At 42.3% G+C, this 142735-nt stretch overlaps 7 protein-coding genes and 1 pseudogene across 14 annotated transcripts; 5 read left to right on the top strand and 3 right to left on the bottom strand.

Moving 5' to 3' along the window:
- Window positions 1-12339: 12339 nt before the first annotated feature.
- On the bottom strand, window positions 12340-23030 carry NFKBIL1 (NFKB inhibitor like 1). Of its 2 annotated transcripts, none has more exons than XM_081316998.1 (5): window positions 22850-23030; window positions 20639-20955; window positions 16114-16229; window positions 15598-15715; window positions 12340-14669 (listed from the first exon to the last, which is right to left on the bottom strand). In XM_081316998.1, the coding sequence occupies exons 2-5, from the start codon at window positions 20913-20915 to the stop codon at window positions 14131-14133; spliced, it is 1050 nt and encodes a 349-aa protein (XP_081173124.1). In that variant the 5' UTR covers window positions 20916-20955; window positions 22850-23030; the 3' UTR covers window positions 12340-14130. The 2 variants fall into 2 exon arrangements, with proteins under 2 accessions (XP_081173124.1, XP_081173125.1); XM_081316999.1 differs by having other exon boundaries at window positions 12340-14666.
- A 2601-nt stretch (window positions 23031-25631) lies between these two features.
- Window positions 25632-38448, bottom strand: GPANK1 (G-patch domain and ankyrin repeats 1). The gene is made up of 3 exons (XM_081319716.1): window positions 38097-38448; window positions 27777-28407; window positions 25632-26174 (listed from the first exon to the last, which is right to left on the bottom strand). Exons 2-3 carry the CDS (start codon window positions 28361-28363, stop codon window positions 25712-25714), a joined length of 1050 nt encoding a protein of 349 aa, XP_081175842.1. The 5' UTR covers window positions 28364-28407; window positions 38097-38448; the 3' UTR covers window positions 25632-25711.
- Window positions 38449-38526: 78 nt separating this feature from the next.
- CSNK2B (casein kinase 2 beta) lies at window positions 38527-45712 on the top strand. Of its 4 annotated transcripts, XM_081319718.1 has the most exons (8): window positions 38789-38852; window positions 39148-39230; window positions 39488-39590; window positions 41668-41783; window positions 42722-42797; window positions 43113-43302; window positions 45029-45133; window positions 45613-45712. In XM_081319718.1, the coding sequence occupies exons 1-7, from the start codon at window positions 38831-38833 to the stop codon at window positions 45117-45119; spliced, it is 681 nt and encodes a 226-aa protein (XP_081175844.1). In that variant the 5' UTR covers window positions 38789-38830; the 3' UTR covers window positions 45120-45133; window positions 45613-45712. The 4 variants fall into 4 exon arrangements, with proteins under 4 accessions (XP_081175846.1, XP_081175845.1, XP_081175844.1 ...); XM_081319720.1 differs by lacking the exons at window positions 38789-38852; window positions 45613-45712 and adding an exon at window positions 38527-38563 and having other exon boundaries at window positions 45029-45606; XM_081319719.1 differs by lacking the exons at window positions 38789-38852; window positions 45613-45712 and adding an exon at window positions 38531-38661 and having other exon boundaries at window positions 45029-45606.
- A 310-nt stretch (window positions 45713-46022) lies between these two features.
- Window positions 46023-54942, top strand: LOC308663368 (galectin-1-like). Of its 3 annotated transcripts, XM_081319722.1 has the most exons (5): window positions 50483-50853; window positions 51529-51594; window positions 53220-53296; window positions 54222-54393; window positions 54750-54942. In XM_081319722.1, the coding sequence occupies exons 3-5, from the start codon at window positions 53235-53237 to the stop codon at window positions 54894-54896; spliced, it is 381 nt and encodes a 126-aa protein (XP_081175848.1). In that variant the 5' UTR covers window positions 50483-50853; window positions 51529-51594; window positions 53220-53234; the 3' UTR covers window positions 54897-54942. The 3 variants fall into 3 exon arrangements, with proteins under 3 accessions (XP_081175847.1, XP_081175848.1, XP_081175849.1); XM_081319721.1 differs by lacking the exons at window positions 50483-50853; window positions 51529-51594 and adding an exon at window positions 46023-46077; XM_081319723.1 differs by lacking the exon at window positions 50483-50853 and having other exon boundaries at window positions 51350-51594.
- Window positions 54943-62209: 7267 nt separating this feature from the next.
- LOC308660982 (galectin-1-like) lies at window positions 62210-67212 on the top strand. The gene is made up of 4 exons (XM_081315632.1): window positions 62210-62435; window positions 64575-64651; window positions 66428-66599; window positions 66992-67212. Exons 1-4 carry the CDS (start codon window positions 62427-62429, stop codon window positions 67136-67138), a joined length of 405 nt encoding a protein of 134 aa, XP_081171758.1. The 5' UTR covers window positions 62210-62426; the 3' UTR covers window positions 67139-67212.
- A 14062-nt stretch (window positions 67213-81274) lies between these two features.
- Window positions 81275-92233, top strand: LOC308662974 (zinc finger protein RFP-like; annotated as a pseudogene). Its single transcript has 7 exons — window positions 81275-81697; window positions 85033-85136; window positions 85857-85952; window positions 87144-87374; window positions 89115-89137; window positions 90136-90254; window positions 92100-92233. The product of its transcript is annotated as a zinc finger protein RFP-like (transcript).
- A 2400-nt stretch (window positions 92234-94633) lies between these two features.
- On the top strand, window positions 94634-107914 carry LOC308662973 (E3 ubiquitin-protein ligase TRIM7-like; the record flags this gene model as incomplete). Its single annotated transcript, XM_081319118.1, has 7 exons — window positions 94634-95041; window positions 98434-98529; window positions 99982-100212; window positions 100838-100860; window positions 102414-102532; window positions 106271-106303; window positions 107397-107914. 7 exons carry the CDS (start codon window positions 94634-94636, stop codon window positions 107912-107914), a joined length of 1428 nt encoding a protein of 475 aa, XP_081175244.1.
- Window positions 107915-117890: 9976 nt separating this feature from the next.
- LOC308662972 (vomeronasal type-2 receptor 26-like) lies at window positions 117891-123748 on the bottom strand (the record flags this gene model as incomplete). Its single annotated transcript, XM_081319117.1, has 6 exons — window positions 117891-118816; window positions 119172-119298; window positions 119926-120153; window positions 120907-121221; window positions 121543-121740; window positions 123605-123748. The coding sequence occupies 6 exons, from the start codon at window positions 123746-123748 to the stop codon at window positions 117891-117893; spliced, it is 1938 nt and encodes a 645-aa protein (XP_081175243.1).
- Between the last annotated feature and the right edge of the window lie 18987 nt (window positions 123749-142735).

Below are 142735 nucleotides of genomic sequence, written 5' to 3'. Positions count from 1 at the left end.
AGGAATGGCTATCCACGAACTAGAGAGGACTTTCCCACCATCTCATGTTTTACCTTGACATCTTTTGCATGTCTTGTTTGCATGTGGTTTACTAGTGAAGCAAGTGCTGTTGTCAAAGAGGTATAGCACTGGGGCTCTCAAGAGCCAAGAAAATCCTTCCTTCATTGTTTCCTGATGATGACAAGTCTGGGAAAATTTATAAAGCCTGAATCATATTTCTTTAACCCAAGTTATAGTTCTGTCTTTGTGGTTCATTATGTCATTCCTGTCTGGTAAAATGACTTCTTAATTCAAGGGTGGATATATTCTCCCATTTCACAATGCCCTATTCACCATTATGCAGAAAGACCTGATGGTGTTAGTCCACTGATTCTCAACCTTGGCAATTTTAAGATGTCTGGACTTCAACTCCCAGAATTCCCCAGCCAGCATGCTGGCTGGGGAATTCTGCAAGTTGAAATCCAGACTCTTAAAATAGTCAAGGTTGAGGAACATTGGCATAATCATAGTGGTAGACTCTCATAAGTCTACTCTCAGCCATAGAGATTTTCAGTCTCTCTCACCCTAAGCCATTTTTCAGATATATTTTTTGTGTGTGTGTGTGTGTATGTGGGGGAAAATTGGAAGGTATCTTGGTGGTCTTCTAATTCAACCCCGTGCACAGGGCAGGAATCTTCACAACATCCCCAGACAAATGCACGTGCAGCCATTGCTTGAAACCCACCAGCAGTCCATATAATTCTAAGAGACGGGATCTTCCACTGCTTAATAATATTCATACTCCTTATTCTGAGTTTAGATGTTTCGGTGTAAAGTTTCCACCCATTGGTTTTGCTCCTACCTTCAGGAGTTATGGAAAATAAATCTACACATTCTTCCTGGGGACAGCATTTCAAATATTGAAAGACCTAGTCTGCCTAAAGCCTTCTCTTCTTTCATACATTTCCTTTCATTCTTAGTGTAATGTATTGGGGCTTGTTTTACTGAGTGTAGCACCTGGGTTTTGAATACTGGATGGTTGTTTAAGCAAGGAGCTGGCTAACGGCTCCCAGCTCCTCAGACAACCCGTCTCCAGAGCTCCCATTGGCTGCCTCTAGGGCGGCAATAGGTTGCTTTAAACCTACTGGCCGCCACCTAGAGGCCAGGGTATAAATAGCTGCATTCGCAGCCCTGTTTCTCAGTTTGGTTCCTGCAAGCAAATAAAGAATGTTCCTGACTGAACTCACTCGCCTCGTCTCTTCACTCAAGCAACGAGCCCAGTACACAACACTTAGGATTTATGATGAGGAAGGAAAAGTAAATCTTGAGCACCTCCAGGAAAAACTGGATATAAATCTGACAATATTAATAGAAGTGTGAGAGGGAGCTGCAACCAACTGAATTGGCTCCAGGTTTTTGCAAGATGCAGTTGACGCTGTTATGCGTTGTAAACATGAACCTTAATAAACTGGTAGCCTCCCGACTAGAATTCCCCTTAATTTTACCAAAGCATTTGGCAAAGTCACCCATGAGAACTAAAAGGGAAGACGGCAAAAGATGATTTGGTTTATGCGATCATAGATGAATCAAGCATGAAACATCCTATCCTCAGTGGTTCAATCTGGAGCTGGAAGGAAGTTCAGTGGCATATCAGAGAGCTCTGGCTAATTTCTGTGCTGTTCAGTGTATTCCTAAATTATTTCATGGGTTAGAAAATACGATTATAGGTAGTCTTCAACTTACAACCATTCATTTAGTGGCTGTTCAAAGGTACAATGGCACTGGAAAAAAAGTGACTTATGACTGATCTTCACTGTTACGACCACTGTAGCATTTCTGTGGTCATGTGATCAAAATTTCTAACCTTCCCAGCTGGCTTCCGACAAGCAAAGTCAAGGGGGGGAGGGGAGAAGCCAGATTCGTTTAATAACTGCATGGTTCATTTAACAACTGAAGCGATTCACTTAACAACTGTCATGTATTTATGGCATGTATTTATGACGGTTGCAGCATTCCCCAGGGTCACGTGGTCAACATTTCTAACCTTCCCAGCTGGCTTCCAACAAGCAAAGTCAATTGGGGAGGGGGAGAAGCCAGATTCGTTTAATAACTGCATGATTCACTTAACAACTGAAGCAATTCACTTAACAACTGTGGCAAAAAAAGTTCGTAAAATGGGGCACAGCTCACTTAAAAAAAACTGTCTTGCTTGGCAGTGGAAATTTTGCACTCAGTTGCGGTCGTAAGTCGGGGACTACCTGTATCCGATTTACAAACGACAAAGAGCCAGAAGGAATTGCAAATAATCTAGAGGACAGCAGTCAGTTTCAAAGCCGTCTTGTGAAAGTTGAAACAATGAGCGGAAACCAGAAAGATAAATTAACGAAGTTAAATTTAACTCCTATACTTGAATGGGAGAAATAAAAAAACATACTGTAGGTATAGGGTGAGACTGGGGAATCATAACTGGGCAACGCTATATTTCTAATGATTTTGGATGTCTGCTAAAGATATCAAGACAAGATGAGCCAAACAAGTGCTTGCAACTCCAAAACAACATTTTCACTTTCACCTAGTAAAATAATTTTACAGAAGGGCAATAGGGTACAGGTATAGGTGTAGGTACATACATTTGTAAGTATGTAGCATGTTTACATGTGTGCACTTTTGAGAGCAGGCAACAGAATTTCATTTTTAATGGGTGCCAGTATGCCTACAGTAAAAAAAAATGACAATAAAGGTTATCTTATCTTACTTTATCTTACAGGTAGTCCTTGACATACAACCAGAATTCAGTCCAACATTTCCATTGCTAAACAAGTTGTTAAGTGAGCCATGGCCCATTTTATGACCTTTTTGCCCTGGTTGTTAAGCAAATCCCTGAAGTTGTTAAGTGAATCATACAGTCCTTAAGAAAAACTTGCACCCCTAATTTGCTTGTCAGAAGCTCCCTAAAAGTAAATTATAATCCCTGGACCCTGGAATGCTGCAACTATAGGTAGTCCTTGTCTTACAACAGTTCATTTAGTGATGGTTTGAAGTTACAATGATACTGAACAAAATGACCGATGACCATTTTTCACACTTATGGCCATTGCAGCATCCCCATGCCCATGTGATCAAAATTCAGACGCTTGGCCACTGTCTCGTATTTATGACGGTTGCAGTGTCCTGGCATCATGTGATCCCGTTTTGCTGCCTTCTGACAAGCAAAGTCAATGGGGAAGCCAGATTCACTTAACAACTGTGTTACTAAGTTAAATTGCAGTGACTCACTTAACAACTATGGCAAGAAAGATCGTAAAATAGGACAAAACTCACTTAACAAATGTATCACTTAGCAACAGAAATTTTGGGCTGAGTTTTGATCGTAAGTCGAAGACTATATTTGTCTTATAAAGACATGCTGGTTGCCAAGCATACAAAGTCGTGGGAATACCGCAACAGTCATGAATGCGAAAACTGGTCATCTGCCACTTTTTCAGTGCTGCTGTAACTTTGAACAGTCATTAAACAAATGGTTGTAAGTCAAGGACTACCTGTAATTCATTGTACCTGTCCTGTGTGTAGGGGCCGCATCAAATTATGGCTCAGGGTTTGAAATAATCAAATGGGTTCACACTTCACCTTCATGATATTTAAGTTATTTAGCTAAATGCAATCCCAAGGATCCACGTAGTTGGGATTTCCCTTCACAGTTTGTGTGAAGGAATTGTGAGGGAGATATCAGATTTTTTCTCCCTCTCTCAATGGAGAGAAAGAAAAAATCTGACATCTTCCCACAATCCCGCCTTCTGAAAGACTTATAAATGCTTGGCCACGATTGTATACATGAATTCGGAAAGCGCGATGGCTTTGCTAAAAGCTTTCCTGAAACTTGAGCTCTTGGTTAGAAGCAACATTAAAGAGATACGCTCTTCCATCATGTTTTGTCTTTCTTGAAAGGATGAGTCCAGACAGCAGTTTCCTTCCTTCCAGGATGTCCTTTTAGAGATCAATATCATTTCTCGGACTGTTGTGAAATGGAGGAATTACTTCTGGCTTGCAATCAGAGAATTTTTTTAGATTCCAGAGACACTTGCCGCAGTCCTAAAGAATGTCAGCTATTTGACAGTTTCCGCCATCATCCCTAGTAATCCCTCCTCCCCGTCCGTTTGAATCCTAACCAGATTCGGAGTGGACAATTGATCTTTCGCATACACACATCTCCTCTGTGGTTTACTCCAGATGTCTATGGAGATTCTTAGTCATCCAGGTCATGGTGGTCCCCAGTGGTGGGATTCAAATATGTGAACAGCCGGTTCTCTGTGTGGATGCCGCTTCCGGAATTCATTCTGGGCCTGGGCAACAAAAAACCAGCTACCAGTTCTTCCGAACTGGTGCAAACTGGCTGAATCCCGCCACTGGTTGTCCCAAAGATGCTTTTTCAAAAGGCAACTGGACTTTCTTGCTTTGTTAGAAGACATTTTGCTTCTCATCCAAGAAGCTTCTTCAGTTCTGACGGAATAGTGGAGAATGGAAGGATTTAAATTCCTTGCAGTGATGTGGGTTGTTAGCCCTTTTTCTGAAAGCTGTTGAGGCCACTTGGAGGTTTATCTGTGCCCTCAGAGTCACCTGAATCCAGATGTTTTTCTCCAGATGTTCTGAACCAGTGTTCCTCAGTCTTGGGAACTTGAAGATGTGGGGACTTCAACTCTCAGAATTCTGGAAGTTGAGGTCCATACATCTTCAAATTGCCAAGGTTGGGATACACTGTTTTGGACAAGTCTCTTGTCAATCTGCTCACTATGCATGTGAGGACAAGTTTCTTGGCCAACCCCAACAAAAGATCATCATGAGAAGTTGCCACCAATTAGGATGAACCTCTTGATCTCTCCAGTAGGAGAATCCTCAGGCTTTCAACCTATCCAGGATGGTTCCCTTTGGCTCACATCCTGAAGGAGGATGGGCTTAATTACCCTGCCCAAAGGCCCAAATCCAGAACTCAACCTATAGGCAGCCAGTTCCAGAGCACAAGAGTTAATCAGCTGTGTGATGCTGCATACCTGCATGTAGGTAGATTTTAGTGAGCAATTCCCTTTGAAAACAATGAAGTGAAATTTCCAGATAGAATAGAAGTTTATTGGAAAAGGACGATAGGAAGAAAACAAAGGTAGGGAAGAATCGTACATAGGGAATTCCAAGAAAGAAAGATGAATACAGTCAGCTTAGCTTCCTTCTTGAATAAACTAAATTTCAGCTCATACTTATTGTAGAGAAGTTCAGAGAGAAATATTATGGGTCTTTTGCTTGAATATCCTTCCTTCCTTCCTTCCTTCCTTCCTTCCTTCCTTCCTTCCTTCCTTCCTTCCTTCCTTCCTTCCTTCCTTCCTTCATCCTTCCTTCTGTATTTCACTTTTTTGGAAGGAATTCCTGAAGAACTCTGCAGTTTTAATTTTCCAATTTGTTCTAAAATAGACTTCAGGCTCTCTAACTTCTTTCTTCCCATAATACCGTGGTGCAGAAGGTTTTTTTTTCCTTGCACAGGTAAAGGGGTCTTTGGAGAGAGTACAGCTTGGGGAGAAAATGGCTTCTTCCCCTCATCCTTATTTTTTTCAAATAACTCAAGGTGAAGAACATATTTAATACACCTTCTTAGTCCTATTTCCCCCATAACGACGACCCTGTGAGGTGGGTTGGACTGAGAAGGAATGATTGGTTCAAAGTCACCTAGCTGGCTTTCATGGCGCAGGTGGGACTTCTGACCTTTATTTGAGAACTACAATATACAAATAACTAGAAAAATATGTTTTTAAGAAATATCGGAAGAAAAACAAAGGAAAAGAAAAATCAGGATAAATGTGCACATGTTTAAAAGTGAAAAATGTATCAGTGCCTGCTTCCCCTTCACTTGATCTCCATATTCTCTTAGCTTTTCAACAGGGAGTTGGAGGGCAATATGAAGAAGTAGAATTTCTCTATGGCTGCAAACAGCAATTCAGGCTGCTGGTAGGGAGTAGTTTAAGAAATGTGGGATCTCAGTGCAACACCATGCTTGAAGCAATCCTCTGAAGAAGGAAATGTTAAATCTGCTAAACATCCTGGGCTTTTGTAAATGTGCTGCCTGGAAAATTTCCACTAGGTTAAAGTAAGAGGGACAGGTATGCAACACGGCTTAGAAAGGGGATGGCTGACTTACTATAAAGGTAAGGTAAAGGTTCCCCCGCACATGCGTGCTAGTCGTTTCCGACTCTAGGGGCCGGTGCTCGTCTCAGTTTCAAAGCTGAAGAGCCAGCACTTGTCCGAGGACGTCTCCGTGGTCATGTGGCCGGCATGACTGGACGCCAAAGGTGCACGGAACGCTGTTACCTTCCCACTGTAGTGGTCTCTATTTTTCTACTTGCATTTTTACGTGCTTTCGAACTGCTAGGTTGGCAGAAGCTGGGACGAGTAACAGGCGCTCATTCTGCTACGCGGCACTAGGGATTCGACCCGCCAAACTGCCGACCTTCTGATCGACAAGCTCAGCGTCCTAACCCACTGAGCAACCGCGTCCATATATTACTTATTATATAGATGGTTAAAAAAATGATAAGTGTTAGTAGTGCACATCAGCATGCAAAAGTATATAAAAACATCACAGAACTTTTGGTGTGAATTCCTAATTTGGAACCATGCCCACTCAGCTGATTGTAACAGAACTCTTCTTGGAAAGCGACCCTGACTCCAAGGCTATTCCCAAAGAGAAATCCAGAGCAAATTTCTACCCAACTCTGGAATAACCTTGTAGATCGATTCCAACAAAATGAGACCCACAGAACCTGAAGGAAATATTGCACATGCATCATATTGTATATTGCACATGCATCATATTGTAGCTATGACTAGGGGGGCCTTCGCCCAGGTTCGCCTGGTGCGCCAGTTGCGGCCCTATCTAGACCGGGATGCCTTACGTACGGTCACTCATGCGCTCGTGACCTCTCGTCTTGATTACTGCAACGCTCTCTACATGGGGCTACCCTTGAAGACCACTCGGAGGCTCCAACTGGTACAGAATGCAGCCGCGAGAGTTGTATTGGGAGTTTCCCGATACTCCCATGTCACACCTTTGCTCCGCGAGCTGCATTGGCTACCAGTTGTCTTCCGGGTGAGGTTCAAGGTGTTGGTAATGACCTACAAAGCCCTTCATGGCATGGGTCCGGAATACCTTGGGGAGCACCTGCAGCCGGCGTCAACTTCCCTCCGCCCAGTACGCTCCCACAGAGAGGGCCTCCTCAGGGTGCCACCGGTCAAAGAATGCCGACTGGTGGCCCCCAGGGGGAGATCTTTCTCTGTGGACGCCCCAGAATTATGGAACCATCTTCCGGTTGAGCTCCGGATGGCGCCCGATCTCCGCTCCTTCCGGCGCGATCTTAAAACCCATCTCTTTAAACAAGCTGGCCTGGCCTGATGGGACGGGGTGGGATTTTTATTAATGAATTTTAATTTTAAATTTGTATTAATTTTATGGGCATTGTTTAATTATGTTTTAATAATTTTAATTTTTGTATCTAGTTTTTTATGTATTGCCCTGTTCACCGCCCTGAGTCCCCTGGGAGAAGGGCGGTATATAAATTAATTTAATAAATAAATAATAAATAAATAAATCTACATAGGGTACTCGTCTTATGGCCAAAATGGAGCCTGCCCATCATGGTTGTAAAGTGGTAAACGGTTATAAAATGGGTCATCCTCGTGACTGACGTGATATTACAATTTGTTTTGCGGCAGCTGTTAAGTGACAGCTATGGTTGTTAAGCAATCACGGGGATTGTTAAGCGAACCACTGATTTGCTATGGGCCAGTTTTGCCCAAAACTGGACATAAATGCTAGGTTTTGGCAAAAAACATGGTAAAATGTGGTCACATGACTGCAGAATGCTGGGGGGGGAAGAGTGTAAATGCGGGCCTATTGCCAAGTGTGGTCATGTGACTGAGGCAGGGGGGAGGCAGCTGAACTGTGTCATAAGTACTGCCAGCGAGGTCCATTATGGAATCTGGAATCTCCTGATTGCAAGGAGATTCTTAAGAAGTTGGAAGGTGATTTCCATTGCTTTTGTTTTTGTGTGTTTGACCCCCTCTCAGAGGTTTCTTCCCTTGGACCTGCAGCAGAAGTGTTCCTCTGTGTGTTACTTCTGCTGCCCCGACAACGCCTGCATGTTGTCGCATCTTGGCATCTTCCACGTGCAAAACTAAAACATAGAAGATGAAAAGAGATTATTCTACCACTCCCACAACAGGAGAAAGTCTGCAGTGGTGCCTCCTTTGAGGTCAAACCTGCTCCAAACAGACACACACACACACACCATCTGACCAAAAGTCTCAAAGGCTTGTTTCTTTTTTTCCCCAAAGCCTTAAAGTTTCTCCTGCTAATTATCTCTGCAATTAATCCAAAGTGAATTCTGATTCTGGTTTCATCAAGAACCAATGTGTTTTCCTGTGAATCTATCTCTGTTACCACCTTTTCAAATCCTCCACTGATATGGGAACAGGGTGCTGCAATCCAAGGGCTTTTTCTAATGTACAGGTAGTCCTTGACTTACAACAGTTCATTTCGTGACCGTTCAAAGCAGGGGTATCAAACTGCCGGCCCATGGGCCGGACGTGTCACAACGAAACCACGCCCACCTCATTGCCAGAAATGGGGAAAAAGTTCCGATACGTCACGCGACGTCATGTGACATCGCGAGTTTGACATGCCTGGTTCAAAGTGACACAACGGCACTGAAAAAAGTGACTTATGACTGTTTTTCACACTTAATGACCATTGCAGCATCCCCATGGTCACGCGATCAACATTCGGATGTTTGGCAACTGGCATGTGTTTATGACAATTGCCATGTCCCATTGCAAACTTCTGACAATCAAAGTCAATGGGGAGAAAACTCACTTTACAACTCTCTCCCTTAGCAACAGAAATGTGGAGTTCAATTGTGGTCATAAGTTGAGGATGATCTTGTACTTGTAGATTCTGATGAATGATATGAAAAAAAAAATATGTGTGTATAAACTTGAAAAGATATCTTGGTCTTTACAACTGACATCTCCCTCTCCTTCCATTGTTGGCTATCTGGAAGTTTCTTCCTCAAAATGCATCCTTTCTTTATTTCTCACACCCTTCTTCATTCTCTTTTCCTTCTCTTTATTCTCTCTCTCTCCCCCCTCTCCCTTCTTCATGTGAATAATAATGATGATAATAATAATAATAATAATAATAATAATAATAATAATAATAATAATAATAATAATAATAACAATAATAATGATGATGATAATAATAATAAGAAGAAAAAGAACAAGAAGAACAACAACAAGAAGTTGGAAGGGACCTTGGAGGTCATCTAGTCCAACCCCCTGCACAGGCAGGAAACCCTATACCATTTCAGGCAAATGGCTGTCAGTCTCTTCTTAAAAACGTCCAGTGTTGGAGCATTCACCACTTCTGGAGGCAGGTTGTTCCACTGGTTAATCGTTCTAACTGTCAGGAAGTTTCTCCTTAGTTCTAGGTTGCTTCTCTCCTTGACTAGTTTCCATCCATTGCTTCTTCTCCTGCCCTCAGGTGCCTTGGGGAACAGGTTGACCCCCTCTTCTTTGGGGCAGCCTCTGAGATATTGGAACACTGCTATCATGCCACCCCTCGTCCTTCTCATCATTAAACTAGACATACCAAATTCCAGCAACCGTTCTTTGTATGTTTTAGCCTCTAGCCCTGTAATCATCTTTGTTGCTCTTCTCTGTACTCTTTCTAGAGTCTCAACATCTTTTTTACATCATGGTGACCAAAACTGGATGCAGTATTCCAAGTGTGGCCTTACCAAGGCATTGTAAAGTGGTATTAGTACTTCACGTGATCTTGATTCTATCCCTCTGTTAATGCAGCCTAGCACTGTGTTGGCTTTTTTGGCAGCTGCAGCACACGGCTGGCTCATATTGAAGTGATTGTCCACTAGGACTCCGAGATCCCTCTCACAGTTACTACTATTGAGCAAGGTACCACCTATACTATACCTGTGCATTTGGTTTTTCCTGACTAAATGTAGAACCTTACTTTTTTCACCATTGAATTTCATTTTGTTAGATAGCACCCAGTGTTTGAGTCTGTCCAGATCCTCCTGTATCTTAAGCCTATCTTCTGGAGTATTGGCTATTCCTGCCAGCTTGGTGTCGTCTGCAAATTTGATGAGTTCCCCATCTATCCGCTCATCCAAATCGTTGATGAAGATGTTGAAGAGCACTGGGCCCAGAACAGAGCCCTGGGGCACCCCACTACACACTTCCTTCCATGTAGATGCAGTTCCATTGATATCAGGGTAATTAAAGTCCCCCATTACTATTGTGATGTGCTTCCTAACATACCTTAGTTAGCTGACTAGCAAAAAGTTCATCTATTGCCTCTGCTTGGTTGGGCAGCCTATAGTATACACCTATGGCAATGTCTTTCCCCCCCCTTTTATATTGACCCAAATGCATTCAAGTTTACAGGTTTCATCATTGTTGTGCTCTATTTCTGTAGAGATAAAGTTATTTCTTATATATAGAGCAACTCCACCTCCTCTTTTGTTTAGTCTGTTTCTTTTAAATAATTTAAATCCCTCTAGCTGTGTGTTCCATTTGTGGGTTTCGTCCCACCATGTTTCCGTAATGGCAACAATATCATATCCGCCCTCATTTACCTGAATTTCTTTTCTGTCACTGGATTCCCAGGCAGAACTCTGCTATTTTCAGATTCTGTTCAAAAGTTGGACCAAAACATGCATCCATTTCCTGCTTCCTTTACTGCTATTTCCTATCCCTCATTAAAGTCAGCAGAAATAACAATGACCCCAAACTAGTAACAACCGGAAACTCTTCCTGAATTTCAGTTTTCCAGAGTACTTCTGAGAACATGTTTTTAATCATCTTTTCCCCTTTTGGATTTTCTTGGGGAATTCTTCAAAGCATGTCTCATCTCTTGCCAATCAAGTGTTCCAAAACTTCCTCTTCTTCTAAGGATTCCGCAATAAAAGATATTTACGATGGACTGTTCAGGAACAATCTAGACCATTCAGGAACAATCTTCTAACACGTCTGTAATACTGGGAGTTATTTGCCCTTCTATCTACTGAGAACTTTTGAGTTTTAGGGTGAGAGGTTACACCTTCTCATAGCTTCAGATTTAGTGTCTGTATACACTAAATGTCCAAATTGTGAAGTGAGCAGTGAAGTAGGAATATTTTCTTAAGAAGGCACGGTCTGACCTCTTCACTGCACAGTTCAAAGCAGTTTCCTTTTTCGTCATCTGGAAATATTCTTTGCTGACTCATGAAATATGATTAAATGCCATTAACTTGTCACAATGAAATTGTCTACTATATAGGAGCGCTGTAAAAATTCAGGGAAAATATCCTAATCTACCACACATTCAGACATGAAAAATATCCGTCCCTTCGGGTAATGTTAAAAGTATTCTCATTCACAGCATCAAGGGAATCTAATGATTTGAGTAATTCTTGAAATCTAGAAAGGTCACCATTAATTCAGACCCAGGAGAAAACTCATCCAGAGTGAAAGCCAGTGCACAAATTAAAAGCTTGCCTCAGATTTGTGATATCTGAGCATGTGGCCAGGTGGGTGGTGTGAATCAGTGGCCACAGGCACCATGAAAGATTTGGGGATCGATCAATCAATCAATCAATCAATCAGAATAGAGCTGGAAGGGACCTTGGAGGTCTTCTAGTCCAAGCTCAAGCAGGAAATCCTATAACATGAATGCTTGACTGAAAGTCCCTTGGGGAGAAGGTAAGTATGCTATAATGGTTTCATGAATCGTAATCAGATTAACCCAGGGCAGGGTGGCTTAGATCTTCAGGCTGGATTATCACTCATGAATCAAATCAGAATAGAGCAGACATGTCAAACACAAGGCCTGGAGGCCAGATCCGGCCCGCGAAGTGGTTTCATGCGGCCCGTGAAGCCATCCTGGAAACAGTGAGGGAACGGCCCCCACTGCCTTGGCCCTGGCCCAGAGACCCTCAGATCTGTCCCACTCCTACCCAGGCCCCCATAGGCACCCTTGATGCGAATGATGTAGAGCTGGCCATGCCCACCCAGTAGGCCATACGCACTTTAGCCACGCCCACCCAGTAGGCCACACCCACCCAGCCCCCTGAGGGCAACCGCAATGCTGATGCGGCCCTCAATGAAATTGAGTTTGACACCCCTGGAATAGAGCATCCACAGCCAACCACTGGTTTAATTAACAACTGTAGATTCATTCTAAAATCGTACTGATTTGCTTAACCACTGCCACAAAAAGGTGATAAAATTGGTCATCGACCAGTTTTACAACCATTATGAGTTACAACTGTGATAGGCAGGCTCCATTATGGTCATAACTTGAGTACTACCTCTATAGCCAATTGGAATAAATGAAGTTTTAGCCTTTTTGTGGTGCTGATTTCCTGGTCTGGACTATCTATTGGGGCTCTCATAGGGTGAGGAGGCTAAACTATTGGGCTTCAAATGCTGATCTCCAACTCGGATCCCTCTTGGAAAATAAGGAACTTGGTACAATAAATGTGAGTTGCAAGATCAAATGCCAACACAGCTAGTGGGCATCACATTTTCAAACCAAGATATCCATGTGGAGAAGGCTGGAATTGGCTGTATGTTTGCCATATTTTTAAAATGATTTTGGCTTCGATATATTTTTTAAAATGATCTTGGCTTCAATATAAAACTCAACCGTAGAGGGTGTGTTCACAAAATAATTGCCCTCATCAAAAGAACCTTTTTTTAAAAAAAAAATAAATCTATTAAACTTACTCAGCCTGCCTAAACTAATCAAAGACATTCAAAAGTTAACACTTTATAATTTATAAACAATGCAAGAAAACAGGACATCTTCTCTCTGCTCAAGTATCCTAACAGATTTCAGCCATACAGACAGTGTTTCTTGACTTCAGGGAGTTTTTTCTTTTTTTTAATCCCATTTATATCCCGCCCTTCTCCGAAGACTCAGGGCGGCTTACAATCTAAGCACAAATCAAATGTGCTTGGCAATAGCCTTCATTCTATGTATATGCCTGCTTATTAGGGCTTTCAGCCCCTCCCCCAGCGGCATTATTACAAAGTCAGCTTATTGCCCCCAACAATCTGGGTCCTCATTTTACCTACCTTGGAAGGATGGAAGGCTGAGTCAACCTTGAGCCTGGTGGGATGTGAACCTGCAATAATTGCAGGCAGCTGGTGTTACTTAGGGAGGCATTAGCCCACTGCTCCACCAAGGCTCCTTTAAGACAGGGGTCCCCAACCCCTGGTCTGTGGACCGGCACTGGTCCACGGCATGCCAGAAACTGATCCATGCAAACAAGCGAAACCCCATCCACGGGATGCAGGCAGCATGTTAGGACTATGTCTGTTGCCTAACTGGTTGGGTTGGCAATATATAAACCAAGACTGTATGGTTGCAGTTAAAGCTGTAATGTATACCTTTAATAGTGAATGCACTGCGCTATAGTTTCTGCTGATTGGTCAGCAATGTCCCCAATGGCCATAAGAGGGAGCTAGAGACATGGCTTCTCTCTGTTACAATTCATGTCTCTCTGCTATTGATTACTGTTTGTCATGGTTTGTGCTTTGCTTTGCTACTGTATGCAGAACCTGAAGAACTGTGATTAATGTGTTTTGACTTACTGCCTGGTAAGACGAGTCTGCAGTAGATAATCCTTGGACTGTTGCTATCGGCTATACTTTAAGTATCTGTGTATGACCTGGACTGTTTCTTGGACTGTGCTATTACTTTATCCTACAAGTAAACTCTTTACACAACTCAGTGTATCTGTGTGGTTGCTGTACACAATTCATTACTCCCACAATCCTGTTTTTTCCATGCAAACTCTTGTGTTTTTCTTAAGAGTAGCTCTGCACATCCTTTTCGTAGCACATGAAACCACACCCCCTTCGGTCTGCAGAAAAACCTCTCTCTACGGAACTTCTGCCCCAAAGGTTGGGGGCCACTGCTTGAAGATGTGTGAATTTCAACTCCCAGAATTCTCAACCAGCATGCTGGCTGGGGAATTCTGGGAGTTGCAAGTCCACACATCTTAAAAGTTCTTGAGGTTGAGAAACACTGATGTAGACAAGCAGCAAGGTTTATTTGGCTGCTTCAGCCAAGCTATTGAAAGCTTGGGACAATGCTGTGACAGTGTCCAATATCTGATGGCGATCCTGTTCAGCCAAGCGTGTGCCGCAACGTTGTGCAAACTTGTCCGGATGCCACAGAGCCTGCTGACGCCGGAGGAAGCGCCGATAAGCTCTTTTTTCTGAAGGATCTACACCACGAAGGGCTGCTGCGGCCATTTCCTCAGGAGTCCCAGTTGAACTTGGCCAGGGAATGTCCTTGTAAGACAATGGACGTGAACTGTCTGAGGAGAAGACTCGGCTGCAGCCTTCCTCGTAACGTCTTCTCTTGGCTGACTGAACCTCTTCCTCCTTGGCTTGGGCACGTTTTAGGTACTCTAGATGCTCTTGCTCCAGGAAGTGCTGGAGGTGAATGGAAGACTTTGGAGCTTCTTTTTTGGGCCTTCGGTGACGCTGTTCCTCTTCTTGCCTACGTTTTTGCCTGTATTCTCGGTGTAAGCGATCAGCCCATTCCTCGAACGTTTCTGAGTTGGGACCAGTAGAGAAATCTTCTAGAAAAGAACAGGGAAATAAGTCAGGGGGGGGGGTGCATCATGCTCCATGAAGGTCCCTTTCAAATCTAGTTATGCCACAACTTTCTTACTTTCTAAGACAGTAGAACAAGTGATAAGATAACCTTTATTGTCGTTTTTTACTGTGGGCAGGCACAACGGCACACATCGAAAATGAAATTTAGTTGCCCGCTCTCAAAGTGAAACACATACGTGACACACACCTAACCATACTATATACAACATATGTGTAGACCCACGCCCCTACATATACATAACAAATAAATATTAAATACTGTCCATCTTGAATATATAACGGTAGGTGGAAGCTTGAGAGTTCACAAGGTTGATGCTGTATGGAATGAAACTATGGCTGAATCTGGATGTTCTGCTACGGACACCACGAAGCCTCCTCCCAGAAGGTAACAAGGAAAACAGGTCGTGAAGTGTCCAAAGTCTAAATGCTGCAAAATTACTTAAATAATAGCAAAATGGGTGCTTCAGAAAATGAAAACCAGGCAGAATCTCTGGTCAAACTGATTGAGGGAGTTATTTAAATTTTAAAAGAAGTGTAGGAGGCCTGAAAACGTGTCTCAGCAGCAATAGCAATAAGACTTATATACTATTTTATAGTGCTTTACAGCCCTCTCTAAGTGGTTTACAGAGTCAGCATATTATCCCCAACAATCTGGGTCCTCATTTTACCAAACTCAGAAAGATGGAAGGCTGAATCAACCTTCAGCTGGTCAGGATCGAAATCTTGGCTTTGGGCAGAGTTAGCCTGCAATACTGCATTCTAACCACTGAGCTAACCCTTCTTAGTGGCAACTCCACAAATTCATCTGTCATGATCATGGCTCAGACCTCCACAGAGGAGAGCACCTTATGGACTGTGAGATCTTCACTTCTAAGGAAAGTCTAGCTTCACCTTCATGCTGCCATGGGGTCTCCTGAAACTCGTCCTCCCATTCATTGAGAAGCTTGCATCTCCACTCTCTCTCAGCCTCATGTTCTGCCTGATTTTCTTCAAGTGTTTCCTTGGGACACTGTGGAGAATTAAAACACATCACTCTATATCTGAGAAAAGGTGACAAAACCAAATCAGTTGATGATCCTTCCCTTCTTCCTTTCCTTTCCGCCCTTCCTTCTTCCTTTCTTTTTTTTCCCTTTCCCCTCCCCTCCCCTTCCTTTCCTTCCCTTCCTTTCCCTTTCCTCCTTCCCTTTCCCCCTCTTCACCAAAAGGAAACACACAAAAATGTAATAGAACAGTGATGGTCCTAAAAACAATCCTACTACAAAACATAAAAGTAATAATGATTAAAATAAATGATACAGATCTTTTTCTCTTTCTTTTCTCTCTCCTCACTCTCCATTAAAGTTTTCATTTATTTCAAGTTCCAACAGTCTCCTCCCTCTGATACCGTTACTGATGGATTACTGATACCCATTTCTCTTCTGCTGCTGTGTTCAAGAGATCTCCTGGAGTTTTTCCAGCTTTATTCTTGATGCTCATGGCAGATGGACAGTGGATTCGCAAGGGTACAAACAGATCTTCATACACTGAGAAAAAACAACTTTAATGATTAGCACCATTTAGTGGCTTCTGAGCAAATTGCAGCAAATTGTGTTCGAATTTTCATAGTTGCTACACCCACTGTAAATAGTGTAGGAAAACGGGCTTCTCTATTTCTAGATTGTAAAAGCCAGTGTGTTAGACCATTAAGCAAAGTGCTTCACAAACCCTTAAAAACTAATAGTATAACTCTGCATAACTAGCATAACTCTGGTATACCACAAATTGCTTCTTTAGATGTAGGGGGTATTATATAAATAATAATAATAAACCTTTATTGTCCAAGTACAACATGTGTACATTGAGATTAGCTGAGCCTCCCCCCGTACTCTCTCCCCCCAACACACAGTGACAACAAACCCTCCATCCCACCACACCATGTGAACCAACTACACCACACACCGGCCTCCCAAGTCAATTCTGCATAAGATTATGTCCCATTTATAACCTCTGGATACCCTTTAATAAATCTGATGAATTGAATTACAGGTGAAACTCGAAAAATTAGAATATCGTGCAAAGGTTCATTTATTTCAGTAATGCTACTTAAAAGGGGAAACTAATATATGAGATAGACTCATTACATGCAAAGCAAGATAGTTCAAGCCGTGATTTGTCATAATTGTGATGATTATGGCTTCCAGCTCATGAAAACCCCAAATCCACAATCTCAGTAAATTAGAATATTACATGCAATCAATAAAATAAGGAGTGTACATAGAACAATATCGGACCTCTGAAAAGTATAAGCATGCATATGTACTCAGTACTTGGTTTGGGCCCCTTTTGCAGCAATTGCTGCCTCAATGCAGCGTGGCATGGAAGCTATCAGCCTGTGGCACTGCTGAGGTGTTATGGAAGACCAGGATGCTTCAATAGCGGCCTTCAGCTCTTCTGCATTGTTCGGTCTCATGTCTCATCTTTCTCTTGGCAATGCCCCATAGATTCTCTATGGGGTTCAGGTCAGGCGAGTTTGCTGGCCAATCAAGCACAGTAATCCCACAGTCATTGAACCAGGTTTTGGTGCTTTTGGCAGTATGGGCAGGTGCCAGGTCCTGCTGGAAAATGAAGTCAGCATCCCCATAAAGCTCATCTGTGGAAGAAAGCATGAAGTGCTCCAAAATCTCCTGGTAGACGGCTGCGTTGACCCTGGACTTAATGAAGCACAGTGGACCAACACCAGCAGATGACATGGCTCCCCAAATCAACACAGACTGTGGAAACTTCACAATGGACTTCAAGCATCTTGCAGTGTGTGCCTCTCCATTCTTCCTCCAGACTCTGGGTCCTTGGTTTCCAAATGAGATGCAAAAGTTGCTCTCATCATAAAAGAGGACTTTGGACCACTGAGCAACAGACCAGGTCTGTTTTTCTTTAGCCCAGGTAAGACGCTACTGACGTTGTTTGTTGTTCAGGAGCGGCTTGACAAGAGGAATACGACATTTGAAGCCCATGTCCAGGATCCGTCTGTGTGTGGTGGCTCTTGATGCACTGACTCCAGCCTCAGTCCACTCCTTGCGAAAGTCCCCAACACTTTTGAATGGCCTTTTCCTGACAATCCTCTCCAGGCTGAGGTCATCCCTGCTGCTTGTGCACCTTTTTCTTCCACACTTTTCTCTTCCACATAACTTTCTATTAATGTGCTTTGATACAGCACTTTGGGAACATCCAACTTCTTTTGCAATTACCTTTTGAGGCTTTTCCTCCTTATGAAGGGTGTCAATGATGGTTTTCTGCACAACTGTCAGATCAGCAGTCTTCCCCATGATTGTGATTCCTACTGAACCAGACTAAGAGACCATTTAAAGGCTCAGGAACCCCTTGCAGGTGTTATGGCTTAATTAGCTGATTAGAGTGGGACACTTTGAGCCTAGAATATTGCACCTTTTCACAATATTCTAATTTACTGAGATTGTGGATTTGGGGTTTTCATGAGCTGTAAGCCATAATCATCACAATTATGACAAATCAAGGCTTGAACTATCTTGCTTTGCGTGTAATGAGTCTATCTCATATATTAGTTTTCCCTTTTAAGTTGCGTTACTGAAATAAATGAACTTTTGCACGATATTCTAATTTTTCGAGTTTCACCTGTATTGTCTACAAAACTTATACTATAATACAGCAGCTTATCTTAAAAGTGTCAGAAACATTTGCTCAGCAATTCACATTAACCAGCATCTGTTCTATGACACAGAACTAAAAATCTGAAATAAATAAAGAGAAAAACATTACCAGAATTTCTGTTCCTCTCTGAATCTTTTCCTACACTTCAACTTTTTTGGGAAGAAGAAAAATATTGAATAAAAGCAATTAAGGAAAAATACCCTTGAAAACTGATGGAATATCTAGAACTATTATATGTTTTGGCTCCTAATCTTGTAAAGATTTCTATGATTGTGTTCCTATTTTATTGTATTTGCTAGACTTATATGGATAGTCCTCAGCTTACATCCACAGTTGGGACCAGAACTTCCTTCGCTAAGCGATTCCATCATTAAATGAGTCATGCATGACTTTTGACACAGTTGTTAAGTAAATCACTGTGGTTGTTAAGCAAATCCAGCTTCCCCTGTTAACTTTACTTATTGGAAGGATCCTGGGAAGGTTGCAAGTGATGATCACATGACCCAGAGATTCTGCAAATGCCATAAATACATGCTGGTTGCCAAGTGCCTAAATGGCAATCATGTGACTGTATGGACACTGTCACAGTCATAAATGTGAGGATTGGTCATAAATCACTTTTTCCAGTGCTGTGGTAACTTTAAATAGTCACTAAACAAATGGTCATAAGTCGAGGACTACCTGTAGCTCACTTTTCCTCTAGTACTTTAAGACACCTCATAAGGGGTCTCCACTCACTTTATCTTAACTTTTTGTCATTCAAATAACAACCTTGCAAGGAATGTTTAGCTAGGCTGGGCATGACAGACTAAACGTCACTGTCAAAGTTGAATTGCTAAGATGCCTGCTAACTTCTATTGCTACTCAGCTTGCCACAGAAACAGGGGGGAGGGGGTAGAAAGCATCGGGAGGAAACGGGAGTCTAAGAAGCCATCCAGGGATCGTGGGAACCTACAAGAATGCCAAGATCACTAATGCAGGTGTCTTGACGGAGAGGTGGACCGTTCTCATAATAAACCAAAGACATATGATTGGGCAACATGAACACTCGGTGGGTGGGGGTTAAGGGAAGCTATTGTTAACTAGGCAGATTTTCGTATGGGAAAATCAGAGCTGGTTTCGCTTCTTCAGTTCTGAGATGTGTAATCAAAAAAGATCTATCTTTTATGGCACTTCAAAGCCTTGAAGATTCCTTGGATTTGAGTTTGTTAATCAGACAGTTGACAGTCACCCAATGACTTTCTACAACTGAAGAGGGACTGGAATTTGGACCAGGAGGAGACCCAATAAAAGATTGTTGTTGGGAAAAATCTGTAGAAGCACCATGTACTTCAAGTCTGAGGTACTAAATGAAATGTAATCCTCTATGTATCTATGACAAATAACCAATTTGCTCCAAATGAAGCTACTACCACTGATTCTATTGGGGCCTCCTGGCTCCCACCCAAGTGAGCAAAAAATAGGAATGGTTTCCACACGAATCCTCTGCACCCAAGGGGCATCTCGGAACAATAAATTAACATTTATTGTGGTCAGAGGGCACTGACCCACAATATGGCACACAGTCTGCTTTGGAGCACCCCAGCTATATCCCAAAGAGGATACTATTCCCCATTTATGGAGGACCTGCCATGTTGAGTCGTAATCCTATTAAGGACTGACCAGGTTTTACAGGGTAGATTAAATAGGGTTTCCTGCCTGAGCAGGGGGTTGGACTAGATGACCTCCAAGGTCCCTTCCAACTTCTTCTTCAACTCCTTCTCCTTCTCCTTATTCTTATTCTTATTCTTATTATTAGTATTATTAGTTCAGCTATAAAGCAGGGAATGTTGTGACACTCTGAAGGAGCAGCAGAGGACCATACTTGTGTTGAGGGCTAAAGCAGATTGAAGTTGTTATCCAGCAAATTTCTAGCTGTCCTAATTAAAATAAAAGACTGTGAATGCTCCAACACTGTAGGATTTTAAGAAGAGACTGGACAGCCATTTGTCTGAAATAGTATAGGGTTTCCTGCCTGAGCAGGGGGTTGGATTAGATGACCTCTAAGGTACCTTTCAACTTTTATTATTATTATTATTATTATTATTATTATTATTATTATTATTATTATTATTATTATTATTATTATTATTATTATTATTAAACAGACAATCTGTCCTATTGCTATTTACTATCTCCATATGATAGATGAGAGATCTCCATTTTTTGGAAGCCGATGTCCTTATATTTTAACTAAGCAGCAAAACAAAGTTCTAGAGTTTTGTCTCACCACGGTCTCCTCCATGTGCTACATGTCGGGCAGCCAAATGCAGAGCTGTGTCTCCACGGTGGTCTGGGAGAGAAGGGTCTGCCCCATACTTCAGTAAAAGGATGGCAGCTTTGTGGTCCAGGAGGGCACAGCATCGGTGCAGGGGTGTGTGGTTTCTGTGTCCCTTCATTTCGCCCAGGTCCAAGACTTTTCTGTGATGCCGCAGGAGTCTGCGCAACTTGTGACGGCGGCCACATTCCACGTAGCGCCATAAGCGACGCTGGTACCTCAATGCCATGGAACCTGACGGGCAATGGAAGTTGCTGCTCAACAACAAGCTGGGGGGAAAAATATAATATTAATTCCTCTGACTCAGCCTGCCCATCTTTTACAGGATTGTTGTAGGGAAAACAAGGGGCAGCAATATTAGATATGTCTGCTCTCTTGAGTTACTGTATGTGTGCGTATGTGTGAAGGACTGAGGTTGGAATTAGGAAAGTTTGTTAAAGGAATCACTGAGGCAGAAAGTTGCAGCTGCAATGAGTGTAACAAATGGTAGGGACACTACTGCCTAGCAACAAGAAAGTTACAAGTTAGAAGGATGCTAGCTAAGGCATGTAGATTACATAAACTTTGGTAACCTTTGGTAATAGTAAAAGACACACCTCTTTTGATAAGAACGCGTATTAACAGCGTGCAATGAATGAAGAAGGAGGGTAAAGCAGAACCCAATCAAAAGAAACATGTGTCAAGGAACCAATGAGTGATTCTTAGGGTGTTGGCTTCCTTAATCATAACTGTATAAAATTTGTGCTAGTTCATTGTTCAAGGTCTTGCTTCCTTTAACTGCTGAGACCCTTTTGCTGGAGTACTCCAAAAGTACAGAAGAAGCTCGAAATACCATTCATCATATCTGGTGGACTTTATTGGCTTTGACACCAGGCTAGGACCCATTTTGGGTACAACATGTGTGTGTGTGTGTGTGATAAAAATATAAAATAACAATAAATAGTTCTGCAAAACTATTTTGAAAAGCAGCAGTTGTAACCCACTGGGTTAGTTGAGTCCTCCAGCTCCATTATCTCTCCATGCAGAATGCCAAAATTCCTTCTCTGGGCTGAGTGATAAAGGAGAAAGGAAAGGGAGTGATTGTGGGGGGAAAAAGCCACCTAGAACTAATGAACCCCCAAATTAATCAAAACAGCCTTGATCTTCCTGGACCAGCTGCAAAAAGGGTGACCCTTGCACTTTATAAGAAGCACCATCCTAACTCCTGCTGCTTTGAGAGTTGCCTGTAATTCTTCAGGCACCTTCACCTGTTCCTCCCCATTTTACTCAACCCTCTTCTGCTTCTGAAGCAGAAGCCTCAACTCTTCCTTATTATTCTACCATTCTTAGTATAAAATGAGGTCCTGAACCTCACTGAGAGGGAATTGACTCTATTATTGGTACAAGGACTCAGTTCTAACACCAAAGACTTGGCCAGGGTTGACTTGTGAAACAGATCATGAACTGCTCATATGCAAGTACCAAGTGAAGCTGAATCAGCAGAAGAAAGCCAGGTTTCCATGATCTTGAGCACACAACTACCATTTTCAAGAAAAACACCAGGAAACATTTTGAGGTCCTGAGCCTACGGATAGGGAACTAAAGGAAGTGAGGAATGAAATCAAAGTTATTAAGGAGGAATGTGAAAATGCACTGCCAAAGATCAAGAATTAGGGAAAGAAACCCAAAACACGCACAACTACCAGCTTTAAGCAATGACGGTGAGGACACTAAAATGAAACATAGCTAGGTCTTCATTCAGTTTACGTCCGTGTGCATCAGCGAGAAAAGGGACCGGGAGGTGGGGAATGTTGGCAGGGAAGGGAAACGGTAAAGCCTCTGTGCTTCTGGTTGCCCTTTCGCCCTACTATTTGTAAAAAGGTTGAAAAAATACACTGAATTGTACTTTCGAACTGATGTCTAATTCGAATCGCTTCCTTGCTAAGGAGTGATAATCCAGCCTGAAGATCTAAACCAGGGGTCTTCAAACTCGGCCCTTTTATGACTCATGGACTTCAACTCCCAGAATTCCTCAGCCAGGCACACTGGCTGAGTAACTCTGGGAGTTGAAGTCCATGAGTCATAAAAGGGCCGACTTTGAAGACCCCTGATCTAAACCGTCCCCTCTCCCCAGGTCAATCTGAATACGATTCCCGAAACAGGAAGAGAAAGGGGCATACTTACCTCCCCAAGGGAGCTTCGATCAAACATCTGTTATGTTATTTTTCTGTAAGTCCTTAAAATTGTCCCTTAAAAGTAAAGCATTGTGCTGCATTTAATTCGCTGAAATGCACCTTTTCTTTATTCACTCTCACTCTGGATTCCCGGGCAACTAAATTCGTCCCCTTTCCCTTCCTGTTCCTCCCTCCCCGTCCCAGAGCACCCCTCTCCTTTAATTATTGCTCTTTCCTTTCGTAAACAAACTCTTCAATACACTCTCACTTCCTCCATAAATTAAAATTAACAAGTATCCAGTACTATATACAAAAAAAGTCCGGCGTCTATAAAACAAAACGGAATAAAACTGCCGCAAGTAAGGGCGGAAGTACTAAGGGGTTCTCTTAAACATCAACGATGATTTCATTATGCCCGTACTTGGTGTTCAACGTTTAAGAGTCCGACTGGGAAACCAGAGCCGTAAGCACAAAGCAGGCGGTTGGAGGGGTGGGGGAGGGGAAAGAAAAGAAGCAGGCTTTCTCGAATCGGATGTCCTCCAGATGTATTAAAGCGCAGTTCCCAGCAGGCGAACATATTGTGAGGTGAAAGGAATGGGGATTAGAAACTTCCTGTGTGCCTGAATCACTTTCTTAGGTTTCTGTAGGCTACTATAGCCGGAGTGCAAAATTTGAGCAGGAGCAAATTGACGGGGGATAAAACTTCACTGCTGCCATCTATTGGTTACCCAGGTATTTTTTTTAAAACTCAAACAAGGTGGTCGTAAACCAGGGGTCTTCAAACTAGGCCCTTTTACGACTTGTGGACTTCAACTCCCAGAATTCCTCAGCCAGGCATGCTGGCTGAGGAATTCTGGGAGTTGAAGTCCACAAGTCATAAAAGGGCCAAGTTTGAAGATCCCTGTCCTAAACAGATGGGTTTGGGATTAGCATGTATACTTATAATACAAATATCTGCCAAAACGAAATGTGAAAATTAGTACTATAAAATAGGAATTCATACTGAGGACGCCTGACCAGAGGGGCTTTTGTCCAGGTTCGCCTGGTGCGCCAGTTGCGACCCTATCTGGACCGAGATTCCCTACACACAGTCACCCATGCACTCGTGACCTCCCGGTAGGACTACTGCAATGCTCTCTATATGGGGCTGCCCTCGAGGACCACTCGGAGGCTTCAGCTGGTGCAGAATGCTGCCGCGCGAGTTGTGATGGGGGTTTCTCAATACTCCCATGTAACACCTCTACTCCGCGAGCTGCATTGGCTTCCGGTTGCCCTCCACGTGAGATTCAAGGTGCTGGTGATGACCTATAAAGCCCTAAATGGCTTGGGTCCGGGATATCTGAGGGAACACCTGCTGCCGGCATCAAGTTCCCTTCGTCCAGTGCGCTCCCACAGGGAGGGCCTTCTCAGGGTGCCGCGGGTAAAAGATTGCCGGCGGATAACACCCAGGGGGAGGGCCTTCTCAGTGGGTGCGCCTGTCCTTTGGAACCAGCTGCCCGTGGAGCTTAGGACTGCCCCCGACCTTCGGTCATTCTGCCGGGACCTGAAGACCTGGCTGTCTGAGCTTTCCGGCCCAGGCTGAGAGGTTGTTTTTTTTCCCCTCAGGGATCAAATTTAATTATTTTAACTGTTTTTAACTTTTGTATTGTATTGATGTTTTTAAATACTTTGTAAACCACCCTGAGTCCTACGGGAAAAAGGGCGGTATATAAATTCAATAAACATAAACTTCTAAGCCATTGTTGTTTGAAATAGCAGAGATTCTTGTGTGTGTGTGTGTGTGTGTGTGGTTCAGGCAGACAGACACACAAATCCATTGTATTATTTCGTTTTGAGACAGGCAAGATTGTGTAGAACACAGAAAAGGAATAAGAAACAGTAAACCAAAGAAACTAAATACCTGAAAGAAGAAAGGGAGGAGAAAGAGATCGGAAAATATAACTAAAACTACATCAACACATTTCACTATGCCTCTACTTTTCTGTTCTTTCAAATAGCCTTTAGAATTGAATGTTCTTTCCTTCCTGGCAACCGAGAACAAGTTGACCATTTTCTACACTTGCATGTCTTGAACTTTCTCATTTTTCAATTTATTTGGCTCTATTTTTGCCATTTATATTAACATCATCTCAATTTGAAATGATAATTTTCAGATTCAGATTCTTTTATACAGTCTGAAATACACAGAACTTAAAGGTCTTATCAAACTGTAAAAAACGTTTGGATGTCTAGGACACATTTTATCAAGCGGTAGTATATATATTATCTACTCTTCCAATTCTAAGTGCTTTATAACCTGAGATCCAGGTTAAAAAAAGGTATTTCCAAGTAGCTGAAATAACATGCAGTGGGTCAACCCACTTCTTCCCAATTGTACATTATTTTCCTTCCCAATTCCACAAAATAGTTCAGATTGTGAAGTTGTTTATTCATTTTTAAGGCATGTAAAGTATATGTTAAATTGTACGAAGTCAAAGAACCAGTAGTTTCTTCTTTCCTCCTCCTATGGATGTCTTCCCTGTTTTATTCTGTTCTCTGCTACATATTAGTCCAGTGCTTCCCAACCTTGGCAATTTTAAAATGTATGGACTTCAATTCCCAGAATTCCCCAGCCAGCACGGGAATGCTGGGAGTTGAAGTCCACACACCTCACAGTTGCCACGGTTGAGAAAGACTGAATTAGACTAAAAAGAGAACAAGGACTTAGTGGCTGGTCACACTACACATTAAATAACAAAGTGGCCAAGACTGTTACAGTACACAGAGCCAATGTTAATATATTCAATAAACCATGATTAAGCTATACTTTATTATGATGTATAACTCATAGTTGGATATGCGATTATTATGATCACCAATTGTCCAAAACTGTTCAAAGATCAAAGTTCATGTAAGTACGGAGGTTGCGTTCCCAAGCTGCAGCCTTGGCCTCCCTCCGGCGGGCCTCCCGTTTCCCCACGGTTGCTGCTCGTTCTTTTCTGGATTGCCGCTTCACAGGTTCCTCTACAGCACAACGGTCATTAGGTCTGAAGTGGGTAACCTTGGGTTTAAGGTTACTGCAGAAGCCGAGGCCCTTCTGATCTCTCTTGAGGACAGTCTTAATAGGGAACTTGCGACCAGCACCACTGGGCCCCAATCCAGTTTCTTTATCCCAGCCACCTTTGACCATCAACTGGAAGCCCACGTTATTCTCAGGGATGCAGTACCGGGTGGAGGGTAACGGATCACGTCGATTGAAAAGATGGGCCGTGGAACGCTCGTGGAGAGCCACGGTGTCCTCACTGTAGTGTGCCTGGCATACTTCACAGTATCTTCTCTCAGCTGGTAACTGTAAACTGCAGAAAGAAGGGAAATTATTTGAAACAAGGCAACCCGACGTTTACACAAATTGAGTCAAGCTGAAAGATGGTAATGGGGGATCGAAGGAGGGCTGTAGTTTTTTCTTGAGAAAAGTTCATCTCTTTTCTGAAATTCTATCTATGAACAGTGTGAGAGGAGCATGGCAATCTTTTTCAAAATTAACTTTGCTTAGTCCAGAGGCCTCTGATATCATCCCAGGTCTACGTTGGTAATAATTATACAGCACAGTAAGATTCACCCTTCAGAATAACTCCAGGGGAGGAATTAAATGCTACTTACTTTTATCTAGCCAAACACTGCCCCAAATTCAGTAATTAAAAAATGTAATTAATCTTCATTGATATAGTAGATGCAGCTGACAGCTATAGGGAGGGCCGTAAAATCTTCTGTCTGCTGGCACCCTGGAAAATCTATATCTGGAATATTCAGTGATCTGTTTTCATGGTTTTGTAGCCTGAACCAGTTTAGAACAACCTTACACGTATTTAGGGTGATAAGATTTTCACTTATGAACTTGTAAATGTTACTGAATAGTGTTTCAGAAGGAAGCGATGGAAGAAACAGGTTTTCTAAAGGTCTGGTTACAGTTGGACACTGGTTACAGGTAGTCCTTGACATATAACAGTTCATTTAGTGACTGTTCAAAGTTACAACACTGAAAAAAAGTGAGTTATGAACATTTTTCACACTTCTGACCATTACAGCATTCCCTAGAGCACGGGTCTGCAACCTGCGGCTCCAGAGCTGCATGCGGCTCTTTCAGCCATCTCCTGCGGCTCCCAGTCCTCTGCCATGTGCAGCCCCCCCAAAAAAAGTGGGACTAAAAAAGTTCAACCAATCAATTCAAATATGCAGGGTAGGTGCATATCTCGCCTTGGCTCCACTCTTCAGTCAAACCCTGTTCTGCGCATGTACGCGCATGTGCACACATTTTTTTGCGGCTCCCAGTTTTTCCTTTTGTGAGGGAACCGGTTCCAAGTGGCTCTTTCACTGTTTCAGGCTGCTGCTATTAACAACTGCAATGATTTACCTAACAAATGTGGCAAGAAAGGTCAGAAAATGGGGCAAAATTCACTTAACAACTGTCTCCCTTAGCAACAGAAATTTTGCACTCAGTTGTGGTCGTAAGTCAAGGACTACCTGTATTTGAGTTACCTAAAACTATTTGCATTGTATTTCATCATTTTTCTTGTGGTATATTTTATTTATTTATTTATTCATTTTATTTCAATTTTTTGGCCACCCAACTCCAGAGGACTCTGGGCAATATACAAAATATAAATAAACAAATAAAGCAAGAAACATTAAATCAACATAACATATTAAGGCCTGAAGAGCAGAAAAACTGTTCATGGCATAGAATGGATTTAATGGTCTTTGCTTGTAGCCTGTAGCCATTAATGCAATAACTATAAATCAATATTAGGGCAAACTTTTAAAATTTTGACGATATTTGACTTGCTTTTGGCCTACAATTATGTCAGTGAAATAATGCATAACAACATTCAGAAACCTATCCACTCAAAACATTTCCTCCTAGAGGAAAATTGGATGAACTCACAAACAGGAGAACTCACCTAGAGGATTCATTCTTTGCTTGAGGCCTTTTGCTCTCCCGAAGGATGCTGACCACCTCTTCATGTCCAGCTTCTTCAGCTAGATCCATAGCATCCCGGCCTTGTGATTCACAAATCCCCACCCAGGCAGCCTCATGTCTCAAAAGATAACGTACCGCTTCCCCTTGTCCAGCATAGGCTGCACACATGATGGCTGTCCAATAAAACCCATCTTTGTAATTCACATCACACCCTTCCTTCTCCACAAGCCTTTGGAGAGACTTTATGTTGCCATCTTGAGCGGCTTTCAAGAGCTGATTCCCTTTGCGGGTGTCGGTTTGTCCTGGGCAGTTTGGGATGCAAGGAGACACCTGCGCTGGCCGATGGAGTACATGAACTACAGTTGGTTTCCTCTGTAACACTCTTTTAGAACCACTTGTAAGTGCCAGGCTCTCATAAAAGTTACGCACGGCTTCACCAGCTGCATTCTCTTCTTCCTGGGTGGTGAAGCAAGAACTTCTGGTTTTTTTCTGAATGTGTCCATCTCTCCAACGATCTGACTCCTCTTGGGCACGAGTGAAGGTGATCAGTTGTTCACCATGGTTCATGCTGAAGCAGAATTGTTCTGGCTGAAAAGTTGTAACTACACAAACTGTTGAAAGAAAAAAAACACCAAGGTATTTACATAAAAAGATCGATTATTTACTACAAACATGTATAATCCTTATGTTTCACAGTAGTGCAGATTGTGGCATCAAGCACAGAAACATTGTTTTTTTAAATTTGTTTTTCCCCCTCTCATTAAAAGACTCTAGCTATCGTGATTAGCTGGATTTAGTGACAATTCAAACCGAACATTTCTAGAGGGTACCACGTAGGCATAGTTATAGTCTGTACATTTAATTTCTTTGATCCTTTCTGGGACTCCAAACAGATGCCATCCAGAAAAGGGTCCACAAACTACTCTAGAGGACTGGACATGCATGAAGTAAGTAAAGAAAACTCAGAAAACAACCTAGTCTGTTATTTTGCCATCCCTTTGTTTTTTGTTTTTATTGACCTGTTTTTCTCTTTTAAATCTTGGGAGTCAATATTATTAATAAAACTAATAATATCAAGTGGGAATATTAATAATAATAATAATAATAATAATAATAATAATAATAATAATAATAATAATAATAATAATAATAATAATAATAATAATAATAATAATAATAATTTGGAAGGGACCTTGGAGGTCATCTAGTCCAACCCCCTGCTCAGGCAGGAAACCCTATACCATTTCAGACAAATGGCTGTCCAGTCTCTTCTTAAAAACTTCCAGTGTTGGAGCATTCACCACCTCTGGAGGCAGGTTGTTCCACTGGTTAATTGTTCTGACTGTCAGGAAGTTTCTCCTTAGTTCCAGGTTGCTTCTCTCCTTGACTAGTTTCCATCCGTTGCTTCTTGTCCTGCTTTCAGGTGCTTTGGAGAATAGCTTGACTCCCTCTTCTTTGTGGCGGCCCCTGAGATATTGGAACACCGCCATCATGTCACCCCTCACCCTTCTCTTCGTTAAACTACCCATACCCAATTCCAGCAACCGTTCCCTAGTCTATAATATTAATCATCATCATCATGTGTCTAAACCGCTCCATTTTTTTGAAGGATATGCTAAGGACCAGTACCGGGCCGTGGCATGCCACTAACCAAGCCACACAAGAAAGGAAAGCCCCATCCACAGGATGCAGGCAGCACACAAAACCGTGCACTCTCCGGTCCGCGGAAAAACCTCTCTACATGGAACTGGTCCCTGGTGCCCAAAAGGTTGGGGACCTCTGTCCTAAGGGATGTCAAATCTTGGCAATGTTAAGATTTGTGGACTTCAACTCCCAGAATGCTGGCTGGGGAATTTTGGGAGTTGAGATCCATAGGTTTAAAAAAATGGTAACGTTTTGACATACCGGCCCTAGAGCAATCATTCTTCAACCTTAGCAACTTTAAGACAGGTGGACCAACTCTCAGAATTGACATATCTTAAAAGCTGTCAAGGTTAAGAAACTCAAATCCAGAATAACAGAGTTGGAAGAGATCTTTCGAGGTTTTCTAGTCCAATCGCCTGATCAGGCCGGAAGCCCTGGCCTATAACAATACAGACAACTGGAGAAAAATAATTGCAATTCCCCCTTAAATTGTAAAAAGAACAATGGGTAATATTTTCTACAATATGAAATATCAGCCCTTTTCTTGCACAGCGGGAAGTGTTAGCCACAGTTATGAAAAGCGGAAGAATCCTACGAATTCCACATTATTATTATCCCTGAAAGTGGATCTGACAAGTTTTATTGGGAGGGGGGAAAAAAGGTCTCTCTTAACCCTGAAGTTTACCCTTGCGTGTCATTTTAAATTTCTATCTCTAGGAATTCCTATTTAGACCTCATAGCAGCACGCGACCACCAGACAAGATTTTTCAAACGGAAGCACCCGATTCGGTCGCCTGGCAACGGGCGGGAACGCTACGCAGGCGCAGCGGAGGCTCAAGTTTACACGGAAGCTCGACTTGCCCTCCAGCACTTTTTTTGAAAACGGGGTGGGTGGATTAAAAGCACAGAATAGTATAGAGTAGAAATGTAAAGGGAGCCTTCCGCGTAGCAGAGGAAAGAGCTCGAACTGTCGGATCCTTAGGCGCCGTTGAAGCTGTAAGTCATGCGCAGTCGTCACGCGTGTGCTCTCCTTCACGCGCATGCTCACTTTGGCCCGCAAAGGCGCTTACTTTTTCGCGCCTTTTTCCGCCCGACTCATTTCCTTCTCTGAAGGTTTGCCCTAAATTCGTACCGCTCGGCCCAGTTTTCCAATACTATGCCTTCTTTTCAAGCATCGCTTTTCTTAGTGGAGATTTTAAGAGAGCAATTACTCTAAAAAGTCGACACTGTGCCACCTTTCACTTGTAAGAAAATAGATTACCAAACGTTTTAAAAGAGGTGCTTCAAAACACATTTTCTGGAAAAAAAAATAAAGGGAAAACCAGAAAAAGGAGGGAATCTGATAAAGATTCATAAGGGTTTTTAAAAATGTTTATTTATTTATTTATTTATTTATTTAATGGGATTTATATCCCGCCCTATCTCCCGAGGGACTCAGGGAGGCTAACAACAACAGAACTTAAAGGTCTCTGTACAGTAAATTAAAAATAAAAATTTGAAATAAACTAAAAAAATGTTTATGTTTATAGCTTTGGTTTACAAAGGAAAATTCAAGAGCAAAAGCCCCGAAATAATAAATTAAAGTGATTATCTTTCTGAAATAGAGCTGGAAGGGACCTTGGAGGTCTTCTAGTCCAGCCCCCTGCTCAAGCAGGAGAACCTATACCATCTCAGACAAGTGACTGTCTAGTCTCTTCTTAAAAACCTCCAGCCCACAATTTCTGAAGGCAAACTGTTCCACTGGTTAATTGTCCTCAGTGTTAAGTTTCTCCTTAATTCCAGGTTGCTTCTTTTTGATCAGTTTCCACCCATTGTTTCTTGCTCTGCCCTCTGGTGCTTTGGAAAATAGTTTGATGCCCCTCAAATACTGGAAGACTGCTATCATGTCACCTGTTTCTTCTTTTTTTTAGACTAGCCAAACCCAAGTCCTGCAGTTGTTCATATGTTTTACTCTCCAGAGACCTTTCATCATTTTAATTGCTCTTCTCTGAACTTTTTCCAAGGTCTCAACATTTTTGTTTGTAGTTTGGTGACCAAAACTGGTTGAAGTATTCCAGATGTGATCTTACTAGGGTTTTATAGTACTGGGCCTAAGACGGAGCCTTGTGGTACCCCACTGCTTACTTCTCTCCATGTGGATGTAGTACCATTGAGGAGTACTTGTTGAATACGGTTTGTCAGCCAGCTACAAATCCATCTGGTAGTGATGTTCTCTAGCTCACCTTTTTCTTACTAAGCTGCAGGTTAAGCTCTACTTCAGGCATGTCAAACTCCTGGCCCACAGGCCAGATGTGTCATGCCGAAACCGCGCCCACCCCATTGCTGGCAATGGGGAAAAAGTCACGATATGTCGCACGATGTCACAAGATGCTGTGAGCTTGATATGCCTGCTCTACTTTGTCAAATGCCTTACTGAAAACTGAGTATTCTATTGTCCACAGCATTTCGCTGGTCTACTAATTTAGTCACTTTATCAAAGAATGAAATAAGATTGGTTTGGCATGATCCGCTTTTAACAAACCTATGCTGGCTACTAGTTATAACTTTGTTTGCTTCTGGTTGTTCGCAGGTCTGTTTTTTGATTATCTTTTCCAGGATCTTCCCAGGTATTGATGTTAGACTGATTGGTCTGTAGTTTCCTGGGTCTGTTTTTTTTTCCTTTCTTGAAGATGGGAACTACATCAGCCCTTTCCCAATCCTCAGGTACTTTCCCAGTGCTCCAGAGGAAATAAAGGGTTGTTCTATTATAATAATAAAAGACATATGGCCACTGCAGCCACAAGCCACAATTGATTACTAATTTTTTGAATCTTTAATTTTTTTTAAAAAAAAACCCTCTCAACAACTAAAATTCCGAGCAGAGTACTACAATTTTTAACTGCCTGATTTTCAGCATTAAGCCAAGCAACTTTCAATATAAGCAATTTAAATAAAAATACAACATAGGTAGTTTGCATATGTAGAATCCATCTCAGCAGTTGGTGGTTAAAAATGTCCCAAGTAACCCAAACATTACTTATATGTGATGATTGTTATCTTACTGTACATATTGATGACGGATCTTTTTCCCATTTTTCCATCAAACAGGCATGGCTAATTAATAGCGAAAACATGACAGCCATTTTGAGAACTACTACTGCAGATAGGATGAGCCGGCGAAGCAGCACCAGCATCCGTGATGGTAACTTGTTGGGGGAAGGGAGGTCAGCACTGATTTCGGGGAAATGGATTTGCTTCCTTCTTATATAGTCTTTGAATTAAAAGTGAGACAACTCTGTTTTTTGTTATCCCTCTTAGCTACTGTATTCTTTTAGAATAATAATGGTTTGTGATTTCAAGAAAGGAGAATATTTGTAGCTCAGGGTTGACATGAGGGATCCTTTGGTGTTCTCTGAGCTTATTTGTTTTCTTGCAGACATCTCATCACCCAAACTATGTAACATCATCAGGGCTAGTCAGTTGGCTGTCTATTTACATTAGGGGTGTCAAACTGCCGGCTCGCGGGCCAGATGCGTCACACAGAAGCTGCGCCCACCCCAGCTTCGAGAAGGGGAAAAAAGTCACGATACGTCGCGTGATGTGGCGAGTTTGACACCCCTGGTTTACATTATATTATATTCTAGAATTTAAACTGACAGCAAACTGCACTCCTTACCAGCATTGATGTTACCTAGTTTGCATAATGATATGCCTGCAAAAAACAAGCTCAGATTCGTGATTTGCTTAATTTCCACTGTAGGGGACTGAGTTCTGGATTTAATTCAAGGCGCCCCATAATTAAAGGACTACTCATTCAAGCATATCTTTTTATGGACCATTTCTGTTTTGGTCCACATAGATATAACGTTGATGATAGAATCATGATGAAGAAGGAATGTGCAAAGAAGTGGAAATAAGCTGCAAGGGGAACTAGCACTGCAATATTTGATTTTGCTTTGTAAAATAGTGTTAATTCTTCAAAAGCTAACTATTTTAAAAATAGCACGGCCTGTCTTGCATCTCTTATCTCATTCCAATTTTTCTGTCACATTTTTGGAACTAGGCAATACAGGTAGTCTCTGATTTATAACTTTTCGTTTAGTGACTGCTTGAAGTCATAACAGCACTAAAAATGTGACTTATGATCATTTTTCACACTTACAACTGTTGGCATTATCCCCATCATCACGTGATCAAAATTCAGACACTTGGCAACATGTTCATATTTAAGACAGTTGCAGTGTCTCAGGGTCATGCAATCCCCTTTTGTGATCTTCTGACAAAGTCAATTGGGAAGCCAGATTCACTTAACAACCTTGTTACTACTTTAACAACTGCAGTGATTCATTTAACAACTGTGGCAAGAAAAGGGGTAAAATGGGGCAGATCTCACTTAACTGTTTCGCTTAGCAACAGAAATGTTAGACTCAATTGTGGTCGTAAGTCAAAGATTACCTGTATCCCATATCCAGTGTTATTTATTGCTTCCACTAATCTTTTTATATAATACCAAAGTATTATAAGATATCCCCTTTTTTGCTCCGTTGTGTAATATGGTGGGTATTGGGAAGAGTATTCAATTGTATTTGGCTACCATTGTGCACCCATCACCCAACAAATCCTGCTATACTGCATCAACATAGTGAGGTGAGGTTGGGAGAGTTGAGTGAAGAATGCCAGGAGCCTAAACCAGAATATAAGATCCCAGCAGGATTACCAGCAGTGTCAAGCTGATCCCTGTTGACCAGTTAAAGCAGCTAGGCACTTATATTCAAAAGAAGTGATATAAGGAGATCCTGGAGGCAGATGAACTATTTAGTGACCAACAACCAAAATAACATCTCTGTACATAAACATCACCAAATGGGGTACAGGTAGCCCTTGACAAGTATAGAAAGTGGAAAGAGGGGCACACAACTAAGTCAGAATATCACCAAATAGCCCGAGCCTGCAAAGATGAAGTGAGGAAAGCTAAGGCTCAAAATGAACTAAGGCTTACAACCAAAGTCAAAAATAACAAAAAAAGCTTCTTTCAACATGTAAAAAACAAGAAAAAAGTGAAGGAAATGATTGGTCCATTAGTAGGTGAAAATGGCAAGGTGGTGACAAGCAACAGAGAGAAAGCAGAACTATTTAACTCATTTTTTGCATCTGTCTTTACACAAAGGGAAAAAACAGTCCAACCTACTCAAACCAGTGCCATAAAAAACAGAATAGAAACGCAAGTTAAGATAGGCAAGAAAATGGTAAGTGAGCATCTGTCCAGCCTAGACAAATTCAAATCACCAGGACCAGATGGATTACACACCAAGGTTCTCAAGGAACTGGCAGACGTGGTCTTAGAACTACTGAACTGTATTTTTCAAAGATCCCGGAGCACTGGGGAACTACCAGAGGACTGGAAAAGAGCTGATGTAGTTCCCATCTTCACAAAAGGGAAAAAAATAGATCCAGGAAACTACAGACCTATCAGCCTGACCTCAATACCTGGGAAGATTCTGGAAATCAAACAAGTCAGCGAGCACCTAGAGGCAAACAAAGTCATTACTAAAAGCCAACATGGGTTTGTCAAAAACAGATCATGCCAGACAAAACTTATTGCATTCTTTGACCAAGTGACAAAATTAGTGGATCAGAGGAATGCTGAGGATATAATTTACTTGGACTTCAGTAAGGCATTTGATAAAAGTAGATCACAACCTTCTACTTAATAAGATAGAAAAATGTGGGTTAGACAGCATCACCTCAATGAAACTGCATCTACATGGAAGGAAGTGTGTAGTGGGGTGCCCCAGGGCTCTGTTCTGGGCCCAGTGCTCTTCAATATCTTCATTAACGACTTGGATGAGGGGATAGATGGGGAACTTATCAAATTTGCAGACGACACTAAGCTGGCAGGAATAGCCAATACTCCAGAAGATAGGCTTAAGATACAGAAGGATCTGGACAGACTCGAACACTGGGCACTATCTAACAAAATGAAATTCAATGGTGAAAAAAGTAAGGTTCTACATTTAGGCAGGAAAAACCAAATGCACAGGTATAGTATAGGTGGTACCTTGCTCAATAGTAGTAACTGTGAGAGGGATCTCGGAGTCCTAGTGGACAATCACTTCAATATGAGCCAGCCGTGTGCTGCAGCTGCCAAAAAAGCCAACACAGTGCTAGGCTGCATTAACAGAGGGATAGAATCAAGATCACGTGAAGTACTAATACCACTTTACAATGCCTTGGTAAGGCCACACCTGGAATACTGCATCCAGTTTTGGTCACCACGATGTAAAAAAGATGTTGAGACTCTGGAAAGAGTACAGAGAAGAGCAACAAAGAGGATTAGAGGTCTGGAGGCTAAAACATAAGGAACGGCTGCTGGAATTGGGTATATGTAGTTTCACGAAGAGAAGGGTGAGGGGTGACATGATAGCAGTGTTCCAATATCTCAGGGGCTGCCACAAAGAAGAGGGAGTCAAGCTATTCTCCAAAGCACCTGAAAGCAGGACAAGAAGCAACGGATGGAAACTAGTCAAGGAGCGAAGCAACCTAGAACTAAGGAGAAACTTCCTGACAGTTAGAACAACTAACCAGTGGATGCTCCAACACTGGAAGTTTTTAAGAAGAGACTGGACAGCCATTTGTCTGAAATGGTATAGGGTTTCCTGCCTGAGCAGGGGGTTGGACTAGATGACCTCCAAGGTCCCTTCCAACTTTACTATTATGAAATTATGAAAATTATGAAGTTATGACTTACAACCATTCATTTAATGACCAAAGTTACAACAGCACTGAAAAAAGTTACATGACCAGTTTTCACATTTGTGACCATTTGCAGCATTCCCATGGTCACAGGATCAAAATTCAGATCCCTGGCAACTAAACTCATATTTATGACAGTTGCAGTGTCCCCAGTCAGGATCCCTTTTTGCGACCTTCCGACAAGCAAAGTCAAGGGGGGAAGCCAGATTCTCTTAACAACTGTGTGACCTAGCTTAACAGCTGCAGTGATTGACTTAGCAACTGGGTCAAGAAAGATTGTAAAATGAGACAGTGTTTCTTAGTCGTAAGTCAAGGATTACCTGAATCCAGATTGACTCTATTACTATGGACTCAGTTCTAACAACAAGGTCTTGGCCAGGGGCTGGCTGTGAAACAGGTCATGAATTGCTCATATGCAAGTACCAAGTAAAGCTGAAGCAGCGGAAGAAAGCCAAACCCGCTTCCATGATCTTGAGCACACAACTACCATTTTCAAGAAGAACATCAGGGATCATTTTGGGGTCCTGAGCCTCACTGATAGGGAGCCAGAGGAACCGTGGAATGAAATCAAAATCCTTAAGGAAGAATGTGAAAAGAGACTTGCCAAAGATCAAGAATTAGGGAAAGAAACCCCAAACACGCACAACTGCCAGCTTTAAGCAATGACAGTGAAGACACTAAAATGAAAACATAGCTAGGTCTTCATTCAGTTTACGTCCGTGTGCATCAGCGAGAAAAGGGAGCGGGGGGGGGGGGAAGAAACTGTTGGCAGGGAAGGCTCTGTGCTTCTGACTGCCCTTTCGCCCTACTATTTGTAAAAGGGTTGAAAAATTACACTGAATTTTTTTTTAAATTCCATTTATATCCCGCCCTTCTCCGAAGACTCAGGGCGGCTTACAATTAATTTAATTTAATTTAATTTTAATTTTAATTCCATTTATATCTCGCCCTTCTCCGAAGACTCAGGGCGGCTTACAAGCTTAGCAGTAGCCTTCATTCTATGTATATGCCTGCTTATTAGGGCTTTCACACACCCCCAAGCGGCATTATTACAAAGTCAGCTTAATTGCCCCCAACAATCTGGGTCCTCATTTTACCTACCTCGGAAGGATGGAAGGCTGAGTCAACCTTGAGCCTGGTGGGATGCGAACCTGCACTAATTGCAGGCAGCTGGTGTTACTTAAGGAGGCATTAGCCCACTGCTCCACCAAGGCCCTTCTCCGAAGACTCAGGGCGGCTTACAAGCTTAGCAGTAGCCTTCATTCTATGTATATGCCTGCTTATTAGGGCTTTCACACACACACCCCCCAAGCGGCATTATTACAAAGTCAGCTTAATTGCCCCCAACAATCTGGGTCCTCATTTTACCTACCTGGGAAGGATGGAAGGCTGAGTCAACCTTGAGCCTGGTGGGATGCAAACCTGCACTAATTGCAGGCAGCTGGTGTTACTTAAGGAGGCATTAGCCCACCGATGTCCAACTTGAATCGCTTCCTTGCTCAGGAGTGATAATCCAACCTGAAGATCTAAACCAGGGTTCTTCAAACTTGGCCCTTTTATGATGTGTGGACTTCAACTCCCAGAATTCCTTAGCCAGCCTGAGGAAACTGTGACCCTTTAATGACTTGTGGACTTCAACTCCCAGAATTCCTCAGCCAGCCTGAGGAAACTGTGACCCTTTAATGACTTGTGGACTTCAACTCCCAGAATTCCTCAGCCAGTGTGAGGAAACTGTGACCCTTTAATGACTTGTGGACTTCAACTCCCAGAATTCCTCAGCCAGGCAAAACTGGCTGAGGAATTCTGGGTGTTGAAGTCCACAAGTCATAAAAGGGCCAAGTTTGAAGACCTAAACCGTCCCCGCTCTCCCCAGGTTAATCTGAATACGATTCCCGAAACAGGAAGGGAAAGGGGGCATACTTACCTCCCCAAGGGAGCTTCGATCCACCATCCGTATTATTTTCCTGCAAGTCCTGCTGCTCGTTTGTCCCTTAAAAGCACAGCGTTATTTGTGCTGCGTCTCATTCGTTGCGCGCAAGTATATTATTACCAGGCAAACCCGCTTTTTTTAAAAAATACTTTGTAAACCGCCCCGAGTCCTATGGAAAAGGGCGGTGTATAAATTCAATAAACTTCGTAAACTTTTTCTTTTTTTTTTTACAATCGCCGAGGGTTTTTCGGGAAAGGCACTTCGTTTGACGAACGGTCCTTGGGAGAAAAACAGCTGCGATTGAAAGGAAGTTTAAGACTAGCTTTCCCCTCCCACCCTCTCGCACCGTCCATTTCCTTCTCTGTTGCACTCTGGGACTGGTAGTTTCCCGTTTCCTGTCTGTCCATTTTTCTCCCGATTCTCAAGTACTGCAATCCCGTGATGCCGTTTCGTCGGCGAAGGTAAGCGCGTGCGCCGTTGAAGCTTGGCAGAGGCCTTAGCGGTCCGAAGCTTGTTCGCAGCCCGCGTCCCTCTCCTTGAGGCAGTTGTGCCTTTTGGGGTGAGTTATTGGGCTATAGATTTTGGAGAGTTTATTGGCCGAAACGTAATGGGGAGGAGGAATAGTCAGGTAATGGGAGTTCTCCAGTCAATATTCGGGGAAGAGCGGAGGTGGCGGTGAAGATGCGTGCCGGGCGTTTACAAATAAAGGAAGGAAGAGCGTCGATTGCATGTTTCTTGCAAAATGGTGCGGTAAGGGAGATATTACTGCTCTGGAAAAAGCATATTTTTTTTAAAAAAAGTGATAAGTCGGAAGTGGGTATTTATTTGCAAAGAAGAAACGGCTTATGGGATTCCTATGTAGCGTCGGTTCCCATGCACAGATGCAAGACGGTAGCTTATCGGCCAGCGTAAAGTAGGGTTGGGGAACGCGAGCTGAAAATTCTCTGTAGACTGTTTTGTGTAGAGAGTTTTTCCACAAAGAATTTTTTTTTTGTGAGCGATGGCTGTTAACACTGAGGATGCTTCTGTTCCTCTCTTTCTCTAGAGGACGGGAAGATGAGTAGCTCTGAGGAGGTATCTTGGATTTCCTGGTTTTGTGGCTTGCGAGGCAATGAGTTCTTCTGTGAGGTGAGTTGGGAAGCCTTGTCCACTAAGTGTTTATGCAGACATTTTCAGTGGGGGCTGGAAATTAGGAGGGTCTCTTTTTTAAAAAAAAGATTTGATTTGAACAACATATTGAGAGAGATGTTAGAAGATTTTAAATAAATGGGAGCTGCAGGCAATTTCAGAAATGGGTTACTTGGGTCTTATTGTACCTTGAGAAAGTAAAGTATAGGCAATTGAGAAGTCAAGATCAATTGATCCTGGTTTCTGTTTGTTTTCAGGTGGATGAGGACTACATCCAAGACAAGTTCAATTTAACTGGCCTCAATGAACAAGTTCCCCATTATCGCCAGGCTTTGGATATGATCCTCGATTTGGAACCAGGTGGGAAACAATCTAAATCTGTTTATATGAGGGATTACTTGACATTACAGGGACTTTTGAAAACATTAGTGGGCTGTAACCTCTTGACCCTGCTATGCCTCCATGCTTGATGTTGCTATGCATGCTGGAAACATGCACTTGGCAGGTATATAATAGCCATTATTCAGAAGACATTTTGGGGGAACTAATCAGGGCCCATTGGATATGCCACTGGAAAATTTTCATAGATATATAGCCAGGATCAGAAACATGACTTTCCACAGGTTGATCAAATGGGAAGCTTTTGCTAACCAAGGTAGAAAATGTTGGGATTCATAATCTTCAGGCATCTTTTTTCTTCTTTCCAATTTTTCAAAACAGACTTACCACAACTGGTTACCAAAATTTCCATTGATAAGCAAGGCAGTTCAGTGAGTTGTGCCCATTTTACAACCTTTCTGCCACAGTTGATAAGCAGTCATTCTAGTTAAGTAAATCATGTAATCATTAAGCAAATCTGGCTTCCCCCACTGGCTTTCCTAGCTGGAAGCCGGCTGGGAAGGTTACAAATGGTAATTGCATGTGCAACAGTGCATCTGTCATAAATACATGCCAATTGCCAGTCGCCTGAATTTTGATCACTTGACTGTGGGGATGCTGCAGCAGTCATAAGTGTGAAAATGGTTATAAGTCACTTTTTTCAGTGCCATTGTAATTTTGAACAGTCACTACACAAATAGTTGTAAGTTGAGGACTGCCTGTACAACAGATGGAATTCTCTCTTGTTTGACAATTTATCACCAGAATCACTCTCTAAAAACAAAATAGAATGGGTCCATATTTGATGTATAGGGTCCAGGGCAGAAAGCCAACAAAAGGAGATTGAACTTGAAAATGGGCTAGATCCAATGTAAGGTTTTAGAGGAAAGTATTCCTCCAACTTTTGAAGATGCAGTTGGGCAGCAGCATGGAATGTTGACTGCTTCCTTCTAGGCCTCCATCTTTTCTTCCAGTCATGTGACTGACAACAGAGCATTTGTATCCTGGGCCACCATGTCACCATGGACATGCACAGAGGCAGTAGGCAGAGAAAGCAGGAAACTGCATATCCAGATTACTTTCTAACAGAAAAAAATACAGACTCCGTCTATGGCAACAGCTAGCAAAGAGTTTGGAAAGAATTCCAGGAACCACACTTTGCATACTTTTTCCTGTTTCATGTCATAAGAATAAAAGCCCCAGGTTATACAATACACTATTACGAACCACCCTCTATTCAACTGTCTTCATAAAGGTTAATTCTCTGAGGACCTGGTAATCTGAAATGGATCCTGCTTCAGTATCCACAAGCAGGATTTTTAATTATTTAATTTTCCAGTTTTCTGTTAACATTCTGCAGGGCACTCAAAATGTCAAATATTGTCTCTTGTTTTCCACCTTCGAGTTAGTCTTGATTCTTGGCAATTACATGGACAAATTCTTGCAGTTTACTTGGCAATGTTTCTGGTATTGGTTTACCATTGTCTTCTTTTTAGGTTTAAGAGAAAGGGCCTGGCCCTAAGTCACCAAACTCTTTTTGTATCTAAGGCAACACTAGAGCTCACAGTCCCCTGGTTTCTAGCCTGGTAGCCTTTAACCAGTACACCAGTTCACCCTCTCTCTGATGTTAATATGTATCAAGATAAAGATTCTGAGGCTTGCTAAGAGTAACAGTAAGAATATAGAAGGAGTAGGAGAAATATACACTTTAAAATATGTTGATTTGAAACATCTGAGAAATGACACAGCTATCATGTTTGAGAAATAGATAACAGTAATTTAAAAGTTTCTGATCTTAATTTGTTAAAGTAAACCTATCAAAATATGTGGCCAGTTGTATTACATTGTGCGTAGGAGTAGGAGTAGCAGGAGTAGTGAAAGACAAGATGGTTAGGAAAATACTGGGTAAATAAATGAATAAAGTGAATAAATGAATAAAGTGAGATAACCGTGTAGAATCATTATCGGTTAATGCTTCTCTAGGAGAGTACAACTTTCTTCCTCTTTGTCAATGTCACAGTGCATTGCAGCAGAGCGCTTCCTTCCCTTTCTCTTGCAGATGAAGAGCTGGAGGATAATCCTAACCAGAGTGACCTGATTGAACAGGCAGCTGAAATGCTCTATGGACTTATTCATGCCCGCTATATCCTCACAAACCGTGGTATTGCCCAGATGGTAATTATCCATGCTATTTAGTAAGCGGGTACTCTGTAAATTTTTTGTTTATTGTTCCTGGACAGATGATCCCAATCAGAGTTTATAAAACCTAAAAGAGAGTAAATTTTAAACGTATCCTGCAGATTCATCTAGATCAGTGGTCCCCAATCTTTCCAGCTTTGTAGCCGGGGGGGGGGGGGGGGGGGAGGGGAGGAGGAGAGGGGATGATTCTGCACGAGCGGTAGGTGAGCGTGCGCATTCACACAGCTCCATTTATTTTATTTTATTTTTTATTTTTATTACATTTATATCCCGCCCTTCTCCGCCCTTCTCATTAAATACAAGAGTTTCTCTGTGATATACTGCATGTGATATTGTTAGGTTTTATTTATTTATTTTATTTTATTTATTTTAATTCCATTTATATCCTGCCCTTCTCCGAAGACTCAGGGCGGCTTACAAGCTTAGCAGTAGCCTTCATTCTATGTATATGCCTGCTTGTTAGGGCTTTCACACACACCCCCAAGTGGCATTATTACAAAGTCAGCTTAATTGCCCCCAACAATCTGGGTCCTCATTTTACCTACCTCGGAAGGATGGAAGGCTGAGTCAACCTTGAGCCTGGTGGGATGCGAACCTGCACTAATTGCAGGCAGCTGGTGTTACTTAACGAGGCATTAGCCCACTGCTCCACCAAGGCTCATTTGTGCAAGCAGTGGGCATGTATGCCTGCCAGTCGTATAAATGGAGGCTTGCACACTCAAGCATGCTCACCCACCCCAGTTCCATGGCCTGGAGGTTGGGGATCCCTGATCTAGATGATTTAAGTTAGTTGGCAAGTGCAGCTTCCTTAAAGATTTTCCTTAAAAGATTTCTCTGTCCCGAGTCAGCAAATTAGTTCCTTTCAAATTTATAGAAAGATTCTATTTTCTATACTTTTTCTCCTCTATTTCTAGCTTGAGAAATACCAGCAGGGAGACTTTGGATACTGCCCTCGAGTTTATTGTGAGAATCAGCCTATGCTGCCCATTGGTAAGTTATATGACGGAAGAAATGATTCAGAGCTAACGTAAGGGGTCTATTTTATAGTAGGAGATGAAGAAAAAAAATTAGACTACAGAATCAGGACGAAATAGCAGACAGATTCAATCATAGGATGCTTTCAGTTCAGGCACTTTTATAACTAAATTCTTGAATCATCTGTTTTGGACACCTGCAAAATGTAGATCTGGGGACTGTTGATGGAAATCAGGTCGGTGAGTCTGCTCTGTAACCCATACCAAGTAACTTCTTTAAATGAATTTAATTTCTGAATTCTATCTTACTGTTGTTTGTCTTCATTGTTAGGTTTGTCTGATATCCCAGGGGAAGCTATGGTCAAACTATACTGCCCCAAGTGTATGGATGTCTATACCCCCAAATCTTCCCGCCATCATCACACAGATGGTGCGTATTTTGGAACTGGTTTTCCTCACATGTTGTTCATGGTGCATCCTGAATATCGGCCGAAGCGACCAGCCAATCAGTTTGTGCCCAGGTAAGGCCCCATCAAATGTGTAATAGAGTATATTGAATAAAAGTTTGGTTATCCCTGATGTTATTGCTGCCACCCAAAGAAGAAAGGAGGTAGTAGTTCCCTAAATGAAGGATCCCTTCATTGTTAAGGATAGAGTTGTACTAGAGACTTCTCAGACAAAGTGGAAACCTCTGTGCTGCTGGAAAGACTTGAAAACAGGTCTATTTTTGGGTTGTCAGGGCTACTTGCCTCTGTTGTCATAGCTCATAAATTCTCATTTCATTACTAGCCAGAGCCTGTGATGTTATTATTATGGTCTCCAGAGATTAGGTGAATGTGGAAACATAGCAATGTTAAGCAATACCAATAGGCTCTCTATAAGGGCTGGCTGTGCTGCTTCCCAATACTTTGCTCAAGAAGAGGTGCAGTTCAAATCATTGCTAAGTGTGATGAAACAGGAGAGTGGAAGTAAAGTTTAGTTTAGTTTAGTTTATTGAATTTATATACCGCCCTTTTCCCATAGGACTCAGGGCGGTTTACAAAGTATTTAAAAACGTCAATACAATACAAAATTTAAAGACAGTTAAAATTATTAAATTTAATCCCTGAACAAATATAAAACCCCATTTAAAATCTCTCAGCCTGGGCCGGAAAGCTCAAAGAGCCAGGTCTTCAGGTCCCGGCGGAATGACCGAAGGTCGGGGGCAGTCCTAAGCTCCACGGGCAGCTGGTTCCAAAGGGCAGGCGCACCCACTGAGAAGGCCCTCCCCTGGGTGTTATCCGCCGGCATTCTTTTACCGGGTTAATAGGATGCTTCCCTGTAAAGAAGGAAGGAAGGCAGGCCAGAAGCTAAGAGAGGGGTAGGCAACCTCGGCTCTTTTATGACTCATGGACTTCAACTCCCAGAATTCCTGAGCCAGCCATGCTGAAGGGAAAGGGAGAGGTTTCCAAGCTGAGCCAAGCTGGCTCAGGAATTCTGGGAGCTGAAGTCCATGAGTCATAAAAGAGCCGAGGTTGCCTACCCCTGATAAGAGAATTGATGGATAGGGAGTGTAAAAGAAGCAGTTGACTGACAGAATTAAAAGAGCAAGGAAATGGAAAGAAGCAGTATATATAAAACAGGCAGATACTGGTAGTTCTTGTGACAATTTAAACAATTGTTGTATAATAATGAAAATCTATAATATACAGAATAGTATGTTTTTATTAGATCAAATTTTAACTGCTTATAAAAAACTAATTCTCTGAATAAATATAACAACTCTCCTACTCCAAAACCAGTTTGAGATACTATGCTGTCAGAAAAAGAGAAGAATCTCAGTCTAGAAACTTATCATTATTTGGGAAAGGTTTTAAAGTATATTTTTTTTCCTCGAAACAAAGTCACAAAGTACATCTTGAGAATGTTGCCTTTTGAGAAGTGTAATAAGATTTTATCCAGAGAAAATATTTTATTTTCTTCTAAACCACATGTGCTTTTCCTGTCCTTAGGAAGTTAAGTAACTTAAGCCAACGTTACTTTCCTGAGGCTCGTAGGTGTAACATTGAGCCGATTCCCACTTCTAACAAATTTTGCAGTTAAAAAAAATAAAAAAATCTAAGGTTTCTTATTTGAACCAAATATTCATACTGAAATCATAACAAAGCCTGTATATACTTTAACTGAAAATATATGTTGTTTATTTGGGCAAGACTTTTAAATCTTCCATCCCACCCTACTTTATTTTAACTTCTTTGTTTCTTTCAGACTTTATGGTTTCAAGATTCATCCTATGGCTTATCAGCTGCAGCTTCAGGCCGCCAGCAATTTCAAGAGCCCGGTCAAAACTATCCGTTGATCTTCTGTATCCAGGTGCCCAGGATCTTTCCCTGAAAACTTACTTTACTCCATTCAGGGCTGCTCATACTTTGATTTTTGGTGAAGTCCCCTACGGACTGTTTGTCACTTTCAGCCTGGTTTTTAGTCTCATTTCTGGTGCGTGGTTAAAATGAATAATAAAACAATTTCTGTTAATTCCCAGAAACACAGACTGTGACAGATACATTCAGTAGTCAACTTGAATGTCATAATTTTGTGGGCCTTTTTCTTTTTTAGGAATAAAAAAATTAAAAAATGTAAAAGTTTAGAATTAAGGGTTCTTTTCTGTCCAAGAGAAAGGAGTAAATTGTGGCAAGGAATGCTATAGAAAAAAAAGTAAAGAATCAAAAGAAAAAATACATAGGATTATACTAGAAATACAGACCTGAAAGCCCTGAATTAATTTGGTAGAATCTCAGATTCTAAACGGTAAATGTAATATAACCTACCACTCATGTGTTTTTATTTCACAGTAATCGTCCACTTGAGTATGTTTATAAGGAGTGAAGGAAGATGGAACTATTTGCATAAATAGACTTTTAAATAAATAATTTTGATTGAGTTATAAATATATCCAAATGACTTTATTGTCATCGTTAAGCAGCAGAAAGGAGCGTGGGGGATCACCTGATGAGGATGCTGGGTTGGAGGTTAGCAAGCCCACGTTCGAAACCTGAGTGCTGCTGTGTGGCAGGGTGAGCTCCCGTCGTTCGCTCCAGCTCCTTGACAGGGACATGAAAGGAGCACCCCTCCCCACAGGCAACGGTGATGTCACCGGATAATCCTTTCACCCCGGAAGTGCCTTGACCGCCGCCTCTGACATGAATGGGACGGGAGGACCAGAAGACTTATATAAGATTTAACTCGGAAAGGAAAGATCAAAGTAACAAGAAATTCTGCATTGTGGGCACTCTGTGTGAATTGCCATGAGAAGAAAGGTGAATCAGAAATATTTAGTGAGAGAGTATTTCTAGCAGAGAACATCATCGTTTATATGCCCAACCTATTTGATGTGTGAGCTGTTGTTATATTACAGAGAAGCTGGATTTCCTGTCAAATTATTAACAGTTTAATTGTATATCCCTCTTAAGCTATTACTCCTCACTAACTTAACCTAGGAGGCATTATGTTTCAGGCTAGCTCTTCACACTTCGTACAATAGGAAATTCAGTGGCCTACAATGCTTTTGCTTTACCCATATTCTGCAGTGGTGCTGTTGCTATCACCTCTATTGTTGCTGACTGCTTTCCAGTCATGTTGCCCAAGTCACTTATGGTGACGCTGGGTGGCTTAGGGAAGTAAAACCTCAAATACAAAAAGCAACAAACACAGCTCTCTAGTGACAACTTTTTGCAGAAGGTAGGTATGTGTTTCAGCCAGGTGACTTCAACCAGGTGCTAGGCCATTAGAACCGTTTTTTCTCCCCTCCAATTCCATAGAAATGTTGCTTTGGGTAATTGCTATAATTGCTCTCCCCTTTTTTTTTTCGTCGCCAGCTTCTCTCATATTTTCCCAAAGTGAGTGATATTGCCATGTAGGAAGATTTCCGGTTATCTTAATTCCTGCAAACAAGGTTTATCCAAGTAGGAGGCTAGGCTCCACCTCAGGATTGCAGAAAGAAGGAATAACTGGGAACTAGAGAGATGAAGGGTACAGTAATTCATAGGGATAACATCTCATTTTTTAATGAATGACTGCTAGAAGAAGGGCTGCAAATTCCTTTTATGATATTTTTGATGATATTTGATGATATTAAAATTCCTTTTATGATATTTTGATATTTAAAATGAGCTAAAATAATCCAACTCACACCTTCCCTTCAGGAAATGCATGGATGCCACTGGATCATTAAAGGAGCATCATCAATCTAAGTGGTTCTTGCAACACTGTTCCTGCAATTCCAACTTTCTGTTGTCTCTTGTGCATTCTTGAGCTTTGTAAGAGTATCTCCCTGGTTTGGGAGAATATCATAACCAGTAGATTTTGGCCCCCAGGGATATTTTTAACTTATCCCAGGCCCCCATCTCAAGGGTTAAACTGAGAATTCTAAATGTCTACAAGTCAGAATTTTTCCCCTCAAATATACAAATTTGATAAATTAGACAAAGCTTTAGTAAAAGGTAAAGGTTCCCCCGCACATGCGTGCTAGTCGTTTCCGACTCTAGGGGCCAGTGCTCATCTCCGTTTCAAAGCCGAAGAGCCAGCGCTTGTCCAAGGACGTCTCCGTGGTCATGTGGCCGGCATGACTAGACGCCAAAGGCGCACGGAACGCTGTTACCTTCCCACCGTAGTGGTCCCTATTTTTCTACTTGCATTTTTACGTGCTTTCGAACTGCTAGGTTGGCAGAAGCTGGGACGAGTAACAGGCGCTCACTCTGCTATGCGGCACTCAGGATTCGACCCGCCAAACTGCCGACCTGATCGACAAGCTCAACGTCCTAACCCACTGAGCCACCGCGTCCCTAATAAAGCTTTAAGTACATCTAAATCATGAAGCTAAAAAGTATCTCACATGTGTGAAGCTTGTATATTGGGGAGGAAGTGGGCTGCATTCATTTGAATAACAGAACTTTTGGAGTATATAATAATCACATTTCAAATTAGTCTTCTATTGACTCTTAATTTTTTTTAGAAAGCATAGGAGGGAAACTGTTCCCCAAATGAAGTGAAAATGCTTCCCACAATTTTGATTTGAGCTTTTGTCACTGGCATCTTCTAAAAAGAAACGCCTTCCAGCTTAAGGTTAACAATTTACCAATCCAAATAGGGCAATTCAAGACAGATAATGATAATGATTTTTCTACAGTCAAAAATAACTCATTTTATGATTTTAATAAAAAAACTATCAAGCTCAACTCAAGTGTTTAATCTTTAAGGTTCCGTGATGGACTAAATTGTAGTAAATAGTACAGCAAATGCTCAGCCTGAATTTCAGTGTTGCCTTGTTGAATCTTTGACCAGCTTTGCGGGATCCGATCATGAATCTGTCACTGGGACCAGAGGTTTGTTCTTCCAAGCTTTCAGACTTGTGCTAGAGTCCATCCTCAGGGAACTTCTTAATCTCCAGCATGTCTGCACACATCCTGGAGATTTAAGAAGTTCATGAGGATGGGCTCCAGCACCAGTCCAAAAACATAGAACAACAAACCTCTGGTCCCGGTGATCGATTCAGATTGGATCCTGCAACATTATCCTGGGACATATATATCTGCCTTCATTCCCAAAACCAGCTTTATTTCTCATGGCAAAAGGCAGTATGGATTAGAAAATAAACTTTTTTTTCTCCCAGGAGTTTGATATAAAACTGGTACAGAGTTGCAAACAAGAACGGCTTTATTATTCGTTTTCTACTATAAAACTACAAACCCTTGGGAGGGAAATAGAAGGTGGTATTTGCATTTGCTTTTTTTAAGGAATATTTTATTTGTAATAAGACTGTCCCATTCAGATAATCAAGTCTTGAGCTTTTTTCCCCAACTTTGTTGCAAGCATAGATGCTTATATAGTAATAACCAATAGATCAAACTCTTTAAGTGTAGTTTTTTTAATGCTGGCTAATCCAATCTTAGTCATAAATATAAATGTGGCATCCACAGTGCAACAAACTGGAAATTCAGAGTTCAAACATAGTGCTAAATAAGTACCTAGAACTTAGATAGCAAGCATTTTTTTATTTTTGCATTTTTGATGGGTGCCTTCTAATCATTTTTGGCTCTCGGCAGGTGCCTGACACATGTCCCAGCCTGGTCCCTTAAGCTCTACACTCAAACTATTTTTTTTAACATTGTGAGCATTTAAATGCAGAGTAGGCAACCTATTTTGATTTCAGATATCTGAGTGCAGCTTCCGCAATCACCATTGTGATTGTGCTGGTTGAAGCTGATGATAGTTGCCCAAAACACCTAGATCACACTTCATCTCCAGCAAATCACAAAGAGAGTTGAACGTACGTGGATTAGTGATCAACCGAATAAACTAAAAAAAAAACACTATCTGAGCCTGTCTGCAATATTTGTAGGTGCATTTATGGGCAGGAAATAACAGTACAGTGTAAGAGCGGTTGTGGGGTGCTTTCAGCCATTGATCTTAATTTTTTCTGGTCACTTAACTGAATGATTGCCCCTTAGATTTCAAATCGAAGGCGTGTGGGAGATGGATGAATGGGATGGAGAGCGGGCGAGATTTTCAGCAACAGCATCTTTGCGTCCAATAACAGCGAACTGAAGGTGTGAAAAGGAAGGCGCCTGGAGTGACTACAACTCCCGGCATACCCCGCGATTAGGCTTTAGAGCCTTGTTGCTTTGATCGCTGCTAACGGGAGAGGGAGTAGGAGTCTCAGCAACCTGATCCATTTCCCTTTTGGTTGGTGGCCGATCGCATCATCGTGCTTCAGTTGCTCTGAGGATCAGAGGCGGTGGAACCACGTGGACCGGGGATCCCCTGAAGAGAACGGGGCAATGTGGACCCCGGATGATTAGGAAGCGCCCTACGCAGGATTTGCACCTGACTCTAAGAGCCTTTCCCATCATGTTGACTGGCTTATTTGGCTTTCAGGCAATGGTGGATGGATTACCATCTCTTTCTCTCTATAGCCAGTAATATGTCTACCATTTTTATACACCTGGGCAAAAAGGAATCCGTAGGGAATCACTTCCAAAAATTTTCCATGCGGTGTAAATCCCTTTTACTCTACGCTTGTCTCGGGGATTCAGCAGATAAATATTGAATGGGTTATGGTTTAAATCTGCCAATCTGGATTTAAGGGCTTTATTTGCCTTGTGAGAAATCTTAATGATAGCACTAATATTTTTTTTGTGGGGGGGGGGGGATTACAAAACATTAATTTTTAAAGAAATCTTGGCTGTTTTCCTTTTTGTCTGACTTTTCCTATCCGGTAACACTTAATTGAAGTTTTCAGCCGAGGTGTCCATATGCTTGCAGTTCTGGCTGCAGTCTCTTCACAGGGTTCCCTTGTAATTCATTCATTGAATAGGAATAATTAACATTTCCACCTGCGATCTGCGCAAAACCTGGCGCCCTTTACAAAAACGCTCCCCCTCCCCTTAAGAGATTTTCATTGGGCCGTAAAATTGCAAATCTAAACCCGTTCCCAATGCAGCCAATCCGCAACACGCTCCGAAAGGCTGCTGGGGACTGTAGTCATATGGCTCTCCTTTTGCCCCCTCTCCTGGCCATAAAAAACATTCCTGGGTATGATCAAGAGGAATCCTGGGAGTTGTAGTCTAAGCGGACCTTTCTCTCCAGGGGTAGGCAACCTCGGCTCTTTTATGACTCGTGGACTTCAACTCCCAAGTTGAAGTCCACGAGTCATAAAAGAGCCGAGGTTGCCTACCCCTGTTTCTCTCTATATAAAAAAGATAGGTTTCTCTCCAAGCCAGGGATAGAGAGACTGCAAACATTTTTATTACTTCTGTTTTTTAACGTTTATTTAACACACGTGTACGCACACGCCCTCTCACCGCTCCGTTGATGAACTCTCACATCCCACCTGGAAAATGCTATAGATCCGTTTCTCCATCTCATTAATTGGTGCTCAGCGTTTCACTCCTGATTGGCTGGTAGTAAAACAAAAGCACCTGCAGCTGAAAGCTATTTCAAGATTGCGGGGAAAGAGCCTGGGACGATCAAGGGTGTTGGTTTGATTTGCGGAGCTTGCTGGACTTCTCTGAGAAATCGACAAAACGATGGCAGCGGTGAGTAGAAAAGGCAATGTAGGGTTTTTTTCCCCCTGGAGTTCAGAAGTGCTGATGTTGCAGCTGAGAAGTGATGGGAGTAATATGATTATACTGTGTAGAGCAGTGTTTTTGAGGCTCGGCAACTTGAAAACGGGTGGACCCCAACTCTCAGCATTTCCTAGCCAGCATGGGAGTTGGAGTCCACCAATCCTTCAAGTTGCTCAAGTTGAAAAACATTGCTTTAGAACTTTGGTGTAATAAAAGAAGTTAGCATTTTTTTTCAAAAGTGCGAAGAGAACACTTAAGGGAGTGGTCCATCTTGGTCAGATTTTTGTTTTGCCAAATTGGAGAAAAATGCACCAGGGCAGCTTCCTTCCTCTTCCACAGCCCTGGTGGGAGAGTCTACAATGCAGTATTTCTCAATTTTGGCAACTTTAAAGTAGGTGGACTTCAACTCCCAGAATTCTGGGAACTGAAGTCCATCCATCTTAACCTAACCAAGTTGAGAAACAGGGCTGTAGTGCATCAGACACTGAGGGTAATTGACCCAGCCTGTTGGGTTACTTTTTCACATTTTGATCCAATCCATTTTGTGAGTGTTGTGAATTGAAGATTATCCTTATGTGGGTGTAGTTGGATTATGTAATGAAAAGATATTGTCCACTGATTTGGATCTGTAACTGTTCTCCTTAGGAAAACCTGGCTTCTCATTTTGAGAAAAGGAGAAAATATTTTTTTCCTCTGCAATATGCATGATATGTAAGAACTTTCTCCTACTTTGTTGTTGTTAGCTGCGAAGTCGTGTCCGACCCATCGCGACCCCACGGACAACATTCCTCCAGGCCTTCCTGTCCTCTACCATCTTCTGGAGTCTCCTACTTACCTTTGCATAAATGCTTTGTACTTTCCAAGCTAAACTATCTGAAATTGACCCAATTACTTGATCACCTGGGCTTCAACACAGCTGCAGTTTCATACTGAATTGCAAGCTTGTTTTTCTTTTCTTTTCCTTACATACTTTTTTATGGAAAGCTGTTTGTACCGAGTTTCATGTATACTAGATGTTTTCTACCTATCTAGGATAACTTTATTCATAAGCAATTAAGTTTACAGGACTTAGCCTAAACAAAACCACCTTCATGCATTACGCTAAAATTTAATTGCTTTTGCTTACCTTTAACATGTCCAACCCAAACATTTGTACTATTGTAATAGAATGAGAGAGAGATATTGAAATGCAGAATGAAGAATGGTCAGATAAGAGAGGGCGTATCTTATAGTCCAGACATGTCAAACACAAGGCCCAGGGGCCGGATCTGGCCCACGAAGTGGTTTCATGTCGCCCGCGAAGCCATCCTGGAAACAGTGAGGGAACGGCCCCCACTGCCTTGGTCCTGGCCCAGAGCCCTCCTTCTGCCAGAGACCCTTAGATCTGTCCCACTCCTGCCCAGGGCCTCATAGGCACCCTTGATGCGAACGATGTAGAGCTGGCCACGCCCACCCAGTAGGCCATACGCACTCTAGCCACGCCCACCCAGTAGGCCACGCCCACCCTGGCCATACCCACCCGGCCCCCTGAGGGCAACCGCAATGCTGATGCAGCCCTCATTTAAATTGAGTTTGACACCCCTGCTATAGTCCGTAATGGGCAGAGAATGAGACTCAGAGGAGCCCTTCCTTAGTTTCTCAGACTGTAAAGGAGACAGAGAAAATTCCTATTTTCAGACTTGCAAGATTCTGTTATAATTTAGCTTTACAACAAAATAGAATTAGCTGTCTAGTTATGTCTCCTCTCTGGTCTCCCTGGGAAAATTAAGAAAAATAGGTTAGTATGATGTACAAATCTAGTCAATTGTGGTTTATTCATGAAACCATGTGAAATCAGAGTGATGTGAGAATTCGGCTATGGTCTAGAGTAGAAATAGAAAATTTGTGGAAACTCTGAAGTGGGTGGAAAAATAATCTTAGCTTTCTGGGAAAACACTTCCAGAATTTGAAATGCATGCCATTTTTTTTTATAAAATAACATTTGTTTAGTGTCTTTTAATCTCTAAACTAAAAATAAGGGAAGCACCTCTAAGCATAAAGGAGGAACAAGTGGTTTTTCGCATGAAAAGAACTATTTTCCTAAAAACAATCACCTTGAAAAGTGCTTAATACATCTTCTGCTCAGAGAAATCCTGCATGTTGCTTTACAAAGAAGTTTTATATAAAGGGAAAAAAATCCCTCAAGATCCCTGGGGGAAATTTTTTTTTCTGATTTTTCCCCCTGTTCCTTTAATTCTTATCACTAGTCATGAGCTAATTACAGAATGTTGATTAATGTTCTTTTATGTTTTGGGCTGGAAGTTTGGCAATTCTCACCCCATGCTCTTCTTTTTTAGCAACTGGTTGCTAACATGAAAATCAGGTCTGGCGATTGCATCAAAGTGAAAGCCCAGGTAGAAATAGATGCTGAAAGGTTTGTCAATAATAGAATTGTAGTTTGATTACAAAGAATGTGGGGTTGAATGGTTATTGGGTTGAATTCATTCTGTGATAAAGGGACTCTGAATCCATTTCTGTTCAGTGGAAAGCTGAGCCTGCACATGTATCATTTAAATGTATCTTTCCTTTGGTGTAATTTTTTTGGAGAGCCTGGGTAGTTTTTTTTAAAAATGTCTCAATTGTCTTTACATATATAATGATATTCCCTTAATGAATGCCAAATAATGTAAAATTCTTCAAGGAACTATAGTACCAAGTCATTTAAAACAGAAAATGAAGCATGTTGGTCTTTGATTTGCAAAAAAGTTTGAGCTTGGAATTGTTCTGCAATTCAGGTGTTTTTTTTTTGCATGTGCAGTACAAGCAACATGATGTGATTTTTGAAACTTGCCAACTTTTAAAATGTGTGGATTTCAGTTCCCATGTTTGCTGGCTGGGGAATTCTGGGAGCTGAAATCCACACACCTCTTGCTGATATTGAAAAAATACTGATCCAGGGAAGGCAGGGTGTTAAAATTTGCCAGGCACATAGAATGAGAATGTGAACATGGTTTGGCACATCAGGTCTAACCTTTGAATGACTGAAAGGTCCAACATGTATTCATAAATTGCTTATTTCTGGGTCAGGTCCCTAATTACTCTGAGGGTAATTGATGGACAGGTATTCTAATGTAGTCGGACTGCATTTCCTACTCTGGAAGAGAAAAGCTTAATTCTCTCCTGTGGAATTGGGAAATACAGATGAAAGTACAGAATAGCCTTGTAAGTAGGGCTGCTCTGGTCATCTCGTCTTTATGGTTTCTTTTTTATACTTGCACATGTACCATGGATGTAGAGGTATGAATATGACAATAGAATTCTTGGACTATCTACTAATGATCAAAACTTGTTCTTTCTAGTTTTGCCATCAACTTGGGCCAGAATGAGTCTGAGCTGGTCCTTCACTACAACCCTCGCTTTGACAGTCAAGGGGATGTTAGGACCATTATTTGCAATTCCAAAACATGTGGAGAATGGGGTATGGAGGTCAGGGAGGCAGCATTCCCTTTCCAACAGGGGGAAGAATTCAAGGTAAGAAAAACGTACCCCTCCACTTGGTATCTTCCTAATGTGTTGACTTCAAACCCCAGCATGGCTATCAGACCTAGAGGGCACCAAATACAGGAAAACTGAACTCTACAACTAATCATGCTTTTGCCTGTTTCCCAGGGCTGAGAGAGGGGGATCAGCCCAAAGTCACGCAGCTGGCTTTGTGCCCAAGCTGGGACTAGAATTCACAGTCTCCTAATTTTTACCCTAATGCCTCAAGAATGACACCAAACTGACACACTCCACGCTAAACTGATGCACTCGCACTCTCATGAATCTTATAGCAGCTAACAATATAATAAACCATCTGAAGAGATTTCCTTTTTGACTTCTTCCAGCTCTTTGTCTGCTTTGATGCCAAAAATGTCACTGTGAAGATGCTCAAGGGCGAGGAAATGAAATTCCCAAATAGGTTGAAACTGGATACGATGGAATACTTCTCTATTGTTGGCGATGTTAGAATTAAATCTGTCAGATTTGATTGATCCCAACCCTTGTTTTGCACCCAGAAATAAAACTTGCATGAATAAAGTGAAACTATCCTGGCGTGATTCTGTCATTCAGTGGTTGCTCGTCCTTAGAAATGCTGGTTTGTATTTGTTTGCATGCAGTAATTCCAATTTTGCTTCCTGTTCAAATATGAAGAAAGGACTGCTGGGATCTTTTGAAACTAATTCTGTGAAGCAAGGCGTCAAATGCACATGCAGTTCCATGAAAACCTATGCCTTAAATCAGGGGTAGGCAACCTCGGCTCTTTTATGACTCATGGACTTCAACTCCCAGAATTCCTGAGACAGCATAGCTGGCTCAGGGATTCTGGGAGTTGAAGTCCATGAATCATAAAAGAGCCGAGGTTGCCTACCCCTGCCTTAAATAAAAGGGTTAGTTTTAAAAGTTGCCACCAGACCCTTCCTAAATTTTGGCTGCCCGGGAGAGCAGAGTAAGAAGCAGATCTCTTCTCTTCCATGGCCCAGTTATGAAACTTGCTGAGGGAACTCAAGTTTGGACAAATTCAAACCAAGTGGACAATTCTACTTGGCCAACAGAGTTTGCTTAAGAGGGAGCAAAGAGTCTGAGGTTGCTGTATGGCTGGAGCTGCTTGGAATTGTGTTCTACAGGCTGCTGAATTACAAGTTCCATACTCCTGGGCATGGTGTATATTTCTGATGACATGATGCAGGAAAAGTCAACTATAGATCTGTGGACTAGTTTGCCTCTAAATGGGGAAATGCTGGATGTAGATTCAATGAGCTTCTTTATAGTTTAAACTATTATTATTATAAATATTGTGTATTTGTGAGAGGCCTCGCGAGACCGATGGCTCGTTGAGGTGCTTCCAAGAAAAAGGCAGCACGCAGGGATGCAGTCAGGTGAAGCTTTATTTAGATATAAAGCAGAGAGAAAGAGTTCCCTGGCATGGAGGCACCCATGCCTGGATTGAGCCCATGGATCAGTCCCAAAGGGAGCTAGAACAAGAGCTAAAGAGCAGCCCCTGTGCAGAGGTTTTTTATGGGGGTCCCCGGCCCCTCCCTTACCAATAAGAGTGAGGGGGCCGGAGGGCCATTAACTCTCTGCAATGGGGCTGCAGGGGCCGGAGACCCCTGACCCACCAGTGGGAGCAAAGGTGCTTCTTTGCTCCCATCTGGTGAACTTTTAAGGAACTGCCATGGCTGGCACAAAAACATCTGTTTTCTTCTGTTGTCTTCCTGCCATTTCTCTCCCCCCACCCCCGCCCCTGCCATCTAGTGGAATAGGCTAGTCTGGCGTCCTGCAATCTTCATAGCTGAGTGGAGATTTGAATTGTGGACTTAATTTTAGGTTATTCCCTACCACTCACAGGCTATTGATCCCTGGAGGTTTCGAATAGAGTAGAATGGAATTGGAATAGACCTTGGAGGTCTTTTAGTCCAACCCCCTGCTCAGGCAGGAAACCCTACAAATGTTTATCCAAACTCTTCTTAAAAACTTCCAGTGTTGGAGTACTCACAACTTCTGGAGGCAAGTTGTTCCACTGATTAATTGTTCTCATTGTCAGGAAATTCCTTCTTAGTTCTAGGTTGGTTCTCTCCTTGATTAGTTTCCATCCATTGCTTTTTGTCCTGCCCTCAGGTGCTGTGGAAAATAACTTTCCTCTTCTTTGTGGCAGCCACTGAGATACTGGAACACTGCTATCTTGTCACCCCTTCTTTTCATTAAACTAGTAAAGGTAAAGGTTCCCCCGCACATGCGTGCTAGTCGTTTCCAACTCTAGGGGCCGGTGCTCATCTCCATTTCAAAGCCGAAAAGCCAGCGCTTGTCCAAGGATGTCTCTGTGGTCATGTGGCCGGCATGACTAGACACCAAAGGCGCACGGTACGCTGTTACCTTCCCACCGTAGTGGTCCCTATTTTTCTACTTGCATTTTTACATGCTTTCGAACTGCTAGGTTGGCAGAAGCTGGGACGAGTAACAGGCACTCACTCTGTTACGCGGCACTTGGGATTCGACCCGCCAAACTGCCGACCATCTGATCGACAAGCTCAGCATCCTAACCCACTGAGCCACCATGTCCCTGCCTTCATTAAACTAGACATACCCAATTCCAGCAACTGGTCTTTAATATATTTTAGCCTCTAGTCCCCTGATCATCTTTGTTGCTCTTCTCTGCACTCTTTTTTGGTGAGAGTGTTTCTAGCACAGAACATCATCATTTATATGCCCAGCCTATTTGATGTATGAGCTGTGATATTAAAAAGAAGTTCAATTGCTTGTCAAACTACAAACCCTTGGGGGGAAATAGAAGATAGTAATTGCATTTGTTTTTTTTAATAAAGGAATATTTTATTTGTAATAACATTCTCCCATTCAGATCATCAAGTTTGAGCTTTTTTTTAACTTCGTTGCAAGCATAGATGCTTATATAGCAACAACTAGTCGATCAAACTGTTTAAGTGTAGTTTTTTTTAATATAGGCTGGCTAATCCAATCTTAGTCATAAATATAAATGCAGTATCTACAGTGCTACAAATTGGAAATTCAGAGTTCAAACACTGTGCTAAATAAGTACCTAGAACTTGGATAACAACCAGTGTTTTTATTTTTTTCATTTTTGATGGGTGCCTTGTAATAATTGTTGGCTCTTGGCAGGTGCCTGATGCATCTCCCAGTATCTAGCCTGGTGCCTTAAGCTCTACACTCAAAAACTATTTTTTTTAAACATTGTGAGCATTTAAATGCAGAGTAGGCAACCCATCTTGATTTATTTCAGATAGTGCAGCTTCCACAATCACCACTGTGATTGTGCCGATTGAAGCTGATGGTAGTTGCCCAAAACACATGGACGACACTTGATCTCCAGCAAATTCCTTAAAGAGTTGAACATAGGTTCAGTTGATCAGTGATCAACCAAATAAACCCAAAACACTTTATCTAAACGTGTTCTGCAAGACTTGTAGGTGTATCTACGTGCAGGAGATCGTGTAAGAACAGTTATGGGGTGCTTTCAGCCATTGGTCTTAATTCTTTCTGGTCACTTGACTTGAGCGATTGCCCCTTAGATTTCAAATAGAAGGCACGAGGGAGATTAGATAGATGATAGATGTATAATTTTCAGCAAGGAAGTGTCAGCGGCAGCATCTTTGCGTCCAATAACAGCGAACTGAAACGGTTGTGAAAAGGAAGGCGCCTGGAGTGACTACAACTCCCGACATACCCCGCGATTAGATTTAAGAGCCTTGTTTTTTTCTATATAGCTAACGGGAGAGGGAGTACGAATCTCAGCAACCTGATCCATTTCCCTTTTGGTTGGTGGCCGATCGTATCATCGTGCTTCGGTTGCTCCGACGATCAGAGGCGGTGGAACCACATGGACTCTGGGGATCCCCTGAAGAGAACGGGGCAATGTGGACCCGGGATGATTTCCTCGCCTGCAGCAGGGAAGCGCCTTACTCAGGACTTGCACCTGGCTGAAGCTTAGAGCCACGCTGCCTGGCTTATTTGGCTTTCGGGCACTGGTGGATGGAGCGCCGAAGAAGACACGTTTCTTAAGGCCCTTTTTAAAGCCGTCACTCACTTTTAGCTGCTGGCCTTGGAAAGTTGCGAGATCCACAATAATACCGAATTGCTGCTTTTCTTCAAGGGGAGGCAGTGCTAGCAGAGCGAGCAATGGGGGGGGGGACACGTGCAAGGGGGCGGTGATGGAAGAGCAGCGTTTTGCGGAGGGAGATGCGGTGGAAGGGGTGATGGTGGTTCCCTGAGTGGGATTGGATGCGTCCTTGTGGCGTCCAGAAAAAGATGTGAGGATTAAACGATCGATCTCAGTAAATTATGCTAGCAGGAGACAGGTGTTTCGAGGGGCACTTTGCGTTTGAAACGCTGAGGAGAAATTCCAAAAGTTGCGGAGGTGCCCGGAATTCTTAGCTAAACAAAACCCATTTCTGCTGAGCGAAATCCTAACAGCTCTCAACCCCGTTTTAGTTCCCCAGTCTTTTTCTTTTGGCCACAACTCTGCTATGCAAAATCTCGTATCTCTCTGTGTGGTGGACAAAACCCTCCACTATCTCTTGCCCGGTGTATTTCTGTGAGATTTTCTCTGGCCAATGAGAGCCAAATACGGCTCCGAGGTACGTCCCTCGGTATGTTAGATCCCAATTAAGCAACAATCAAATTTAAGTCAGGATTTATTTGAAATGTTTCAGTTAAAAAGATTTCCTTTTTAGAGGAGAGGAACCTGGTACAAAGGCTTACATTTATTTTATTGTTTGCAACCCCCCCCCCAAAAAAAATATATTCAAAGAAAAGGTTGGCTGGTTTAGGACAGGGTGGCTCAGTGGGTTAGGACGCTGAGCTGGTCAATCAGAAGGTCAGCAGTTTGGCGGTCGAATCCCGAGTGCAGCATAACAGAGTGAGCACCTGTTACTCGTCCCAGCTTCTGCCAACCTAGCAGTTCGAAAGCATGTAAAAATGCAAGTAGAAAAATAGGGACCACTACGGTGGGAAGGTAACAGCGTTCCGTGCGCCTTTGGTGTCTAGTCATGCCGGCCACACGACCATGGAGATGTCCTCGGACAAGCGCTGGCTCTTCGGCTTTGAAACGGAGATGAGCACCGGCCCCTAGAGTCGGAAACGACTAGCACGCATGTGCGGGGGAACCTTTACCTTTACCTTTAGGCAACCTTGGCTCTTTTATGACTCATGGACTTCAACTCCCAGAATTCCTCAGTCAGCTGAAGTCCATGAGTCATAAAAGAGCCGAGGTTGCCTACCCCTGGTTTAGGAAAAGTCATCTGTCCAGTTACATCATGAAAAATTAGACATCCAATAATATGTAAGCATAAGGATTGAAAACAGCATTGTATTCTGAATAAAAGCAAAAGAAACAGGCTTGGGAACAGCTGAAAAGGAAATTGTTTTTATCTGCAATGTAGCAAGCACTTTGGCAAGGTCCTGGTTTCTAAAAGTCTTTTTACATTCTTGTTAAATTAGACTTAAGGCCATTTATTAACAATACATTTATAAGATAAGATAACCTTTATTGTCATTTTTTTTACTGTGGGAAAACGGCACACATCAAAAATGAAATTTAGTTGCCCGCTTTCAAAGTGGAACACATACATGACACACCTAAACATCCTATATACAACATATATATAGACCCACACCCCTACATATACATAACAATAAAATATTAAATACTGTCCATCTTGAATATATAACGGAAGGAGGAAGCTTGAGTGTTCACAAGGTTAATGCTTTATGGAATGAAACTATGGCTGAATCTGGATGTTCTGCTACGGATACCACGAAGCCTCCTCCCAGAAGGTAACAAGGAAGAGAGAAAGAAATAAGGCCAATTAAAATGTAAGAAAACCCCTATTAGTTAGCCGATGCAACAGTACTACAAAACCCAATTGCAAGTATCACAAAGTCCATTCTATGTGGCCATCACCAAAGAGACGCTCCCAACACGATACTTTATCTTGAAAACATCCATTTTACAGTATGTTGGGGTTACAAACTATTATTCTAAATCAGTCTTTCTAAATGCCAGAATCCTTATCACAGCTGCTGGATGTTTGTGTGTATGTGTGTGTGTGTGTGTGAGAGAGAGAGAGAGAGAGAGAGAGAGAGAGAGAGCACCTTGGAGTCAGTATTTTTTTTAAAAAAAAACTTATGGAAACTACCTGAAGTGGTTCTTTCCTAGGGCTGAGAGTGGCTGGCCCAAGATCACCCAGCCAGCTTTGTGTCTATGGTGGGAACTCCCAGTCTCTAGATCTCTATTCTGGTACCTTAGTCATTAGACCAGGGGTAGGCAACCTTGGCTCTTTTATGACTCGTGGACTTCAACTCCCAGAATTCCTGAGCCAGCATGGTGATCAGGAATCCTGGGAATTGAAGTCCACGAGTCATAAAAGAGCCAAGGTTGCCTACCCCTGCATTAGACCAATGGTTCTCTCTGGATGCTTTAAACCTTGAAAAACCTACTGTGCTGCATCCCCTTAGAGAAGAGCTGACTCCCTACTCAAATGTACACATTGCTTGCAAGGTTTTTAAAGAGTGGGCAGAAAAATGCTTCAAATAAATAAGGATGCACGTGGATTAGCTAGCATCTCTTTCCGTAAGTCAGCAATGTGTCTACCATTTTTATAGGTAAAGGTAAAGGTTCCCCCGCAACATGCACATGCGTGCTAGTCGTTTCCGACACTAGGGGCCGGTGCTCATCTCCGTTTCAAAGCCGAAGAGCCAGCGCTTGTCCGAGGACGTCTCCATGGTCATGTGGCTGGCATGACTAGACGCCAAAGGCGCACGGAACGCTGTTACCTTCCCAATTTAGTGGTCCCTATTTTTCTACTTGCATTTTTACATGCTTTTGAACTGGTAGGTGGGCAGAAGCTGGGACGAGTAACAGGCGCTCACTCTGTTACGCAGCACTCGGGATTCGACCCGCCAAATCGACAAGCTCAGCGTCCTAACCCACTGAGCCACCATTTTTATACACCTGAGCAAAAAAAGGAATCTGTAGGGAATCACTTCCAAAAATTGTTATGCTGCGTATAAATCCTTTTTACTCTAAGGCTGTCTCTGTGATTCAGCGGATAAATATGAATGGGTTAGAGTTTAAATGTGCAAATCTGGATTTAAGCGGTTTACTTGCCTTGTGAGAAATCTTAATGATGGCACTAATATTTTGAGGGGAATAACAAAAGAGAAAATAATTTTTAAAGAAATCTTGGCTGCTTTCCTTTTTGTCTTTCTTTTCCTATCCGGTAAACACTTAATTGAAGTTTTCAGCTGAGGTGTCCATATGCTTGCAGTTCTGGCTGCAGTCTCTTCACAGGGTTCCCTTGTAATTCTTTCATTGAATAGGAATAATTAACATTTCCACCTGCGATTTGCGTAAAACCCGATGTCCTTTGCAAAAACGCTCCCCCTCCCCTTAAGAGACTCTCCTTGGGCCGTAGAATTGCAAATTTAGACCCGCCCCCCAATGCAGCCAATCCGCAACACGCCATTCTTTATCCACAAATCAGAATTGCACCATGGCTAAAAACCATTGGTTAGTCGTGCTCCGAAGGGCTGCTGGGAACTGTAGTCATACGGCTCTCCTTTTGCCCCTCTCCTGGCTATAAAAATACATTCACGGGTATGATCAAGAGGATTTCTGGGAGTTGTAGTCTAAATGGACTTTTCTTTGCGTACGTTCAAAAAGATAGGTTTCTCTCCAAGCCAGGAATAGGTCGTGCAAACATTTTTATCGCTTCTAATTTTTAAATGTCTGTTTAACACACGTGTACGCACACGCCCTCTCACCGCTCCGTCGATGGAACGCTCACATCCCACCTGGAAAACGCCACAGATCCGTTTCTCCATCTCATTAATTGGTGCTCAGCGTTTCACTCCTGATTGGCTGGTAGTAAAACAAAAGCACCTGCAGCTGAAAGCTATTTCAAGATTGCGGGGAAAGAGCCCGGGACGATCAAGGGTGTTGGTTTGATTTGCGGAGCTTGCTGCGACTTCTCTAAGAAATCGACAAAACGATGGCAGTGGTGAGTAGAAAAGGCAGTGTGGGTTTTTCTTTTTCTGGAGTTCACAAGTCCTGATGTTGCGCAGCCGGGAAGGGAAGTGATAACAGTAATATGACTATACGGTTTAGAGCGGTGTTTTTTAGGCTCGGCAACTTGAAAACGGCTGGACTCCAACTCCCAGCATCTCCTAGCCAGCATGGGAGTTGGAGTCCACCCATCTTCAAGTTGAAAAACATTGCTTTAGAACTTTGGTGTAATAAAAGAAGGTAGCATTTTGTCAGAAGTGCAAAAATTATATGGAGCTCGTGATAAAATATACTGAAAAGAACATTAAAGGGAGTGGTCCATCTTGGTCAGATTTTTGTTTTGCCAAATTGGAGAAAAATGCACCAGGGCAGCTTCTTTCCTCTTCCACAGCCCTGGTGGGAGAGTCTACAATGCAGTATTTCTCAATTTTGGCAACTTTAAAGTAGGTGGACTTCAACTCCCAGAATTCTGGGAACTGAAGTCCATCCATCTTAACCTAACCAAGTTGAGAAACAGGGCTGTAGTGCATCAGACACTGAGGGTAATTGACCCAGCCTGTTGGGTTACTTGGGAGAGTCCTGAAGGAGAGTCTACAATGCAGTGTTTCTCAATTTTGGCAACTTTAAAGTGGGTGGACTTCAACTCCCAGAATTCTGGGAATTGAAGTCCACCCATCTTAAACTAACCAAGTTGCATCAGATGCTGAGGGTAATTGACCCAGCTGTCAGGTTGCTTTTCTACATTTTGATCCAATCCATTTTGAGAGTGTTGTGAATTGAACATTATCCTTATGTGGAGTGTAATTGGATTATGTAATGAACAAAAAGATATTTATTTTCCACTGCTTTGTATCTCTCACTTATTGCTCTCCTCGTCAAAACTTGGCTTCTCACTGTGAGAAAAGAAAATATTGTCTTTTTTCTACAATGTGCACAGAAATGTACAAACTTTGTACTGCATACCTTTGCATAAATGCTTTGTACTTTCTAAGCTAAACTATCTGAAATTGCCCCAATTACTTAATCTTCTGGGTTTCCCCACAGCTGCAGTCTCATATTGAATTGCAAGCTTGTTTTTCTTCTTTTCCTTACATAAAATTTTTATGGAAAGCTCTTTGTAATGGGTTTAATGTATACTAGTTGTTTTCTACCTATTTAGGATAACTTTATTCATAAGCAATTAAGTTTACAAGACTTAGCCTAAACAAAACCAGCTTCATGCACTATGCTAAACGTTAATTGGGTTTGCTTAGCTTTGGTTTAATATGTGCAATCCAAATATTGTAGGTTGCAAAATACAGCAAAATGTAATGGAATGCAAGAAAGTCCTTGAAATGGGGAATGAAGAATGGTCAGATAAGAGAGGGCATATCCTGTAAGGGGCAGAGAATGAGGCTCAGAGGAGACCCTCCTTAGTTTCTCAGGCTGTAAAGGAGACAGAAAAAATTACTATTTTCAGACTTGCAAGATTCTGTTATAATGCAGCTTTACAACAAAATAGAATTAGCTATCTAGTTACGTCTCCCCTCTGGTCTCCCTGGGAAAACTAAGAAAAATAGGTTAGAGTAAAATATTAATAAAATATATTTTAAAAAAGAAAAATGGGTTAGTATAATGTGCAAATCTAGTCAATAGTGGTTTATTCATGAAATCATGTGAAATAAATCAATGATGTGAGAATTCGGCTATAGTCTATAGTAAAGATGGAAAATTTGTGGAAACTCTGAAGTGGGTGGAAAACCAATTGTAAGTTTCTGGGAAAACACTTAATTTATATTGCATGTAATTTTTTAAATAACATCTGTTTAGTGTCTTTTAATCTCTAAACTAAAAATAACATGAGAAGCACATCTAAGCATAAAGGAGGAACAAGTGGTTTTTCGCATGAAAAGAACTATTTTCCTAAAAACAATCACCTTGAAAAGTGCTTAATACATCATCTACTGCTCAGAGAAATCCTGCATGTTGCTTTACATAGAAGTTTTATATAAAGGGGGGAAAACCCCAAGATCCCTGGGGGAAATTTTTTTTCCTGATTTCTCTTGTCCTGTTCTTTTAATTCTTATCACTAGTCATGAGCTAATTACAGAATGTTGATTAATGGCTATTCTCACCCCATGCTCTTCTTTTTTAGCAACTGGTTTCTAACATGAAAATCAGGTCTGGTGATTGCATCAAAGTGAAAGCCAAGATAGAAATAGATGCTGAAAGGTTTGTCAATAAGAGAATTGTAGTTTGATTACAAAGAATGTGGGGTTAGATGGATATTGGGCTGAATTCATTCTGTGATAAAGGGACTCTGAATCCATTTCTGTTCAGTGGAAAGCTGGGCCTGCACATGTATCATTTAAATGTATCATTCCTTTGTTGTAAAAATTTTTTGGAGAACCTATGTAGTTTTTTTAAAAAAACAAAACAAAACTCCACAACGAATTATCTTTGCATAGTTATATGCAAAGGACCCAGATTGTTGGGGGCAATTAAGCTGACTTTGTAATAATACCGCTTGGGTGTGTGTGTGAAAGCCCTAATAAGCAGGCATATACATAGAATGAAGGCTACTGCTAAGCTTGTAAGCCGCCCTGAGTCTTCGGAGAAGGGCGGGATATAAATGGAATTAAAATAAAATAAAAAAATAAATATAATGATATTCCCAGAATAGAATAGAATAGAATAGAATAGAATAGAATAGAATAGAATAGAATAGAATAGAATAGAATAGAATAGAAGAATAGAATGGAGTAGAATAGAATAGAATAGGAATGGAGTAGAATAGGAATGGAGTAGACTAGAATAACAGAGTTAGAATGGATCTTGGAGTTCCTTTATCTAGTCCAGACATGTCAAACACAAGGCCCGGGGGCCGGATCCGGCCCACAAAGTGGTTTCATGTGGCCCGCAAAGCCATCCTGGAAACAGTGAGGGAACGGCCCCCTCTGCCTTGGCCCTGGCTCAGAGACCCTCCTCCTGCCAGAGACCCTCAGATCTGTCCCACTCCTGCCCAGGCCCCCATAGGCACTCTTGATGCGAACGATGTAGAGCTGGCCACGCCCACCCAGTAGGCCATACGCACTCTAGCCACGCCCACCCAGTAGGCCACGCCCACCCTGGCCATACCCACCCGGCCCCCTGAGGGCAACCGCAATGCTGATGCAGCCCTCAGTGAAATTGAGTTTGACACCCCTGATCTAGTCTATCCCCCTGCTCAGGCAGTAAACCCTATACCATTTAAGACAAATGGTTGTCCAAGATCTTCTTAAAAAATTCTAGTGTTGGAGCATTTACAGTGAATGAATGCCAAATATCCTTCAAGGAACTATAGTTCCAAGTCATTTAAAACAGAGAAAATGAAGCATATTGGTCTTTGATTTGAAAAAAGGTTTGAGCTTGGAATTGTTCTGCAATTCAGGGTTTGTTTGTTTTTTTGCACCTGCATGTGGAGTACAAGCAAGATCTAAGGCAGTGTTTTTCAAACTTGCCAACTTTAGGATGTGTGGACTTCAGCTCCTGTGTTTGCTGGCTGGGGAATTCTGGGAGCTGAAATCCACACACCTCTTGCTTGATATTGAAAAAATACTGATCCAGGGAAGGCAGAGAGTTAAAATCTGCCAGGCACATAGAATGAGAATGTGAACATGGTTTGGCACATCAGGTCTAACCTTTGAATGACTGAAAGGTCCAACATGTATTCATAAATTGCTTATTTCTGGATCAGGTCCCTAATTACTCTGAGGATAATTGATGGACAGTTATTCTAATGCAGTCGGACTGTATTTCCTACTCTGGAAGAGAAAAGCTTAATTCTCTCCTGTGGAATTGGGAAATAAAGATGAAAGTACAGAGTAGCCTTGTAAGTAGGGCTGCTCTGGTCATCTCGTCTTTATGGTTTCTTTTTTATACTTGCACATGTACCGTGGATGTAGAGGTCTGAATATGACAATAGATTTCTTGGACTATCTACTAATGATCAAAACTTGTTCTTTCTAGTTTTGCCATCAACTTGGGCCAGAATGAGTCTGAGCTGGTCCTTCACTTCAACCCTCGCTTTGAGAGTTATGGGGATGTTAGGACCATTATTTGCAATTCCAAAACATGTGGAGAATGGGGTATGGAGGTCAGGAAGGATGCGTTCCCTTTCCAAAAGGGGGAGGAATTCAAGGTAAGAAAAACGTACCCCTCCACTTTTTTATCTTTCTGATGTGTTGACTTTAAATCTCAGCATGGCTATCAGACCTGGAGGGTACCAGATAGAGGTAAATTGAACTCTACAACTAATCTAAATAAAATCAAAGTAGCTTATCAAGATAAACGGAAAGCTTGACATCACTGGACAACATTGGTGGAGATTGTATTGGAGGGAATGACTTTTCTGGAAGCAAATTGATGTCTCGTGGATTGCATTTTTTTAAAACCCTATTGCACCAGTGGTTTAACCATTAGAAGATGCCTCAGAAATGACAACAAACTGATGCACTCTCTCTCATGAAGTTTAATAGCACCTAACAGTATAATAAACTATCTCAAGAGACTTTCTCTTTTTATTTCTTCCAGCTCTTTGTCTGCTTTGATGCCAAAGAAATCACTGTGAAAATGCCCAAGGGCGAGGAACTGAAGTTCCCAAATAGGATGGAAGTGGATACAGTGGAATACTTCTCTATTGTTGGCGATGTTAGAATTAAATCTGTCAGATTTGATTGATCCCAACCCTTGTTTTGCACCCAGAAATAAAACTTGCATGAATAAAGTGAAACTATCCTGGCGTGATTCTGTCATTCAGTGGTTGCTCGTCCTTAGAAATGCTGGTTTGTATTTGTTTGCATGCAGTAATTCCAATTTTGCTTCCTGTTCAAATATGAAGAAAGGACTGCTGGGATCTTTTGAAACTAATTCTGTGAAGCAAGGTGTCAAATGCACATGCAGTTCATGAAAACCTATGCCTTAAATCAGGGGTAGGCAACCTCGGCTCTTTTATGACTCGTGGACTTCAACTCCCAGAATTCCTGAGACAGCTGGCTCAGGAATTCTGGGAGTTGAAGTCCACGAGTCATAAAAGAGCCGAGGTTGCCTACTGCTGCCTTAAATAAAAGGGTTAGTTTTAAAAGAAGCCACCAGACCCTTCCTAAACTTTGGCTGCCCGGGAGAGCAGAGTAAGAAGCAGATCTCTTCTCTTCCATGGCCCAGCTATGAAACTTGCTGAGGTAACTCAAGTTTGGACAAATTCAAACCAAGTGGACAATTCTACTTGGCCAACAGATTTTGCCTAAGAGGGAGCAAAGAGTCTGAGGTTGCTGTATGGCTGGAGCTGCTGGGAATTGTGTTCTACAGGCTGCTGAATTACAAGTTTCATACTCCTGGGCATAATGTATATTTTGACAGACAGGATGCAGGAAGAGTCAACAGTGCATAGAGTAGTCTGCCTCTAATGGGAATCGCTGTAATTAGATTCAATGAGGTTTCTTATTGCTTCCTTATAGGTTATAAATCTTCTGTTTTCTCCTGTTGTCTTCCTGCCATCTCCCCGCTCCCCTTTAATCTTGTGGAACAGGCTAGCCTGGGGTCCTGCAATCTCCATAGCTGAGTGGAATTTGAATTGTGGACTTAAAGTTTAGGATATTCCCTACTACTCGCAGGCTATTGACCTCTGACAGTGCTGAATTTCTATTGAAGCCAGGCTAGACCTGTATACTGAGGTAAAATGGTTTGCCTGGATTTGGCCTAGAAGGCTGGGCCACTCCAACCATAGGTTGTAAATCATGGCTTATGGTTTGGTATATTGATAGAAGAGAATATATGTACCTCAGGGGTCCTTGATATTCTATGAGCTTGGTGATTTGCTTGCAGACATTTCATTACCCAACTATCATCACTAAAATCATCTGGCACTGATGTTACTCAATTTTGTAATGAAACGTCTGCAAGAAAACCAAGTTCAGAGAATACCAAGGACCCTCATGGTTTGGTATATGTTTAAATATGGTTTGTTTAATGGCTCGGGGTTTTCTCGCTGCCTTCTGCAGAACAGTTTTGGAGTCGAAATGAATTGCCTCCGAGTTGGCCAGCCCACGGTGTAATGATGTGCAATGCAGTGTAATTAAGAAATTAATTGCAATTTTATTTATTTGCATTGCTGTGGGAGATGCCATGGTGTTAATAGTAAATATTAATTAAACATATTATTTAAGTAGTGTTTAATAGCTAAGTGCTTATTTAACATAGTAGAACCAAATATATTTGGTTTTAATATTTTTATTTTAAATGCTCTATTTTCCGCTTGTGCACCACCCAGAATTTGGTACAAGATGGAGAGGCCATATAAACCTTTTCAATAAGTAAAATGCTATCTTATGGGGGACTTTCAAATGTCAAATTCAGATTTTCAAACATTTTTGACTAGTGGAGTGAAATGGTGACTGGAAAGTACTGAGGTTGTTTTTTTTTTAATTTGCTCCAATTCTGTCCCCATGGAGTTGAAGGAGTGTCTAAAAAGTGTGGGGAAAAATTCCTCCCTTAAATTTTGAACAATCACCTTGTGAGACGGTACAAGAAATTTGTTTTTTTTAAGAGGGAAAAACTTAACTGTGTCTGAAAGCATTTCATCAGACATATGTATTCCAATATGTGGGTGGAACTCATTTCAATGACTTGTTGGGGATAATGGACAGGGATTGTTTGTAAGCCTTTTTTTAAAAACAAAATCAGGAAGTACAACTTAATTATATCAAAATTACTAGAAAGAAAGAGACAGGTAATCCTCAATTTAGCAACAGAAATGTTGGGCTCAGTTGTTATAAGTGAAACAGATGTTAAGTGAATTTTGCCCCATTTTACATCTTTTCTTCTCACAGAAAGCTGGATGAGCATCACTCACTTATGCTGGTGTTGGGGGTGACATCAGTACTGTATTACATCTACTGTCTCTGCCTTTACATTTTGCACATTTGCCTAGTACAGGGGTCTGCAACCTTGACAACTTTAAGACATGTGGACTTCAGCTCCTAGAATTCCTCAGCCAGCTATGCTGGGAGTTGAACTCTACGAGTCATAAAAGAGCCAAGGTTGCCTACCCCTGGCCAAGATGGTGATTGCGCGACCCTTGGATGCTGCAGCCATCGCAGATATAGACTGGTTGCAAGCGCCGATATTTTCACGGTGTCAAACTTTTATCAGTTCATCAGAATATCAAAGAAAAAGAAAATGAAAATAATGGGAAACTAGGGGAGGAGGGACGCGGTGGCTCAGTGGGTTAGGACGCTGAGCTTGTCGATCTGAAGGTCGGCAGTTTGGCGGGTCGAATCCCGAGTGTCGCGTAACAGAGTGAGCGCCTGTTACTCGTCCCAGCTTCTGCCAACCTAGCAGTTCGAAAGCATGTAAAAATGCAAGTAGAAAAACAGGGACCACTACGGTGGGAAGGTAACAGCGTTCCGTGCGCCTTTGGCGTCTAGTCATGCCGGCCACATGACCACGGAGACGTCCTCGGACAAGCGCTGGCTCCTCGGCTTTGAAACGGAGATGAGCACCGGCCCCTAGAGTCGGAAACGACTAGCACGCATGTGCGGGGGAACCTTTACCTTTACCTTAGGGGAGGAGAGAGGAGAAATGCTAGAAAGGGGTTATATAAACAGAGGAATAGAATCAAAATTGTGTGAACTATTATTACCTCTCTATATATCCTAAGTAAGACCACCCATGGAATACTGCATCCATCACATTATAAAAAAGATGTTGAGACTTTGGAAAAAGTGCAGAGAAGAGCAACAAAAATGGTTAAGTACCTGGAGACTAAAACATGAAAAACGGTTGCAGGAATTGGGTATGGGTAGCCTAGAGAAAAGAAGGAATAGGGGTGACATGATAGCAGTGTTCTAGTATTTGAGGGCTACCACAAAGAAGAGAAAGTCAACCTATTCTCCAAAGCAGCTGAAGGCAGGAGAAGAAGCAACAGATGGAAACCAATCAAGGAGAGAAGCAATTAAGGAGAAACTTCCTAACAGTGAAGACAATTAACCAGTGGAACAGCTTGCCTCCAGAAGTTGTGAGTGCTCCATCACTGGAGGCTTTTAAAAGGAGACTGGACAGCCATCTGTCTGAAATGGCATAGTGGAATAAAAAATAAAAAATAATGTATTTAGAAAATGAGCAGCTAAAAACCCCAATAAAATATACATTGATGGACATATTATTTATTAGCCTAAAAGCTGTAATGACAATAAATGAATGGTTTCAGGATGGTCACAGATAATAGCATAAGAAAACAAGAACTTAAACTACATCACTGACTATTACTATCATCCCTGAATGGAGTCTTTAGAAATAAACATTAGTAAACTATTTGTCATTGTGTTGCCACCCAGTGACCAACTAGGGCAGGGGTCAGCAACCTGAAACAGTGAAAGAGCCACTCGGAACCGGTTCCCTCACAAAAGGAAAAACTGGGAGCCACAAAAAATGTGTGCGCATGCGCGTACATGCGCACATGCGCAGAACAGGGTTTGACTGAAGAGTGGAGCCAAGGCGAGATATGCACCTACCCTGCATATTTGAATTGATTGGTTGAACTTTTTTACTCCCACTTTTTTTTGGGGGGACTGCACATGGCAGAGGACTGGGAGCCTCAGGAGACGGCTGAAAGAGCCGCATGCGGCTCCGGAGCCGCGGGTTGCAGACCTGTGAACTAGGGAATAGCAGGTATAGTAGAAAATTTACTTACAGTAAATTGCCTCCCCCTCAAATCCGGTGTCATTGATTTGACAATCCTCGCTTCTTTTGGCGGGTGACTATTTAATACGAAGTAGGCAAAGGGCACCAGTTACAACTTCAGGATGACACAGCAATAGACACAACCTGGTCAAAGTCCCCAGAAATAAAATAACCCAGGCAACAATCACTTTCAGAATGATCAGCAGCACTTTTCTTTTCTTTTCTTTTGGACTTTTCAAGTCATTCTTGACTCCTAGCAACTGTAAGAAGTCCCTGCACTTTTCTTGCCAAGGTTTTGGAAGTGATTTTGCTCTTGTCTTTTCCTTAGGGCTGAGCGAGAGTGACTAGCCCAAAGTCACCCAGGAGTCTTGTGGCTATGGCGGAAAATTTGTGTTTTCCTGGTTTCTAGTCTGGCAACTTAACCATTACTCAAACTGGAGTTTATTTCATTTTGTAAACTTAGATAAGTAGGGCTCTGCAGTATCCCGATATAATCTAACAAAGGATTAGAACAGTGCAATGTGTATACAGGGAGTCTTCAGCTTATGACAGTAATAAATCCTGAAATTTCTGTCATAACTGAGACATCTACCTGACTAGAGCTTGTAATGGTTGTTAAACAAATGTCAAAGCAAAAACTAGGGTGTTGTTTTTGTTTTTGCCAAAAATCAGCCCCAAAGTCAAGAAACCTGGAAAACAAATTGTAAATTGTAGTCATGTGACTGCAGAACACTCAACCAATCATAAAGGTGAACCAGTTGCCTGAAACATGATCATGTGTCTATGTGTGTGTGCTTTGAGAAGAAGGAGGCCACTTTCAAATACGTTGCTAGAAAACTGGAGGGACTTGTTCAGGTTCTTGCCAGGAGTCAAGATTGATTGGGAAAAATGTGCATAGCCAGTTAGTAAATTTGTTAAGAATTGCCAGATTCTGTTTTGTGAAGGCTTGGATAAGACAGAACTTCCTATAGACTCCAATCAAAACTCTAGATCAGCATCATTGAAAGAGGAAAATTGGTGTCAAATCCAGGGACTGGCAATTTAGTCAGCCCCACTCTCTCCTGGTCATTTCCTGGAGCTGTTTATCTAAGGGCATTGCTGGTATTTTCATCTTTATGTGCAGCAATTGCTGCTTTTTCTTTCCTGCTTAAGGACTGACAGCATCAAAGAATGAATCACACTTGTAAAAACTGCACCTTTTGGAAATATAGAGAAAGGAACTCCAAGGGGGTTTTCTTTTAAATATTTTAAGTTAAATGTTTGGAATTGTGAGAGGTTTAAACACACACACACAAAATCACTTATGCCTGTTTCACTGGGAGGCCATGCAGCCTCCTTTAGAGGAGCATCTTGATACATCAAGCATGCAATAGCATAACTGGTTTACAGACAGAAGCAAACTGCTTTCTTTGACCCTCACCAGCCTGTACTGAATCCATTTAAGGATGATTTGTATTAGAGCAGGGCTTTTCAACCTTTTCACCCATTGTACCACTTTTAGGATATGGCAACATCCGAGCACCACCAGTCGCCTAGCAAGGTGTCAAAAACTTGATGACCAAAAAAAAACAAGGAAAAAAGTGATGAAGTACAGGTAGTCCTCTACTTACAACAGTTCGCTTAGTGACTGTTCGAAGTTACAATGGCACTGAAAAAAGTGCCTCCCAAGCCACAGCCGAGCAAGACACCTGCCTGCCTGCCAGGCGGCGCTCTTCCTCCTGTCCGAGGTTTTCATTGTTGTGAGCATTTCTGTTGAGGATTGGCAGCAGGGGTGGGGTGGGGTCAGGTGTTTGGTTTTTATTCCCCCCCCCCCCCGTCTGCTGGGTGGTTGCAGCAGGTTTTGGCCACTTCACATGACCCTGGGACACTGTGACCGTCATAAATATGAATCAGTTGCCAAGCATCTGAATGTAAATCACAAGAGCCTGGAGATGCTGCAGCATTCCAGCTGATCGGCGCTTCTTCTGGGCTCTGAAGCGCCAGGATCAGCACCAAGGTCCAGCTGGATCCTGGCACTGATCCTGGCGCTTCCGCTGAGCCCTGACAGCCCTGCAGCTCCAGCCATCTCTCGCTCAGGCTTGTGCAGTGCTGCCACCAGTTCAGCTCATTCCCCTCCCCCACTACCACTTTTCTAGGATGGTCACGTACCACCTGCCAGGTGCCAATGTACCACAGGTGGTACCCGTACCACTAGTTGAAAAGTCCTGTATTACAGAATATAGTTTTGCTTTGAAACCCTTTGTCAGACCCTCGGCATCTATCACTTTTATTTTGCTTTTATTTCTGCTTTCAGGTCTATCATTATGCTGGGAGAGGGAGGATGGCCCTTTTTTCTAGTCTGTTGGGAGGGGGGGAGGGGGAATTTGTGTTTCCTCCACTTTGTTCTTTACACCTTTGATGCCTCTGGGTGTGAACAGAAGAAGGAATGTGCCATGGGTCATCTGCCTTATCTCCACTCTGAGGGGAGGAAGATGAGAGGAAAACAAAACCCCATGAACTACACCTGGGAACTGCGCTTATCCCTTCAGTTCCCATAACAACTTTGCCCTTGGGGATTGGGTGAGATCAAACTGGACTTTTGGCCATTGAGGTGGGGTTTCTAAGGGGATGTTTAAATGTAATGTTTTGCACAGGAAAACTTTAGATCTTGGCTTTGCTCTCTTGTTATACTACCTCTCAGTAAAAGTTCCTTTTGAGACAATGCCTGTTTCAAGAGTTTTGTTTTCTTGGAAAGACTAGTTGAGGCAGACCTTTCATTAAGCAAGACCTTACCCTGTCAATAATAATAATAATAATAATAATAATAATAATAATAATAATAATAATAATAATAATAATAATAATAATAATAATAAAGTTGGAAGGTACCTTGGAGGTCATCTAGTCCAACCCCCTGCTAAGGCAGGAAACCCTATACCATTTCAGGCAAATGGCTGTCCAGTCTCTTCTTAAAAACTTCCAGTGTTGGAGCATTCACCACTTTTGGAGGCAGGTTGTTCCACTGGTTAATTGTTCTAACTGTCAGGAAGTTTCTCCTTAGTTCTAGGTTGCTTCTCTCCTTGACTAGTTTCCATCCATTGCTTCTTGTCCTGCTTTCAGGTGCTTTGGAGAATAGCTTGACTCCCTCTTCTTTGTGGCAGACCCTGAGATATTGGAACACTGCTATCATAATAAACCTTTATTGTCAAAGTACAACATGTGTACATTGAGATTAGCTGAGCCTCCCCCCGTGCTCCCTCCCCCCAACACACAGTGACAACAAACCCTCCATCCTACCACACCATGTGAACCAACTACACCACACACCGGCCTCCCAAGTCAATTCTGCATAAGTTCACAGAGATTATATCCCATTTAAAAGCCTAACAGCCCACGGATAAAAGCTATTTTTCAGCCTGTTGGTACGGCTGGCTATACTCCTATATCTCCTACCGGATGGTAGGCGAGTAAAGAGATACCGTCCAGGGTGTGAGTCATCCCTGAGAATCTTCCTCACTCTTCCAAGGCAACGAGCCCTGGCGATGTCATCCAGTGGTGTCAGAGGACAGCCCACAATGTCTTGTGCTGTGCTCACTACCCTCTGTAATACTTTCCTGTCCGCAGCTGTCAGATCAGCATACCAAACCACAATACCATACGAGAGGACGCTCTCTATAGTAGACTGGTAAAAGAGGGTCATTAGCCGTTGTTCTACCCTGTTCTTGCGCAAGACCCTAAGAAAGTGAAGCCTCTGTTGGGCCTTTCTAGCCACCTGGGTTGTGTTAACTTTCCAGGTCAGATCTTCACAGAGGTAGACTCCCAGAAATTTAAAGGAGGAAACTCTCTCCACACAGTCCTCCCCGATGTAAAGTGGGGCAGGTTCCTCCTTTTTCCTCCAGAAGTCTAACACCATCTCTTTCATCTTGCCAATGTTTAGGTGCAAGTTGTTGTTACTACACCATATGGATAGTTGTCATGTCACCCCTCGTCCTTCTCTTCATTAAACTACACATACTCGTCCTTCTCTTCATTAAACTACACATACCCAATTCCAGCAACCGTTCCCTTCATGAAATGGCTGTTCCTGATGTTTTTTTCTGAGTTTGGTCACACTTCCCACAGGATTCAATGTTAAGATCCTCACCAGACTGTATTGAATCCATTAAGGGTGGTTTGGTTTGTATTAGAGAATATAGTTAGTTTTGCTTTGAAACCCTCTGTCTTTCATGGAATGGTTGTTCCTAAGGTTCTTTCTGAGTTTGGTCACACTTTCCACAGGATTCAATGTTAAGATCAGGATTCTTTCTTTTGGATAAAGATAACTTGCTCATATTTAGATCCAGGACTTTAGATCCAGGATTTAATTTAATATGATAAGACTGAGCGACTACATCAAAGGTCTTTTTTCAGAAAGTCTCTCCTTCCCTTTATTGCTGTTAAGTATTCAGAGTTTGAAACTGCAATCTTATGAAGTCAATAAGCATTGCTTGGATACGAACTAACTCTTGTCACTTTTAAGACAATTTCCCAGGTGGCTTTTTTTTTTTTGGACAAGGGCAGCAGATGAATAGAGCAGCTGCCTCAAGGGAAAGAGCTACTAAATCTAGAGAACCTGGACTTTAATTCCTTATTGTAGAAATCAATTGCTGGCTGACACTCTCCATTTGCAAGATCCACTCCAGTACATCCAATTTGTTTAATGAAAGCCCAAGAGACTTGTTAACACGATTACCATTATTATTTTCATCACAATTCCTTTTCTGAAATCCTTTGAGATGGTCATCTTATTTGGTGGGTTGGATATCTTGTGTATTGCCTGCACACTGAGTTCATTTTCTGTAACACCTTTTTCTTCTTCTAATTGGAGTGTCTCTGGTACAAAGGAAGTGCAGATAAAGTTAATTGAACACCATTTCTTTCAGGATCTGGGAAAATAAAACTAATAATAATAATAATAATAATAATAATAATAATAATAATAATAATAATAATAATAATAATAATAATAATAATAATAATAATAATAATAAAGTTGGAAGGGACCTTGGAGGTCATCTAGTCCAACCCCCTGCTCAGGCAGGAAACCTTATACCATTTCAGGCAAATGGTGTGAAAGGTGTTTAGAAATAATAAGAGCGTTTTAATAAAAATCTATTTGCATCTCATTATTGTAACTCTGCCCCTGAGAACTCAAGTCTCTCAAGGCTAAAGAAAGTATGTTACAGCTGCATTTGCTGGTCTGTGACAGTAATAAAGATGTTATAATTGCCACTGGAAGGTTGTTTCCTATAATAAAATACATACACCCCTGGCCCCTCACCCAGCAGGAAATACAGAGAAAGAACTACATTTTGTGCTCCCCAATTTTAATAAATAATAATAATAATAATAATAATAATAATAATAATAATAATAATAATAATAATAATAATAATAATAATAATAATAAATAATAATAATAATTTTATTTATATACCGCCCTTCTCCCGAAGGACTCAGGGCGGTGAACAGGGCAAGAATAAAAAATACAAGATTACAAAAGTTAAAAAAGAAATATATGCCCACTAAAAACAGTAAATACAAATATTAAAATAACAATAAAAAACCCCACCAATCCCCCATCAGGCCAGGCAGGCTTGTTTAGTGACCCCCTCAATGAATCACCTTCCCATCATTGCCAATTAAAATGACTTTGCTGTCTGTAAACAAGAGAGGTCGTCTCACATGTGAGTGCATTTGGGAAACACTGATCCAGATTGTGAGAGAAAATACAAACTACCATTGGGATATTTAAGGAAAAAACCTGAGGTTTTGTTGGTCTAGATTTATCTTGGTGTAGCACTGAAAGTTTTGAACTTGAATTGAGAGACCCAAGTTTTAATCTCCTCCCCACCATGGAAAGTGTGTGTGTGTGGGAGGGAGGAAATAGTGACCCCCAGCTCAGGCAGGAAACCCTATACCATTTCAGATAAATGGTTGTCCAGTCTTCTGGTGTTGGAACATTCACAACTTCTGGTGGCAGGGTGTTCCACTGATTAATTGTTCTAACTGTCAGGAAATTTCTCCATAGTTCTAGATTGCTTCTCTCTTTGGTTAGTTTCCATCCATTGCTCCTTATCTTGCCTTCAGGTGCTTTGGAGAAAAGCTTGACCCCACCTTCTTTGTGGCAGCCTGAGGCATTGTAGGGCAGTCTCAACATGGGGAGATCGTGATTTTAGTCCTCCCTTAAATACAGAAACTGGATGGGGACTTTGGGCCAATTCTTTTCTCTCAGCCCTAGATTGAATAATTGAGAGAAAAAGAACCCCTATCAATGTGTCAGCTATCAATGAGCTGGATTATGGTCTATACTTTCAACGAACAGGCCTTCATTCAACACTGGATTGATTCAGGCCAATTCAACTCTATAGATACAAAGTAACTGAAGGATTTTAAATATTTACATATTCCACCCTTCAAAATACTGCCTTGCAAATCACAGTTGAAAAGTTTACAATCAAAAACATTAAATGTCACTAATTGTTGCTAAAGCAGTAAATCAGAAATAAAAAAATGGAAAAGTTCCAAGATTTAAGTCACACAAATTGACATTAAAACCATTCTAGATTTTGCCAGAATTTCAATGAAGAGAAAGGGTGTCGAGAACTTTATTAATATGAAAGGGTTCTGGGCAATGACAAAGTGGGGGCGCATGTGCGTGTACATGAACCCCCCTGTTTTTTCTCCTGAGGAAATAAACTGGGAGATCAAGAGGATTCGAGTCTCTCTGAACTACCCTGGACGCCGGGTGACTTTTTGTGATGCTGAGAGTGGAAACTTGCTCCATGCCTTTGCAGGAACTTCTTTTTCTGGAGAACCCATTTGCCCTTTCTTTTGGCTTCAGAGGAAAATCTGTCTCTCAATTTGTCCCTAAGGCAGAAAGTCCACCACTAAATCCTTCTGTTTCTAGATCACTGGGGCCTCTTTCTTAGTATTAGTTTCCCTTTGTTTTTGTTCTTTTTCTCCATCCCATTCTCGGCACCAAACTTTTGGGATGAGTGAATTTCAGGAAAATTGATGTAATATGTAGGATGATCCTTACAAAGTTGCTACGTAGTTTTTAATGGAACCATATCTGATGTGAAGTCCACCAGATTTGGAGGGATCAAAATTCCCAGGCAGTGCTGGAGGGTGCTATGTTGAGGAAGACCTTCTCAGCTATTTTATTAATTTTAATGTTTAATGGATAATTCCAATTAGTGTTTTAGTAAGCACAATCATTTCGGGGGATGTTGTTTTGAACACAGAAACACTTTTGTTAATCACGGCGAGTTGAATTGTAGTTAAGCATAAATGGATTGGGACACTCACGTTTAAAAACTTTGTGTAATAAAAGTGAAAACCAGTTGTTTTTTACAATTTAATATGTGGTTTTTAATAAAGGGTATTTTCCCCATTGTTTTTGCAGTTCTTTTAGTTTTCAAACATTTTAGCCACTAAATGCACATAAGCCTCTCTTCATTTTTAAAGAAGTTCCTGTTTAAGTATCACCTCTTTGCCTTTTCTTTTTTGCTACCTTCCTATATGTGAGGGTGAAAGTAATTTGCTACTTCTTTCCTGGCTACTGATTGTTCACTTCTCCCATGCTTGACCCCAATCTTCTTCAGAGGGACTGTTGGCAAGGCAGAGTTTGGAGTGGGCAGGGTTATCCATTCATACGGTAGTATTTCTCATGCTCTATAGAATCTTTTGAGCAACATAGTAATACAGGTAGTCCTTGACTTACAATAGTTCATTTAATGACTGTTCAAGTTACAACAGCACTGAAAAAAGTAACTTATGGCTATTTTTCATGCTTATGACCTTTATAGCATCCCCATAGTCATGCTTGGCAACTGGTTCATACTTATGACTTGCTGTGTTCCAAGGTCATGTGATCCCCTTTTACCATCTTTTGACAAGTAAAATCAATAGGATTCACTTAGCAACTGTGTTACTAACTTACCAACTGCAGTGATTCACTTAACTGTGGCAAGAAAGGTCATAAAATGCGGCAAAACTCAGTGTCTCACTTAACAACATAAATTTTGGGCTGAATTGTGCTTGTATTGCATCTGATCAACCTGGGCTGATCCTCAATAGCTAATCAGGGTCAGACCTAGTTAACATATGGATGGGGGGAATTATAAAGGCTAGCCTGGCAAATTTAAAAACAATCTGAAAGAATACAGTTGTGAAGGAGTTTTGTATCTTTGACGAATTTCAAACAGTTGAATTTGATCTGATGGAAATACTACCTTTATTTCTGTTTCACTTCTTAATTTTTTACACTGCGTCTGAGGGAACTCGTACAAACCCTAACTACAGTTAATGTTCCACTACCTACATTCTGTAAACGAGGCTGGAGGGTTATACAAAAGACTTCCACGGAAACAATCCTGTTCAGGGCATGGGGGTGGGGAAGACAAAGGTAACGTCTGTACTAGACTTGTCTAATTTACAGAGAATTTTGCGAAGCTTGGACAGCGATAGTGACCTGAAGCGTGTTTCCGTCTCTGTGGAAGGACGTTTTTAGGAAAAGGGAACGTTTGTGAAGTGTCTTCGGATCAGTAGCGGCTTGCAAGCGTTCGCCAAAATTACTCAGCCTCTTTCAACCCGTAGCGATCACGTCTCTCTCTTAATTTCTTCTGTAGCTCAGAAACGGGGCTCTACCCGCCAAGATGCCAGCCGACAACCTTCCTTTAATGCAGAATCCGGGCCGCTAGACGAACAGACGGGTTTTCACAAAACGAAACCAGGAGAAGGCCAGGATCCCATGGAACGCCGGTCTGAAGGCTCCCTGGCCAATCACAATTATCGAATGAAAGGAAACGAAAGATTCCATTGGATGCAGCGCCACCTATCTTGACTACTTAACAGAGGGAAAAAAAAAAGAACTGGTGAAGGGGGCGGAGCTGTTTTCCTATTGGAAGAAAAGAGGACAAAATAGTAGGCAGCTGGTTCTTCTTATCGTCCTTACGGACTCCCCGAGACAGAAGAGGGTGGAAGCTGGTGAGCATGGCCGTTCGGGAATTGTAGTTCCGTGATTTTATCAAGGCGTGGAGGATCCTCTCTTACACCCCCTTGGAGATGCTAAACGCGGCGGCACTCTACTTTTTTTTTTAAACAGAGTTGCCTGGCAGTTGGTTGTGTGCACCCTCGGTGTAGTTTCTTTGGGGTAAGTTTTTAGTAGGATAGCATCTAGACTAGGTACTAGTAAGTATTTGAATGACCTTTTATGCAAAACTAGATTATGCTCCAACCATCTTCCATAACTGGGTATTCTCCAATTTTGTTTTATTAGAGCCCCATTATCCCTGGCCAGCACAGGTGGGGGACATTTTTCTGTCCGACTCTCTGTCTCTCCTATTTTCATAGTTCAGTGCAGCTTACAGAATACTTTCCCTTATCTTTATTCTTTACAACAACAACCTTGTTAGGTAGGTTGGGTTGAGAGACCAATTGGCCCCAAATCCCTCAGTTAGGTAAACATTGATGTCAATGAAGGAGAATATTTGTGGCTCAGGGTTGAAATGAGGGGTCCTTGGTGCTCTTTGAGTTTGCTTGTTTTCTTGCAGACGTTTCATTACCCTAATTAGGTAACCTCAGCCATGCTAGTAAGGAGTGCTGTTTGCTGTTGGTTTATATTCTGGGGTTTTGCCTGTTTGTGTCTGTGAACAGGGGTCTCTTTAGTGCCAGTGTGATACCTTAACCACTATATTGCATTTTGAAGCATATATTTACACTCTAGATAGCATAATTTTTTTGGCTTGGTTCTGACACTAGCAAATGTAGGAAGCTAAGGCATATTCTTTCCTCCCCTCACCCTTTTTTACCTGGAATTAAGGAGAAACTTCCTAACAGCGAGGAAAATTAAGCAGTGGAACTGCTTGCCTTCAGAAGTTGTGGGTGCTTCATCACTGGAAGTTTTTAAGAGACTAGTCATTAGACAGTCACTTATCTGAAATGGTATAGTTTCTCCTGCTTGAGCAGGGGGTTGGACTAGAAGACCTCCAAGGTCCCTTCCAGCTCTATTGTGATCAATTGATATTTAGGACATTTTGGAAGGAGGGCTCTGAAGATTGAACTCTCTCCCACACCATTGCTATTTTCTCTCTTCTTTTTCCTCATCCAGCTTACTTTCTGGTGGAACTGCTGCAGCTGTGCTTGCTAAAACTGCTCAAGCTTTTGTGGGAACAGAGACCTCACGCTCAACTTGGCTTGTTGTGATTTCGGACAGCATGGCTACTGGAAACATTAGGATGAAGCTACAGTCAGAAATAACTTGCTTTGTGTGTTCGGAATATCATATAGAACCTGTGACTCTTGACTGCGGGCACAACTTCTGCCATGCCTGCATTGTGAAGTCCTGGGGGCAGATTTCTGACGAGACCGCTTGCCCTCAGTGCAAAGTAGCAGTTCCTCGGTTGAATTTTAAGCCAAATGGGTAGCTGGCTAACATCGTCCAGTTAATCAGGCAGCTGAGTGATCAGGCAAAGCAGATGGTAAGAACAAGCAAAGCCTGTAAGGGACATGAAACGGGAACGTTGTCTTTCTGCAAAGATTATTATTATTATTATTATTATTATTATTATTATTATTATTATTATTATTATTATTATTATTATTATTATTATTATTATTATTTATTAAATTTTTATACCGCCCTTCTCCCGAAGGACTCAGGGCGGTGAACAGGGCATATCTTAAAACTACAAAAATACAAAAGTTAAAAAAGAATTAAATTATTGCCCACAATAAAAACAATAAAAAATATATATAAATATTAAAACCCTAAGTGATTCCCCATCAGGCCAGGCCAGCTTGTTCAAATAAATGGGTCTTTAACCCGCGCCGGAAGGAGCGGAGATCCGGTGCCATCCGGAGCTCAACCGGCAGCTGGTTCCACAAAGCCGGAGCGCCCACAGAGAAGGCCCTCCCCCTGGGGGCCACCAGCCGACATTCTCTGACTGGAGGCACCCTGAGGAGGCCCTCTCTGTGGGAACGCACGGGGCGGAGGGGAGTCGACGCCGGCAGCAGGTGGTCCCCGAGGTATTCCGGACCCATGCCATGTAAGGACTTAAAAACCATCACTAAGACCTTGAACCTCACCCGGAAGACAACTGGTAACCAATGCAGCTCGCGGAGCAAAGGTGTAACATGGGAGTACCGGGAAACTCCCAAGACAACTCTCGCGGCCGCATTCTGTACCAGTTGGAGCCTCCGAGTGGTCTTCAAGGGAAGCCCCATGTAGAGAGCATTGCAATAGTCAAGACGAGAGGTCACGAGCGCATGAGTGACCGTACACAGGGCATCCCGGTCTAGATAGGGCTGCAACTGCCGGACCAGGCGAACCTGTGCGAAAGCCCCCCTGGTCACGGCTACTACATGATCTTCTAAGGTAAGCCGTGCATCCAGGAGGACTCCCAAGTTGCGAGCCCTATCTACGGGGGGTAAAGACTCACCCCCCATAGAAAGTGATGGAACGTTTTGAATGTCCCGGGATGCCGGAATGTACAGCCACTCAGTCTTGTCAGGGTTGAGTTGAAGTCTGTTCCTCCCCATCCAGACCCGAACCGCCTCCAGGCAACGGGACATCACAGCGAGGGCATCACTGGGGTGGTTTGGGGTCGAAATGAAAAGTTGGGTATCATCAGCATATTGATGATACCCAACTCCAAAACCACGAATGATCTCACCCAGCGGTTTCATGTAGATGTTGAACAGGAGAGGCGAGAGAACCGAACCCTGAGGAACTCCACAAACGAGAGACCTAGGGGCCGATCTCTGCCCCCCTGCCAACACTGACTGCGAACGTCCCAGGAGATAGGAGGAGAACCACCGAAGAACTGTGCCTCCCACTCCCAATCCCCTGAGACGCCGCAGCAGGATACCATGGTCGATGGTATCGAAAGCCGCCGAGAGGTCTAATAGGACCAGGACAGAGGAATATCCCCTATCCCGGGCCCTCCAGAGATCATTCACCAGAGCGACCAATGCCATCTCCGTGCTGTACCCGGGCCTGAAACCCGATTGGTACGGGTCCAGATAATCCGCTTCATCCAGGACCAGAGGGAGCTGATGCGCCACCACACTCTCAACAACCTTCGCAAGAAAGCGAAGGTTGGAGACTGGACGAAAGTTGTTCAAGACAGCTGGGTCCAAGGCAGGCTTCTTGAGGAGAGGTCTCACCACCGCCTCCTTCAAGACGGTGGGGAAATTACCCTCACTCAAAGAAGCAGATATCACCGCCTGGAACCAGCCTCGTGTCCTCTCCCTGGCTGCATAAACCAGCCAGGAAGGGCACGGATCCAATAAACATGTGGTGGAGCTCAACCTCCCCATAATCCTGTCCACTTCATCAGGGGTCACAGAATCAAACTCCTCCCAGATAACATTGACAAGACCGCCTGTGTCCTGATCGTCAGACTCTGCCCAGCTGGAGTCCAAACCGGTCCGAATCCGAGTGATTTTATCCGACAGATGTTGACCAAACTCCTCGGCACGACCCTGCAAGGGATCCTCCCTCACCTCCTGATTAAGGAGGGAGCGAGTCACCCTAAACAGGGCGGCCGGGCGATTATCTGCGGACGCGATGAGGGCAGAGAAGTAATTGCACCTCGCTGCCCTCATCGCTGCGAGATAAGACCTAACATAGGTTCTTAACCGCAACCGGTCGGATTCGGATCGGCTGGATCTCCAGCAGCTCTCTAGGCCCCGTTTCCGACGCTTCATCTCCCGGAGCTCCGCGGAGAACCATGGAGCTCGATGGGATCTGCACCGGGTCAGGGGCCGCAGGGGTACAACTCGGTCCAGTGCCTCAGTGGCTGCCCTTTCCCAGGCTTCCACTAAGGCATCCGCCGAGCTGTGAGCGACGGAGGCAGGTGGGGATCCCAGCGCTGCCTGGAACCCGAGAGGGTCCATTAAGCGCCTGGGGCGGTACCATCTAGTTGGTTCCGCATCCCCACGGTGGGGGGTGGCAAAACGGAAGACCAGCCGCAGGAGGTGATGATCGGTCCATGACAGGGGCATAATAAATGGAGAGCCCCCACCAAGATCATCCAACCACCGTCCAGATAAAAAAACCAAGTCAAGGGTGTGGCCTCCCTCATGAGTTGGTTCAGAAATTACCTGCGTCAGGTCCATGGCCATCATGGAAGCCATGAACTCCCGGGCTAACTCAGATGACCCTCCCAGGGATGGCAGATTGAAGTCACCCAAAACTAGAAGTTTGGGGAACTCAATCACCAAACCGGAGAGGACATCGAGTAGCACAGGCAGGGCTGCCACTGTGTGACTAGGCGAAACGTACACCAGCAGCAAGCCCAACTGCGCCCCCGAACCAAACCTCAAAAAGAGAGACTCACACCCGACTATCTGAGGAACGGTGGTCTCCCGCGGACATAAGGTCTCCCTAATAACAGCCGCCACTCCCCCGCCCCTACCTTGAGCCCGAGGCCGGTGTAATGCTCGGAAACCTGGTGGGCAAAGGTCAACCAAAGGGACCCCACCCTCTGGACCCAATCAGGTCTCGGTGATACAAGCCAGGTCCGCATGCTCACCCTCCACCAGATCCCGCACAAGGGGAGCCTTATTAACCACGGACCTGGCATTCAGGTACACCAGCCGGAGCTCAGGAGGCTGCACATCCTCGCTCCTGGCACCTCGGGGAAGAACCAGAGGGTCGGAGCGCCTCACCGCTTGCAAACAGCGGAGACGGCCCTCCCGGTAACGATACGGCCCTCTGTCCATACGCCTGCTGCCATACCCCAGTGTCGTGGGAATCGGTAATCCCACGACCCGCTCCCGAGCCCCAGATGTAACCACAACCCGCTCCCCCCGAACGCCGTCAGACCCAGGCCTGGCCTGCAACACGGTTGTATGGCCACCCCCCACAGCCAGACATGATGATCTTGTCCCTGTCTGCTTGCTTTGTGATGGATCCCAGGAGCACCAGACTCATGATGTTATCTCTGTGGCACAAGCTGCTGAACGGTACAAGGTGGGGCACTCATGCGGGATTGAAAAATTTATGTTGGTTTCATAATAATACCATTAACACAGATGATGGGGTGGCCAAAGAGGGCAGAATCTCCCGAGAATCTTCAGTAGCTTGAGTATAAAATTTGGATATGATAATAATAAACCTTTATTGTCAAAGTACAACATGTGTACATTGAGATTAGCTGAGCCTCCCCCCCTGTGCTCTCTTCCCCCAACACACAGTGACAACAAACCCTCCATCAACTACACCACACACCGGCCTCCCAAGTCAATTCTGCATACGTTCACAGAGATTATGTCCCATTTAAAAGCCTAACAGCCCACGGATAAAAGCTATTTTTCAGCCTGTTGGTACGGCTGGCTATATTCTTATATCTCCTACTGGATGGTAGGAGAGTAAAGAGATACCGTCCAGGGTGTGAGTCATCCCTGAGAATCTTCCTCACTCTTCCAAGGCAACAAGCCCTGGCGATGTCATCCAGTGGTGTCAGGGAACTGCCCACAATGTCTTGTGCTGTGCTTACTACCCTCTGTAATACTTTCCTGTCCGCGGCTGTCAGACCAGCATACCAAACCACAATACGGAATAATATGGAATATGGAATAAGAAACAAAGAAAGCATTTAGAAAAAAATGTCCACGCTGCTTTAAAACTCATCAGCCAGCTGTCTGCTTGCATGCAGCTATTTGTATTTGCTTCCATTTGTTTCTCTTTCAGGATCAATTTTTAAGCAGTATTGAGAGTCTAAGGAAGGAGAAAAAAGTGATTATGGAGCATCTCTCAGATACAGAAAAACAAAGTCAAGACCTTATTGTAGGTATTGCTACTACTGAGGAAGTGAATAATCATGATATCCTATTTCTAATACTCAGTGCTTTTTTTGTAAAAGAAAAAGGTGCCGGAACTCACACGTCATACAACCCGCCTTGCCTATCCTACAAGGTTCTATCCAAAAAAGGTGCCGGAACTCCATTCTGAGCGTTCTATGAGAAAAAAAGCCCTGCCAATACTGTAGAAAGATATATATGTAGCCCAGGATTGAACCGTGGAGTCCTCTGTGTTCTCTGAGGTTGGTTGTTTGCTTGCAGACATTTTATACCTTACTAGGTAACATCAAAAGGGACGTGGTGGCTCAGTGGGTTAGGACGCTGAGCTTGTCGATCAGAAGGTCGGCAGTTTGGCGGGTCGAATCCCGAGTACCGCGTAACAGAGTGAGCGCCTGTTATTCGTCCCAGCTTCTGCCAACCTAGCAGTTCGAAAGCACGTAAAAATGCAAGTAGAAAAATAGGGACCACTACGGTGGGAAGGTAACAGCGTTCCGTGCGCCTTTGGTGTCTAGTCATGCCGGCCACATGACCACGGAGACGTCCTCAGACAAGCGCTGGCTCTTCGGCTTTGAAATGTAGATGAGCACCGACCCCTAGAGTTGGAAACGACTAGCACGCATGTGCGGGGGAACCTTTACCTTTAGGTAACATCAACAGTGCCAGAAAACTATGTTACTGATGTTAGTTGGGTAATAAAACTTCTGCAAACCAACAACTAAGTTCACAGAACATCAAGGCCTCCATGATATGCTTTTTATAACTCTTTTTATAACAGCAATAGCTCTCTCACTATATTGACTGAAACTAAGAGAACTGCAAATCACTAAACCCAGGTCTAATGATTAAATATAAGAATTAAGAATTTGCTGTTTCAGTCTCATCTTTAATGGTAAAGGCAAACTATTCCCAATCTAGTAGTTCTTGGTACTGTTACCTTTCATACAGGTAAACTAAGCTAAAATAAAAGTAAGTGGGTTTTGATTCCTCTGTATCCTGTGTGATCAAGTTAGCATGTTAGATGGACGCAGGAGCTGAATGTTACCAAACTGGACTGTCTGGTTAGAACATTGTATGAGCCCAGCCCAATGATGGTTCTTCTGCTGGAAGTGTCATCCGTGATTCTTAAGAATTAATAGATATGCTTTCCTCCCCTTCCAAATTCTCCTTTTTACTGCAGCAACTAGTAGAAGCAGAGAGACAGAAAGTGACAGAGGGGTTTAATCGTCTGCGTCAACTTGTAGTAGAACAAAGCTGCTTGTGGCTTACTAAAACTGAAGAGGTAAAGATGAAGATCATGTTGAAAACAAACGAACAGATGGCTGTAATTTCCAAGGAACTGTTTGTACTTGATGACATCATGCGGGATTTAGTTGAGAAACGTGATCAGCCAGTGTTGGAATTCCTGGAGGTAAGAAATTTAGGTCAACTCGTGAGACTCATTTTTCATCCTGCATTTGTTTCCTTGAAGGAACAAAAGTGAAGGAGATGCTAGTTAAATGTCGTTGCTGTTGTTATTGGGCTGAGAGAAGTGGCTTTCATGCTAGAATATGTCAACAATGAAGGACCCTGCTTAAAAAAAGAAACTTGGGGTATGGGGGGGCTCATTCAGACATCTTGGTAAGGACACCCAGAATTTTAAGAATTTGTTTTGTGTACTTTTACAAAATGGCAGCCCAAGTGAGATGATTGCATAAGAAAGGCAGGTTATGAAGCAGGAAGCTTGGTAGATACCAACGAAGGTATATACCAGGGGTAGGCAAACTCGGCTCTTTTATGACTCATGGACTTCAACTCCCAAAAATCCTTAGCCAGGGAGTTGAAGTCCATGAGTCATAAAAGAGCCGAGGTTGCCTACCCCTGGTATATACAGACTCTTCAGGCAACATGTTTAGCACACTTCACTTGTTTTGTAGCTAGAGTCTTCACTTTAGGTAGAGTCTTACTCTCTAAATGAGGGACCTAAGTCCAGTCTTTTGCATCTGTGGATAAGATTAAACATCTGGACAGTTGCTTCCAAGGTTAAATTAGTAATAAACCAGATGGGCCAATGGCTTGACTCGTTCTTCCAAGAAGCATTGATAAGAAATATGTCTGAAAGAGAAGACTCTATGCAGACCTATACAACCAATTGCATGTCCAGGGAGGGTGCTAAAAAGCAAGAAAGCATATTGTAACCAGATGTTTATTCTACACCTAGGAATCATTTTTAGTTCTATATTTAGTCCACTGAATAAAAACATTCCTAATATTAAATTGTTTGGGTTTATTTTTTAAAAATGGATTCATCTCCATACACATAGTCCTTGACTTATGACCACAACTGAGCCCAAAATTTCTGTTGCTAAGCAAGACAGCTAAGTGAATTTTATGACCTTTCTTGTTAAGTTGTTACATGAATCACTGCAGTTGTTAATAATATGGTTATTAAATTATTCTGGCTTCCCCATTGAATTCGCTTGTCAGAAGGTTGCAAAAGGTGATCACATGACCCCGGGACACTGCAATTGTCATAAATGCCAGTTGCCAAGTCATTAGATTTTGATCACATGACCACAAGGATGCTGCAATGGTCATAAGGGTGAAAAATGGTCATAAGTCACTTTTTCAGTGTTGTAACTTTTAATAGTCACTAAATGAATTGTTGTAAGTCAAGGACTACCTGCATTACTTTCTTAATCACTTGAATATTCAGGTTTCAGTGTGATTTACAATGTTAGTCTGCAGGTACAGGACAGAATTAGTGAGTTCTTTCTCTAGTTCCCAGTCAGTATAACCCAATTTGCAGAATATGTTTAGCCTATTTTTTCCCAATAACTTTTTAGCTTACTTTTTAAAGTTTGAATATGGCCTTTCAAAATCTGGTTTCTCCAAGATGTCCACTGAGTTTTCTTGGTCTTTATGTGTGATGTGTTTCAGTGTATTACTGCCCAAACTTTAAAGGATGCCTTTAGAATCTAGATGGGGAATCTGGGCATTGCTGAATACAATATATTGTTGGACAGCAGTCCTAGTTGTATGCTTAATGGTGAGAGATACTGGTTGCTCTAGCCACTGTAACATTTAGAAGGCATTTAAGTTGATAGCCCTGCTTTAGAAGGACTTTGGACAGGCAAGTACTGAGTGTTTAATCTTTTTTTTTTAATTTTAGGATGCCCAAAGCATCTTGGACCGGTAAGTTGATACCTTCTTGAAATGGCCAGGTCAATATTTATTTTGTATGTGGATAGGTAGGTAGAAAGGTAGATAGACAAACAGATAGCTATGTATTGAAAACTGCCTGGTCTTCTGATATACAAAAAATGACATTTTGTTGTTGTTGTTGTTGTTAGTTGTGAAGTCATATCCGACCCATCGCGACCCCATGGACAACGTTCCTCCAGGCCTTCCTGTCCTCTACCATCTTCTGGAGTCTATTTAAGCTCATGCCTACTGCTTCAGCCACTTCATTCTCTGTCGTCCCCTTCTTCTATTGCCCTCAATCTTTCCCAGCATTAGGCTGTTCTCCAGTGAGTCCTTCTTTCTCATTAGGTGGCCAAAGTATTTGAGTTTCAACTTCAGGATCTGGCCTTCTAAAGAGCAGTCAGGGTTGATCTCCTCTAGGACTGACCGGTTTGATTGCCTTGCAGTCGAAGGGACTCGCAAGAGTCTTCTCCAGCACCTCAATTCTTTGGCGCTCAGCCTTTCTTATGGTCCAACTTTCACAGCCATACATTGCAACTGGGAAGACCATAGCCTTGACTATACATACTTTGTTGGCAGGGTGATGTCTTACAGTATTTCATTTTTATCACATGTAGGGAAAAAGTCAGGTTGACTCATCCTGATTTATCAGGTCTTGTAAGATGCCAATTTTCATGAAGGCCCATATGTACCTGTGAAAATCCACCAGAATTTAGGATTACAAGATCTGGATTTGGGAATAATTGTATTTGACCACAGTATGGTTTTCCTAGTTGTGGCTTCTTTTCCTGCTTCATTTCTTCTATACATCAAGGAAATTTATAGGGAGAAACACATTTCTTTTGTCTCTCTGGAGAAATTTCTGGACCAGACATAGTAAAATGAAGTCTGTCTTCTAAGTCTAGCTCTAGTTTGTCCCTCGCTTTTTAAGAAAGCTTCTGAGAATTACTGGCTGGAAGGACAATTGACTACTGTCTATTTCTCTGCAGGTATCAGAAGAAGAAGAAATTTGAGAATCCAACGATCTTTCCACCAGAGACTAAACATGAAATCTGGGGACTGCAGGACTTCAGTGCTTTTCTGCCTGGTGCTATGAAGCAATTTGAGGGTAATGGAAAGGGTTTGTCTCGATGCCACGACTGGAAAGTCAACCATAGTTTACAAAATGGACTTCACATACTCCCTAGGCTATTCTACAGTTCATATCTTTCCTCATTAAGAATAGTCTCAAAACAGTCCATTTCCTCTTGTTTGGGGATGAGACCTTCTGTGAGAAGGGGAGGACCCTATGTTGATTGAAGCAGAGAGGGAAGAGCATAAAGCCTCTCCCACTGGTCCCATTCTGGATAATTCATTTACTTTTTTGGCCCTTTGATGGAGGGAAAATTGTGCTTTTTGGGGAAGGAGAAAGTAAGCCATTCTGATAGCGCAAATAATGTTATCTAGTTTGGGTAGTGAAATGTCTGCAAGAAAACAACCAAGCCCAGAGAGTACCAAGGACCTCTTATTTCAACCCTGAGCTTCAAATATTCTCCTTTATTGAAAAAAAGCCTGCTTATTGACTAAAACACACCTCACTTAAAGTAATCAAATCACTATGAAGATGTGACATAAATTCATTAAGCATGCAAACAAGTATAGTATATACCAGGGGTAGGCAACCTTGGCTCTTTTATGACTCGTGGACTTCAATTCCCAGAATTCCTGAGCCAGCCATGCTGAGGGGAAGGGAGAGGTTTCCATGCTGAGCCATGCTGGCTCAGGAATTCTGGGAGTTGAAGTATGACTCAACCATGGCTGGAGCTGCAAGGCTGTCAGAGCTCAGCAGAAGTGTCAGGATCAGTGCTACTTTCCAGCTGATTGGCACTTCTTCGGGGCTGTCAGGGCTCAGCAGAAGCGCCAGGATCAGTGCCAGGCTCCAGCTGGAGCTCGGCACTGATCCTGGTGCTTCTGCTGAGCTCTGAAGCAGCAATCAGCTGGAAATCAACACTGATCCTGGCGCTTCTGCTGAGTCCAGAAGAAGCACCGATCAGCTGGAATGTTGCAGCATCTCCAGGGTCTTGTGATTTACATTCAGATGCTTGGCAACTGATTTATATTTATGATGGTCACAGTGTCGCAGGATCATGTGAAGTGACCAAAACCTGCTGCAACCACCCAGCAGAGGGGGGGGGGGGGAGGAATAAAAACCAAATACCCCCCACCCTCGCTGCCAATCCTCAACAGAAATGCTCACAACAATGAAAACCTCAGGAGGAAGAGCGCCACTGGGCAGGCAGGCAGGTGTCTTGCTCGGCTGTGGCTTGGGGGGCACTTTTTTCAGTGCCATTGTAACTTCGAATAGTCACTAAGCAAACTGTTGTAAGTCGAGGACTACCTCTACTTTATCACTTTTTTCTGTTTTTTGGTCAAGTTTTTGACACCTTGCTAGGTGACTGGTGGAACTTGGATGTTGCCATATCCTAAAAGTGGTACAATGAGTGAAAAGGTTGAAAAGCTTGTTCTAGTCCAACCATCTCCTGATGGTAGACCTTCTCATACTATCCTGGAAAAAATGCTGTAGTGATCCCTAAAGCTGATTCTCAGCTTATCTTTGTATACTTTTTTCCCCAGGGCTGATGAGCACATTTTAAAATCTACTATACATCCATTTTCATTTTCTCAGAGGATGTTTCGGTCCAAAGATGATGGCAGAGGTTGTTCTATTTGACAGTTTGTTTTTTGTTAAAAACTTAAGGGAGAATAAAGCCTGGGCTGATATACCCTAACCATCGATTGGCAGGGACCCTGATGTGTTTGTTTGCTGGATGAAAGGACGCCTGGTAGACAAAGAACAAAAAGAAAATCTTACGGAGAATTCCCCTGCCTCTGATCATTTAATGGCTCAGCCAGGAGGTTACACCGCGATCTACCAATGCCAGGAAAAGAAGCCTCTTTGTGATATTCACTGAAGCTGTATGCCGAGAGGAACAAGCAGAGGTGCTAATGGAAACCGTCTTGATAATTGAAAACGACATTTTTCGCTCCGTTATCGCATTAAGAAAATTTCCACCTCCGGCATTTGCACGCCTCCAAATTGGTCGTTGATGCCTCCTCCTGCGCAAGAAGCCCCACCCACTTTCCTGGGTCGAAGTTCTTAAAAACGAAGGGTAGCCTTTGCGAAAAGAAAGGCGAAACGCCATTGGACATTGCTGTCGCCCGTCTTGCCCAATTAGGATTGGGCAACTCTCTCTCTCTCTCTCTCTCTCTCTCCCCCCTACGAAAAGAAAGGCGAGACACTATAGGACAGTGCTATCGCTCACCTGGGCCAATCAGGATTGAGTAACACTCTCAAGGGCCGGCGACAAATTAAAAACAGAGCCGCGGCGCAGAGGCTCTCGGGAGTTCTAATTGAATAGGGGCGGGATTGGGCGCCTCGCCTGTTAAAAGCCGGGCTGAGGGCTGAGCGGCGTTTCGCGGGACTTTCGGTTTTACTGGGTTGGGAGGTTCTTATTGCTTGAGACCCAGTTTGTTACGCTTGCCCCTTGAGACCTCGAGGCGAGACTCCTTTCACTGGACTTGTTCCGGGCTTTGCGGGGTAAGTCCTCCCTTGTTCTGCTTTGGGGGCATGATAGCTCTCTCAATAAGCTGATAGTTTAACTGTAGATACACGCCTGCCCCCAAAGATGCTTGCCCTGATTTAGCGGTGTGTAGGATAGAGTCACTGAAAACCACCTGACAAGCCAGGTGCTCCCAATATGCTGTGAATTTTATCTCTTCCCTCCCCCCCCCCAAAGCAGGGAAAATATTTCAACAAATGACGGAAATTCAAAGTCTTAGAAGTAAGTATAGAACCGGCAACCCTAATTTTGCTATTAATGACATTGTGTTAACCAGATATAACCAGTGCATTTTTTGTAAAAGAAAAAGGTGCCGGAACTCACACATGTCATACAAACCACCTTGCCTACCCTACAAGGTTCCATCCAAAAAAGGTGCCGGAACTCCGTTCTGAGCGTTCTATGAGAAAAAAAGCCCTGGATATAACAAAATAAACCAAGCAGTTTCAGTGCATCTGGACTGCTAAAATGCAAAGGCTTTGAAGCTATTTATTTATATCTTGATATGCTTGCCCTTCCTCCTCCTGGATAATACAGTATCTGGCTCTCTTTTGTATATCTTTTCCAAAAGTAAGCTTGAGGTCCCACACGATGCTAGATTGTGGTGTGTCTAATCCAGGGGTAGGCAACCTCGGCTCTTTTATGACTCATGGACTTCAACTCCCAGAATTCCTGAGCCAGCTTGGCTGGCTCAGGAATTCTGGGAGTTGAAGTCCATGAGTCATAAAAGAGCCGAGGTTGCCTACCCGTGGTCTAATCTATTAAATAAAAGCACTCTTGATATTACTTAGCTACTTCATTACCCAAATGAAACATCTGCAAGAAAACAACCAAGCTCACAGAGACCAACGGCCTTTCATTTCAATCCTGAGCTGCAAATATTTTTCTGTATTGTTATTGGTGGAATTTGTGTCAAGATGTAACCATGATTTAAAACATCATAGTGTCTGGGTTACTCAAATTGTTTAAGCCCATTCCAAACAAACCATATGAACCTCAGCCTGGGAAACACGCTAACCCTAAATGCCTGTGGAGATTCTCAGTCATCCAGGTCATGGTTGTCCCAAAGGTGCTTTTTCCAAAAGGACTTTCTTGGATTTTTTCTTTGAAAACTTTTTGCTTTTCATCCAAGAAGCTTCTTGGATTTTAATACCAGCTTCTCATTCAGAAAGCTTCTTGGTTGAGAAATGAAATATTTTCAAAGAAAAAAGCCCCCAAGAAAGTCCAGTTGTCTTTTAGAAAAAACACCTTGGGACACTAGCCTTAAACATATACGATGTATGGATGAGTTTACTCATCTTATTTAAGCAAAATGTGAGTTGCTTTTTTCTGATTTAAATTTTGTGTGAATACATCACTATAATATATTAAATTAAGCCAAATTAAGTTGTGGCTTAGCATGATGTATGAAGCTGACCAATATTTTTAATATTTATTTTCAATTAAAACATTTTTGAATATCTTATAAGAAGTCTCCTACATTTGCACAATGTTTTTTTAAATCTCAGGGTGTGCTGGTTGTGCATCAATGCAATCTGTTTTCAGTAATTTTCTATATAAACCTATGTACATATTTGCTGGATTCAAACATTTTAATCTGCTAGGTTAGCTGGATGTGTTACTAGCTGGGATCACCCAGTATATTAAACCAAACAAACCATATTTAACATTTAATGTATTGAACAAGGATTTTTTCCCCCATACAAACACCTCATATGATTCAGATAGAAAACTGTAGCCAAAAAAGGGCTGGTATTAAATTATAGTAGTTATTAAAAGAGAAATATTTTTATTTTTATTCCTCTCAGATTGTAGCCTTAAAGCAGTGAAAAAAAATTACTTCAGGGGTCTGTAGAAATCAAAAGGAAATTTAAACAAATCTGGTCCAATGGAGGATGACAACCCCATGAAAAAATGTGTCTTGGAAGCAAACTCTTCCATTTGTGGGCGATATTGTAATAACCCCGTAATTCTTGACTGTGGGCACATATTCTGCCAAGATTGCATTATGAAGTGCTGGAAAGAATCTCTAACAGAACTGGCCTGTCCTCAGTGCAAGCATATAATTGCTCAGGAAGACATCAGCCAAAACCATCAACTGGACCATGTGGTCAGATTACTCAAGCAGCTAAGAGATTGGGCAGAACGAGAGACCAAATCTTGTCAGCAACATTATGAACATTTGGAGCTGTTCTGTAAGAATGAGCAGGACCTTGTCTGTTCACTTTGTCATGGATCTGAGGATCACCAGGCTCACGCGGTCATTTCTGTGGAAACAGCTGCTCTGGAGTTCAAGGTGGGGATTTTCCATTTATATTAAGATGTATGTGCATGTTGCGATTCAGGGTCAGCCTGTGGGTTCGGCAGTTGGGTCGGACGATTCAGAGGAGGAGGAGGGGGGTGTTGCAGAGGACAGCCCTGAGGCTTCGCAGAGCCCTCAGCCAGGCCCCTCCCATCTGGTTATAACGCAGACCCAGCTGTGTGAGCTTGACAGCGTGGATGAAGATGACCCACAGCTGGCCCTGTTCAAGGACGCCCGACGCAGGAGGCAGTCAATCAGGAGTAAACAGAGGAAGGCAATGGGGCACCTCGGAAGGAGGCAGAGAGAAGCCACGCCTTGAACTGTTTAAAAGGGGAATGTGTGGGAGGGCTGGTTTGCTGAAGGCAACCGTTTGAATAGCTCCTGTTTCATGGTTTTGCTCTGTTTGCTCTGTTTTGTGTCAATAAATTTGGCAGGCTTAGTTCCAGCCTCTTGCCTTTTTGTAAAGGGGTTGTCCCTGCCTTTTCTGCAGGGCTGGTAGTAGGCTGGTACAGAACAGTGCATTTCTACTGTTACCCAACTGGATCTTGATATCCCACACAGGGAAACTTACATGCCCCTTTCAGAAAATAATTATAGGTAGTCCTTGACTATGACCATAATGGAATCACAGGTAGTTCTTGACTTACGACCATAACAACCATCACAAAAAAGGTTGTAAAAGTGGGTCAGTCATCTGGATGACCTGCTTTATGACCATATTGAATAATGACCATAATGCAGTCAGTCCATTATGGTTATCTTTCATGACTGTCATAAAGCGGGTTATCCAGATAACTGACCCACTTTTACAACCTTTTTTTGTGATGGTTGTTAAGTGACTGCTGGGATCATTAAGCAAACTGATTGTTCGCCATAAGCAGGTTTTTCCAAAAATCAGAAATATATGGTGGCTTTCAGCAAAAGGGTCATAAAATGTCACTTGACTGCAGGATGCTACGAACAGTGGTAAATGCAGGTGTGTGTGTGTCAGTTGGCCATTGCAATGTCAGAACTGGATCATAGTTGTTTTTTTTTAAATTTATCCCATTTATATCCCGCCCTTCTTCGAAGACTCAGGGCGGCTTACAATCTAAGCACAAATCAATGTGCTTAGCAATAGCCTTCATTCTATGTATATGCCTGCTTATTAGGTCTTTCACCCCCCCCCCCAAGCAGCATTATTACAAAGTCAGCTTATTGCCCCCAACAATATGGGTCTTCATTTTACCTACCTCGGAAGGATGGAAGGCTGAGTCAACCTTGAGCCTGGTGGGATGCGAACCTGCACTAATTGCTCCAAAGTTAATCCTTGTTTAAAGGCCACTCATTCAGCGACATTTGAAATTACGATGCTGAACAAAGGAGATTTATGACCAGTTCTCATAGTTGTGACTGTTGCAGTATCCCCAAAGTTACATGGCTGTGATTTAGATGCTTGGTGACTGGCTCACAGTTACAGTGGTCTCAATGTTCTGTGATCATGTGATTGCCATTTGTGACCTGACAAGCAAAGTTAATTGGGAAACTGGCAGGTGGTTTCAAATGGTGGACATGTGACTTCAGGATGCTCTGACTGCAGGGTTCACCAAATGAGAGCAACCGGGACTGCCAAACTGCCGTCGTGGTACAGTGGTTAGAATGCAGAACTGCAGGCTACTTCTGCTGATTGCCGGCTGCCTGCAATTCAGCAGTTCGATCCTGACCAGATCAAGGTTGACTCAGCCTTTCATCCTTCCGAGGTTGGTAAAATGAGGACCCAGATTGTTGGGGGTAATATGCTGACCCTGTAAACCACTTAAAGAAGGCTGTAAAGCACCGTGAACTGGTATATAAGTCTAAGTGCTATTGCTGTCATAAGTTGGTGTAGTCATGTGACATTGAGCTCCTGATCCCAATTACCGTTAGTAAGCCAGGATTACCTATACAGGTAGTCCTGATTTACAACTACAATTGAGCCCAAAATTTCTGGTGCTAAGTGAGTCATTTATTAAGTGAATTTTGTCCCATTTTATGCCCTTGCCACAGTTGTCAAGTGAATCACGGCAATTAAGCTAGTGACACAGTTGTTAAGTGTATCTGACTTCCTCATTCACTTTGTCAGAAGTTCACAAAATATGATCACACGATCCCAGGACACTGCAGCCATCATATATATGTCAGTTGCCAAGCACAGAATGCCACAAAGGTTGTAAGTGTGAAAAATAGTCATAAGTCACTTTTTTCACTGCTGTTGTAACTTAAATGAACTGTTGTAAGTCGAGGACTACCCGTATTCTATTGCAATGAGGCAACATATTGGGATTGAATTGTGCAACTCTAATTCAGTATGATAGACTGGAGTGTTCAATGTTTCTGGTGGCTTGGTTGCAGTTATGCTTATGTCAATGCTGCAAACATTGACATGTTTTTGCACTGACAATATAAGAGACAGCCTTTTGTTTAAACTGCTTCGCTTTGAATTTTGAAGGGAGGGAAATTTTCAAATGGCTATCTGAGAAGATAAGATTAGCCGTGCACAGAAGGGGAAGTGAAACTTCATATGTAAAACTAATTGGTGAATGTGATTCATGACGTGTAATTAAGGGAGGGAAATTATGCAGGATATGATGTATCAAAGGGAGGAGAGGTCAAATTCTAGCAACCCTCCTTGAGTGCCGATGTTTCGTTTCATTATTAAGACTTTTTAGAATGCTTCCATTTTGATTGTACTGTCTCATTTATTGGAACCATGACATGGGAAAAATGAAGAAATTGTCAGTTTGGGGTAAAAGCTTCAAGCTGGTGCAGTAACGGCAGGAGTTTTGCGTGACGGCTGGAGAATAAGAAAAATCAAAATAGATTATCTTTTTTTAGTAAGACATTTTATTAAAAAGCACAAGCCTTTGGAAACTGCAGCTTCAACAGATGGAATGTCTAAGCTGATGTAAGATTTAAATTGGGGTGAGGTGGGGAATTAGATTTGGGAAAGTCAGGGTAGCTAGGCAGGTGCAGGTTACATATAAGATAGGTCATGATTATTTATCAGTTAACAGTTGCAATGTGTGTGTCAGGACCCAGCCCAATCCATTGATTAAAAAAAACACCCATCTGGATAGAGTGATGATTGCTTGAGGAAAGAGATAGCAGATATTGTTACAGGTTCTTGACTTACAGCCACAAATGGGATTGGAATTTCAGATGTAAGTTGTGTTGGTTGTAAGTTGAGGCATCCAAGTGATTGGACCTAAGCAAATCATACAGTCTTAAGTCTGAATTATGTGGTTGTGAATTGGGCATTTGTGTCAGAACACCAGCAAAAAATGTTGCAAATGGCTATCCAGTGACCACAGGATGCTGAGAATATCCATAGACATTTAATAACTTCCTGATTTTTCCCCCCCTTTCAGAATTTATTTCTCAGTTGCCTGAATGTTCTGAAGAAGGAAAGAGATGAGATTTTGAAACTTCAATCAAACATGGAGTATGAATGCCAAACTCTGCTTGTAGGTGACCGTTTTAACTGGGAATAATAATAGTGCCTTTGAGTCAATCTTTATCTCTGGTAAATACAAGCTCAGGTCCATGGTATATGCAGTTTTCTTGGCAAGTTTTCTTGTCATCTTTTCCTAAGGCTGAGAGAGAGGGACTGGCCCAAAGTCCCCCAGCTGGCTTGATGCCTAAGAGAAGACTTAGAACACTGTCTCCTGGTTTCTAGTCTGGTACTTTTAATCACTACATCAAATTGGTTCTAAACTGGGAAATGAGCAGCTGTAATTAAGCCATAGTATTCCCTATGACACTGTGGAAGTGAAAGTTGGACTTTGAAGAAGCAGATCAGAAAAAAATATTAACACTTTGAACTTTTCTGTTGGAGAAGACTCCTGACAATACTGTGGATATTTATTTATTTATTTATTTATTTATTTATTTATTTATTTATTTATTTATTTATTTATTTATTTATTTATTAGTTGAATTTATATACCGCCCTATTCCCGAAGGATAGCCAAGAAAACAAACCAACAGATCATTGAACAAATCAACCAGAGTTCTCACTCAAGGCACAAAGGACCAGAGTCAAATTATTCTTTTCTGGACATCTTATGCAAAGACCTAGCTCTCTGGGAAAGGCTCTAATGCTAGGAAAGGTGGAGGTTGTCAAGTTTGAAAAACGTTGGTTTAGAGCAGACATGTCACACTCGTGATGTCACATGATGTCACGCAACGTATCGGGACAGTTTTGCTATTGCTGGCAATGGGGGTGGGCGCGGCTTCCACGTGACGCATCTGGCCCGTGGTCGCAGTTTGACACCCCTGGTTTAGAGTAATATATGAACCAGATGAGAAGGAAGGACTCACTGGAGAAGAGCCTAATGCTGGGAAAGATTGAGGGCAATAGAAGAAGGGGACGACAGAGAATGAGGTGGCTGGATGGAGTCACTGAAGCAGTAGGCGTGAGCTTAAAAGGACTCCAGAAGATGGTAGAGGACAGGAAGGCCTGGAGGAACATTGTCCATAGGGTCGCGATGGGTCAGACACGACTTCGCAACTAACAACAACAACATGAACCAGATAATATGTCTGGAATCATACCTTGCAATAAACTTGGTTTTGCTTAATTGTGTCCATTAAACCACAGATAGCTGGCTTTGCATAGCCCTTAAAATAAATTTTTAATATGGATTAGCATGATGTAGAATCCAGCTGCAATTTTCAGCAGTAGAGAGAGGGCATTGATTTTTAAGAATGCAGGAAAGGCGTTCAGTTGCTACTGTCAAACCTTGGCTTGACAATATTTTAGTCAAGTTATCTGCTCTGTATGTAACAATTTCAGCAAAGTTTATTAAGAAATTTAACATGAAGTGTTTTGACTATTCAAATGTTGCTTCTTTAAAAGTAAGTTAAAGGTGATGGGATTGGGACAGATTGTCTGCCTTTTCTTTGGTTTGTTGTAGGAGCAGCTAGAAAGAAACAAAGAAACCGTGAAAACTGATTTTGAGGAGCTGCACCAGTTTCTTGAAGAACAAGAGGACTTTCTGATAACTAGGATGGAAGAGGTGGAAGATAACATTACACAGAAGAGAGAGCAACGTATTGACCAGATCGCAAAGGAGCTCTGCTCCCTGGAGGCTGTCATCTGGGAAATGCAGAAGAAATGCCAGCAACCAATAAATGAACTCCTACAGGTAAGACCAGACATGTCAAACACAAGGCCCGGGGGCCAGATCCGGCCCGCGAAGTGGTTTCATGTGGCCTGCGAAGCCATCCTGGAAACAGTGAGGGAACGGCCCCCACTGCCTTGGCCCTGGCCCAGAGACCCTCCTCCTGCCAGAGACCCTCAGATCTGTCCCACTCCTGCCCAGGCCCCCATAGGTACCCTTGACGCGAACGATGTAGAGCTGGCCATGCCCACCCAGTAGGCCGTACGCACTTCAGCCATGCCCACCCAGTAGGCCATGCCCACCCAGGCCACACCCACCTGGCCCCCTGAGGGCAACCGCAATACTGATGCGGCCCTCAATGAAATTGAGTTTGACACCCCTGGGTAAGACAATAGGCTAGAAATGGGCAAGAATTCTTGCATCTATCCTTAGGCAGTGTTCCTTGGAGAAAGAATGGGCATAAACACAAAATTTATGGAGTGTGAGAGATTTGCATTGGTTTCTCTAGTTCACACTCTCTGCCTCCATTTTGTCCAATTCTTATTTAATGTTTCTGAAGTTCAGAGGCACAGTGTGAATATCCAGGATGTCAAAAGTATCCATTGAATGGCACTGAGATTCCTCTTCTTTTTCCTTCCATCCATTCTAGGATACTGGAAGCACCTTGAAGAAGTAAGTGAGCTACACTAGAAATTGAACTTCTGTAGGAAAAGAATGACTTGGTCTTGCTTGGGGCCAGGTGGGTCAGTGCAAAGGTGAACCAGAAGGATTGTAAAATTGCCTATTCATTGAGGGTTTATGTTGAAAGTCTGTTGAGATAACTCTTCCACTTGATCCTAAATTGCATATCCTAGAAAGTAGATTAGGATCTACCATTGGATCATAGTAAATCATATCCTTACCTCTTAGTGGTCCAACAGTGGTGACACCTTAAAAAAATCATCTTTTTTGTGAAAGGATCCAGTAGTTTGATTTTGTTACTGATTACATATCCCAGACTGAATGGATGCTTAGAAGACATCCATGGTGAGTCCCTAAAGTTTAGGTTGTTAACAAAGTGGCAGAATATCTGACTTGGGTGCAGAAGGTCACAGATTTTGTTTCTGGGTAGGTCTGGGGAAGTCTCTGCCTTGAAACCTGGAGAATGACTGCCTGCAATCTTAAATCTTAAAACAATCTTAGTTTATGTACCATTGAAGTTGCATGTATATCTTGCCATCTTTCAAGAACAGTATTTTCTTCTGGGATTACTCATCTTCTTGGGTGGAGATGGTCCCTTTCACCCAAGTAATGCAATCATTGCAGTTACTGAAGTGACCTTACACTAAATTGTTGCTTTGACTATATATATTAAGTGAATCCAGCCATTGTGGTTTGGATAAATGTAATTTATATACTAGCTCTATTTACAGTTACATTACTAGAATTTTGCAAGTCTGAAAGTACATCTCCTCCTCCTCATCTTTACAGCACAAGAAATTAGGGAGGGTCTCTTGTAAGATGTTTGCCACATCCCCATTCCTTCTGTTGCCTGTCTGAGCACTGTCCATTCTGTGGCTCTTCCACCTGTTTTTCAAAATCATCTTTACATATTACATGTATGAACCAACTAACCAATTATGACTTAATAAATTGATGAAATCATGGCTTGTCCTATGTGAATCCAAACTGGATACAGTAGTTATATTGAGATGGACTAATGCAGAGGTCCCCAACCTTTTGGGCATCAGGGACCAGTTCCGTAGAGAGAGATTTTTCCACGGGCCGGAGGGGACATGGTTTTGTGTGCTGCCAGCATCCCATGGATGGGGCTTTGCTTGTTTGTGCAGACCTGTTGCTGGCATGCTGGGGCCCGGTAGTGGTCCACGGACCAGGGGTTGGGGACCCCTGGACTAATGGATTTATTTAGTTATGAGACAGTTCCCTATGTTTCTCTCTTATTTATCAGGTAATTATATGACTCAGATTTGTCCCACAGCACTCACTGGTTTAGTTCACACCATCCTAGCTATAATGTGATGGTTTATTTTTGGCTTCATAAATGATGCAATCCTAGGCAATTATTTGCTAAGTTGGTGAGTTTTACGTAAGCAAATCCTGGCAACATGTGCCAAGTGAATTAGTCACACTCTCTAAAATGCTTTTGTTCCTCATTTTTCCTTATGTGATTGTCCATGTGCATTCTGAATTTCATGGTTTGGTAAGTGACTTTTATGTTTCTCCAGGTTCTTGACAAAAGACATTTTTGGTAGCCCTGTGATGTTTCCACTGGAGCTAAAATGGGAACTCTGGGACCTGTGTGATTTAAGTGCTATTTTGAAGAATGCCGTGAAGCAATTTAAAGGTTGGAAATATGAATCAGAGGACAGTACTCCAATTCTTTCTTTGTTTAATATTAATTGCCCTAAAAAGATCACACAACAAGAGTATCTAAAATCAGCCTCAATAAACACTGAGGAGTCGTGAATTACAGTTGCCGTCAAAAAAATCAATTCCATCTTTGCTATAGTCATAGACCAAAATACTCAAGACACTGGTTATTAAAATGTAAAACAAGCAGCAACCACAGTATGTTCTGATAATTAGCATAAGCATCCTGACACTCACTTCAAAGTTCATTTTTGTAATTGGGGGCTACAACTATACAATGGATTTGGCAACTAAAAAGGGACCTTAGATTTTCTATCTGCTGAAAACTCAAGTAGATAGTTTGTTTGAATGGTCTGGATATTTTAAAAAGTGATTGAATTAAAATAAATCAGAAATTAACAGTGAAATTGACAGTACTGAGTACAGTGGTACCTTGGTACTTATAATTAATTGGTTCCAGGAGACGTGATGAGTACCAAAAATAATGAGTACCAAACAATTTTTCCAATAAGGAATAATATAGTGAGTCACAAGGCAGCTGATGCCCATTATAGTAAAATCAAATATATACTTGACAGAAACTCTCTTGCATTCTAGAAATCAAGCCCATTTATGGAAATGTTACACATCAAAACACATACTGATGCATAAGAATAATAAAATCATATAATTTACAGATGAGGATTCTCTTTAGAAACCAAGTATCATAATTTATTTTTTTATAATTTTTTAAATTAATTTTCCAATATTGTATCTTTGAAAATCAATGTGGTGTCTGGGTTACAATAGTTCCATTTCATACAGGTACATGTTATTACAAATCTCCAATTTGTTGTAGCCAATATTTCCTCTCTTTTCCTTTAATACATATTGTCTCTTAACTAAATTAACATACTTCTTATTTTATCTATCAGTTATTTAGAGGTTTCCTTGCATTTCTCAATACTTTTATATATTTTATTTATTTTAATTCCATCTTTAAAGCATCAATCACCTTATAAATTTTCCCAGCTTTAATTCTGCATTAATATTAAAGTTAAATGTTTGAAGTTTCTCATTTTCATATTTCTACGTGACCCCATTTCCCTTTATCACAGTTCTCTCCAATGCCTAATAATCTATATACACATCCTATCTATCTCATTTCCATATCAACAGGTTAATAAGAATATAATATTCTTGTTTTCATTATAATTTCCACATACTATAAATTCAATAACCAAAATTTCTCCCATTTAATACATCCTTTCTCTTCTCCTTTATATCTGCCCTCTTGTGCTTAGAATTGTAATTTTATTTTTATCACTACATCCAAGTATATTAGTTACATTATATCACATTTAACATAAATACGTCTTAGTCAATTTCTTTTAAACAGTCAATATTTCAATTTATTGATATTCATACATCTAAGTTTTTTAATTAGCCAGTATTTTTATCTGCACATCAAAACAGTGTCTCATAATCCAAGTACAATCCTGTCTATTTTGATATTTTCCATTTCGGGCCTCTTAAATATGTCCATTCTTCTTCAATCTTATTCTGCCTTTTTTCCTTTGCCATGTCATTTTCCGTTTCTTTGCTTCATCAAAGAGTTCTTGTATTGTGGTAATGTATTGAAGTGACCCTCCAATCTCCATTTTTGAAGGGTTGAGGGGTCTGATAGAAGTACCAAATCTTCTCATTCTTTTCTCCTCTTGGCGTAATTGTCCTGGACTGTCTATTTTTTCTTCCATCTGTTTCTCATTTTGATCTTCAAATTCCTTCTGCTTTATATAACGTATTTTTTCCTCCATCCATTTTGTCAGGTTTTTCTCCAAGTTTTCTCTTGTCTGTGCTTGTTGAGTAGTTAAATCTTCTGTCAGAGTATTTGATTGTCTTCTGTTATGTTCTGTACCAATAAATTATTAGTTATAGTCACAGTTTGGGTTTGCTTATCCAAGATGCTTTCTAGTTTTTCCCAAAAAGCTCTTATTTCATCACTGGCTGTAGAAAGGAACTGATAAGTTTGGCAGTTTATTTTCATCATAGCATAGATTTGTTTTTGTATTTCTTCCATGGTGGACTCTCACATCTGGTGTTCAAGGTTAGCCTTATCTTGTTTTCTAAAGTGTCAGCCAAGTCTCTCTCTTTTTTTTAGGGTGTCAGATTGCAATTTCAGGTTTAGCCAAAAGATGTCCCCCAAGTGCTTAGAAAATTCTTTTCTTTTAGGGAACTGCCTGTTAATATCTTTTCAATTGTTCTTCTGTTTTAGAAGAACAGAGCCAAATTTTCAAATAAGGATAGGAAGTAAGGAGTAAATAGTCAAAAGCTTTTAGTCCACAAGTTTTTTTTAAAGGAATAAAGTTCTAGTTGAGGTCTAATTCATTTTTTCAACATTTCTTTTTAAATCACCCCTGGAGGTTCAGTCGCTGCTGTTTCTGAAGGGAGGGTTGAAATCCCCCCTCCCTCTCCGCAGGGGGGAAGGTACTTAGCAGCTTATTTAGGTGGAAAGAAGAAGATTGGAGTATAAGAGAGGTTGATCTTACCTGGTTTCTTCCACGCTGCTTTAATGTTGCCTGGTGGTAAGTGTGACTTTGGCTGTCTGCACCCTAGTGTCCAGCCATGTTGCTATGGCCGGTCTTTCGTCCGCCGGTTCAAAGGCAATGCAGGCACTAACGGGAGAGTTGCGGCTCCCCCACATTTCTTCAAAAGTCCCTTCTTACTGGTCGCCCCTCCAGGGCGACTCTTCAGCCCTTTTAGGACCCCCCAGTGATGTGAACCTGGACCTGAAAGACGAGAGCCGTCCTCCAAGCATCCATAACAGCCGCTTCAGCAAACCGGAAGTCCTCTCCAAGTATCATAATTTAATTAAGCAAAACACTGCTGTTGGTTCTCAACCAGATTAAATTTTAAAGTTTAAAAAGTTGTTTAAAAAGTTTAAAAAGTTAAGTTCCCATCTTTCCTACTTCAAATATTTCAATGTCTGTGTTTGCCCAAAGTTGGATATTTCTAAGTCCCACAACCAGCCTAACCTGTTACCTTTCTGTGACAAAAGGGGAAGTGGGTGGGGCTTCTTTACAAGTGGTCCTCAACTAACAACTACAATTGAACTTTCACTGCTAAGCAAGAGTTGCTAAGTGAGTTTTGCCCATTTTACAATCTTTTTGGTCATAGTTGTTAAGTGAATCATTGCAGATGTTAAGTTAGTAAACACATTTGTCAAGTGAATCTTCCCCATTGACTTTGCTTGTCAGAAAGTCACAAAAAACGATGGCGTGACCTTGGGATGCTGCAGAAGTTATAAATACATTCCAGTTGCCAAGCATCCAAATTTTGATCACGTGACCATGGAGATGCTGCAATGGTCGTAAGTGTGAAAAACGATCATAAGTCACTTTTTTTCAGTGCCATCGTAAAATCAAATGCCCACTAAATGAGGACTACCTGTATGCAACTAATTAGAAGGGTTCTAAACTTTTGAAATTTGCTGCCAAGTTATATTAATGTTACAATGAAAAAATGTTAGTCATATTAATGGTAGGTAATGTAAGTTAAATTTAAATTGAATCACATTTGGTTTTGCCCTGATCTCAGCCATTTCTGTGTTGGCTCCCAACAGTTAATTGAAATATAGCCTACAACACTCCTTTAAAAAGCCAAGTCCAGCCATTAGCTCACAAAACTTGTCCTCATCTCTAACAGTGTTCATTCTTACTTTTTTCTCCACCAGATGCAATGGACTCTGGATATCCACTGTGCAAAGGTATGTTTCCGGGGCCAAGAAAGGGTCACATTCCTAAGCCTGATTAGGTTTTGGCACTGAGGCTCCATAGGTATGCTGTTAGTCAAGTCAAGATGTTAGCCACAATGGTGGGATCAAAACTCCACCTTTTTATGTGAACTGTTGACATCTAGGTTTGTTTGTATAACTAGGCATCTTTGTGGTCCCTCCTAACTCTATAACCTTACAATGCAAACATGGGTTCTCCATGAGAATTTGGAAAGGGCTGTAAAAAGTGCCACATCTGCTTATAGGATAGACTAGAGCTGGAAGGCACCTTGGAGGTCTTCTAGTCCAGCCCCCTGCCCAAGCAGGAGAACCTATATCATTTCAGACAAGTGACTGTCCAGTCTCTTCTTAAAGACCTCCAGTGATGGAGTGCCCACGATTTCTGAAGGCAAAGCTGTTAGGGGGATGTAAAAGATGTATAAAAATAACTGAGAACCATCATTGTCTTTTCAACAACTTCTTGTACTTTTTAAGGGTATCTGCGGGTCTTTACGTCATGGGCCATTTGAATCTTAGAAGGAATATTTCTGAATGATATTGAAGAGCACCGTCCCCAGAAAGGATAACAGATAGTCCTCAACTTACAACCATTCCTTTTGTGACTGTTCAAAGTTACAATGGCACTGTAAAAAGTGACTTATGGTCATTTTTCACATTAACGACCTTTGCAGCATCCCCATAGTCACATGATCAAAATTTGGATGCTTGGCACCTGGCTCTTATTTATGACGATTGCAGTGTCCTGAGGTCATGTGATCATCTTCTGCAACCTTCTGACAAGCTAAGTCAATGGGGAACACGGATTCACTTATCAACCGTGTTACTAGCTTAACTACAATGATTCATTTAACAACTGGCAAGAAAGGTAATAAAATAGGGCAAAACTCATTTAACAAATATCTCGCATAGCAACCTAAATTATGGGCTCAGTAATGTTCATAGATCAAGGATTACCTGTATTCCAGAGTCATATTCTGTTTATTAATATGTCTAGGTTCAGGAGATGAGTTTTGATCACCTCTGGTATTCTGCTCATGCTTGCTTTTCTCTTTTTCCCCCCTTGTAGCCCAAGTGACTTTGGATCCAGACACGGCTCATCCTAAACTCATTCTATCTGAGAATCGGAAAAGCATGATCCTGGGAAACTGGCCTAGACTTCATTCCCATTGCTCTAAAAGATTTGATCAGTGTCTTTTTGTGCTGGGAAAGCAGAAATTCAAGACAGGCAGGTGTTATTGGGAAGTCACTGTAGGCAATGAGGATGGCTGGGGCCTGGGAGTTGCCAGGGCCTCTGTGAAGCGCAAAGGCATTGTCTCCCTAGATCCTGCAGAAGGAATCTGGGCGTTGGCGAAGTGGGGAGACCACTGTAGAGTTCTCCTCTCTCCTCTTTTCCCCGCTCTGCCTATGAAGTGCAATCTCCAGAGGATCCGAGTATCTCTGAATTATATTGGAGGTCGGCTGTCCTTTTTTGATGCAGATAGTGGGATTCTGTTGTTTGCCTTTACAGGGGCTTCATTTTCTGGAGAACCACTTCACCCTTTCTTTTGGCTTCAGGGAAAAGCTCAACTCATTCTCTGTTATTAAAATGGTTCGACCTTGCTTGTAGGCCATACACTTCCCAGCACCATCACCTTCATAATTTTCAATCCAAATTTTCTTTCTACCTCATTTCCATATCATCCCAATGTTCCAGCTGTTGAGGATTGGAAAGCCCTAATGTTTAAGAGGGCTTGATTAATAAAGCAGCCATCCTTGGTCTGGTTTGTTGGAGAAGAACATCTGGAATTCTCAATGTTGAAATCCAATCCACCCAGAAGATACCTAGTTGTGGATGGATGATGTAAGAACCTTCTTTTCAAAATCTCTAAGAGAGGGTGATCCTTAACTTGGGTTTTATCAGGGATTAGTAATATTTGAAGAGCTGGGAGCCACAATTCATGTCTCCCAAACTTCTAAAAGGCTGCAGGAGGGCTGATTTCAGCATGCTGAGGACTGTGTGAGAGTTGTAAGCTGCTTTCTCAATTTTTCGCACTCTCGTGTAAACAAGAGGGATATGGTTACCTAAAGCAGCAGCGCCCTAATCTTTTGGGGAATAGGGACCAGTTCCGTGGAGCGTGATTATTTTTGCGAACCTGGAGTGGTGATTTCACATGCTGGCTGGATCCAACGCATGTGCAGATGGTGCTTTGCTCGCTTGTATTTTTTCTACTGTTTTTTTTTACATTTATGGACATTGAATGTTCTACAATAAATAAGATTCCTTTTCTTTTTCCTTTTTATAATATTTTATTACTTTTCTAATTTTACAATTAAACATTTAAAAAACAATGTGGTGACTGGGTAATCAATAATTCAATAACATATATAACTCTTTAGCACAAAACTCAAGTTACAACATCAGATATTTCCTCTCTTTCCCCCTTAATATCTACAATCTCCTATTGGGCTAATATAGTTCTTATTACTATCAACTAAGTAAAGCCATTTTTGTTACATTTATCAATAATTTTTAGCTTATACATTATTGTGTTTGCATTTTATCCTTTTATATATAATCAATGTCCTGATATTGCTTTTTCCCAAGCTTTAATTTCCCATCAATATTCAAATTAACATTTGGTATATTATAATTTCCAAGCTTTAGGTGACCAGAGTTTCCCTTATCTCAACTTCTACATTTTCCCTTTTTATAACAAAATTTAATATTCTAAATACACATCTTATCTATTTGCATATAATATTCTATTTTCTAAAAGTTATCTATTTTCCACCATATTAAGCCAAAAGTCTATTACTCTTATTACACATCTTACCTATTCAATTATAACGTTACTTTATTTTCTAAAAATTATCCATATTCAACCCTCTAATCGGTATTAAGTTCCAAGTTTTTATAATAGTTTTTTGAGGTTTATTTCTTTCCTTTTTAGATAAAAACCAATGTCTCCAGGAAGAATAGGAAAAAATTAGTCTCCCAATTTCAAAGTTAGATGCATCCAATTAGATTAAAGTTGTTTTTATAATTGCTTTGTTTCCCCTGGGTAGTCAGTTGCTGCTGTTCTTAGAGGGTGGGGTGGAAATTCCCCTCCCTCTCTCCTCACAGGGGGAAAAATACTTTAGGCAGCTTTTGCAGGAAAAAGATATTTAAAGTCTTAAAGAGAAGATCAGATCTCACCCAGTTTCATCCGCGTTGCTTTAAAGGTGCTAGATAGTAATTTGGAGGGCTGCCCCAGATCAAGCGTGTTAAGGAATTTGTTGTGCCGAGGTCTCCTTGTGCTACCAAAGAGTTGCACAGACAAGGAAGGGTACTGAGAGCAGTAAGAGTCACGAGTACACTGAGTTGTAAAAGCAAAAAGTATTTTACTTTGAGGTGGTGTAAAAACAAAAATGCACAGTCAAAAATAAACAGTCCAAGTAGCAATCCAAATACAAAGTCTTCTTACCGGTCCAGAGGTCAATACACAGTTCAGGTTTACAACAGTAGTAAACCAACAGCAGAGCAAAAAGAGTAATAGTAGAGATCAGTGAATTCAGAGAGAGAAGCTACGTTCCTAGCTCCCTCTTATGGCCATGAGAACACTTACACACCCATTGGACAATTAACTTCTTAAAGACATAATAACATCATGGTTAATATATTTTCAACCCAACATTGTAGGCTAACACCATATGCCTAACAAAGCGGAAGGGCTGCTGCCCTCCTGTGATCAAGTGGGGGTCCCCTCCTTGCCCGTTGCCCCTACAGGGTGACTTTCAACCCTTTCCAGGGTCCCCCAGTGGGATAGAATCAGACGCAAAAGACAGAGCTTGTCTTCATGCATCCACAGGCGCTGTGATAACAAACCGGAAATCAAAGTTTCCTTTTCTTGTAGGCTTCCTGTGCTTTCCAAAATACAGAGCTCTCTGCATCTAGAAACACACTTGTTCTTGATGATTGCTCCATAAAAGCATATTGGATAATCTATATCCTTCCATTGCCTGCAAAATAGCCTAAGCTGAAACAGCTATTCCACTGAAAGGGGCAGATACACATGCGGTAGGACTAAGCATACCAGCTTCATACCAGAAAGAGCCATGGCGGCACAGTAGTTAGAAGCAGTATTGCAGGCTAACTGCCAACTGCAAGCAGTTCAATCCTGACCAGCTCAAGGTTGACTCAGCCTTCCATCCTTCTAAGGTCAGTAAAATGAGCACCCAGATTGTTGGGGGTAATATGCTTACTCTGTAAACAGCTTAGAGATAGCTGTAAAGCACTATGAAGTGATATATAAATCTAAGTGCTATTGCTGTTCATATCACTACAGCATAGTCTTTCATGCATTATATGTCACATCTTTTACCCAACCCCTTCACTGGTGTTCCATTCCATGTAATGTTTTCCTGTTGTTGTTGTTAGTTGCGAAGTCGTGTCCGACCCATCGCGACCCTATGGACAACGTTCCTCCAGGCCTTCCTGTCCTCTACCATCTTCTGGAGTCCATTTAAGCTCACGCCTACTGCTTCAGTGACTCCATCCAGCCACCTCATTCTCTGTCGTCCCCTTCTTCTATTGCCCTCAATCTTTCCCAGCATTAGGCTCTTCTCCAGTGAGTCCTTCCTTCTCATTAGGTGGCCAAAGTATTTGAGTTTTAGGTTCAGGATCTGGCCTTCTAAAGTGCAGTCAGGGTTGATCTCCTCTAGGACTGACCAGTTTGATCGCCTTGCAGTCCAAGGGACTCGCAGGAGTCTTCTCCAGCACCAGAGTTCAAAGGCTTCAATTCTTTGGTGCTCAGCCTTTCTTATGGTCCAACTTTCACTGCCATACATTGCAACTGGGAAGACCATAGCCTTGACTATACGCACTTTTGTTGACAGGGTGATGTCTCTGCTTTTTAGTGTGCTGTCTAGATTTGCCATTGCTTTCCTCCTGAGGAGCAAGCGTCTTTTAATTTATTGGCTACAGTCCCCATCTGCAGTGATCTTGGAGCCCAGGAAAATAAAATCTGTCACTACCTCCATTTCTTCCCCATCTATTTGCCAGGAATTGAGAGGGCCAGATGCCATGATCTTGGTTTTCTTAATGTTTAGTTTCAACCCAGGTTTTGCACTCTCCTTCACTCGCAACAAGAGGCTCTTTAGTTCCTCTTCACTTTCTGCCATTAGAGTTCCTGTAGAGTTAAGCAAATGTTAAAAATAAAGACCTGAGCTGCAGTCTTTCATCACCTCTGTTATTCCATAAGGGCTTATGTGGCACTCCAAATCTATCAATCATTGACAGAATAACTGAAAGAGAGGAGATTCTCTGGATGAGGGCAGCAAACAGGCTTGGCTGCTGGACCTTCAAAAATTGGGCTTGGTGCATTTTATAAATGGTATCTGAGTTTTGCAACAGGACATTGACTCACAAGGTAGATTCTCAGGATCTTAGCTTTATAGAATGATGTGAACATGTTTGAGATGAAACTGGGATTTGGTTGTGCTAGGAGTATACTAGTTGCCAAGTAGTCCGCCATTGGTGGAGGTATAAACTAGGCCTGGTTTTTATTTAATATCTACACTGCCCATCTCACCTAAATTACTCTGGGCAGTTTATAAAGGTAAAGGTTCCCCCGCACATGCGTGCTAGTCGTTTCCAACTCTAGGGGCTGGTGCTCATCTCCGTTTCAAAGCCGAAGAGCCAGCGCTTGTCCGAGGACGACTCCGTGGTCATGTGGCTGGCATGACTAGATACCAAAGGCACATGGAACGCTGTTACCTTCCCACCGTAGTGGTCCCTATTTTTCTACTTGCATTTTTACGTGCTTTCAAACTGCTAGGTTGGCAGAAGCTGGGACGAGTAACAGGCGCTCACTCTGTTACGTGGCACTCGGGATTCGACCCGCCAAACTGCCGACCTTCTGATCGACAAGCTCAGCGTCCTAACCCACTGAGCCACTGCTTCCCCCTGTTGGGCAGTTTATAACAATGTAACAAAATAATATAAACACATGAATAAAAGCATAGATTAAAAAGACCAAACTTTTTTTTTTTAAAAAAAGTTAGTCTCCATCTTCTGTGTCTTGACTAAAAGGCAAGCAGAAATCAATATTCTGGCACAGTGGTTACAATGCAGTGTTGCAAGATAATTCTGCCCATAGTCTTTGATCCTGACGAGGCTCAAGGTTGACTCAACTTTCCATCCTTCCAAGGTCATCAAAATGAGGATCCAGATTGTTGGGAATATGCTGATTCTATAAACCATTCAGAGAGTGCTGTATAGCAGGGGTCCCCAGCCCCTAGTCCGTGGACTGGTACCAGGCTGCTGCATGCCAGCAACTGGTCTGCACAAGCAAAGCCCCATCCCAGGGATGCAGGCAGCACACAAAACCATGCCCCCTCCGGTCCGTGGAAAAACCTCTCTCCACATAATCAGTCCCTGATGCCCAAAAGGTTGGGGACCTTTGCTGTATACCAATATGGAGCAGTATATAAGTCTAAGTGACTTTGATAAGACTTGAACTCATAACAATATAAGAGTTGAAAGGAACTTTGGAGGTCTTATAATTCACTGCTTTTCAACCTTTTCAGAGATTGTACCACTTTTAAGATATGGCAATATTCGAGTACCACCAGTCGCCTACAAGGTGGGCATGGCCTGCTCGATTCCACTCACTGGACATAGCTGACTCGAGACAACTGTGTCAGAATGGAACACGTCACACTGGCTAACCCACAGCTACCTCCTTCAGAGCCTTCCTGATCCTGAAGGTGTGTTGGATAGAGTAGCCCGGGGGTGTAAAACTCGCAACGTCACATGATGTGTCACAATGTATCGTGATTTTTTTCCATTACTAGCAATGGGGTGGGTGCAGTTTCGGCATGACACATCTGGCCCATGGGCCAGCAGTTTGACACCCCTGGATTAGCCACTTTGAGTTATTTGTAAAAAGGCAGGAAGGGGGCCAAGCAGAAAATAACTTCAGAGGTATACTTGATCTTGAATATGCTTATCTAAAGACCAGACAGCCTTTCATTCAGATTAAATATTCGACATGGGTATAGCCCTTTTCATTTGGATTGTGGTAACATTCTCTACATGTGGCCATTTGTTAAGAACTTAGGAACAAAAAGCATTCTAGTTTGTTCTTTGTGGACCACATTACACATATCTGACACTGACAACATTGATTTCCCATTCATGTTTAGATCCAACTCCAGCTCCCGAGCTGTACATTTAAAATCTGAGCAATATTAGTAAAACCAAAATCTTAATTTATTCTTACAGGTTTCTTGATTATTAATTGTATTATTATTATTACAAATTTTACTTTGGGCTTGATTAGTAATTTGACATATTGCTTGGTCTTGTATTAATTTTGTGTTGTTGCAGACAGCTGGACAAATTCAAGGACGGAAGGACTATGCAAATTTCAGTAAGGTCTACTGTATTTAATATTAGTCTGTGTTAAGTACAGAACCTTGGAAATGGTGAATTTCCCTTGAGTTGAAGTACTTCTTTCCTGTTTTCTAGTTGTCATTTATGAAATAAGCTGTCAACTGACTGGTTGCAGGGAAAGGAAGGATGTGTGTAGAAAAAAAATAGTTGCCAAATCTCTGTTTGAACATCTCCTTTGATTGTGTGGCTATCATCTTGACTTTTTTGACCATCTCTTGTGGACGTTCCTGACTGCTCATGTGTATTCTTCTTTCACTCCTTTATCAGCTTCCCCACAATCTCTCACAAATTATAATTTTTATTCCTTGTATTAATTCTCCCACACTCAGTAGTTGTAATCTGCCTCCCTCAAGGTGGAAAAGTAGGTTATAAGAAAAAGATAAAACCAGCTTCTCTTAAGAAGAAAAAATGGCATTCTTCAAACAGTTCAAGTTAGCCCTTGATTTACTAAAATATTTCTCTTCACAGAAATAATTGAAGTTCCTTTTGTCTCATATGATACTGGGTAAAAACCTCTATTGGGTCATAAGTAAAAATGAACTAAATGAAGACTTTGCCCAACATGGAAAAGCAGGACACTGAATTTGTTAGGCCGGTGCCCACCAGCCTTTTGGGCACCAGGGACTGGTTCCATGGATAGAAGTTCTTCCGGACTTCCGGTGGCGACGCGACGTCGAAAGACAGCCGTTTTTGGGCTGCCCGCTCCGCAGCTGTGTTTTTCCATCGTAAACAGCGCCGATCAGCTGTTTAGATGGATTTGAAGCCCCCTCCTCGGGAGAAGAGGAGGGGGTGAGGCCCCAGGTAGGGGTTGAGCTCTCCGGGGCTGCCTGAGCTGAGAGCTTGGGCGGCTGAAGGATGAGCCCCCCCGAAGCCTGGGTTGCTCCGAGCTGCGCAGCGCCTCTGCTCTGGGATTCTTGGAGCAGAGCCAGGCGTTAGCAACCACCCCTGCCAAAAGGAAATACTTTTGATTATCAAGATGCAGGCAGAGCGGTACAGGAGGTCAAGGTGAAGTGGACTCTTTATTTTTACTCTCTAGCTCAATGGATTTTATAGCTTTAAAGTGAAACTGCGTAATAAGTGAAAGTGGGGGAAGATGGCGGCTAAAACTTCTAAAGCTCTTCGGAATGCGGGGTCTTCCCTGGTGCAAGAGACCTCACTGCAAGCTTTGCTTCCTCCTGCATCTCCCCCGGTATTGACGCTTAAGGATTTACAAGACGCTCTTGGAAAGCATGCACAACTGATGTCTGATATGATGGATGAAAAGTTGAAAAAGCTGGAGGAGAAATTGGAGGAGAAAATGGAGAAATTGGAGAAGAAGATGGAAGAGAAGCTGAGAGCAATGAGGGTGGACATCTTGTCTACGGTTGAATCCGTAGCTGAATGTGTGCTACAGCTGGATATAAAAGTGGAGGATCTCAGTCAAAAGAACTCTATATTAGAAGCAAACGTATTAGAAAATGAAAATATAAGGGATAAAGTGGACGAAGAATTGAGCCTTGTTCAGTATAATCAGATGCAGTATGCTATTAGAATTAGGGGTTTAAAGGAGAATGGTAAAGAAGATTTAAAGCAGCTGATTTCTGAGGCTCTGGAAGGGGTACTGGGCCAGTCAGCATCTGAAATTGAGGGAAATATGGACAAAGTTTTTCGTGTAAATTCATGGATTGCAAGACAGAGGAAGTTACCCAGAGATGTGGTGGTCTATTTTACAAAGAGAGTAATTAGAGATGAAGTCATTCAAGCTGCTTATGATACTAATTTGGTAGTGGCTGAGCAAGAAGTTTTGGTTTTAAAAGAGATCCCTCCGAAGATCCTAAGGAGAAGGAAAGATTTTGCATTTCTAGTACAGGAACTTAAGAAACGTGATATTAAGTTCAGATGGGAGATTCCAGTTGGGTTGGTGGCGACGTACGAAGGTAAAAGACATAGTTTGGTTACTGTGGCTCAGGCACGTGATTTTTATAGTAATGTGTTAAAAGCAACCCCCCTATCATTTTTGGAAGCTGCAAAAGGATACGGTGTGGGAAAGTTTCAAGATGTTGCAGATAGACAGACAGAGGACAATGGTGTCGGAGGGGATCAAGCTACAGTTTCATCGGTTGCTGCAGGAGGCCAGAAGATGACGCGCGCGAGCGAGTCGAGAGCGAGACGAGAGCGAGAGCAAGACCAGCAGAAAGTTATGGAATCTTCAAAGTGTGCTTACAGTGAAGATGTAGGAGGAGAGCGGTCTAAAGAAGTTTTGGGGGTCATGACAGAGTTGCTCCAAAAGTTTTGGGGCGTTAAGATTGCTGATTAAATTTTTAGATTAGAATGTCAATGGAGTAAAATTATTATAGAGGAGAAAGAAAGTTTTTTTTCTTTTTTTTAATATTTTACACAATTTAAGATTGATGTTATTTGCTTGCTAGAAAAGTATATTAGGGTTATGGACTTAAAGTATGTGTTGAACTAAGAGTGGGTATGTAAGCTCCTAATTAACAACAAGTTGTCTTAGAGATTGCCTAAATTTTTTTTTTATATATACTCTTTTTATCTGAACTTTTATTTGAACTTAAGGATGATTTGGAACTGTGAGACATTTGGCGTGATACATGCAAGAACTATTTTTGATTATAGTTTAGTTTGGTTGGAGATTATTAAGATTAACAGAGATAAGCGCTTTTGGTGCGTAACTGAGAATTTGTTTGGAAATTAGAGAAAGGTGGGAGAATGCAAATAGCAGGTGAAAGTTTTTTTTTTTCTTTTTTTTTTGAAATTAATATGAATAAGGACTGGGATTAAGAAAATTTATTTTGAGTAAAGCTCTTTTTCTGTTTTCCTCTTTTTCTTTTCTACTTTATTTGTAATATTAATATTGTTTGTACTCATTTTATATGAGCTAGAGAGAGATAGAATTTATAGTTTATTGTTGATAACATAGGGGTGTTTATGTTTGTTTTTCGATTTTATGCCCTGTATTTAGCTCTGGGAAGTCGGGGGGGGGAGGAGGGAGTGGGGGGGAGGGAGAGGGGTGGGGGAGGGGGGGATTAAAGTCAAAATGTATTGTAAAACTTTTTAAATAAAAAAAAAAAGTTCTTCCGCAGAATGGAGAGGGTGTGATTTTGCATGCTGCCTGCATCCCATGGATGGGGCTTTGCTTGTTCGTGTGGACTGGTTTCTGGTTTTCATGGACTGGGAGTTGGGGTTCAAATACCTCAACAACCAGTTCTCTGCACGGATGCTGCTTCTGGAAGTCCATTCTGGGCCCTCAAGGCTCAGAACAGACTTCTGGAATTGGCATCCACGCACTTCCGGTGGGCCATTCTGTGTCTGGGAGGCCTCCCCAGCTCAGAACGGGCGTCTAGAAGTGGCATCCACACACTTCCGGTGGTCTGTTTTGGGCCATGAGAAAAAGGGCTAGGACTTCAGCTGGTTTGCTGAAGTCAACAAAAAAATAGCTACTGGTTCGGCTGAACTGGTGTGAAGCAGCTGAATCCCACCACTTTCTGGCTTCCTTGAACAAAGATTTTCTGTGTTACAGAATTCTAGTTCATAATAAAGTTCTTGTGGTGAAGAACAGATAGTGTCACAAAGTTCTTTCTGGTTCACTACTGAGACTGATCTCTTGTATTTTATTTATGACTTGGATGTTCTTTTGTCAAATTTGCAGATGACTCAAAAATGACTAGAATAGCAAACGCAGCAAGAAACTAACAAATTCAAAATGATTTAAAACTGATAAAGGAAATTTAGACTGCATCATCAAATATAATTTCCAAATGACAAGAAATAATACTTCCAGTTTATTTTATGCTAATCAGATCATGTGATCACTACTTCCAAATACCATACTGAAATTCAGAGAAACTGAAAAGTCAAAGGAATAAATTATGATCAGGGAAAGATGATAATGTATTGGAGGATTAAAAAAGCAGTTTCAGGCTAATAGTGTGTTTGTGAGTACTGTGAGCTGTTAAAGCTATTGTTTACTGGCATTTAAGGAAGTGTGGAGGTGACAAAATTCAAAACAGCCTGAATACCACTGTCAGATTTTTTATAATATGCATTATGGTTGCCATAATGTGCCAGGCCATCATACATCATGTATATTGATCTTTTATCGGCCTATCTTCCTACCTCACCTTATTTATCCAAGCCTCCAGCCTTTCATCTATGTAAAAAATTGGGTTCCCTTTTAGAATTCACTAACAGGTGCTCCTTGGTGTTCACATCAGGTCTCATGATGATTATGTAGCATTTGGGGATAAAGATACAGCCTATTAAGCCCAGGCTGGAGGCCAGGATAGAGAAGATCTGCACAGCTATCATGTGTTTTCCTTTGGTGCTCAGGTAGGTGGGGACAAAGGAAACCCAAACACTGCAGAAAACCAACATGCTGAAGGTGATCAACTTGGCTTCGTTGAAGGTCCCTGGCAGCTTGCGTGCTAGGAAAGCCACCAAGAAGCAGATGGCAGCCAGAAGGCCCATGTAACCTAGTGCAGTGTAGAACATGATGACTGACCCTTCGTTACATTGCAGCAGGATGTATCCTGGTTGAGAATGCATGTCCGAGTCTGGGAATGGGGGAGAGATTCCCAGCCATACCATGCATATGCCTACCTGAATCCCAGAACAGGATATAACAATAGAATTGGCCAGAGTCTTTCCCAACCATTTCCTCATCCTGCTGCCAGGCTTTGTGGCCAGAAATGCCACCACCACCATGATAGTCTTTGCCAGCAGTGAAGACACAGCAACTGAGAAAACAACACTGAAGATGCTTTGTCGAAGAAGGCAGGTCACTTTCTTGGGGGGCCCAATGAATAGAAGGGAGATCAAGAAGGAAAAGAGAAGGGAAATTAGAAGAATGTAGGTGAGGTCCCGGTTATTAGCTTTAACTATTGGAGTTTCTCTGTATTTAATGAAGATTCCCAGAACAAAGGCAGTGATTAGGGACAAAACAAGAGTAAAGGAAGACAGGATGATTCCCAATGTTTCTTCATAGGACAAGAAGCTTATACTTTTGGGGATACATTCATCTCGCTTCTCATTGGAAAACTGGTCATCTGGACACTTGCTGCAATGGGATGCATCTGAAAAACATTTGCTATATATAAGTATTTCTGCAATTGTAATAATAATAAAAATGTGCTTGGAACCAATACTTTCTACAATGCATAAAACATGTTTTTGAAAGTGATGTGGTAGGAGAGGATATTGGGTGAGCTGGAGAACTTAGAAAATAATTTCCAACTATACTTCGTGAAAGTCCAAGTTGAATCGTGACAAAAGAAATTCATGGATGATGAATGAACAATATGTAACAGGGAGGATGTTCTATGGAACAGGGAGCTGAATATGACCTGAAAGATGAAAGTATAATGCACCATTATCCTTTGAATCCTATTAAAGGTTCTTGGTTTCCTTTTTTTCTCCAGAGTCACTTACCTTCTTCCACTGAGAATGTTCCTTCCATACACAGAGAACAGTCATGGCAGCAAACAGGTGCTCCTTCTCTCACGAGCTTGGCATATCCTGGGTAACAATTTTCTGTACATCTAGAAGAAGGCACTGTCTAAAGATAAAAATAAACATTGAAATAAAGGCACCACATGAGTTACAGTAGAGGGATTTATTTCTAAGAAGCTGAGCTCAGGAAAAGTTGAAGAAAACAAGGAGTACTGTATTGATATACTGTAGCAGTTATCGCTTCCCCCATTTCCTTTCCTTTCTAACTGGGATAAACTGAAAAAGAAGTTATGGTATATGTGGGAATGCTATACATTGTATTTTGCATTGTATATATGATTGACTCTTCTCAGCTGCCAGCATTTCTCCCAACAGATTCCCTACTTGACACCTTTCTGTCATGTAATTTAAAGGGCTACTCCTATGAACCTTTGCCTTTACTGTTATTGAAAAGAAGATTGTTTGACAAATTATTAATTATAATATCATATTTCAGTATAATAATGTAGATGGTAAAGGTCTCAATGCAACTGATGGTATAACAGGTTCCAGTTTGTGATACGATGCTGAAAAACATTCAAGTTACATGATATCTAATGAATTAATGTGGGGTTTTTTGTTTCCCTTATTTGGAAGTTATCTTAATTGTCCTGAATGAGCATTATTACTGAGCAGAAAAAAATTGTATATACGGAGGTAAATAGAACGGCTAAAGCAAGTAAGGATCAGCCACCTTGTTAAATGATGTTGGCCATTGGATGGCACTCTGATTGATGGAGACCTTGACTTCAGAGGAGGCTTCTCTTTCTACACTCCCAACTTTCACTGTAGGAAAAGACTTTTGAGGCAACATTCTCCAGTGCATGATATCAAAGTCAGCAGCCAGAATTCCATTTTCATCCAAATAAATGCCACTATTGGAAATGTTTTGAAGCTGGAATCTTCTCATGAACTGATGAAGCTGCATAGATAGGAAAGTAGCCATGCACATATAAGTTCCCATTTGAACCTTTATTCAATGTTTTTCTGGCTATTATTCTGGATTGGAAATACAATGAATAATTCACCCTTTTCAGCTGAGCATTTTGGTCTTAAGAGGATGATTCAGTATTTTCTGGTAAGCTTCTCTTGCTCCTTCTCCGTGGAACATCAGCTATTTTTTCAGATATGCCTTTCATTTTACTGAAGGAATCACTAAAGTGATTTGCTAAACCATAGCTCAGCACAATAATTTTAAGAAAACTTAAAATGAAATAATGCAGAGTGTTTTAATTGTTATTGAACTTATTCTGATGCAGAATAAAAATACTTGAAATGCTTAGGTTGGAGATTCTTATTATTTTCATAGATATATTTGTGTAACAAACTGTTCTTAACCAACTGTAAATAAACTAAATCCTGCCGAGGGATAGATCTATATGGCAGCTATCATTCAGAACCTGATCTGAGGATTGCTGGAGCATCCTGAAGCTTATTTAATCTGCAAATGGGGAGAAGTCCTTTGTCACCGTGGAGATATCTGTCATTACAGCATCCCAAACCAGTATAAGTAGTTTCAGTTTGGAAGAGTTATCCTTATAATTTCTCTCACTCCCTTGCAAATACTACAAATTGAGAAACTGCTGTTTGGAATATCACATGCGTCCCTGTGTCCAATTTAATATGTAGGAAGAGAAAGGGGAGTATTAGTGGAACCTCAAAGGAGAAGTCTTACCTGCCATGGCTGTACAATCTGGGGTGACTGATGGTCTCTAGCCAGCATCCTCCTCTTACTCATCTGAGATGAAGAGGTGGCATGGAGGACTGAGGCCACATCATGGATTGCTCTTGAAATACCAGAGACATCCTCAATTATCATTCCCGCAAGCACATCATGGGGTGGTAATAGCCTGCTCTCTTTTTCTGTGCATCTTTCCCAAACCTTCTTAGACAACACAGGCTTTGAGTAGGAACACTGGAATGCTTCCTTTACAATCTTTTTCTCAGTAGAGGAATATGAATTAAAGTTATAACTTTGTCCCCTGCTTTTCTGGGTAAGGAAGGAAAATAAAACATGTTTACGCTGGAGATCAAGTTTGTTGGAAAACAATCTTATGCTTAAATATGACAAAGTTGTTGCAATCCACACCTTCCCCTCAATGAATGTATTCTTCTTTTCATTCAAAATTATGATTGTTAGTAACATTGCTGTGGCATGAAAATCTAGTTGACAAACTATAATTTTTATGTGAATATTGATGAGGAGAAGGAAAATTTTTCTTTGTTCTTGTACAAAAAAATCTCCAGTTTGTATATTCAGATTCGCCGCTGGGATACTTTCTGAGAGGACAATGCAAATCCGATTTTTTACAGCTAGACTTTCCAAGCTTCTTTTAAAGTTTTCTCCTTTGTCATTGTCCTGATAAAGGAGGCTGATCCATGTCCATCGGAAATTCAGGAGCAGCTTGACAATTGCTGAGTAGGGAGGTTCTTGTTTTGGAGTCATTTGGTAGAAAAATGGAAAATGATGACTTTGCTGAAGAATGTGGCTGATAACACCATAGTTAACCTATGAGGAAAGAAGAGATTGGTACTTTGTGGCACTTTTAGTGTTAAATGTCAAATGTTCACATGTAAGCACCTTTCCTCACCTCATGAAATGTGATGGTTCCCTTGGTGTTCTCTATTGATCTATTTGCTCCCTTTGACCCTAGGGAGCTCTGAAGTAATCTGTAGTTGATCCTCATGGGTGGTCTTCATGCAGCACACCCTTCTGGTTAAATTCTACCATGCAGGTAAGCCTGGATGATGAAGTGAATGCATTTAGGCACTTTTGCTGCCAACAACTGAAGCTCATATGAGCCGTACATAGTTTGTAGGTCACTCAACTAGTAGATCAGACTGCACAAGTAATCCAGGTCAGATAGGCACATTGGAATAGCAAACTCTCCTGATTTATCAGGGTCATTCTCACAAAAAGAAGTATCCAATTGTGAGCGATGGTTAAATCCAACATTCTAATGTGAGTCTCTAACCAATCATTAATCTACAATATCTGGTTGTTTGCATACCAGTAGGCATTTGAATAACTGAAGGTAGATATTATGCAGTCCACTGCTTTAGTATATTCTAATTATACAAAGGACTGTGGGATCCTTGGTGGTCTGCTGAGTTGGAGCCATGGTGGCACAGTGCTTAGAATGCAGTATTGCAGGCTAATTCAGCTTACTGCCAGGAGTTCTATCCTCACTGGCTCAAAGTTGATTCAGCCTTCATCCTTCCGAGGTTGGTAAAATGAGGACCCAAATTGTTGGGGACAATATGCTGACTCTGTAAACTGCTTAGAGAATGCTGTAAAGCACTGTGAAGTGGTATGTAAGTTTAAGTGCTTTTGCTATTGCTTTCTTGCAGACATTTTATAATCCAACAAGGTAACATCAGCAGTCCTAGAAGGGAGTAGGGTTTGTTCTGTTCTTGGTAGTTCCTTAATTTTAATAACTTCACTCTGAAACATTCAAGATAACTGTAATTGCAACAAGCTCCTGTTTGTAAAGGAGAGAATAAATTTATGATGAGATACTTCGCACTGTTTTATGGAAGTTTGGAAGCACGTTGAAGCTACTGACTGGATGGACCTTTATGGTCTCCAAGCTTTTCTACAGTCTTCCATGACTCATTCACTTTTCCTTCATATCTTTCTCTTGCAATTTGAGTTTCAGACCCATTTTTCAAAAATGAGGAAGTTCATGATTATTGCTAGATCTAGCGGCTGTCTCCTGGATCTCCATCACTGAAGGTTTTGAAGGAAAATTCAGAAAGTTATTTGGGATTTTTGCTCTGGGCAGGGAATTAGATTAGAAGATTTCTACAGTACTTTTAAAGGTTTTCATTCTATGTTTCTGTGAAGAAGCTTACCTCTTTAGTACTGGTCACTAACTTTTCAATTTAAAACTAATTATTCAGCCCTCATATATTCCTGACTCTCTTTTTAACTCATTTTAATAGTAGTTAAAACAAAGTCAACTCACACTGTTACATCCTGCTATCGTGGATTTTTCAACAAACACACAGTTATGCAACAGGCCATGTTATACTATTCCCTTACTGTATGGATTTGTGTACATTAACACCTTTCCTTTCTTTCTCCAACTTTACTTAGTCTTAGATAGTCTACCATGGGACCCAAGACAGTCTGTTTTGTTTCTTTGAAAAAAGACTTTCAGTGACAGAAAAAGAGAAGCCACAAAGCCTAAGCATTGTTTCCAAGGCATGTTGTGATAGGAAGATAATAAAAATATGTATGTACTTTATGGAAAGAAAAATATTTTAGACCTTTTAATATCTAATCTCTGCCTCCAGGTTTATTTGGGTCTGCCTCCTTGGCTATTTTGAAGAATTCAGAACATGGGATTAAGCTTATTTTAGCTTCATACCTGTGGAATTTTGTAGATGCCCAAGACGGTAGAAATATGATCAAAGAGTTCAGAATCTGTCTCTTCAAAAAGTGCCAGGAGATTTTTCTGTCTTCCACATCTGTAATTTGGGACATTCTCCTGCCCTGTTGACAGCAAGTTCATGATGACCTCAGATGTTATCCTTGCATTGAGGAAGTTATCATAGATATTGTAGCCCAGGGTGATGTTTGGTAGGAGTCTGGAATTCTGGTTGATCTTATGAACAGCCAAGAAGAAGACCAAGAGGTCACGGAATATTGTCGACTCACTGCAAAATAACATCTATAGAATTACTCTGGGTGGCTCAGAAACATTGCTAAAACATGGTTAAAAGATACTGCTTACTCTCGGAGCCAGGCCAGACATTCTCACAGTTCCACCCATCCTAGTCCAAACCTTGAGGAAAGAATGAAGTCTTTGTACCCCTCCAGAATTCTCAAAGAAGAGTTTTACCACATGTGCTTATGATGTTCTCATAATATTAAATAAATAATAAACCTTTATTGTCAAAGTACAACATGTGTACATTGAGATTAGCTGAGCCTCCCCCCATGCTCTCTCCCCCCAACACACAGTGACAACAAACCCTCCATCCTACCATACCATGTGAACCAACTACACCACACACTGGCCTCCCAAGTCAATTCTGCATAAGATTATGTCCCATTTAAAAGCCTAACAGCCCATGGATAAAAGCTATTTTTCAGCCTGTTGGTACAGCTGGCTATATTCCTATATCTCCTACCGGATGGTAGGAGAGTAAAGAGATACCGTCCAGGGTGTGAGTCGTCCCTGAGAATCTTCCTCTTCCAAGGCAACGAGCCCTGGCGATGTCATCCAGTGGTGTCAGGGAACAGCCCACAATGTCTTGTGCTGTGCTCACTACCCTCTGTAATACTTTCCTATCCGTGGCTGTCAGACCAGCATACCAAACCACAATACCATACGAGAGGACGCTCTCTATAGTAGACTGGTAAAAGAGGGTCATTAGCTGTTGTTCTACCCTGTTCTTCCGCAAGACCCTAAGAAAGTGAAGCCTCTGTTGGGCCTTTCTAGCCACCTGGGTTGTGTTAACTTTCCAGGTCAGATCTTCACAGAGGTAGACTCCCAGAAATTTAAAGGAGGAAACTCTCTCTACACAGTCCTCCCCGATGTAAAGTGGGGCAGGTTCCTCCTTTTTTCTCCAGAAGTCTAACACCATCTCTTTTGTCTTGCCGATGTTTAGGTGCAAGTTGTTGTTACTACACCATATGGATAGTTTTTGTACCTCCGCCCTATATGCTGTCTCATCCCCACCTGTAATAAGACCCACCACAGTTGTATCATCTGTGAACTTGATTATCGCAGTAGATGGGTCAGATGATACACAATCATAAGTGTATCAAGAGTACAGGTAGGGGCTAAGCACACAGCCCTGTGGCGTGCCGGTGCAAAGTATTACATTATTTCTTCCAATTATATCACCTAAAAGATTGTATAACTCACTATCCAGTATTCAACAAAGCCTCTTTAGAGCCAGAGATTGTTTTGCTGCAGAATATTTATCTGTTTGGAGTTCCTGCCCTTTATTCCAAAATCTTTAATGTGATCCCCTGTAGCTAAAATAATAGCTTATTGTGTGATGTCTCTATCCTCTTTGAATTTTGTTTTTAAAACCTATTCTTATTTAAAGCAAAAGTAAAACAGAAGACACAAACACTTGTAAAACAGGTAAAAGGCATCAATTAGAAAGAAATTTTGGAAAGGAAGAAAGGAAGGACAGGAGAGGAAAGGAGAGAAGATTGTAGGAAGCCAGCTCAAGATGTGGCCTTCAGTTCAAAGGTATTGAGTCACTTGACTGTGTGATTGAGGACAGCTATAAAACTATAGAATATAAACAAAAATAAATATTTTCTGAATCTCCACAATATCAAGGAAATTATTTGAGAACAGGAAGAACTCCACTCAAGTAAGGATCATGTTAGAAGGGTGCTGCCAAAATTGCTTAATTAAGGATGATCCATGGAGAAGAACTGAAAAGGAACTTTGCATGCTCAGCTTTTCAAGAATCATCAGGTGCCCCAGGACTCCTTTTCCTAAAGCAAGCTGCGAGAAACACTATTGACCTGTTATTTTCAAGGTGAGGAATTGAGATAAGGGAAAACATTGGAAGGGGTAAACTCTATCACAAGAATCATGTACATGCCAACAATGAATAGAATAGAATAGAATATAACTTTGTTGTCACTTTAAATGTACACTAATCAGCATACCCCCTTCATGGATTACTGCCTTGTCGTGGCAAAGGAGCTTGCGTAATTCAATGAAGCTATGAGCTATGCCGTGCAGGGCCACCCAAGACGGACAGGTCATAGCAGAGAGTTCTGACAAAACGTGATCCACTGAAGAAGGAAATGGCAACCCACTCCAGTATCTTTGCCATGAAAACCCTATGGACAGTACCAAAAGGCAAAACAATATGATGCTGGAAGATGAGCCCCTCAGGTCGGAAGGCATCCAATATGCTACTGGGGAAGAGCAGAGGGCTAGTACTAGTAGCGCCAGAAAGAATGAAGCGACTGGGCCAAAGCCAAAAGGACACTCAGCTGTGGATGTGTCTGGTGGTGAAAGGAAAGTCCGATGCTGTAAAGATTTTTTCTCCATAGGAACCTGGAATGTAAGATCCATGAATCAAGGAAAGCTGGACGGGGTCAAACAAGAGATGACAAGACTGAACATTGACATCTTAGGAATAAGTGAACTAAAATGGACAGGAATGGGTGAATTTAATTCAGATGACCATCAGGTATACTACTGCGGGCAAGAATCCCTCAGAAGAAATGGAGTAGCCTTCATAGTCAATAAAAGAGTAGGAAAAGCAATACTGGGATACAATCCTCAAAATGACAGAATGATCTCAGTTCGAATACAAGGCACACCATTCAATATCACAGTAGTCCAAGTCTATGCCCCAACCACCGGTGAAATTGACCGGTTCTATGAAGCCCTACAGCACCTTATAGAACTAACACCAAAAAATGATGTCCCTATCATCATGGGAGATTGGAATGCTAAAGTAGGAAGCCAAAAGATAACTGGAATAACAGGGAAGTTTGGCCTTGGAGTACAAAATGAAGCAGAGCACAGGCTGATAGAACTTTGTCAAGAGAATACGATGGTCATAGCAAACACTCTTTTCCAACATCCCAAGAGACGGCTCTACGCATGGACATCACCAGACAGTCAACACAGAAATCAGACTGACTATGTCCTCTGCAGCCAAAGATGGAGAAGCTCTATACAGTCAGTAAAAACAAGACCAGGAGCTGACTGTGGCTCGATCATGAGCTTCTCATTGCAAAGTTTAGGCTTAAACTGAAGAAAGTAGGGAAAAGCACTAGGCCACTCAGGTATGAATTAAATCATATCCCTGTTGAATATACAGTAAAGGTGACAAATAGATTTAAGAAATTAGATCTGATATACAGAGTGCCTGAAGAACTATGGACAGAGGTTTGCAACATTGTACAACAGGTAGCAACTAAAACCATCCCAGAGAAAAAGAAATGCAAGAAAGCAAAATGGCTGTCTGAGGAAGCTTTGCAAATAGCTGAGGAAAAGAGGGAAGCGAAAGGCAAGGGAGAAAAAGAAGGATATGCCCAATTGAATGCAGAATTCCAGAGAATAGCTAGAAGAGATAACAATGCCTTCTTAAATGAACAGTGAAAAGAAATAGAAGAAAACAATAGAATAGGGAGGACCATAGATCTTTTCAAGAAAATTGGAGAGATAAAGGGAACATTTCATGCAAAAATGGGCATGATAAAGGACCAAAATGGCAGGGACCTAACAGAGGCAGAAGAGATTAAGATGAGATGGCAAAATTACACAGAAGAACTATACAAGAATGAGCTTAAGGTCCCTGATAACCACGATGAGGTGGTCACTGACCTCGAGCCAGACATCCTAAAATGTGAAGTGGGCCTTAGAAAAGCTGAGCAACAACAAAGCTAGTGGAGGTGGTAGTATTCCAGCTGAGCTATTCAAAATCTTAAAAGACGATGCAGTAAAAATGCTACACTCAATTTGCCAGCAAATTTGGAAAATTCAACAGTGGCCACAGGATTGGAAAAGATCAGTTTACATTCCAGTACCAAAGAAAGGCAGTGCCAAAGAATGTTCAAACTATTGCACCATTACGCTCATTTCACATGCTAGTAAAGTTATGCTTAAAATCCTACAAGCTAGACTCCAGCAGTATGTGGATCGAGAACTGCCAGAAGTACAGGCAGGATTTCAAAGAGGCAGAGGAACTAGAGACCAAATTGCCAACATACACTGGATCATGGAGAAAGCTAGGGAGTTCCAGAAAAACATCTACTTCTGCTTCATTGACTATGCTAAAGCCTTTGATTGTGTGGATCACAACAAACTGTGGCAAGTTCTTAAAGAGATGGGCATACCAGACCATCTTATTTGTCTCTTGAGAAACCTATATGCGGGTCAAGAAGCAACAGTGAGAACTGGACACGGAACCATTGATTGGTTCAAAATTGGGAAAGGAGTCCGGCAAGGCTGTATACTGTCACCTTGCCTATTTAACTTATATGCAGAGCACACAATGAGAAAAGCAGGGCTAGATGAATCAAAAGTTGGAATTAAAATTGCCAGTAGAAATATCAACAACCTAAAATATGCAGATGATACCACTCTAATGGCAGAAAGTGATGAGGAACTAAAGAGCCTCTTGTTATGACTGAAGAAGGAGAGTGCAAAACTTGGGTTGAAACTGAACATTAAGAAAACCAAGATCATGGCATCTGGCCCTCTCAATTCCTGGCAAATAGATGGGGAAGAAATGGAGGTAGTGACAGATTTTATTTTCCTGGGCTCCAAGATCACTGCAGATGGGGACTGTAGCCAAGAAATTAAAAGATGCTTGCTCCTGGGGAGGAAAGCAATGGCAAATCTAGACAGCACACTAAAAAGCAGAGACATCACCCTGTTAACAAAAGTGCTTATAGTCAAGGCTATGGTCTTCCCAGTTGCAATGTATGGCAGTGAAAGTTGGACCATAAGAAAGGCTGAGCGCCAAAGAATTGAGGCCTTTGAACTATGATGCTGGAGAAGCCTCCTGCAAGTCCCTTGGACTGCAAGGCGATCAAACTGGTCAATCCTAGAGGAGATCAACCCTAACTGCTCTTTAGAAGGCCAGATCCTGAAGTTGAAACTCAAATATTTTGGCCACCTAATGAGAAGGAAGGAGTCACTGGAGAAGAGCCTAATGCTGGGAAAGGTTGAGGGCAAGAGAAGAAAGGGACGACAGAGAATGAGGTGGCTGAATGGAGTCACTGAAGCAGTAGGCATGAGCCTAAATGGACTCCAGAAGATGGTAGAGGACAGGAAGGCCTGGAGTTGTCTATGGGGTTGCGATGGGTTGGACACGACTTCGCAGCTAACAACAACAACAAAAAAAATCAGCATACATTAAAATGAGATTTTGTTGCATACAGCTCTCAACCACCTCCAATATACACTGCATAAGCATGACAAAAATAAAATAAATTAAAATAAATTATGCATATACCGATATACACATATGTGACCCAGAGAAACAACATAGTCTAGTTTGGATGTATACATATACACGGGAAGAATCTTGCAAGTTTACCAGATGGATAGCATAGGGAATAAAGCTATTCTGGTATAAACCTCCTACTAGAAACCTCCTTCCAGAGGAGAGCAACAGAAACAGAGATTGAAGTGGGTGTGTGGGGTATCTAACAATGCTTCAAGCTCTAAGCACACAGCTTTCTATCTGAGGCTGCTACCACAAAACCAAATAATGATGCAGTTTGTTAAGACGCTCTCAATTGTGCCTCTGTAAAAAGTGGCCAGGACAGAAGGAGAAAAATGTGCTGTCCTCATCCAATGCAGGAAATGCAAGAAATTACCTTCTTAATCTATAAATTGGAGGCTTGGAGAAAATATATGGGTAAAATTGAGAAATTATTTTAGAAGTGATCCCAGTAATCAGGTAGTCTCCTGGCTTGTAGAAATTAAATTCCTTCAATCCTTCTATTGCCACCTTCAATGGACATCTCATCTGCATCGTGGCAGAAGGAAATTGGGACAGAAGCAGAAGGAGAAAAAGCTGCATTGTTAGCAGTAGCATTTGAAATATTTCTCTGCCACGGATCTCAGAGCTTACGAAATAATTTCTCTAAAGTGAAGATTTTTCTAGTTTGTTCCAATCTGAAGGAGGAACCTGCAGTTTCAAACTAACACAGCCCTTGCCTAATTCCACCTCTTCACTCAGCAGTGTTTGAGGCAGTTACAGGTCAGCTAATCAGTTCTTGTATATTCCCTTTTTGTTGCATTGCATTAAAACTAAATGTGGTGGTGGAAATCCCATAAGCCTTTTTAAAAGTAGAATAAATAACAGTGATTTTAATAATTCGAAGGGGAATTGGGAATGATTGATGCAACATTAGTGTGTAGTTGGAGAAAACAATTCGGCATGGTTCAGGGGGTATAGTCTGAATTTAAGAGTCAGGTGGAGAACAATTCAGGGACCTTTGACTTCCTTTACCTTCGAAACCTATTTTTGAGATGCTAAATATTTCATGTGCTAAAACAATGGAATACTTTTTCACTAGCCAGTGGGGATATAATAATTCACTCTGTCTGTTATTGATGAGGTCATCTTCCTCAATGAAGATCAGATATTCCAGGATGGTTCCTGCAAGTTCATGATACATATTAACACATTTTTAATGAAGACTTTTCTGAATACTGCCCTATTATTCCCATTATTCCAGTCTGGTATAAATCAACATATTATTATTATTATTATTATTATTATTATTATTATTAATAATAATAATAATAATAATAATAATAATAATAATAATAATAATAATAATAATAATAATAATAATAATAATAATAATAATAATATTTCTATACCACCCTATTCCCAAAGGACTCAGGGCAGTTTACAAGGCAAAGTTAAAAACAGTTAAAACAGTACAAAAATTAAGATAAAATTAAGATTAAATAACAATAGCCCAAATATAAAATTTAAATTTAAAAATTTAAAACCCCTCAGTACAGGCCAGATAAATCAAACAACCAGGTTTTTAGGTCCCGGCGAAACGAATGAAGGTCGGGGGCGGTCCGGAGTTCCACAGGCAGGTCATTCCACAGGGCAGGCGTGCCCACAGAGAACACCCTACCCCTAGGGATCACCCGCTGGCACTCAGTGACCGGCGGCACCCTAATGAGGCCCTCCCTGTGGGAGTGCACAGGATGATGGGAGATTGATGCTGGCAGCAGGTGCTTCCTAAGATAACCCGGACCCATGCCATTTAGGGCTTTATAGGGCATCACCAGCACTTTGAATCTCAACCGGAGGGCAACCGGAAGCCAATGCAGCTCGCAGAGGAGAGGTGTTACATGGGAGTATCGGGAAACTCCCATCACAACTCGTGCAGCCGCATTCTGCACCAGCTGAAGCCTCCGAGTGGTCCTCAAGGGCAGCCCCATGTAGAGAGCATTGCAGTAGTCTAACCGGGAGGTCATGAGTGCATGAGTGACTGAGCATAGGGCATCTTGGTCCAGATAGGGCCGCAACTGGCGGACCAGGCGAACCTGGGCAAAAGCCCCCCTGGTCACGGATCCTACATGATCCTCCAAAGTGAGCCGTGAATCCAGGAGGACGCCCAAGTTGCGAGCCCTATCAACAGGGGGTAACACCTCACCCCCCATAGTTAAAGATGGACAAAACTGGTTCATCCAAGATGCTGGTATGCACAGCCACTCAGTCTTGGTGGGATTGAGTCGAAACCTGTTTCTCCCCATCCAAACCTGGACCGCCTCTAGGTAATGGGACATCACGTCGAGGGCATTGCTGGGTTGGCTCGGAGTGGAAAGAAAAAGTTGGGTATCATCAGCGTACTGATGATACCCCACCCCGAAACCACGAATGAGCTCGCCCAGTGGCTTCATATAGATGTTGAACAGGAGGGGGGAGAGGACCGACCCCTGAGAAACTCCACAAACAAGAGACCTCAGGGCCGACCTCTGCCCTCCCGTCAACACCGACTGTGAGCGGCCCAGGAGGTAGGAGGAGAACCACTGTAGATCAGTGCCCCCCACTCCCAAACCCCTGAGACGCTGCAGTAGGATACCATGGTCGATGGTATCAAAAGCCGCCGAGAGATCTAACAGGACTAGGACAGAGGAGCAACCCCTGCCCCGAGCCCGCCAGAGATCATTCACCAGCACGACCAATGCTGTCTCTGTGCTGTACCTGGGCCTAAAGCCTGATTGGTACAGGTCTAGATAACCAGTTTCCTCCAGGAACAGGGGAAGCTGGTGCGCCACCACGCTCTCAACAACCTTCGCTCAAAAGCAGAGGTTGGAGACCGGATGATAGTTATTTAAAATAGCCAGGTCCAGGGCAGGCTTCTTGAGGAGGGGCCTCACCACCACCTCCTTCAAGGTGGCGAGGAAGATACCCTCCCTCAAAGAAGTAGTTATTACTGCCTGGAACCAGCCTCATGTCTCCTCCTGAGCTGCATACACCAGCCAGGAGGGGCATGGGTCCAATAAACACGTGGTGGAACTCAGTCTCCTCATGAACCTGTCCACTTCATCTGGGGTCACAGGATCGAATTCAGTCCAAATGGCATTCTCAAGACTGCTCAATTCCTCCCCGTCAGTCTCTGCCCAGTCAGAGTCCAAACTGGCCCGAATCTGAGCGATCTTGTCTGCAAGATGATGACTAAATTCCTTGGCCCGCCCCTGCAAGGGCTCCCCCCTCACCTCCTGATTAAGGAGGGAGCGAGTCACCCTAAACAGGGTGGCCGGGCGATTATCTGCGGATGTGATGAGGGCAGTGAAGTACTTAGACTTCGCTGTCCTCATTGCCACGAGGTAAAGCCTCGTAGCGGTTCTCAACCGCAATCGGTCAGATTCAGACCGGCTCGATCTCCAACTGCTCTCCAGACCCCGTCTCCGACGCTTCATCTCCCGGAGCTCCACAGAAAACCATGGGGCCCAACGGGATCTGCGCCAGATCAGGGGTTGCAAGGGTACAACATGGTCGAGTGCTTCGGTGGCAGCCCTTTCCCAGGCATCCACCAAGGCGTCGGCCGAGCTGTGAGTGGGGGAGATAGGTATAGACCCAAGCGCCATCTGGAACCGTTCCGGATCCATCAGGCGCCCGGGGCGGAAGCACCTGGTCAGTTTCGCAGCCCAGCAGCAAGGGGCAGCAAACCGGAAGATCAACTGTAGGAGATGATGATCGGACCATGACAGGGGAGTAATCTTTGGTGAGCCCCCTCCCAGATCATCAAGCCACTGTCCAGATAGAAAAACTAGGTCGAGAGTGTGACCCCCCATGAGTTGGGCCCTGAATTATTTGGGTCAGGTCCATGGCTGTCATGGAAGCCATGAACTCCCGAGCCAACTCTGACGACCCCCCCAGGGAAGGAAGGTTAAAGTCGCCCAGAACCATAAGTCTGGGAAACTCAACCACCAACCCTGAGAGGGTGTCGAGAAGCCTGGGCAGGGCCGTTGCTACACAGCTGGGTGCTAGGTATGTAAGCAACAAGCCCAACTGAGCCCCAGGGCCGCACCTCAGGAGGAGTGACTCACACCTGGCCACCTGAACAACAGCAATCTCCCGTGGACACAAGGTCTCCCAAATAACCACCGCCACACCACCGCCCCTTCCCTGAGCCCACGGCCAGTGAAGCACGCAGAAACCTGGAGGGGCAGAGCTCAGTCAGAGGGAGACTTCCCTCCGAGCCCAACCAGGTTTCCGTAATGCATGCCAGATCCGCGCGTTCCTCCTCGAGCAGATCACAGACGAGGGGAGCTTTGTTCACAATGGATCTGGCATTAAAGTACACCAGCCTGAGCTCAGGGACCTGATCCCCCTCACCCCCGGATAGACAGGTACCAACCGGAGGGTTGGAGCACGCCACCGCTTGAAGACAGCGGGGGCGTGATCCCTGAAATTGATATGGCCCTCTGTGTAGCCGCCTGCTGCCATTCCCAATTGCTGTGGGGATTTGAAACCCCACCTCACTGCTGGGAAAACCAGAAGTCCCCAACCCCAACCCCGTCTTGCCGGGAACCATCTCCGGCCTGGACTGACAGCCGGTTGAAAAAATACATCCCATATCCCTCCCAACCCTACCATTCCACCCCTTCCCTAACCCCGTAAAACAATCGGCCAAAAACATACCAGGGGCCTCTTAATATGTTTCCACCAATGGTCCCTGTCTATGCCCAACCACCTCTCGGGGTCCCAACAATTGGGCCCATCCTTAAGGGAGACAGAAGAAAGAGTGGCAGGTTGTACCCAGGAAGGGGGAACCCTCCTGAGGGCATACAAGTCCACGCTAGAATAGCTCAGCCGAACCATGTACTAGCAATGTCCGCAAGGGCAGTTTTGAGCAGCAGAATGGTCAATTGATACTAAATGATGTTAAAATAGTATTCAGTCCGGAAAATATCTCAGATCCACCAAACCGGCCCCGCTTTCACCCGCACCGGCAACCAGATAAAAAAACCTCAGCTGTCCTCTCACAACAGTTGAGGTGTCAAATCTGGGGTAGACTGATTGCGGACTACCGGGATAGACCCACCCCAACTGATCTCTCACATCAGTGGGGTGGGTTGATGGTCAAAATCAACCACCCTCTCACCACGGTCAATTCCCGGGTCCGTTCCAGACTGATTAAAGAAGGTCATAGGAGCAAGAGTATATAAACCATGTCCATATCCAGCCACGCCAACCCAAAGGTGGTAAAATAGTAATTGGCAGAGATGTTCCAGGGACATGTTTCCAGAAGGGAAGGGTCACCGAGTCATAGAGCAATGGCCATGGATGGTTAAGATGTAAAAATTATGACCACGGTCAAACCTCAGGCCATCATAATATCTCGGCCATGGACACCACCCCAGAAGGAAATAGAACAAACATGACCGGGTCCACTGCATGATCAAGATGTTAAGATGTTAAGACCATCATCGGCTGTCACCGTCCCCCAAGCTGCAGTCAACTTTCCAAGGGAGGAGAGGGAGAGAAGGGCCTCCCAGTCGCCACCATAGGACCGAAGGAAAGAAGAACCTCAGGCCACAACAAACGGCACCTGTCAGCTGTTCAAGGCGGCAGAATCCATCCTCAGCCACTAAACTCTCTCCACGGCACTGCTGTCGCTCCAAGGGGGGGGGAGGTTTCCATGGCATGCAAAAACGGCGTCCACCCACTGTTCCAGGGCAGTGAGATCGGTCCACTGCCGCCAGAGCTTCTCAAGCTCCACCACCTTTCCGGAGGTCGAACAAAGCCTCCGCACCACCTCCACAGCTGATCCAAAGCAGCAAAAACAAACCGCAGCGTCTCCAGCCATCACTCCAGGGGAGGGGGCCTCCGCACCGAGCCCCAGCCATTCTAAGGCGGCGGGAACAAACCACGACTGCCAATGCCTCTCAGACCACGCCGCCGCTCCGCAGGTTGAGTGAAGCCTCCACCTCGATGAAAGCAGTGTCCACAGCCGAGCTGAGGCAGCTGAGGCAGCGGGGTAATATCCATTCTTTTCTCCGACCTCCATCACAAGCCCTCCAGGGGGAAGAAAGCCTCCACGCCGAAAAAACGGCGCCCGGCAATCACTCCCCAGTCCGGAGCTGCTCTAAGACATTAAGCCCCAAAAGACCTTGTAAACTGTCCCAAATCACCAAAGCCCATTGCGGAGCTACGGAGCTCAGCTCGCAGCCACCGCCATCTTGGGAAAAAAAATAGAAAGTAGATATTGCTCTGAATGAAGCTGGCAGAATTATTACCATATGCCTTAAACATTCCCCTCCTGAAAGGCTGCATTTACAGCTCAAAGCATGATTGAACCTATGATTTTCAGCTGATCATAAGTGGCTGAGAAAAGGACAGTTTCTTCTCTGTGCTCATAAAAATCAACTCTCTGAAGTCTATATGGGCAATCTCCAGTTCCCTCTTCCTTCCAGAAAATGTTTAGCAGTCAGGACCTTGCATACAGCTGCCAATTTCAACCAAAATGCCTTGGCAGAAAATGCAGGGATTCTGCTCATCTGAATACAAGTATCTCACAAATTACTTGGCCAAATAAAGCTCTCCTCTCCTCATCCCATCCCTTTTAATGCAGGTAGAGGTACTCTGTTGTTTTCCCTCTTGGAGGCTACATTTTCTGAAGCATTTATTTACCCTTTATTTTAGCTTTACTGGAATTCTGAACTCACTCTCTATCATTAAAATGGCCCAATCTTGCTTGTAAGCCATACACTTCCCAACATCGTTACATTCATGATTCTCAATTTCTATCTAGTTTCCTTCCAAATCATATTGGAATAATCCATAAATGGGTGATCTCATATCCTTCCATTCTGCTTGGAAAATAGCCAGAGCTAAAATAGCTGTTCCATAGAAATGGGCAGGTACATATTTGGTCCTCCATTACATGTTTCATCCTCATTACAGAGGTCTGTAGTTGGAGAAAATAATTTTGCATGCCTCAGGGGTATAATCCAAATTTAAGAGCCAGGTGAGGAACAATTCAGGGACCTTTGATTGCCTTTACCTTAGAAACCTATTCTTGAGATGCTAAAAATTGTCATGTGGGAAAACAAGCTGGGCAGAGGGAGAGCCAGGAAAGAGTTTGACCGGGTTGAGGGGATGTCTTTTAGTGGGAAGTAGAGGGGTTTTTATAGGATCATCTGGAGGAGGCAAAAAGGAGATAAAGAAGGGGGGGATTATGTAGAGTGAGGGCAGAGAGAGATGAGGAGAAAGAATAAGGGATAAGTGGATAAGGGATGCCCCTGCGAGCCCCAGAGAGAGACTGACTACCATTGTCTTAGGCAAGTTGTTGTCACTAGAGACTGACTACCATTGCTCTAGGCAATCGCTGTTACCAAAGAATAACTAACATTGTCTTAGGAAAGTTGCTGTCACCAGAGACTGACTACCATTGCTCTAGGCAAGTTACTGTTACTAGAGACTGACTAACATTGTTTTAGGCAAGTCACTGTCACCAGAGACTAACTACCATTGCTCTAGGCAATCGCTGTTACCAAAGACTAACTAACATTGTCTTAGGAAAGTTGCTGTCACCAGAGACTGACTACCATTGCTCTAGGCAAGTTACTGTTACTAGAGACTGACTAACATTGTTTTAGGCAAGTCACTGTCACCAGAGACTAACTACCATTGGCTTAGGCAAGTTGCTGTCACCAGAGACTGGCTACCATCGTCACAGGCAAGTTGCTACTATCAGAGACTAGTTAACATCATCCTAAACAGGTTGCTGTTTGTCACAAACATCCTCCATGGGATGAAATCAGTTACCAGCAAACAGGAACGAGTAACAGATGCTTTATTCTGTGCAAAGAAAAAGTAAGCGCTGGGAGTGAACTGCTCCCAGCGCTTTACATAGCTGTATAGGGATGTAGCTCCACCCCCAAAGATTGTTTATAATATCTAAAAAGAAGATTACGTCCAAAGCATAATATTTTATAATGCCAGTAAGCTGTACAAAAATAGTTTCTAAAAACAGGAGTCTTCCTAGTTTTTCATCATTAGATGGTCCTTGGTGTTCATGTCAGGTCTCAGGATAATAATGAAGCATTTGGGGATAAAGATGCAGCCCAGTAAGCCCAGGATGGAGGCCAGGATGGAGAAGATTTGCACAGCTATCATGTATTTTCCTTTGGTGCTCAAGTAGGTGGGGACAAAGGAGATCCAAGCACTGCAGAAAACCAGCATGCTGAAGGTGATCCACCTGGCTTCATTGAAGATCCCTGGCAACTTGCGGGCCAGGAAAGCCACCAAGAAGCAGATGACAGCCAGAAATCCCATGTAGCTAAGCACAGTGTAAAACATGGTAACTGAGCCTTCATTGCATTGCATCAAGATATATCCTGGTTGGGAGTGCAGGTCAGAATCTGGGAATGGGGGAGAGATTCCCAGCCATATGATACAGATGCCCACTTGAATACCAGAGCAGGACAAGACGATGGAGTTTGCCAGACTTTTCCTCAGCCATTTCCTTATTGTGCTGCCTGGTTTTGTGGCCAGAAATGCCACCACCACCATGATAGTCTTGGCCAGCAAGGAAGACACGGCAACAGAGAAAACAACACTAAAACTAATTTGTCAAAGAAGACAGGTCACTGTGTTGGGGCCACCAATGAATAGAAGGGAGGTCAAGAATGAAAGTAGGAGGGAGAACAAGAGAACATAGGTTAGGTCCCGGTTGTTGGCTTTGACTATTGGAGTTTCTCGGTATTTAATGAAAATTCCCAGAACAAAGGCAGTAGTTATAAAGGCAATGGCAAAGAGACCCAGGATGAAACCCAATATTTCTTTATAGGACAGGAAAGTTATAACTTTGGGGATACAGTGATCTCGCTTCTTATTGGAATACTGATCATCTGGACACTTCTCACATTGGGTTGCATCTGAAAAATATTTGCTAACGTGGTTTTTTCTGCAGCTGTAGGATTGTGACAAATGCAACTGAAGTCAATTACTACAACAATGCATAAAACATGTTTTTAAGTGTGATAGGAGATATGGAGACTATATTAGAAAATTCTTTCCCTCTGTACTTGGATACGACCTGAGTTGGAATGTGAGAAAACATATTCATTTTTTTATTTATTTTTATTTATTTTAATTCCATTTATATCCCGCTCTTCTCCGAAGACTCAGGGCGGCTTTACAAGCTTAGCAGTAGCCTTCATTCTATGTATATGCCTGCTTATTAGGGCTTTCACACACCCCCCAAGCGGCATGAAGGATAAATGGACAAAGAGTAATAGTGAAGAAGTGCTTGGGAACATACAGGTGAAAGTTACCTGAAACACATTAGTGTAGTGCACCATTGTCTTTGGAATCCTACCAGAGACATCAGGTGGGCTTTGGTTTCGATTAACTTAATTGCTGTTGGGCTCTCACTCATTTGATTGTTCCAGCACGTGAAGAAAATTGTTGAATGTGTGGATTGAAATTTTATTAATTTCAATCATTCATGTCTAAGTCCAATATAATTCTTATCTTTATATTCATTATTATTATGGCTCTTAATACAGCAAGCTTGGCCTGTGTGGAATCAAACAGAGGACACATAAAACAATAATCAAGGCTCTTATTTAACAGTGTGCACTAGAAGGAAGGGGTCTCTTCCAAAAGTATAGTGGGAGACACACCCCTGGAGAAAAGGGATATACTCATATTGATTCATTTCATAAAAGAGGAAAAATGATGCATAAATACATATTCATAAAGAATAATATATTAGATTTTGGGTTACTTCCTGTCCTTATGTTATCTACAGAAAACAGTGGATTTAGTTAGAAGAAATATTTGCATCCTGAGATTCAGGAGTTGCTATAAGAATGTTCTGATTAATCAAAAGTCAGTGACAGCTATAAGGACAAATTTCTTATGTCTTGATTTTTCTATGTTGGAGCTCAGTTTTTATTTATTTATTTATTTATTTATTTATTTATTTATTTATTTATTTATTTATTTATTTATTTATTTATTTATTTGATTTGTATACCGCCCTTCTCCCTAAGGACTCAGGGTGGTGAACAGTGACATAAGTAATAGAATGTACAAATATAGATATTGAAAATAAATTAAACCCTAATTTAGCCCAAATGTAGGAGATAGTTACCTTAAGATAATAATTACAAAAGAACCCATCAGACCAGACCGGATTGCTTAAACAGATGTGTTTTTAGGTCGCGTCGGAAGGAGCGAAGGTCGGGAGCCATCCGGAGCTCAACCGGTAAACGGTTCCATAGGTCAGACGCGCCCACAGAGAACGCCCTCCCCCTGGGAGCCACCAGACGGCATTCTCCGAACGGCGGCACCCTGAGGAGGCCCTCTCTGTGGGAGCGCACTGGACGGAGGGACGTTGACGCTGGCAGCAGGTGATTCCTAAGGTACTCCGGACCCATGCCATGTAGGGCTTTGAAAACCATTACCAGCACCTTGAATCTTTCCACCAGGGTGAGCTATATCATGATGATGCACACATGTCCAAGGGTTAGGGTTGTGGACCCATAGTTCAATAGTTCTTCCCAGAGACCCAATATTAATTAGAAATAATTATGACTTGTTTTAAAGCTGAAAAGCAATGAGATTATCAACTCTTACAATACGATTTCTTTTCTGAAGCCAGATAAGAAGATAACAAGAGATTTAAGCTACGTTTCATCATTTATTTTAATGGCCACATCATCAGGTTGACTTAGCCTTCCATCCTTTCGAGGTTGGTAAAATGAGGACTCAGATTGTTGGGGGGCAATCTGCTGACTGTAAACCACTTAGGGCTGTAGAGCACTATGAAGCAGTATATAAGTCTAAGTGCTATTGCTATTGCTGTCATGCAACATTGGGTGACAGTACCCAAGTCTTGAAAAGTTTGGGGAGCTCTTTAAGAAATTCAATTTTTCTTGTTTTGTGAAATTTTTGCTAGAAATTGGGTCCAAAAATTAGCAGGAAAGAAAAAAGTTTTATAAAATGTTGACCAGAAAAACAAGAATGGTTTTTGATTGCATCCTCAATTTCTCTCTGTTTTCAAGAGCCACCTACCTTCATGCACAGAGAATGTTCCTTCCATACACAGAGAACAGTCGTAGCAGCAAACTAGTGCTGCCTCTATCAAGAGCTTGGCATGTCCTGGGTAACAACTTTCTGAACATCTAGAAGAGGGCACCGTCTAAGTATAAAAATAAAGGTCAGCCAGGGCAACATATGAGCTAAAAGAGTTTATTTCAATGCACTGGTTTCTGAAAGCCTAGAAGTACATTGAGCAAACTCAGCCACAGACTAGTAGGATAGCAGTTACTGATGGAGACCTCAATCTTCCTTTCATTCTAACTGTTGGAGGTACCATCCAATATGGATCTTTGTGGAAAATAATTCTGCACATGAGCAGAAGATGAAAGACCTTCTCTTTATCAATCTCTATTTTCAGTCCTAAAACATAAAGGTAAAGGTAAATATTTCCCTGTCTAGTCATGTCCAACTCATAGGTCATGGTGCTCATCTCTGTTTCTTAGCTGACCTTCTGATCGACAAGCTCAGCGTCCTAACCCACTGAGCCACCGCATCCCTCAGAAGGTCGGCAGTGTGGCGGGTCAAATCCCGAGTGCCGCGTAGCAGAGTGAGCGCCTGTTACTCGTCCCAGCTTCTGCCGACCTAGCAGTTCGAAAGCACGTAAAAAATGCAAGTAGAAAAATAGGGACCACTACGGTGGGAAGGTAACAGCGTTCCATGCGCCTTTGGCATCTAGTTATGCCGGCCACATGACCATGGAGACGTCCTCGGACAAGCACTGGCTCTTCGGCTTTGAAACGGAGATGAGCACCAGCCCCTAGAGTTGGAAACGACTAGCACGCATGTGCGGGGGAACCTTTACCTTTTTAGCCAGCATGACTATATGCCAAGGCTCACAGAATGCTGTTACCATCCCAGTAAACTGGTACCTATTTATCTACTTGCATTTTCATGCTTTCAAATTGCTAGTTTGGCAGAAGCTGGGCCAAGTAACGGGAGCTCACCTCATTGCACAGGGCTTAGGTCTTGAACCTGGACTGTCAGTTTCCAACTGACAAACTCAAGTGTCTTTAACCACTGAGCCATTGTGCTCCCTTCCTGAAACATACACTTTACTTTATTCTCCATTCTGAAGGAAACTGGTTCCATTGCAAAAGATGTTTTTTTTCTTAGGGGAGGCTCCCCTTCCTTTCTTTGGAAGGAAACCTCCAAAATATGGCTTTCTTTGTCACTGCAAGAGTCTCTGTGTTTTTCTCCTAAAACTGAATATTGTATTATTGTACATAAATGACTTTCAACAGCCCTCATTTTTCCCAACACATTCTCAATTTGACATTTTTCTCTCATGCAATCCAGTGGACTACTCCTTTAAAAACATTGGCTTCTCTTTTTTTCAAAATAGGATTGTTTCATGGCTTATTATTTATGATATCATCTTTCCCATTTAATAATGTAGACCAGTGGTAGCGAACCTGTGGCACACGTGCCAGAGGCGGCACTCAGAGCCCTCTCTGTTGGCACGTGCACCACTATCGCCAGCAGCAGGTCCATCAGGCCACCACCACTGCCCGGAGCAGGAGCCCTGCCCAGCACAAGGGAGGCAAAGCAGCTGACTAACAAGCTCAAGTAGAGGTGGTAGAGCAGAGGTCACCAACCATTGTCGATTGGTGGACTGGAAGAAAAGGGAGGGCGAAGCATTTTACATGCGTGCATGCATGCACGGGGCTGTGAGCACTCACATGCTGCAAATGGGGTGGGGCTAGGGCCTGCATGATACTAGCCCTGCCCCATTCTTGCATGATGCAGAGCCTTGTATCTGCACCCTGTGGCACCGCAGCAGCCATTTTTGCGCCTTGCACCACATTGGCCCATTTTTGCACCCTTGGTTTTTGCGTGCCAGAGGCGGCACTCAGAGGTGCCTCCCTGCCCGTCCCCGAGGGCACCACAATGCTGATGCAGCCCTGGCACTTTGCAATAAATAAGTGAGGTTTGGGTTGCGGTTTGGGCACTCGGTCTCTAAAAGGTTCGCCATCACTGATGTAGACTATAGAGGCCTTAACACAATTGATGGTGCAGCAGGTTCCAGTTTCTGATAAACTACTGAAAAATCCCCAAAGATACATGATCTCTGATGAATTAATAGGGCTTTAGATTCCTTTAGTTGGAGGTTATCTCCATTATTCTGAATGAGAATTATTTCTGAACAGAAAAGATGGCATTATGTGGAGTTAAATAGAAGAGCAAAAATGAAGAAACTTCAGCTAGCTTGTTAAATGATGTCGGCCATTGGATAGCACTCTGATTGATGAAGACCTTGACTTCAGAGAGGACGTCTCTTTCTGCACTTCCAACTTTCACCCCAGCAGTTGACTTTTTGGGAAAAACTGTCCAGTGCATGATATCAAAGTCAGCAGCAGGAACTCTGTTTTCATCCAAATAAACCCCATCCCTGGAAATATTGTGAAGCTGGAAGTTTCTCATGAGTTGATGAAGCTGCAAAGACAAAGAAAATCACACAT

The sequence above is a fragment of the Vipera berus genome (genome assembly GCF_964194415.1).
Source record: "Vipera berus genome assembly, chromosome: 2".
NCBI classification, from domain to species: Eukaryota; Metazoa; Chordata; class Lepidosauria; order Squamata; family Viperidae; genus Vipera; species Vipera berus.
The sequence above is the reverse complement of the archived record's forward strand: the minus strand, read 5'-3'. Positions and strand labels throughout refer to the sequence as shown.

Bases quoted from the DNA above. Each gene is read 5' to 3' on its own strand.
- CSNK2B (XM_081319718.1), top strand. From the start codon at position 38,831: ATGTTTCTTGCAAAATGGTGCG. The intron at 38,853-39,147 runs GTAAGGGAGATA...CTCTTTCTCTAG, and splicing joins GTTTCTTGCAAAATGGTGCG to AGGACGGGAAGATGAGTAGC. The intron at 39,231-39,487 runs GTGAGTTGGGAA...GTTTGTTTTCAG, and splicing joins GCAATGAGTTCTTCTGTGAG to GTGGATGAGGACTACATCCA.
- GPANK1 (XM_081319716.1), bottom strand. From the start codon at position 28,363: ATGAACCATGGTGAACAACTGATCACCTTCACTCGTGCCCAAGAGGAG. The intron at 26,175-27,776 runs GTGAGTTCTCCT...TTCTTTCTGCAG, and splicing joins GCAAAGAATGAATCCTCTAG to TTTACAGTTACCAGCTGAGA.
- LOC308660982 (XM_081315632.1), top strand. The intron at 64,652-66,427 runs GTTTGTCAATAA...TGTTCTTTCTAG, and splicing joins ATAGAAATAGATGCTGAAAG to TTTTGCCATCAACTTGGGCC. The intron at 66,600-66,991 runs GTAAGAAAAACG...TATTTCTTCCAG, and splicing joins AAAAGGGGGAGGAATTCAAG to CTCTTTGTCTGCTTTGATGC.
- NFKBIL1 (XM_081316998.1), bottom strand. From the start codon at position 20,915: ATGGCATTGAGGTACCAGCGTCGCTTATGGCGCTACGTGGAATGTGGC. The intron at 16,230-20,638 runs GTGAGACAAAAC...GTTTTTTCTCAG, and splicing joins AGCACATGGAGGAGACCGTG to TGTATGAAGATCTGTTTGTA. The intron at 14,670-15,597 runs GTGAAGCTAGAC...GTTCTTTTCTAG, and splicing joins GACCCCATGGCAGCATGAAG to AAGATTTCTCTACTGGTCCC.
- LOC308663368 (XM_081319721.1), top strand. The intron at 53,297-54,221 runs GTTTGTCAATAA...TGTTCTTTCTAG, and splicing joins GTAGAAATAGATGCTGAAAG to TTTTGCCATCAACTTGGGCC. The intron at 54,394-54,749 runs GTAAGAAAAACG...GACTTCTTCCAG, and splicing joins AACAGGGGGAAGAATTCAAG to CTCTTTGTCTGCTTTGATGC.